Source organism: Platalea leucorodia (genome assembly GCF_965183815.1).
Source record: "Platalea leucorodia genome assembly, chromosome: 4".
In the NCBI taxonomy this organism is placed as follows: domain Eukaryota; kingdom Metazoa; phylum Chordata; class Aves; order Pelecaniformes; family Threskiornithidae; genus Platalea; species Platalea leucorodia.
In genome coordinates, this window is record NC_138826.1 from 70,504,449 (window position 1) to 70,626,806 (window position 122,358).

The 122,358-nt window shown below is 53.5% G+C and overlaps 11 protein-coding genes across 17 annotated transcripts in view; 7 read left to right on the plus strand and 4 right to left on the minus strand.

The window, feature by feature from the left end:
• Positions 1–1,424: 1,424 nt before the first annotated feature.
• Positions 1,425–2,384, plus strand: H1-0 (H1.0 linker histone). The gene has a single exon (XM_082310244.1). It carries the CDS (start codon positions 1,620–1,622, stop codon positions 2,196–2,198), a length of 579 nt encoding a protein of 192 aa, XP_082166370.1. The 5' UTR covers positions 1,425–1,619; the 3' UTR covers positions 2,199–2,384.
• A 1,954-nt stretch (positions 2,385–4,338) lies between these two features.
• GCAT (glycine C-acetyltransferase) lies at positions 4,339–9,701 on the plus strand. The gene is made up of 9 exons (XM_082309708.1): positions 4,339–4,554; positions 4,635–4,765; positions 5,379–5,480; positions 5,998–6,144; positions 6,425–6,579; positions 7,626–7,708; positions 8,092–8,263; positions 8,682–8,803; positions 9,221–9,701. Exons 1-9 carry the CDS (start codon positions 4,350–4,352, stop codon positions 9,370–9,372), a joined length of 1,269 nt encoding a protein of 422 aa, XP_082165834.1. The 5' UTR covers positions 4,339–4,349; the 3' UTR covers positions 9,373–9,701.
• Positions 9,702–12,400: 2,699 nt separating this feature from the next.
• LOC309590261 (noggin-like) lies at positions 12,401–13,789 on the minus strand (the record flags this gene model as incomplete). Its single annotated transcript, XM_082311368.1, has 1 exon — positions 12,401–13,789. Exon 1 carries the CDS (start codon positions 13,166–13,168, stop codon positions 12,401–12,403), a length of 768 nt encoding a protein of 255 aa, XP_082167494.1. The 5' UTR covers positions 13,169–13,789.
• GALR3 (galanin receptor 3) lies at positions 13,781–24,919 on the plus strand. Of its 3 annotated transcripts, XM_082311366.1 has the most exons (4): positions 13,781–14,481; positions 15,786–16,115; positions 16,772–17,689; positions 24,463–24,919. In XM_082311366.1, exons 2-3 carry the CDS (start codon positions 15,808–15,810, stop codon positions 17,658–17,660), a joined length of 1,197 nt encoding a protein of 398 aa, XP_082167492.1. In that variant the 5' UTR covers positions 13,781–14,481; positions 15,786–15,807; the 3' UTR covers positions 17,661–17,689; positions 24,463–24,919. The 3 variants fall into 3 exon arrangements, with proteins under 3 accessions (XP_082167492.1, XP_082167491.1, XP_082167493.1); XM_082311365.1 differs by lacking the exon at positions 24,463–24,919 and having other exon boundaries at positions 16,772–18,087; XM_082311367.1 differs by lacking the exons at positions 13,781–14,481; positions 24,463–24,919 and having other exon boundaries at positions 15,667–16,115; positions 16,772–18,087.
• A 1,131-nt stretch (positions 24,920–26,050) lies between these two features.
• Positions 26,051–33,848, minus strand: ANKRD54 (ankyrin repeat domain 54; the record flags this gene model as incomplete). Its single annotated transcript, XM_082308938.1, has 8 exons — positions 26,051–27,788; positions 28,443–28,550; positions 29,427–29,551; positions 29,676–29,723; positions 30,131–30,202; positions 30,654–30,752; positions 33,190–33,237; positions 33,614–33,848. 8 exons carry the CDS (start codon positions 33,846–33,848, stop codon positions 27,714–27,716), a joined length of 810 nt encoding a protein of 269 aa, XP_082165064.1. The 3' UTR covers positions 26,051–27,713.
• A 363-nt stretch (positions 33,849–34,211) lies between these two features.
• EIF3L (eukaryotic translation initiation factor 3 subunit L) lies at positions 34,212–44,141 on the plus strand. The gene is made up of 13 exons (XM_082309641.1): positions 34,212–34,316; positions 34,408–34,456; positions 34,579–34,789; positions 35,395–35,474; positions 35,759–35,820; positions 37,216–37,285; positions 37,992–38,065; positions 39,033–39,204; positions 39,468–39,622; positions 40,416–40,586; positions 41,615–42,112; positions 43,149–43,229; positions 43,988–44,141. The coding sequence occupies exons 1-13, from the start codon at positions 34,284–34,286 to the stop codon at positions 44,024–44,026; spliced, it is 1,695 nt and encodes a 564-aa protein (XP_082165767.1). The 5' UTR covers positions 34,212–34,283; the 3' UTR covers positions 44,027–44,141.
• On the plus strand, positions 44,033–68,834 carry MICALL1 (MICAL like 1). 4 transcript variants are annotated; one of them, XM_082309639.1, is made up of 19 exons: positions 44,033–44,063; positions 45,873–46,180; positions 46,606–46,786; positions 46,986–47,200; positions 54,033–54,081; positions 55,968–56,109; positions 57,229–57,332; positions 58,063–58,199; positions 60,545–61,125; positions 61,655–61,718; positions 62,830–63,215; positions 63,552–64,030; positions 64,511–64,645; positions 64,974–65,100; positions 65,437–65,527; positions 65,916–65,989; positions 66,347–66,461; positions 66,797–66,843; positions 67,158–68,832. In XM_082309639.1, the coding sequence occupies exons 4-19, from the start codon at positions 47,169–47,171 to the stop codon at positions 67,277–67,279; spliced, it is 2,685 nt and encodes an 894-aa protein (XP_082165765.1). In that variant the 5' UTR covers positions 44,033–44,063; positions 45,873–46,180; positions 46,606–46,786; positions 46,986–47,168; the 3' UTR covers positions 67,280–68,832. The 4 variants fall into 4 exon arrangements, with proteins under 4 accessions (XP_082165765.1, XP_082165764.1, XP_082165763.1 ...); XM_082309638.1 differs by lacking the exon at positions 44,033–44,063 and adding an exon at positions 44,174–44,236; XM_082309637.1 differs by lacking the exons at positions 44,033–44,063; positions 45,873–46,180; positions 46,606–46,786; positions 46,986–47,200 and adding an exon at positions 47,743–47,921 and having other exon boundaries at positions 67,158–68,834.
• Positions 68,835–68,926: 92 nt separating this feature from the next.
• Positions 68,927–73,210, minus strand: LOC309589457 (UPF0193 protein EVG1; the record flags this gene model as incomplete). 2 transcript variants are annotated; one of them, XR_014227937.1, is made up of 7 exons in its annotated part: positions 68,927–69,000; positions 69,301–70,074; positions 70,390–70,490; positions 71,682–71,816; positions 72,295–72,471; positions 72,845–72,907; positions 73,039–73,210. XR_014227937.1 is itself a non-coding variant. In XM_082309642.1 (6 exons), the coding sequence occupies 6 exons, from the start codon at positions 73,208–73,210 to the stop codon at positions 69,970–69,972; spliced, it is 753 nt and encodes a 250-aa protein (XP_082165768.1). In that variant the 3' UTR covers positions 69,117–69,969. The 2 variants fall into 2 exon arrangements, 1 of the variants encoding a protein (XP_082165768.1); XM_082309642.1 differs by lacking the exon at positions 68,927–69,000 and having other exon boundaries at positions 69,117–70,074.
• Positions 73,211–73,297: 87 nt separating this feature from the next.
• On the plus strand, positions 73,298–77,458 carry POLR2F (RNA polymerase II, I and III subunit F). The gene is made up of 5 exons (XM_082308905.1): positions 73,298–73,401; positions 73,554–73,623; positions 73,804–73,934; positions 75,531–75,602; positions 77,284–77,458. Exons 1-5 carry the CDS (start codon positions 73,382–73,384, stop codon positions 77,372–77,374), a joined length of 384 nt encoding a protein of 127 aa, XP_082165031.1. The 5' UTR covers positions 73,298–73,381; the 3' UTR covers positions 77,375–77,458.
• A 4,960-nt stretch (positions 77,459–82,418) lies between these two features.
• Positions 82,419–90,227, minus strand: SOX10 (SRY-box transcription factor 10; the record flags this gene model as incomplete). Its single annotated transcript, XM_082310632.1, has 3 exons — positions 89,803–90,227; positions 83,536–83,801; positions 82,419–83,134 (listed from the first exon to the last, which is right to left on the minus strand). Exons 1-3 carry the CDS (start codon positions 90,210–90,212, stop codon positions 82,419–82,421), a joined length of 1,392 nt encoding a protein of 463 aa, XP_082166758.1. The 5' UTR covers positions 90,213–90,227.
• Positions 90,228–117,891: 27,664 nt separating this feature from the next.
• Positions 117,892–122,358, plus strand: part of PICK1 (protein interacting with PRKCA 1) — an 11,025-nt gene continuing 6,558 nt past the window's right edge. The window contains exons 1-6 of the mRNA XM_082310363.1: positions 117,892–117,958; positions 118,853–118,944; positions 119,716–119,827; positions 120,315–120,443; positions 120,567–120,633; positions 121,955–122,044. Coding sequence (XP_082166489.1) covers positions 118,904–118,944; positions 119,716–119,827; positions 120,315–120,443; positions 120,567–120,633; positions 121,955–122,044 — 439 coding nt within the window. The 5' untranslated portion in view covers positions 117,892–117,958; positions 118,853–118,903. The remainder of the gene's footprint in view (positions 117,959–118,852; positions 118,945–119,715; positions 119,828–120,314; positions 120,444–120,566; positions 120,634–121,954; positions 122,045–122,358) is intronic.

Genomic DNA, 122,358 nt, shown 5'->3' on the forward strand with positions numbered 1-122,358 from the left:
TTAATAAAATCAAGTGATTTGCAGGTGCTGCGAACCTTTCACATCCCCCAAATGAAGTGGGGCACATGAAGGAGCAGCACCAGGGAGGGAGGCACAAGGGGATGCCCCCAGCAGCCCTTCCACCAGTGGGAAAGCACTGGGGGGGCCGAGTGCCTCCTCCTGGGGCAGGGGCATGCCGCACCCTCACGTAGTACGTGTGCATGTCAGGGACGGAGCATCGAATATTTCTAATTCTAATTTCTATTCTTTCTATTTCTACTATTTCTATTTCTATTATTTCTATTTCTGTATTTATTTGTATTTATACATCTATATCTATTCTTATGTATGCTTCTGCGTGTCCCTGGCCGGTGGTTTTCATGCCGCTGGGCATCCAGGGTGCATCGAGGTTACAGACAGGTGCTCGCTGTGTATTTTAACGCCCTGCTGAAGCACTGGGGGGGTTGGAGGTGCCGGGGTTCACCTCTGAGCACCGCACGGTGTGTCGGTGGGCACCAGGTGGCTGTGCCCACATGTTTTTAAGAAATAAGGGGGAAAACATCATCTAAATCCTACGGGCAAGATGATGATAGTGGCTACATTTAATCTCCCAGGAACAGCCGACCAGTCACCCAGCTGGGAAAGGGTGGTTGACTGTCACTGTCATATGTCCCTGCTCTGTCCCTTCACAGAGAGTTGTGTGTGTGTGTCCAAAAAGGGGACAGCCTGCTATTTGTCACCCCCGCCACACACATGCGAGGGCAGAGCTGATGTCCCCAAAGCACCTGGTGGGGAGCAAAGAGGGCAGAGGAGGGGGCAGAGGCATTGGGCCGTGGGGTGTTGCTGCTGAGCCTATTTTGAGCCCGCTGCTTTCTCCTTGGTGTCCCCCCAATGTCTCCGCTAGTGTCCCTCCTTGTCCCCCTAATGTCCTCCCCAGTGTCCCACCTTGTCCCCTGGTGTTTCTCCCTCTGTCACTCCTTGTGTCCCCCCCAAATGTCCCTCCCTGACCCCCAGCGTCCCTCCTAAGCGTCCCTCCACATGTCTTGATGTTGTACCAAGTGTCCCTGCCATGTCCCTCCCTGTCTCCCCAGTGTCCCCAAGCGCTCCCCAGTGTCCCCCCATGTCCCCTCCCAGTGTCCATCCTTGTCCCCACCCAGTGTCCCCCCCAGGTGCCCCTCCTTGTCCCGCTGTTGTCCCCTCCGGTGTCCTTCCCTGACCCTACCCAGCACCCCCCCAACGCTCCTCCTCGTCCCCCGCCGTCCCCACCCAGCGTCCCCTCCAAGGGCTCTTCCTCGTCCCCCCGTGTCCCTCCCCGTCCCAGCCCGGCGGGGTCGGGGCGTGGCGGGGGACACGCGGGGATACCGCCGGCGGGCGGGCGGGTGGCGCGCGCGGGGCAGTCCTCCCCGCGGTCCGCGCCGCGCCTTTAAAAGGGCGCCTGCGGCGGGCGCGGCGGCAGAGGCGGCGGCGGCGGGAACGGCGGCACCGGTACCGGCCCCGGCCCCGGCCCCGGCCCCGCTGCGGTTGTTACCCACCGCTCCTTTCCCAGCCTCTCCCCGCCCAGGGGCGGGGGTCCCGGGCCGGGCGGGCCAGGCTTCCCACCGTGAGGGGATAACGGGGCGTCGCGGGGCGAAGCGCTAACCATGACGGAGACCCCGGTCCCGGCCCCGGCTCCGGCCGCCAAGCCCAAGCGGGTCAGGGCGGCGCGGCGGCCGGCGGCCCACCCCACCTACTCGGACATGATCGCGGCGGCCATCCGGGCCGAGAAGAGCCGCGGCGGCTCCTCCCGCCAGTCCATCCAGAAGTACGTGAAGAGCCACTACAAGGTGGGCCAGCACGCCGACACCCAGATCAAGCTCTCCATTCGGCGCCTGCTCGCCGCCGGCGTCCTCAAGCAGACCAAAGGGGTCGGCGCCTCCGGCTCTTTCCGCCTGGCCAAGGCCGACAAGGCGAAGAAGTCCCTGGCCAGGAAGAGGAAGAAGGTGGCCAGGAAATCCACGTCGCCCCGGAAAGCGGCCAGGCCCAAGAAAGCCAAGTCGCCGGCAAAGAAGCCCAAATCTCCCGCCAGGAAAGCCAGGAAGAAGTCGAAGGCCAGCCCGAAGAAAGCCAAGAAGCCAAAGACTGTTAAGGCCAAGTCGCTGAAGGCGTCCAAGCCCAAGAAGGCAAAGCGGTCGAAACCCAAAGCCAAGTCCAGCGCCCGGAAATCACCCAAGAAGAAGTGAGAAGTCTAGAGGCGTTTCGGTACTCTCCCCATTGGTTTCTGTAAATAGCTTTTGCCTTTATTTTTACCCTTTTCTATTGCGTTTTATAAAGAAATTGATCTATTCCTGTCTGGAAATAGCTAAAACACAGCAGTTATCAAAAGAAAAAAGGAACATCTTTGGTATGGAGAGTTCCAGTTTTTAAGAGTTACTGGTCTGGGTTTTTATTTCAACGTCTCAGAAATTTCTCGCGTGTGTCTGTTGGTTTTTTTTTTAACACTGGGCTGCTTGTTGTGCGTTGGGAGTGATGGTGACTTTGTGTGTCTGTAGAGGCCATACAGGATTTCAATTCCGGATCCTGCCCCGGCTCCCAGGGGGTTGTGTGTTTGCTGGGGCCAGGCAAAGACTCTCCCTGTGTCGGAGGGGAAGCGGGAACACACGGCTGCGAGAGCCACAGCCTTCCCGGGAGGAGGAAAAGGGGCTCCCTGCTCCCTCCTCCACCACCCTGGCTCCCCACCACGGGGCCGAGGCGAGGTGTGCTGGGCTGCCGGGTGTGAGGTCTGGCGGGTGCTGGAGATGATAACCACCCGGCCGGCCGGGCAAGGGGGCTGCCCTGCAGAGCCGCCGCGGTGCAGCTGGGTGGTGGCAGGGACTTTTTGGGGCAGGGACGGGAGAGGATGGAGCTGGAGCGGGGCCAGGGTCTGTCCACATTTGCTTTGAAGGAGTTGGAGGTGTCCAGCAAGCGGGAAAGGGTTGATCCCCAGGGAGAAAGGACAAACACGGCTGTGAGCAGCTTTGCTCCCTGGGGAGGAAGGGGCCCGAGCACGGCAGCAGGCAGCCCTGCAGGCAGGCTGGGGTGGGCAGCCAGGGCAGGGTGAGGCAGGGCTGCTGGGCACAGCCCCGCTATCACCCTGGGGCTCTGGCTTTGTGCCCAGCAGGGGCTGGCATGGCTCCAGGGCCTGCCTGGCCCTGCCTGGCCCCTGCCAGAGCCCTCCCTGGCCAGGGCTGGGCGGTCCTGACGGCCAGGGCTGGCAGCAAGCCTGCGGGCCGGCCCTACTGCTCAGCAGGGTCGGAGCCTCGGGCAGGAGGTGCCTAATCCCCCTTGACTAGAGATGTCTAAACTCCGTGGATGTCGGGATCCCCAACCACCTGGGGCAGGAGCTCTGAAACCCCAGGGGCTGTGGGTGCCCAGTCCCCTTGGGCTTGCTGTGCCTAAATGTCATGGGCCCAGGGTCTTCACCCTCCCTCATCCATCGGCCTGATGATCCTAAATGATCCCGCTTGGGCAGGTGGTGCCTTAGCCTTTTAGCCACGGAGGATCCCAAATTGTGTAGTTCAGGGTACTGAAATCCTTGGCCTGGAGGCACCTAATCCCTTTGGGCTCTTGTTCCTAAGACCCTTGGACCAAAGGCTCCCAGACCACCTAGGCTGAAGACCTTAAAGCCCTTTCAAGAGTCTTGTGCCTAATCCTCCTGGACATGAGGATCTGGCCACTGGATTCCCCAGTCAGCTATAGTGGAGGATGGAGATGCCTGATCCAGCTGGACTCTTTGACTCTTTGTGCCTAAACCCCTTTGGCCAAAAGCACTCAAATTCCTTGGGCTCAGGTACCTAATCTGCTCCAGCTGCTCAGTCCTAAACCTCTCAGACCAAAGGATCCTTGGTCACCTCAGCTGGATGCACCCAAATCCTATAGACCCTTGGTTCATTACCCGCTGTGGTGGGCACCCATAAACCACCTAGGTGCGAGGATCCAAGTCACCTGTGCTGAGGACCCCAAATCCCTTAGGTGGGGGCACCTAATGCTCCTGGGCTTGTCGATCCTCAGGGTCTGTGATGGCTCCGAAACCCCTAGTACATGACCCCCCCTGCAGTTCCTAAATCCCATGGGTGAGGTTCCCCCAAATCCCTCAGACTCCAAGGATCCCAAACCACCTGGTTTTGGGGTGCCTAAACCCCTTAGGACAGAGCTTCCCCCCCCAAAAAAAGGGCGTGAAGACCTCCGAGAGAAGCTGCAGGGGCCCGGCGGGGAGGGGCGGGGGGCGGAGCCACGGCTCCTCCCCTAGCCCCGCCCCCCCCCCGCCGGCGAGGGGGCGGGGCCCCGGCAGCCAATGGCCATTGGCCGCCGGGGCCACGCCCCCTCGCCGGCAGGGGGCGGGGCGGAGCGGCGGGATGTGGCGCGGCGCGGCGGTGCGGGTGTTGCGGGGTTGCGGCGGGGCCGGGAGCCCCCGGGCCGCTTCGGGAACGGCGGCGGCTCAGCTCCGCCGGAGGCTGGAGAGCGAGTTGGAGGACATCCGAGGCGCCGGGACGTGGAAAAACGAGCGAGTCATCGCCTCCCGTCAAGGTCCCCACCTCCGCTTGGCGGGCGGCGGAGCCGGTGCGTACGGGGCGGCGGGGAGGGCTCTCGGCTTCTTTCCCCGGTGCGACGCCCGTGTCTCCCTCTTTCTCTTCCCGCAGGGATCCTCAACTTCTGCGCCAATAACTACCTGGGGCTCTCCAGCCACCCCGAGGTGATCCGTGCTGCCGTGGAGGCCCTGGAGAAGTTTGGCGCTGGGCTCAGCTCCGTTCGCTTCATCTGCGGTACCCAGGTACCGGGCACCGGGGCAGCATCCCCTGCTCCGGGGTAGCCTTTCTCAGGGGCTCTGCTCAGACTCCCGTCCTGGCACTCGCATGCGTGCGCTCTGCTGAGGTACCTGTGGCCAGGTGGAAGAAAAACCTGCTGAGTCCCCGCTAGCCAAAAATCTGGAAAAACACCAACTTAAACCATTACAACCCTTCAGAGAGCAAAGAAATGAAACAGCCCTCTGAATTCAGAAAATGAATCTCTTTTCCCCTCCCTTAAGGGTCAAAATTACAGCGAGCCTGACTTGAAACGGCTCTGTCAAACCCACCCCGGTTTATCCCCGCTGGAGCCCTTTCAGAGCCCTGGCTGGTTAAGTGCAAAGAAAACTCGGAGCTCCTCCCCCGTGGGTGGGGAGCTTGGAGTCTCCCTGCTGCGCTTTTGGTGTCCAAACCCATAACCGCATTTTAGGGCCATGTTTGCAAACGCTTTCTGAACACAACTAACTTCTCCCATGCGCACACACCTTTTCTGGATAAAACCTGGCTGTTCCCTCCCCTTGCAGTCAGTGTCTAACAGCAGCGGGCAAGCGAGAACTTGTGCTGCCCCACTGGTGACGCTCACTCCTCTCTTCTCTTTAGAGCATACACAAGGACCTGGAGGAGAAGATCGCACGTTTCCACCAGCGGGAAGACGCCATTCTCTATGCCAGCTGCTTTGATGCCAACGCTGGTATCTTTGAGGTTCGTAGGGCTTTTCCTTGTGTTGTGCCTGGAGGAGGGAGGTGACGGCAATGTGCCTGCCGTGCCTTCCAGAGGCTCCGATGTGAGCTCTGTGCCTTGATGACTGGTGGTGGAGAACCCTGACTTGATGCCCTTGGACTGGGGGAGCCACGTGGAGCTGTTTAATCAGCCCTCACCTCCCCCTTCCCCAGCTAGCTCCAGGTTTTGGGGAGGGCTTCCATTTCGTGGGAGGTCTGTACTCCCTCTTGAAGCGTAGGCAGGGGGAAGGGGCGATCCCCCAGGCCTGCTAGGGAAGGGGAGGGAGGTTTTGAGCTCAGAAGCCACAGGCAAGAGCCTGGCTGAAGGAAACTGGGGGATAAGGTGGCTGGGAAGGAAAGTGGAAAGTTTAGTGGTGCCAGAAGAGACATGGCAGCTGCAATCAAACACAGCCTTGTCCTCCACACTGAGAGATGCTGGAAGATCTCAGTGAGTTGGCACCCCAGAGCAAAGGATGATCCTTTCTGTTTGGCGCGGCCAGGCCCTGCTGACCCCGGAGGACGCGGTGCTGTCAGATGAGCTGAACCATGCCTCCATCATCGACGGGATCCGCCTGTGCAAGGCTAACAAGTACCGCTACAAGCACATGGACATGCAGGACCTGGAGGCCAAGCTGCAGGATGCACAGGTATGGAGGTCTGCTCCCACCCCAACGCGAGGGTGCTTGCTTAGCTGTGCTACCTGCACAGTAACCAGCCCCGAAGGGTGAGTTCTGCCTTTTCCCGTGCAATAGGTGTCGTTTTTGCCGATAGGCACAGGTAGGCATGGATAGGCAAGGTGGGGAAGCGGCTGGTTGCAATGCAGCCCCCCCATCTCAGTTAGATATATCCACTCCCTACAGGGGCTGGACTATGTCCCGGTCTCCTTTGCCATCTTCACCCCTGGGGATGCTGCTTTCCCTCCCATAGAAACATCGTCTGCGGCTGGTGGCCACCGACGGTGCCTTCTCCATGGATGGTGACATCGCACCCCTGAGGGAGATCTGCCAGCTGGCCCAGAAGTATGATGCCCTGGTCTTCATTGACGAATGCCATGCCACAGGCTTCCTGGGACCCAATGGCCGGTAAGTGGCCATTTCACCCCTGTTTCTCCCTCTCGACCCTAACTACCTCTGAAGCAAGGCCAAAGGTGCTGATGACCAGCAAGTTTTTATGTGGGGACTCCTGGAGCCACCGTTTCTTGAAGGCTTCACACCCCACCTTGGGGGCACCTGAGGGGATTGAAGGGAGGTACTTTAGCAATGACCTATCCCAAGGTGACAGCCGCCTCTGTAGTTCTGTAGTTGTACTGAGCTTTCTCAAATTTAAGTCTTCATAAGGAAGAAGTCATAGGATGGTCTGTTCGTCTTATAATCTTACTTCCTTGGGGCATGGTAGCCATCCTGTGAGTTGAGGCAGACCTTGTCACTCTGTCCCAGTGGGCTCTGTGCTCCCACCAGCTGCAAAAACAACTGTTTGACAGCACTGAGGTGTGTAAGTGCATAACGGCTTGAGGAAGAGGGAACGGTTACCGAGCGCTTCATGAGTTGTGCTAGTTTCAGTGTGAACCTGATGCTGTGGCCTACAACACTGTGTTTTAAGAGAGCCAACAGCTGGGTGGCCATGCCTCATCCTGCCTTTTTGGGCTGGAGGAGGTGAAGCTGCGGAGCACTTTTGCCCTGTCTGGTTGGTTCCACTAGTGTAGACCTTGACACGGGTGCTTTAGGCCTGTGTGCCTTTAGGGCAGGACATTGGTGACGTGCACAGCCCACCTCAGAGGACATCGGCTACTCTAGCCAGGCAACACATTGCGTGTGCAAGACCTACATTGACGGCTTCTGCTCTGTTTGGACTATTAAACTTCTTGCGGGAAGTTTGACCACTCTCCCATCTGTAAGGGATGAAGAACCCATGCTCTTACCTCGGGAGATCCCAGCTTAGCCTTTCTGCAGGAGAAGGGAAGGTCAACGCTTGGGCTGAACTACCACAGGGGGTTGTTCTTCCTTTGCCAGAAGGGGGGACACCAGAGACCTGGCTGGTGGCGCTTTGTTTCCCTTGAGTCATCAGGTGTAGAGCAGCTTCCCTGGTGTGTGCTGGCACAGCTGATAACATGACATTCCTTTTTCTACAGGGGTACCGATGAGCTCCTGGGAGTGATGGACAAAGTCACCATCATCAACTCCACCTTGGGAAAAGCTCTTGGAGGAGCTGCAGGTGAAGGCATTTTCCTGTCCAAGGCCCTCCATGCCCTAAAGAGCTCTACAGCATCGCTTTGATGTTTTCTTCCTCTGCCTAATGATAGAGCAACAAACGCATGTTGTCCTTTTCTACTGGTGGCATGAGGCTCAGTTTGGGACCCTGCTGCAGGGTCAGGGGAGGTCCTGCCATGTGCTTCTCCCACTGTCATCTTCCCTGTGCATTTGCCTTTGGAATCAAGGTGGAAACTCTTGGTAAAAGGCATCAGCTGTGATTTTTTTAGGCCTGGTTTGTAGTGCAATTCCTGCTGTAGGTGACAGGTTGGTTTTACCGAGGGCCCCCCCGCCCCCGAACATGTCACCCTGGGGTGCCTCATCCATTTCTCTTTCCTCCATCTGCAGGTGGGTACACAACTGGCCCCAAACCCCTCATCGATTTGCTCCGCCAGCGTTCCCGCCCGTACCTCTTCTCCAACAGCCTGCCCCCCGCCGTGGTGGGCTGTGCGTCCAAGGCTCTGGACCTGCTCATGGAGAGCAATGCCATTGCACAGTCCATGGCTGCCAAGACCCAACGGTGAGGGGGCCATACTGGGGTGGGAGCAGGGACAGAGGTTCATTAGGAGTAAGTTGTCCATGTGCGTTTATTCACTCCCCAGTGAGAGCCATGAAAGTAGTTTGTAAGTTATGGCCAGGGGGTGATCAGGGGAAACCACAGGATGTGCTGTGTTTATCAGACAGATGTGCAGGCAGATGTGTCACATCTGGATGCGCTGTGTGCTGGGACACACCTGTCCCTCAAGCAGCTGCAGTCCCAGGGAGCTGAGCAGGAAATGGCAGGAGGTCACTCCAAAAAGAGAGATCCCTTCCCTGCACAGGAGATGCACGGTGGAGCAGAACCACGCCCAGCCCTTGGTGGCCAGGGCTCCCAGGGGAAAGCAAGGCAGTGGTCCCCAAGGATGGGGTTTTACTCATCCTCTTGTTCTCTTCACCAGGTTCAGAAGCAAGATGATGGCAGCTGGCTTCACCATCTCGGGAAAAGACCACCCCATCTGTCCTGTCATGCTTGGGGATGCTCGGCTGGCTGCAGTGATGGCTGAGGACATGCTGAACAGAGGTGAACTGGGGAGGAGGGAGCTCTGGATGCAGACACATGCCCTGAGGGAAGGGACAGCTGGTGGTGGTGCCACCACCATCCCTCCTCCAGAGGATGTTCCTGCATGAAATCTGTTATTTCTGTACCCTCCAGCCGCAAATGTCCTCCTGGTCTCCCCCAGACGTTGCTGGCTTCACCTCCTTTCTCTGTTGGGGGGCTTTACATTAGCCCTCTTGTCCTGCCATGCTGGATGCCATCCCCATCACTGGCCCTAACCCTCATTTCCATGCTTGGGAGCAGATGCCACTTGAAAACCCTGAAGCCTGGAAATGGTTATTGAGAGGGGACGGAGGATCCAAAAGCCTTTCTATCACCCAGTATCACCTCAGCCTCCCTCCCTCCCAGCCAGCTCTGACTCTCCCTGCGTTTCCTCCCCAGGCATTTATGTCATTGGCTTCAGCTACCCCGTGGTCCCCAAGGGAAAGGCCCGGATCCGGGTCCAGATCTCAGCTGTGCACAGCGATGAGGACATCGACCGCTGCGTGGAAGCCTTCACCGAGGTGGGACGGAAACACGGAGCGCTGCCTTGAGGGGCCAGCAAACACCTCCTCCGGCACCCTCCCTGCCCACAACCAAGTGCCTGTGCTGGAGCAAAAGGCTTTAGCAGCATGCTGCCGAAAGCAGGACCGGTTCTCAAGGCATCACAGCCTGTGAGAGGCTGTGGCTGTTGCAGCGTGCTGGCAGCGGCACTGGCAACCAGCTCTTGTGTCATTAAAGGTGTCCTGCAGTGCAGCGGATATTTGTCCGGCTCTTGTTTTCTCATCCAGGAGCTGCAGCCCATCCCCATCCTCTCTCGCTGTGACTGGACTCTCTGCTGTGCCTTCCCTGAAGCCTCAGTCTGGGCGCTGAAGCGCTGCAGCTCCTGCTCTCTCCTGTCAATGGAAATGTAGCGTTGCTGGTATGCCCGAGGTTGCCCGCTTCCTCCGCGCTCTCCTGTGGGTCCAGCAGTGTCACCCCGGCAGATCTGCCCGCCGTAATTCCCCACCGAGGCAGGGGGTTTCCCAAGCCCTTGGCAACCTGTGCCACCGGCAGCTGGTTTGGGAAAGAGGACATGGGCCAGCTGAAGCTCCGGTGCTCCTTTCTCCCCTTCTCCCTCTCAGGTGTTGGGTGTGAGGCTTGCTTGGTCCTCAGGGCCAGCTCTAAAGCTTTGCCCATTGCTGCGGCACTCCCAAACCTGCCCTGGGAGCTGCATCTCGCCCCAGAGAGGTTGCCAGGCAGCAGGCAAGCTGAGGTGGCAGAGGCCAGCAGCTTGGCAAGAGGGCCTGTGTCTGCCTGGGGCGGAGGCCGGGGTCAGAGCAGGTGACTGAAACCTGTAATTTTCCTCCATCAGCTGCAATTTTCACACAGCAGAGAACACAGCAGGCTGGGATCTCTGGATTTGTTCTTCCAAGCTGTGCTGGGGTAGCAATTTAGTACTCAAGCAGGAACAAGTGGGTCCTGGGCGTCTCTCAGGATTGCTTTGTTTGCATTGGTTTTGCTCCAGATGAGAAATCACGTGTGTCCTGCTGTCTGCCTGTGTGCTGAACTGAGAAGCTGCCTGCAGCCCAGGGCAGACTCCAGCCAAAATGAGGCTGTGCTGTGCTTGGGTGCCAGAGCACTGGGTCATGTCAGCAAAGACCTGCTCCAAAAATGCTACCTGCCGTTAGGCAGTCAGGGAGCGAGCTATGGGGTGATAATGTGTCTGACCTGAATCAGAGCAAGTGCAGAAGAATACAGAAGTTAATCCAGGGTTGCAGCACTTTATGGGATGCAAAAGGCAGGGGAGAAACACATTTTCTATAGGGCTGCCACCGGACCTTGTTAGAGCACCTGGTAGTGTTTCTGTGTCATGATTTTATTTAATTTTCTGTCTCCGCAGGGCCCTGAGCTCAGCCTGCCGATAAAGTATGATATGGAGTTCCCTCTGTGTGGTGCCAGGCCCCTCTTATCAAAGGGCCATATTTTGGGAATGGAGAATGTAATGGGGAAATGGCAGGGGGTTGCGCTCAGGCCTCTTTTGCAACCTGGAAGAGATGAAGCTTCAGCCAGATGGGCTCGGGTACAGGGTGTTTAAGTCCCAAAACCAAATCACTGCTGTTCTGAGCCCGATGCATGTGCACCCCCTTGCTTCCCCCTACCTGCACACCTCCATTGCACACCTGTACCATGCTCCCCGCCTCCCTCCCTCCTGCTGGTCCCCAGCACAGGCCTCCCCCTCTCCCCTGGGCTTCTGCAGGCAGCCCTGCCGCTGTCTCTGCTCCACTCAGGGCAACCAACCCAAGCAGTTTAACCCTGCTCCAGCTTTCATGTCCTCCCTGAACGGGAGAGCAGTCGTACAGATGTCTTACTGCTCAGCCGCAGGTAAGAGCAGAAGCAGCCTCCCTCCCCTGCGATGCATGCACTTGTTCTTGCTTGCACGCATCTGCTCCCCGCTTCTCCTCCTCCTCCTCTCCTCACCTGATGCCCTGACCTCCCTCTCTCCTCTGTCTTTCCCAGGCCCCTTGGCAGCCAGCCCCCGCACTCCTGCTGCCTCTCTGCCTGCTTCAAGGCCGAGCTCTGCAGCAGACTGCGGTTTGCATGGCGATGCAGGGAGTGCTGGAGCCTGGGGAAGGCAGGAGGGTCAGACGATGGCACGCTGGAAATTAATAATGCAGCGCCCATCGACTGCAGGCACTGTGTTAATATTGCATTCCTAGGCAAAGCCTCCAGCTCTTTATTTCTTCAAGGCCTCCCAACCTAGGTCTGGTCTGCAGCTCTTTGCAGCTTTTAGCCCAGAAAGCAGAGGACTTTTTGCTGGGTGAGATGTAGAGGCAGATGCCACTTTTTGAGGATACAGTTCCCACCCTGGGCTCACCAACTCACCCCAGACCCCATACACTGCTCTACCAGGCTTCCCTTGAGGTCTCAAGCCGTCACCCTCTACACCATGTAGGATAGGTGCGGGATCCCTGTATCTCACCCGTTGTACCTCGAAGGAGGGGGCTGTCCTGTCCCATTTCCATACACACGCACTCCCACAGATGCTTCCAGCCCTGCATCCCTGCCCACCTCCCACTTCTTCCATCCTCGCCAGGCTGCCTCCCTGCAGTCCCAAACCTGCCGCCCTTTCTGCTGACACCCTCCAGCCCCTCTCCACACCGTCGTTTCCACCCTGAGCTGCAACCCACCTCCCTCCACCCCTTCCGCACCGGCATCCCTCTGCCCTTTCTCCCTGCTGCAGTCCTGCCCAGGCAGGCAGGGATGCCTCAGCTTGGACCGAGCCCGTTGGGGCTGATGCAAACAGGGTCTGAACCTGCCGCGGTCGGGTGCCGCGATTTTCCCGTCCTGCGTCCTTCACCAGAGACAAACACCACGCAAGAGCCCCCGCCAGCGCTAATGCCTCCCCACCTGGGGGCTTTGGCGAGAAACAGCAATGCCTGCGGCCGCTCCCGCTTCCTTCTGGTGGTTTATTTCTCCAGTTTGGGGACCCCCCCATCTCCCCAGCCCCGGGGGTGAGTCCAGGCGGCCGCTCGCCTCTTCAGGCTGTTTGGCTGCAGGAACAGGTGCCGGGGGGTCCCTCTGCAGCCCCCCGCAGCCCCCTCAGCGGCAGGAGCACTTGCAGGCGGCCACGACGGGGTAGGGGATCTGCCGCCAGGCGCACTGCGGGGGTCCGGGGCTCTGGGGCGCCCAGCAGTGCCAGGCCAGCAGCTTGATGTGGGTGAGCTGCGCGGGGCGGCAGGTCATGCCGGGGGGCCAGGAGCAGCCGGGGGTGCTGGTATCGCAGGCGGTGTGGCGCACCCAGCGGGGCCAGAAGACGGGTCCCAGATCGACCCAGGTGGAGGTGAGGCGGCAGGCGGCCCGCTCCACCAGCCACTGCCGCAGGCGGCGGGCCAGGGCCTCCGGCAGCTCGGGGGGCAGCCCCGGGCGAGGGGGCAGCAGGGCGGGCAGCTCCAGCCCCTCTGCCTCCCGCCACAGCTTGCGGCGGTAGCGCCCGGCCCCCTCCGCCAGGTCCCGGCTCAGGGACTCCAGGTTCTCCTCGGGGACGCTGCCGTTGCGGCCACGGGGCTCCTCGGCCGCCATCCAGAAGGGGTCAAAGGCTGAGCCCAGCAGCCGGCGCAGCCGCCCGGGCCGCAGGTGCCGGGGCTTGGGAGAGTAGCGGTAGTCCTCGGGGGAGAGCGAGAGGCTGTAGGGCCGCACCGGGGCCGAGGGGCGGCCGCGCAGCAGGTGGGCGGCAGGGTCAGCGGTGCTGGATGGCGGCGGCGGTGGCTCCTGGGGTTCCTCCGGTGGTGGCAGTGGGCCCACGGTGCCCAGTGGCAGCAGCAGGCAGAGGAGGAGCAGGAGGAGGCAGCCACGGCGGGATCCCTCCATGGCAAAGCGGCACTGCAGCGGGCTGTGCCGGGCTGTGGGCTCTCACTCCGCCGCATCCCCCGGGTTATCACCACGTCCCAAGGCACGGCCTTCCCCTTTTCCCTGGTTACAGCAGCTGATAGCGAGCTGGCGGGGACACCTCGCTCCTTCCCGCCAGAGGGGCAGGCAGGGAGGGGAGGATGCACCGTCCCTCCCGCCAGGCCGAGGGGTGCCCCCGACGAGGGGCATCGGGGCTGCCGTGGCGGGGAAGGGGCCAGCGCTGCCTCCTCCTCCTCCTCCACATCCTGCCCCATCATTGGAAGAGGTGTCCAGGACCTTCCCAGCGAAGGGCAGCCGGTGGCCTTTGGGTCTTGCCTGGAAAGGACCACCAAGCTGTACTTGGACTCAGTGCACCTGGAAGTCCACAGGGCACAGGTCCCGTTGCGGGGGTGGCCATGGTGGTGGGGCGGTGGGGCAGGAGGGCTGCTCCTGGACAGCAGTGAAGGAGCTGAACCTCTGGAGATGGCCTCCCTGGATGGTTGTCCTCCCTCCCCACGCTGCAGTGCCCCGGCAGTGCTGGTGGAGGGCAGACATGGGCTGGATGGAAACCAAAAGCTGCTTTCCGCTCCTTCCCTGGGTCAGACATTGTGGGAGAGACTTGATCTGCTCTGTGCTGTGCTACTAACAATTAATTAATAACAGCTAGTAATAGCAATTAATTGCTCATGCTCCAGAGGGTTTAGACCCATATCCCAAGGGTGGGGCAGGGGCCAGGCTCACTGTGGTGGGATATTCATATTCCCTGCAGGTGTTGGGTAACACATCCTGAACACCCAGCGTCGAGGGGTGCCTGCAAGGCCCGCTGGGGTCCATGGGACCCTGCCCCCTCCATCCACCCTCTCCCACCGGAGAGCAGCAGGCTTTTTCTCTGCTGCCCCCTCCTCACTGGTGCGGGGAGCAGCTGAGTCTACAGGAAGGCTGGGCAGAGAGGAGTTAACTCCAAACCCAACCTCAGGGATAGGGGAGAAAAAAAACAAACCAGAGATCAATGGATCAGCAGCAAAAGCAGAGGGAGGGAAAGGGGGAGACAGAGAGAGAGAGAGAGAGCAGAGGAGCTCTAGAAGGAGACAGCCGTGTGTGCAAGCCAGAAGAAGAGAGAGCAGAGGTGGCAGAGGTGGCAGCAGGCAGGGGAGGCAGCGGAGCACCGGGCAGGGGTGACGGCGCTGCCCAGACGAACTCTCTGGTCACCCGCATCCTTCTCGCCACTGCTGCCCGGGCTGGACCAGGGGTCTCCCCCAAGCAAGCGGCGAAGCTGCAGGCCCTTCCTTACAGAGGTGAGTGCCGGCTTCCCAAGCAAAGGGCAGCCTCGGGCTCCCTAAGCAGGGACACGACAGTGCCCAGAAATGTCCCGCTGCCTATGTGTGAGTGTGTGCCCAGAGGGTGACCGGGGTCCAGGGCGACCGGGGTCCACAGGGCCAAGATGGAGGAGCCAGATAGATAGTTACCAGTAGGACAGAGGGGACCACAGAGCCAGAGAAGCACGGGCAACCTTTCGGTGCATTACAGAGAGGCTGATAGGAAGGAGAAGCGGTGTGAGCTGAAGGATGAGGGACCATGGGGCAAAGGAGCTTGCATGACCCAAACAGTTAATTGCATGTCAGCAGTTGCTAGATAACAGTGTCTTTCCCTCTTGGTTGCTGCTCAGTGAAGGACAATTTGTTCTAATGATAGCACAACACAGGGAAAGGTTCGTTAGGAGACAGGCTGTTGTTGCTCCCCCCCTGAGCGCAGGGCTGGAGGAAGTTTTGCAGCAAATCACAATACCTTGAGCTGCAGTAATAATTACACTCCTTCACAATGAGCATCGTGTTGTGCTTCAGGCGGCTCCAAGGTCTCCCCCATCCTCTCGTAGCCACCACCATCCAGCCTTTGACCACCTCTCAGCATCAGGAAGAGCTGCCCCAAGTCACCTCTCCTCTGCAGAGCATAACTGCTGCAAAGGGAGCAAGGGGCAGCCAGCTCCAGGGTGGAGGTGGTCCCAGCTGAAGGAGCTCCCTTGAGGCAGGAGCGTGGCAGGGTGCTGCTGCTGCGGGGTGTCATCCAGGCATTAGGTCCCTGCTGCCAGAGGTGGCACAGCCCCGGGATGAGGGTGCCAGAACCACCCACAGTCCCTATGGCCTCGCGTCCCTCGCTGAGCCCTGTTGAACACCAGCCAGGATTTAGGCTTGCCAAAGCAAGCAATCCCAAGAGGTTTAGCGGCTTTGGGATTGTAGGAGGAATGTAGGGGAGGCCAGGCGGCAGAGCAGGGGGGCCTTCAGGGAGCTGGGAGCACAGGAGCTGCCGTGGTGGGGACGTGAATGCGGGCAGGAGAAAGGGGCTTCAGCTCCACTCAAGCCAGGCAGATGTGGGCTGACTAATCCCAACAGCATTCTTGCCAGTGACATCACGAGGACCTCGATGTCATCATTTAACTAGGTGGTTGGGATTGGCATCTCTGGGAGAAATGTGAGCATCAGACAAAGGCCAGGATCAGGCATCTTAGGGCCAGAGCTCTGGTGGCCACTGTGGTCAACACCAAGCAGCACCCGCTTACCTATGGCCATGCACAGGTGCTGTGTCTCCCTTTCCCCCCTCACAGGTCCCTGCAGTCAGATGGGGAGATGCCGGGAGGCTGGAACACCTCCTCTGACAGCCCGGAGCTGCGAGCCGCAGGGATTATCGTGCCCATCGTCTTCTCCGTCATCTTCCTCCTGGGCACCGTGGGGAATGGGCTGGTGCTGGCCGTGCTGCTGCGGAACAACCAAGTCAAGTACAATACCACCAACCTCTTCATCCTTAACCTGGCCATGGCTGACCTGTGCTTCATCGTCTGCTGCGTCCCCTTCCAGGCCACCATTTACACCCTGGATGGGTGGCTCTTTGGGGCCTTTGCCTGCAAGGCTGTGCATTTCCTGATCTACCTCACCATGTACGCCAGCAGCTTCACCTTGGCTGCCGTCTCTGTTGACAGGCAAGCGTCGTCTCCCCCTTGAGTCCCTCAGCTCAGGGACAACCTGCTTGCCACCCTTGAGCTAAGGGGTGGGAGAAAGGCCAGTCCTTACCCTGTTGAGTGTCCTGTAAGGAGCAGGTAGGGTCTCCCCAGAGGGAAGGCCAGCAGAGCCAGCCTCCCTGTCTCCCCGTGCCCTCTTCCAGCACCAAGCCAAGCTCTTGGCCTGGTTACCCAGCCCTCACTTAGGAAGGAGTAGTGCAGGCACATGCTGAGGTTTGACGTCTGCCACGCAAAACCAAGAACAGCAAAACCCCAGGGCAGCAATGCAGCGGAGGGGAAAGAGAGAGCCCTCTGGGTCCTGCTCCTGTCCTTCTCTTCCCTGGTTCAAGAGGCATGCTGCTTGCCTTTCCTGAGCTAGCACAGCAGAGTGGGCAACGGAGATCCCAGACCAACTGTTGGGATGACCCTGATCTCTATGTGAATTCACCGTAACACTCCCAACCAAGAGGTGGAGAGGGATGGCTGCGTGTGTGTGGGGGGTGCACAGATGGCAGCTCCACGGGGCAGGAGGGCAACAAGGTGTCATCTCACCCATGTTCTGTTTGGTCTCTCCTTCTCCGTCCCCTCCTTGCCAGGTACCTGGCCATTCGCTATCCGCTGAAGTCCCGGGATCTCCGTACCTCCCGAAACGCAGGAGTGGCCATCGTAGCGATCTGGTCGCTGTCGCTGCTCTTCGCAGGGCCTTACCTCAGTTACTACCACATTGTCCATTACCACAGGGTGCCCATCTGCGTCCCCATCTGGGAGGACCAGCGCCGAAAGATTCTGGACATCTTTACATTTGTCTTTGGATACCTCCTGCCTGTGATTGTGGTGAGCCTGGCATACGCCAGGACCATCAAGTTCCTGTGGACCTCCGTAGACCCCATAGAAAGGATCTCAGAGTCCCGGAAGGCCAAGTGTAAAGTCACCAAGATGATTGTGGCTGTGGCCATCCTGTTCTGCCTCTGCTGGCTGCCCCATCACCTGGTCATCCTGTGCTTCTGGTTTGGCCACTTCCCCTTCAACCAAGCCACTTACGCTTGCCGCCTGGCTTCCCACTGCCTTTCATACGCCAACTCCTGCCTCAACCCCATTGTCTATGCCCTCATCTCCAAGCATTTCCGCAAGCGTTTCAAGCAGGTCTTCACTTGCCTCTTCTTCCAAACCAAGACCAGGAAGAAGAAGGAGAGAGTTGGAAAGAAAGTCCACATGGTCAGTGTGGGTAAAGGTTTCGCCAACAGCACCAGAGGTTTCTATGGAGGCAACACTGAGGTGACCCAGGTTCCAGAGGAGAACACCAGGAAGAGGGACCCTGGAGGTGCCAGTCATGATGCCAGAGCACGGACTCACCAGCTACAAGATGCCATGGTCTTTGTGCAGAAGGAGCTGCTGGAGGAGGAAAGGTTGGCAACAGCTGGCCATCCCCTAGCCATGACCCGTCCAAGAGGAACTGAGGAGTTTCTGACTGTTCATTACAGATGAGCAAAGTGAAGAAGCCTGTTTTCCGGCCTGTGAGTAACCACTCCATTCCCAAATGGGCAGAATAACGGGCAGAGGGGAATGGACACAGCAGAGCCACCGAAACCTCCTGTGGCAATGGTTAACCCATTGTCCCCACTCACCTCCACTCACTGGCCCACAGCATTCATATAGGAATGGCACAATCCACCCACACAAATGCAGAGTGGAGGGACATGTTAATGTGATGCCAAGCAACCTGGGTGGCATTCCTTCAACAGGTTTTGAGGCCTCCATTTCCCAGCTTCCTAACTTGCTAATTTTGTGCAGCACCTTGACACTCTAAGAGGGAGACAACCAAAATGAAAAAATCCTGGTAGGAAATCCAAGCTGTTAAAGGCACATCAGAGCATGGGTGGGAAGGGTGGAGAGAGTGCATGGGGACCTGAGTGTCAATAGGGGTCTGGCAGCCTCTCTCCCTGGCAGGGCTGGGGTGCTGTGCCCAGCCCCAAGTGGTAAAACACTGTCCCTTGCCCATATGTCCTTTTCCCATGGTCCAGGGGCAGCCCTAGCCCACCTCCATCCCTTTCCCTAGCCCCTGCATCTGGATCAGAGCACCTTTGCCACACTGTCTCACGTGCAAGGAAGTCAGCTGCCCGTGCCAATAGCTTGATGATGCAAACACTGCCGCAGTCACTAGTCATACTCAAATGATTTATGCCACAGCAGGTGAAGATTAGAAAGGCTTGTGTGCTGACACCTCTGTGTGCCTCCCCCTGCACCTGTGGCTTCTCTGAAGGTCAAGGAGGAAAGGAACATCTGTCCAGTCTCTTCCCTCCACCCTGCCCCACCAGAAGTACTCGCTGGAGGATATTCCCCAGAGCTCTGTCCCACCTGGCTTTAGCTCTTGCAAGCAGATCCTGCAGGACACTGTCCGACTTCCTAATGCTGCTTGCAGTTCAGAAATATTTCCTGATTGCCATCCCCAGTTCTTCCTAAACAAACCTAGTAACTCCTCCTTCCACCACGTTGTTCAGACTGATCCACCCCTTTGCTTACTTTCTGTTTGCCCTTTGCAAATTCCAGATGGATTGCTGCCTCCTCTTCGACCTTTGCTTGCTACTCAGTTTCATCCCTTCATTCTGGGGCTGAAGGACCTGTTGCTCTCTGAGCAGTGACATTATTCATTGATATTAGCCCTGTGTGTGTGGTTTACTGACTTGGCCAGACAGGTTTTTCTGCATGATGGTGGTGATTGATTGTGAGTGAATTGATGGCTGTCACCAAAGCAGAATAAAGTAGCTAAGCTGCAAAATGAGCTGTGGAGCCAGGTGACAGTTGTGGTGAGGCGAAGGAGAAAGAAACAGACCCATGTGCACTTAGTTCAATCCTATATCTCTTCAGTGCCCCTTTCTACCTGATGGAGAGGGTTTCTAAGAGAGCGTGAGGCCAACACTGCACAGTGGGTTGGGACATCTTCCAGAACAGCCACTGCTGTGGGATTGCTGTGGGACCCATGTCTGCCTGGGAGCAGAACTTTCCCCTGCTCTGTCTCCTGCTGCCTCGACCACCTGTGGAGGAACCTTTGGCTCTGGTAGCAGCTCAACGACACCTCGCAGCGGGGCCAAGCATCCCCCCGGCCTGACCAGAGGAAGGATGGGAAGTGCCCTGGGGATGGCATGGTGGGACAAAAATCACGTTCACCAGAAGGTTCTGGAATTTCTCCCCTGCTTGACCTGAATAAACCCTAGTAATTTCCTTCGCCTGCCACATTTGCTGTGTGCTGGATACGATCTCTGCCTGGCGCAGGACTCTGCAGTTTGGGCTGGAGGCGGCGGAGGCTGTACAAGCCATCTGACCACAGTCTGGTGCTCCCGAGTCACTAGCAGGGCATCATTTGTTTTATTTGACTCTGCAGACGACGCAGAAGTGTACAAAAGAAGCAAAGCTGAGGGTTTTAAGATGGATCCAGCACTGCTGGTGTTCAAGAGAAAGTCGTAGGAGAGGGAGAGACAGAAGCAGAGAGAGGGAAAAGGAGGGATGGTGAGAGGACAGATGGGGGGCAATATAAATGATAAATGTGTGGTGGGAGCCATCCACAGGGACAGAAAACAGCAGTGAGAAGGCAGAGCGAAGTGAGGGGCTAGAATCAGAGGGCAGAAGGGAGGAGGAGGGAGCATGAGGGAGGCGGGAAGCAACGTGCTGGCAAAGCACCCACATTTTGGCAGGAGCCTTCTCCCCACCCCAGCAGCGTCATGCTGCTCCTGGTCTCAGGTGAGCATCACTCGGCTGTGTTGTACCCCAGCCCCACTGCAGCTTTCTCCAGCATATTTCTGCATCGTCAGGCTGCTGGAGAAGCCCAGAAAAACACCACCCAAGCAAGGCCTTTGGTCATTCTAGCGCACATAGGTGGGAGCCAGTGGGATTTGCATTGCTGCAATGCCGTGATTTGCCACGGTGCCTGGCAGAGCTAGGCCCAGGCACGTGGCTGACTTCACGCAGCTCTGGTTTTGTCACGTAGTCATGACACGGGTGGAGAGGGGAGAGGAACCGAGCAGGGTACTCGGCTTCCCCGGTGTGCCAAGTCCACATGCCACAGATAATCACAGACACCTGAGGCCATCATCTTCAGGGATGAGACAGCTTCGCCGTGGGAACACAAACTCTGTGATGCCACCTGGCTTGTGAGTGCAAGCGGAACAGATCATGCTTCTTTTGCCAGCACGGGCGTGGCCCCTGAGCATCAGTCCTGTGGCTTGTGAGCTTTTGGTGATGCTGTAGGACAAGCCCAGGAAGAAGCCCTAGGAAGGGGATAAAGACAAGTCACCTGAGAGACTGGGAGGGGGGAAAGGGACTGCTTTTGCTGGCCAGGCAAGCCCTGAGGAAGGGAAAGGGACCAGCCCGTGGAAGGACCTCCATGGTGAGAGGTGAGGGAGAAATCTCCATTAGCATCACACGTCCTGACTGCAGGGGCTTTGCTTTCCTCTGGGAGAGACCAGAATCATCAAGCCCACATCTTATCCCCACTGAGACAGTTTTCTGTTGGCAGCAAAAGAGATGAGGTTGCTCATTCAGATGCATTAAACCGAGCTCAAGCCCCACAGAGCTCCTCAGCAACCTCCTCCGTAATCCTGCAGCCAGGACTGGGATGCCTCAGCTGTAAATCATCAGACCTGCCACTGTCCCCGCTCAACATTTACAGTAAACTTTACATGATTGCAACAGCCCTCCTTTTCCTTAATTACATATGGCATTTAATTAGTGCTGTGTGGCTCCTGAGCGTGTAACTCTTAACATGAAGCAGATCTTCACCCATAATGCCCTAAAAGCAGGTGAAAGAGGGACAGCTTGGCAGAAAGTGTTTAGTGAAAGCAGTGACATTGTGGGACACTCCAGACTTCCATGCTAAAGCTGGGAAACAGTTACAGATCATCATGGCAGCAGTAGGTTTCAGAGTGAACACGTTTGCCCTGAATGAGGCAGATCATTCCCCTTCTGTGGTAGTTCACTTCCGCCAGCCCCACTGCCCACAGCCAGCATGTGCATGGAGATATCCCTCCTGGCAAAGACCTACAGGCTGACTTTCCAGGTGGAGACGCAAGGACTGGGTCTCCGTAGCCTGGAAATCTGCAGGGACCACACTGCTCACTTTCTAGCTAATTAAAACAGCGAGGGAGCTAACGCTGGGGAGCCCCAGCTGGCAGAGAGGAGCCATTTACTGCCAGCCCACCGATTGCCAACGTGAGCCTGCGGTAAATGCGCAGTTGTTGGAGGCTGTGCAGCCCCATCGGTGGTGTCCTGAGCCTTGCACAGGCTGCGGAAGCCACCGGTGTCCCCAGGCATGGTGGGACCTCGGCAAGGCAGCTGGAGGCTGTGTCCAAACAAAGGGTTTTTGGCCCCATCCTTGCCCTTCGACACTCTCAGTGCTGTAGACGTTGTACAGCAGGGATGGAGGACGTCAGGCAGCAAGGGCCTTGCAGAGCTGTGGTGTGTGTGAGCGGAGCCATGAGCCCCCCCCCCCTTATTTCTCTTCTCTTTCTGTCCCCAGCTTCTGCTTGTGTAAATCCTCCCTTACTGCTTTGCCCTGCCTGCTCTTAAAATTCCCAGGCAATGTGGTATTTCTAACCCTCGCTGAAGCTGTTGCACGCCTCGCTAGATCTCAGCTCCAAGGACACCCCTTTCTCTGCGTGGAGGCCAGCTGAAGCGCTGCACTGGGAATTATTTTTCTTTTTCCATTCAAGTGTTTGATGTTGCTCTCTGCACCATGAGCCTCCCTCGTCTGCTATCCCTGTTTCTGATTTCTCTGGCTCCCTTCCTCTGTGGTGGCTGCCACTCCCGTGTAGCCGATGCCTTTTGGCAATATGTCCAGCATGCTTCGCCTACCTTCCCGGGGATGGCTAGTCCTGAAGCTGCCCTTTGCATGCAATGCTGTGGCTGGTGGCTAGCTCGCATGGCTGCAAGCAGCCTCCAGGTAACACAAATATCTGCATCGTTTCTGGGGTGAGGCCCCACTTCACAGCCCAAAGCATCAGAGGGAGAAGGGAATGGCGGTCGGGAGCCGTGATGCAGCACAGCCGGATGCTGCCTCTTCTTGCCCACTTGCAGCCGGGCTGTTGCTTGCCCCTGATCCTGCTCCTCCTGGTCCTGGCTTGCAAAAGGAGTGGATCAGGTCAGGACTGACTGGTGCACGTTGGGGTGAAGCCTACATAAAACAGGACAGAGAAGACATGGAGAAAACCTGGGGGAGAAGGTGCATTTAGCATGGCAAGCATCTGCAAGCCCTGGCTCCCATCCCAAAGCTCTGCCTGGTATTAAGGCCCAGTTTTGGGAAGCACATGAGTGGGCAGGGCAGATGCTGAGCCTGGCTTGGGGAGGCTCTGGAGCCAGGGGGGAATTCCTGTCTGCCCAGTAACAGCGTACACACTCCAACTGGTTTCACAACTCAAAGGTAGAGGTGAAGAAAAGGTGTCATGTCCTTGATGTAGAGCTGGGTTTAATTAAAACTGAAGGAGCTTGATTGCTGCTTTCCACGCAGCCTCCCCTCCAGACTGATTAGCATTCTGCAGTCTCCGCTCCCAGCTTCTCGCCTTAATTAATGACTCCTTTCTTACATTTTCTTTCCTACTTGTCATCACTTGGGCTGACGAGCTTGGCTTTAACCCTGCAGAGGCCGGTTTGCCACACCCACGGAGCGCAGCCACGCCAGGAGCTGGCATGGGGCAGAGGGACCAGGAGAGGCAAGGGCTGGTCAGGGCTTTTCAGCTAGGGGTTGGCACCAGCTCCCCTGCAAGCCAGGCATAGCTACCCGCTGCAGAGCAACTTTTAGTCCTGGCAGTTGTGTGCCAGTTCTGGTGCCCGGGCATCTCCCCAGTGTGCGTGCCATGAGCCTGATGCTGCTGGGAGGTGTCAGACCCAGGTACGAAGAAACTCACGTGCAAATCTGGCAGCCCTGGTGGATGTTTCCCTGTCTGCAGACACATGGGGCTGGGGGAGGCAGGAGGCCAGGGGAAGCTGTTACAAGGACGGCTCCTAATTCCTTGGCAGAGCAACGGGCTCAAGCGCTGCCCTTGGGCTCGAGGGAACTGCACCTTGTACAAACGCTCTGCAAACAGCCAGGACAGCACTGCAAATGCACCTCCCGGCAAGACAGCCTTGCCGGCCAGAGACATAGCGGTGTAATAGGGGTGGCCAGGGCACGTAGCACTATTAACTACAGGGAATTCTGCTTATTTGCTTTTGGGTTTAGCTGCTGGTTCCTAATCCATGGCCAGCCTTAGCAGGTTGCCAGCTGATTATTTTAATTCTTCCAACGACCACGTGCTCTCTTTCCCTCTCAGAGCTTTCAGAAAAGCCCAGAGGAATGCTATTTGCCATATCTCCTTTATCAGCTTCCTAATCAAAACTGCTGGCTCTTCCACCTAGTTGCCCCATGGGCCCTGAGCTGCCCAGGGTTGCTCTCCCACGCTGGCCAGGCACTGTGCACGAAGAAGGCATCATTCTGCAAGTACCTTCCCATGACAGAGGAGATCTGTCTTGCTCACAGAACGATCGGAGGAAGCAGATGAAAGAGTGGGAGGTTTGCCAGAGATGTTTCATGGGGCTTCTTTAGCAGGCTAGATGATAATTACAATGATGGATTTGGAGTCTGCTGGAAAGGCAAAGGTGGAGAAAGTAATGGAGTTCAGATGTTGGCTCGATACCCTGGAGTTTAATTATTTCAGCTGCTGAAGAGTGGAACAGATTCTTGATATTTGCACATACTGCAGTGTGCACTTTGCATTCACTTGCATGGGTGAGTGGCCGCTTCAGAGAAGGCCTCTTGCTTAAAATAACATCCATGCAGCTTTGTTGGGAGGCTTTGTTCAGCACCGTTGCTTCTGCTGTGGGTCCTTGGCGAGACACAAGCAGGTTTTCAGTCTTCACTTGCTTGGATGAGCCAGTTCCTCAACCTGGCTCGTTTTGGATGCATCTGACAGCACAGCAGCAGCTGCAGAGCCGGGGAGGTTGCTGCTGGGTTCGGTGGCTGGGGGTTCAGCACATCACTGCAGAGCCGTGCTCTGACTGAGGAGGGGAAATGGAGGGTATTTGGAGGCCAGGCAGCGGTGAGGGGGAAGCAGGGCCCTGGGTCAAGTCCTGGTTGCCAGAGCGTGCTGGCAGCCTGACACCACGGCCCCAAGGAAGAGGATGCACGACCACTCAGGAAGGGACCCAGAAGGTGTGTTTGATGGTGTAGCACAAGAAAAACGAGGAGATTGGACTGAGTTTCATGGCTAAATAAATAGAAGAGGGAAACCTGTGCTGTTGTTTTCATTCTTTGTTTCTGCAGCGGACATCTCTGGGATATGCAGAAAGCTGGCACCAGCCTCACACCTATGAGCTGTGCAGGGAAATCTGTGGCCCAGGATGCAAGGGCAGGGGGAAAAGCTGCTGGGAGAGACCAAAGACTCTAGGCCAGGAGCAGCAGAAAAAGCAAACAGTGCCAGTGAACAGCTCTTGGCACAGCGTGAAGCCGCACTCTCATCCTCCCCTGGAACCATTTCTTTCCTTCTTTCCCTCCCCAGCACCTAACTGTCTTTTGAGATACAGCTGCTGAGCACAGCAGGGTAGTCAAGGCTTTGGCATGACCAGCTGACACAGAGAAACCTAAAACTTTTTTCAGCCCAGTGCCAAACACATGACACGGCTCTCAGCAGCCCAGTGCTTCAGCGCTGAGGCAGGAAAGCAGAACTGACTGTGGTGATTCCTATACGATGCTTTTTTTCCCCCCTGAAAACCAGATCTCCTGTTCTCCTTCTTATCCGGTGTTATCACTAAAGCAGTGGCAAAACTTCTTAGAAGCCCGCTTATTTTATTTGCCTGAGCTCATTGTACCAGTCTCCAGGGGACTGCCAGCGCTGCCTCACCTTCCATGGAGGGAGCAGTGCTGCGAAAGAGGCAAGACGAACGCTCGGCTGGCTGCAGGACCTGCACCTTTCTTCTCCGAGCATACAGTCAGGAGCAGCTATGAAAAACTCCAGCGCCAGGCAAGAGAAAGGCATGAAGAGCTGTGGACAACAATATCACGTGTGCTCAGGCTAAAAGCTTCGCTCTTGAGTCCCAGCTAGGTGTATTCCTGGTTTTGAGGAAAGCTGCCAAGCTGTGTCTAGTTAGCAGACAACATCAGCAACTAAGGTAACTGCAGCAATAAAGAGCATTTCAGCCGCCTGCTCTTTGGGCACCTTAATGGTCTCCTCAGCAACAAGGCTGTTGAGTGCAGAAGCGTTGACAGCTGGGTGTATGCGGACACCAAGACTAGGCTGTGAAGATGGGAAGAAACAAGGTAAGTAAAGACTGGACAGGGAGGTCACCCACTCCTCACACAGGGACCCCCCTGGAAATTCTCTGCCCAGATGTCCCCCCCAGCCCCTCACCCCCTTGCAGTCTCCTCACAGCACAGCCATTTCATCTGGCGCGGGGCAAAGCCACCTTCTCCCCACCAGCTCCATGCTTACACAGGAGCGCAGGTTGGGCAAGGCTGCTTTTCCTCTTTGCAAAACATCCCATCGTCCAGCTTGAAGCAATCCCGCTGAGATTCTTTTCTCTATTTGTACGGTTTCACAGCAACTAACTAGATTTAAAGTTTGGATTTCTTGGCTCTGGGAGTCAAGGTCAGAAGGTGAGTCAGCAACCGTGTACTTCAATCTGCAAACAGACTGGTGTTTGAGTTCAAACAACTTTGTGTTGTCGGTTCTAATTTCAGTACCGGGTAGGAGAGTAGCAGTTACCAAGTCCAGTGCTTTGCCCGGGGCCTGGAACATACGTAAAGAAAGAGGAATGAGCCACTCTGAAAAAAGAGAGAACTTGGCTGAGGAGTCTGAAAAGGCTGACAGGATTTTATTGAAGTCCAAAATACAAAAAGGTCATATTGTCTCCCACCCTCCCATGATCCTTCCCATCCAGCATATCGCATTGAAGTATCAGTATTCACAGTGACAGCTCCAGCCAAACCACAAGGCCGTTAGTCCTGGCCGCGGCCTCCAGCACCCCACGCACGAACCCATCTAAAAGCCACGTGTATTTCTGGTATCTCAGCTTTGAACATGGGGGTCCACTTAGCCTTTTCCTGGACAAGAGGCCAGATATTCGAGAACACGCTGACCTGAAGGTCTCTGAAGAACGCTCCAAACAGTGGCTGTTGCATGGTTAAGCTGATTCCTAAGAACGGACACTTCCAAACCAGCGATTCCCAAGCTGTGGGATGGGTATCGCTACCGGCACACCGTATCACTTAGGTGTAGCACACAGGTGGGAACTCGGATTGCTGTTGGCCATGCTCTTGTCACCCTGCTGCTATTTGCGCCCTACCGACAAGATTTATGGATCCCTGCTCCAAAACAAAGCTATCTACATCTTCATTACTAACCACAGTGGCGCAGAAGCAAGACATTAGCAAGGGCAATTCCCTGCATCCTTCATAGCTGCATCACTTCAGGCTCCCAGCAGAGGTCATAACTCGTTCCTTATCCTGCGCTTAAGGTCCTGGAGCAGCACCTCTCCGTGACAAGCAAGAAACACAGTATGGGTCAGCTCCGGGTTTGGTGCTGCTGAGGCAGCCGTAAATCCGGCTCCATCCCAGCCCAATAATATGGCTGAACACACACCACCTCCTATTGCAATGGGACCTCTTGCCCGAGACCGCCAGTAACAGGACACACAAAAGTCAGTCATGGTGGGTTTTTCTGCAAGATGTAGATGTCTGCGTAAAACTGCGCTAGGATTAAGTCACCCCCCCAAACTTTCTTCTTGCATCAGGGCAGCTCTGACCTGCTAGCTGTCTACCTGGGTATTTTTTGCAAGTGTTTCACTGTAGTATTTAAGCACTAACTTGCAGCAGTGATTTAAAAACAGGGCCAGTGAAAGCTGTTAGTCTAGTGATTAAAAGCTTTGTATCTCATTTGTAACCAGACAGGTTCCCTGCCCTCTGACCGCAGGCTCTGGGGAAGGTTAGGATGAAGCCTTGGTGTGTGTTTCTGAAGGCAGTATGTTTGCTCAGCTGCTAGCATGCAGAATTAAGTGTGTGTTCTTCTCACAGCACAAAGCCTTCTGTTGTCCAAGGCATCCACTTTCTCCCTCCGCCATGTGATTGAGTACTGCAGAGGTGGCAAAAGGTGCCTGTTCCAAGCATTTCTGTGATGTTGGCCAGCTGCTGCGCGCGCTGGCCAGGGCTGGTGACTGCACAGGGCATCAGCCACCACCTACATCGAGCTGAAGTGCTTAGGAGAAGGCAGAATATCTCTGGAAGGGGTATCCTATTCAGCGCCAGCCCATCTGATAAAAAGAAGAGCAGCTTTTTTTTTTTTCCAAAAGTCTCAGCTGCAGCACTCATCTGTTGTCTCTGATGTCCAAAGCCTGCTGCCTCCCCATGAGGCAGCTGTGGCAGCACCCACAGGGACAGTCTGACCACCGCTGGAGAGTGGATCTGGCAGGAACGGCTGCTGGCAGCAATGTTTATTCAGCGATCTGGGAAGCAAGCTTCAGCTTCCTCTTTTTCTCTCTAAGGCTTCTCCTGCTGCGTCAGGAAGATGATATAGAAGCCCATTACCTCTTCTCCATCTTCTGCATCTGCAGGCTGAGTGACGTGAAGCTGGCCAGGAGGTCTGTAACCTCGTCCACCTGACAGAATACAGTCGTCTGTTAGGCAGAGGAATGCAGTTGTGCAGTTGACCACCAACACAGAAGAAACCCCCATGCAGCAGGGACCACCCTTGCACCAGGAATGCCAGTAATGCCGACGCTAAGCTTATACTAGGACAGGAGCCCTTTGGTCCCACGATCATGTAGGAGGGCTCCTGTCCTCACAATCAAACAAGTCCTAATCTAAGGTAACAGAAGCTATTCCTCAGGAGGTTGATGCTTGACCTCCACCTCCTGCGATTTAGCCAGTCGTTACCCAGAACTCAACAGTGGTAGCAGGGCTGTTTCCTCTAAGCCTGTTTCTAAGGGCCGGTCTTTTGTAGAAAAAAACCAAACAGGCCCTGCAACCCTGTGTGGTTGTGCTGATCCTGGCCTTAAAATGCCTGTGCCCTCGGCCCATCTGATCTTCAGCTTCTCTGCTGAGCTGCCAGGCACAGTGATGCTTTCTGCATTTTGAATTCCAACCCAAAGGAGTACCACAAGTCATCATGTAACTTGCCCACTTTACCCAACGTGAGCAAGAGCACTTCCACAATTGTGTCTTCAACGTCACCTTGCTCATGCAGCTGCATTCTCCTAAACACAACAGTCACAACACAAGTAGGTGAGTCACAGTAGCTCAACGCTGCCTACCTGTTCCTTTGTGCTAGTCATCTGTAACCTGGAGCAGAGGTCATCCAGCTGTTCCTTTTGCTCGTGCCTCCCCAGACGTTCCAGGTATTCCCGCAACATCTGGATAATCTGAAACCAACAGGCATAAGAGGCAAACATCAGACAGCTGCACCAGGCTGGGATGTTTTCACAGGAAAAACTAAATTACAGTTAAATTGCCAAGCACAGCCTTGACGCTGCAGTATGTGGCAGAATACACGACCCACAGAGAAGAACGCATGCAAAGCAACCGGAGAGCACTAATGGCAGCATCAGAGCCCAGTGAGTCACCAGAGGCGTTGATCAGCCACAGACCGACTAGTTGTGATCCCTGTGCCTGCTTTAAGAACAGGGAAGAGAGACAGGCCCAGCTGAAGAAGCACAAAGTCTAGCCCTGAACGCACCAAGCTTTTCTTTATGTCCAGCTAGCTTCCCTCATTGTGAGGAGCGGGGGCTTCCTTCTCCAGCAGGATCTGCTTGTGCACCGAGGATGAAAAGCCTTGTGGCTCCTATATGGCTCCTGAAGCGAGGCCCACACCTGGTGCATTTGTGATGCAGCCCCCCGTGACTGCTTTCCTATCCCATGCCTCCAGGTATCAGAGCAGGGCAGACTGCGCTAGAAATGCAGAGTGCCTGCTGGAATGCGTACGCCATGGCTACAGCCCCATGCCGTGGTCCCTCTCCTGCCACAAGGCATCTGTCTTACACGGTGGTCGAAGAAAAGAGAGTGTCCATACAGCCTGAGAATTAAGACATTCAACGCATCCTTGGCCTACCAGAGCCAAGAGAGGTCCTGCAAAAATTCAGAGTAGTGGCTGGGAAAAAGGAAGGTCTCTGGAAACAGAAGGAAAAAGTCAAACTCTCCCCACAGGAGCTAAGAACCTACCGACAGGTATTTAAATAAAGGGTGCAGGAGACTGCCAGGTGCTGCACCGCCTTACCAGATCATAGGATTGTTTCTTTTACCTGTTTCACTTCAAGGCGTACGGCCTCCAGGCTGTGGGAGAGTCCTTCCTGCAGGATGTTTAGCTTTGATTTAGCGAGGTGCAGTGGGGTTCTGCCAGCTCGATCCAAGGCATCAACTCTGGCCCCTGCAAGACACATGAGCAAGGACAGAAAGTGAGGTCTGTCTTCAAGGATTAGTGTCCCTGGGGAGTATCAACAGGGGCAGGGCAGGAAAGGGGCAGGCTGTAACTGTTATAGAGGAAATGTTACCTCCGCGCAGCAGCGTGGTGATGACAGGAACGTGGTTCGTGCAGGCAGCTGGGGAGGGAAAACACAGGACACACAACTCAGAGGTACTAGCAAACAACAAAGGAGTTTCTGCTCAAGCGTGGAGCTTGCTGCTTCCCAAAGGGCTCTTTGCCACGGGACAGAAGAATAGCCCAACTGTTAAGGGTAACCTCACGTGCAAGCCTGGGTACTCTCTCTGGAACAGATGTCGTGCTCCTTGGGGCTGGCAGAGGGAGGGAAAAGGATTTTCTCTACCTCTTACCCTTAAACCTTCATAAGGAGTTAAGCTAATGAAATGCAAAGAGTCCCTCCTAGGTCCTTAAAGCTGGAGAGGTATACTGTGATGCACAGGAAAGAGGAAGGTGGAGAGGAAAGAAACAGCAAGGCGGTGTTCACCTCACCTCTCTGCATGCAAAGCTCATCTGTGTGGCACTTACCCAAGTGTAAGGGAGTGTTTCCCAGCCCATCTCTCTGGTTCGGGTCAGCCCCATGGTCCAGAAGCAGTTGCACTGGAAATAAGGAAACAGAGCCACGTCAGTCCCTTCCCTTTGCCCCACAGGTCAGGCCCGCATGGGCCGCAGGTCCACGTGGCAGCCATAAGGCTGCCTTAGGGATGCTTCTGTTCAGCTCATCAACTTCCTCCCAAAACAGGGGACGGAGGTTTGTGCAGCAATGCAGAAGGACCCAGCACAGAGCCAGGCAGTGCCACTGCCCCTGGGCTCCCTGAGGGGAAGAACTGGGACTAAGGACACCCTTCCTTCTGCACCAGTACAGCCCTAGAGCTGGGAGCTGCTGCTCCCCCTTCAGCAGGGAGACATGGCAAGCCCTGGAGCCAGAGTTCAGCTGGCAACTTTGCCACAAAATACAGAAAACAGCAATCTCTGTCACGCACCGAACCAAAATAAAGAGCATCCTTCGAAATCTCTGCCACAGAAGACAGAACTCCCCCGCCCCACTCACCGATGTGATCGTTGCCATTGCAGGAGGCAAAGTGCAGGGCTGTCCGGCCTTTGTCGTCCGCGGCACAGGGGTCAGTTCCATCCTCCAAGAGTTGCTGCACTGACAGCGCCAAGGAGGAAAAGAAAGCAGGTAAGCTGAAGGGGCACCTGATCAGAAAGGGGTAATGCTACCTGCTCCTCTGTGGTTAGATACACACTCTGCTAGCTGTCAAGTCAACTGGACTTGAACCAGCTCCAGCCAGCATCCCAGCTCAGCAGAAGCAGCCTAGGCAGTGTACCCTCCACCCTCTGTTACAGCCTTCACCAGCTTCCACGTACTGCCATAAAAAATAAGCCAGCAGCTGTAATGGCCAAGGCTAAGGATCCATCTAGCCAAATACTTAAGCTCCTAGGACAATCAGCAGCAAATGACTACAGAAGAGTATAAAAAGATGGCAAGGATGTGGGGCTAACTCTCACAGCCTTTAGTCAGCTGCATCTCAGGCACTTCCCAAGCCAGAATTAGCATCCTGTGCTTACTAGCCCTCTACAAGCTTTCTCCATGGATTTACACAGTCATTTTCTGCATCTGTGTAAACTTTTCACATCAACATGGATGTGCAGTGAGAAGTTTCAGAGTGTAACTGATGCAGTGAGAAAAAACAACTCTTCGCACCTGTTTTGAATATGCCGCTTCCTAGATTCATCTGAAACTCCTAGGTTTTGCCATACTAATGGTGGCTGCTGATTGGGAAGCAGACAGGTGAGTGCACCAACGTGCCAGCAGCAGTGCAAATATACCCTGCTATAGGTATTGAAGTGAGCTAGTGAACAGCCTGAGTAGCCATACCATCATCTACTCGCACTTGTTCCCCCTGCTTTTCCACTCAGCTACTTCTTCAACGCTACCACTGGCACTTCTTATAGCCTGAACTACCTCCTTTTCTCAGATGAGAGGGAAAAACATGCTCACACAGAAAGACAGAGAAACTAATATGACTCTCCAGTATTGGGTATCAGAAAGGCAAAGAGACCAGTAAAGGCTGAAAAGAATAGGGACATAAAAGTAGCAGCTACAGCAACATGCGTAAGGGCAACTGTAAGGGCTATTACTCCTGTTGTTTTGAGATTATCCTGATATAGTAATCAGTGTGTAAAATAAAGCTCATTCCATAGCTGTCAAAAATACCGACAGATTCTCTGTATTTTCAGAGCTTTGATTGATAGCATATCCTGCAACAGTCAAGACTGACCAGTACTGGAGACAAGAAACTAGATAGCTCAGGTCACTGAAAATCACCATTGGTCTCAGCTTCCAGAGACTGAATTATAGTCACATTCGAATTTCTTCCTGTACACCTACTGCTTTAAGTGTGGTACAGAAGCGAAAGGAACACCTGAAAAGATGGAAGTGGCATTAATGGGGGATGTTTGATATTCCAGAAGAAAGACAGGGAGACTGACAGTGCTACCAGTGAGAACCATTAATGGGGAACACTTTACCTAGTCCTTCCCTGAAGCCAGTAGGAAATGACATAACCTCTCCCACCCAGTGCCACCACAGGAAAAGGCAAAGATTTTTACTTGTTGATGAAGAATAAATTAATCATCAGACACTTCCTCAAGTTGCAAGGTACACAAAAGACAGCAGGATTGTAAACAGGGGAACCTGTGTATCAAATACAGGTATAAAACTCTGAGATGGATTGAAACCAAGACTTTCATAAAGCCTGATTCCTTCATTCTTCCTCTTGACTTGGTGACGGAAGCCAAGCCTTTCTGTACCGACAGAGCTCACAGATGAACTTTATCCATCAGTTCATGAAACAAGGTGTATTGTGGAGGCGAAGGGCAAAGCACACCAGACAAACCCCCATCCTGATATACTGGGAGTTTCTACAAGTCAAACCAGTTTCCAATTCTGTTCACGGAATGGCCCGATGAACAGTTAGGCCAGCACAGTCATTGTCCCCCAGCACAGGGGACAGTATAGTCTAAGGAGGGACAATGATAAGGGGCAGATAATATAGGCCAATATTGCTGCTGGACATTTCATATCAAACCGCACCTAATCTACAGTAGAGAGAAGTAAAGGGAGTCACAGATAGGCCACAAGCCTTCTCTGAAGTGACTGTGAGAGGCAGAGTCCAGCACTGGTCCTGGTTGTGATCTGCTGGGTCACACTGTCTCATCACACAGGGTATGGCTTAGATAATCATAAGTTTTCCACCTTACCAAAACACTACTTTCTTGCTGCTTACAATTGGGCAAAAGTTACATACCAAAGAAGGTGGAATAGTGCAGTGCTGATTTAGCCTGAGGCAGCTGGAAAACTAACACTATGAACCAGATGCAGTGAAAAAGTGAATATTATAACCAGCCTCACTCTGCTGAGAGAACGAAACAAGGCTCCAGAAAAGCAGTTTCTAGTTTTGCAGCATCTAAAGCACCATGTCTGCAAACTACCTGCACCCTCCTCCTCCTCTCCTAAAATAAAGGTCCTCGACAAAACCGCCCTTCCAGGAAGAGGCCCCAAGTAGGACTGGCAGAAGTCTTACCTGTGTCCAAGTCGTTGCTATTGGCAGCTTCACGCAGCCTTTTCAGAGCTATGGAGAAAAGACAGCAATTACTGGAAAGCACAGAGGAAAAAGGAGCATTTCCCTACTGAAACATCCCATCCCGGTGCTCGAGCCCAGGTGCAGGGCCCAAACCACGCTGGTGCTGGCTCAGCCCAGAGAAGGGGAAGCAGGAGACCGCGATGCCAGGTAAGAAGCGCTCTCCTTGCCTCCTCCTGAGGCCGGCCACGGGCTCTCCCACTCCCGACGGGCGCCCTCCCAAGCCGCCCACCGAGCAGATCCGACCTCCTTCCAGAGGCCCCGCACACGGGAAAGCCGAAGCTTTACCGGCTCCCCAAACCGGAGGCTCTCCACCCCGCCGAGGCCCGGGCGGCAGCACGGCCGCTCCCCGCCGTCCCCCGCTCACCGTGGCTCTCCTTGCCCGTAGGCCCCAGCCGGCGGTGGAGGCGGGCGGCCCTGCGCAGGCGGCGGGTCGGGATCTTGCCCGTGGGCTCCTCCCGCTGCCACAGGACGTGCAGGTAGCCGAGGGGGGCGCCTGCCGCCGCCCCCAGCGCCAGCCCGGCCCCCGGCGCCGGCTCCGGCTCCGACTCCGGTCCCGGCCCCGCGTCGGGCGCTGCCGCGGCCCCGCCGCCGCCCTCCATCCCCTCACGGACCGGGCCGGGGTGCGGGGGGAGAGGGGAGGGGCGGGCCGTCGCTATAGCAACGGGGCGGGCCGTGTCCTCTGGACCAATCGGAGGCGCCGCACCCCAGTGCGCGCAGCCAATGGGGAGTTAGAGGGAGTGGGTAGAAGGAAGGCGAAGAGAGAAGCGAGGCGGGAGGCGGAGGCGGTGCCCAGGGAGGGCTGACGGGCAGGCATATTCTCCAATCAGAGTGGGGGGCGGGCCATACAGCGCACCAGTCCCATAGCAGCTTTTCAGGCTGAAGACAGACAGTTGTTTCAACCAGTGGGAGGGCGCAGCCCTGTCCGACCGGCCGGCCCAAGCCCCGCCCCTGGTCCCTCCGCCTCTTCCTGCCCGCTCCGCGCCGGGCCCGCGTTGCCGCCCGGAGCCCTTTCCCTGCCGTGCCGCGCCGCCGCCATGGCCTACCCAGGGGAAGACTACGACAACGAGGTGCGGAGCGGGGGGCCCGGGGCGGCGGGGGGGGCTCCGGGCGTCGTGTGCGGGCTGTTCGTGGTGACTCACTGCCGTCCTCTCTCCACAGGCCGCCTACGACCCCTACGCCTACTCCAACGACTATGATATGCACACGGGTGAGTGCGGGCCTCGGCCGCGCCGCCGCGGTGGCCCCTCGGCTGCGCCGGGCCTGCTGGCTCCTGGCTGGGCCCGGGCCGGGCCGTGCGGCAGCTGCCTCACTGCTCCTCTTTCTCTTCAGGAGACCCGAAGCAAGACCTGGCCTACGAGCGGCAGTACGAGCAGCAGACCTACCAGGTGATCCCCGAAGTGATCAAAAACTTTATTCAGTATTTTCACAAGACGGTGTCAGATCTCATTGACCAGAAGGTGTACGAGCTCCAGGCCAGCCGGGTTTCCAGTGATGTTATTGACCAGAAGGTGTACGAGATCCAGGACATCTATGAAAACAGGTACAAAGCTATCCTTCCTGTAAGGGAAAATCACAACTGTGATGAAAGTGCACCCTGCTCTTCCAAGGAAAGGCTGACTGCTCCATGTGTTGTTCCAAACTTAGGCTTTCTCTAAAATACAGCATGAGGTTTGATTTGATTACTGTGGGAAAAACCCAGCTATTTCCAGACCATTAGGCTAACATAAGTATAGGCGAGTTGTGACCTGTCTGAAGGAAAATACCAGTCCTGTGCTTAACAGGTATGGAGGCAGCAAAAAGTGACCTCAGTAGTGCTAGTTAGGCAGTTTGCAGAAAGCTGTGAGGTGTAATTGTTGTGTCTGTTCCCTACAGATACTCCCGCTCCTGCTTGTAGCTGTGTCACCTTTCCGTAAAGGGAATGTGAAAGTAACACACGCAACTGTGTCATACTTCAGGGATAAATTGAAGACTTTAATTGCTTAGTTTGCAATTCTCATTCTTTGCTTCAACACTGGACTTGCTAAAAGGGGATGGTGGTGGTGTTCTACTTTCATCAAGTCCAAGGCCTCTGTATTGTGATCTGTTAACTTCAGCACTGTCATTCTGAGAATGGTTTCTAATACCACATGTGTGTCTATCTTTCAGCTGGACAAAGCTGACAGAAAGGTTTTTTAAGAATACCCCATGGCCAGAGGCCGAGGCCATTGCCCCTCAGGTTGGAAACGGTAAGTCTTTTACTTTCTTTTTGCTTGTCACAGAGAGAAGGAACTAAATCACTTTTGATACATGAGTGAGCAGGTGCACGGCGTTGCTGCCGCTTGAGTCAGTTGTCTTTGTTCACTCTGGCAATTCCTTCAGTAGATGCCTGGCAAGAAGTCAAACTTCAATGAAGTATCCTTTTGTGCCTCCCTTTATTACTGTGGCAGGAGGAGCACCGCTGGCGTATCCGAGAGATCCGGTTGCCTGGGCCCTGTGGCTTGCTAATGTCCAGTTCTGTCATCTTTTCCAGATGCTGTTTTCCTCATCCTATACAAGGAGCTGTATTATAGGCACATCTACGCCAAAGTCAGCGTGAGTGTTTGTCCTGTGTCTTCCTGTTGGTTGCATGCTGGCTTCTTCGTGCTGTAAAACTTGTCAAATCTTGCTGCCACCACAGTATCAGTGGTTCCATAATTTTTGTAAGACGGGATTGGATAGGTTTATGAGCTGTAAGTCAAGTTGCTTTTAGGGAACCTTAAAATTCTTGCCTTTAGTTTAGTAAGGATTCGCTGATTGCTGAAAAGCAAGAAAGTCTTGACTGTCTTTCTGACACTCGTTAGCTGTTTCCTCAAGCTTGGTTGTAATGAGTGTGCAGGTTTCCCTGGCAGCTTATATGAATCAGAAGACCTGGTCTGAGTTTTCAGGAGACTATTATGTAAAAGTTTGTTACTGACATCAAATGTAGTGGTTAGTGAGGTAGGGAAGAAGGAGGTATTGGGAGGTAATTGAATTTTCTTTTTGATAGAGCTGTAATTGCAAGACCTATAGATCAGTTGCTTTTGCGTATTTCTTGGTGGCTCTTTGTTCTTCAGATTAGCAGGTGGGTGAGAAGGGGTGTCACAAGAGGAAGGTGCGTTATTTATGATTAAAAAAACTCATGGGGTCAGAGTGCCTTGTGGAGAGGGAAATATAGGCACCATAAAGAATACAGGGGAAGGACATGGAAGGAATAATGCTCTGTAAAACAAAACAAACCCCACTTTTTTTTTCTTAAGCTAATTTGAAGGCGGTGAGAAAATCACAGTAGTTCTTGGTTCTTTAAGGAAAGAAGCTGAACAGAGGCATGAGTTATGGGGTAAATAAGTAATAACTGCAGTTTTGGTGTGGACCAGAGGGTGGAGAAATGGGCACTTTAAAAAGGCTGCTGTATTAACCCAACTCAGGCTTTAACAGGAGAGACTGGTTTCTCAAGCTGTGCTGTTAGTGGTTCTCAGACTGCCCTCAAGTGTCTCCAGGTGAAACAAGGAAGATGATTCTAGGAAGAGAGTGATTCCCTACTGTGTTTACTGGTCTTTCACAGCATTTAGAAATACTGTCCAGTAGCAGAATTGTTGATTTATTAAGGCCTTTCGTGGGGGGAGAAGAAAGGAAAGCTGTTGAAGGTGATAGGAAGCTCTTATGTCTGGACAGCAGAGAGGAGGGTAAGGAAGGTTAATGCATCCTATTCACAGAAGGTTTGAATGCTCGATTGTCCTGGGAGATTCTACCTGTACATGAAAAGTCAGCCCTATTCTATGGGACAGTAGTGATACAATTTCAGGTTTTCTGGGAGGTGCTGGTGGGTGTCCTGGTTGAATATTGGCTCTAACATGTCTGAAATAGACCCTCTACTGCGGTGACTATTGACTGTCCTTCATACGCTGTTGCCCATAAACTCACTCCTGCTGCACTTGAAGCTAAGCAGACTGTACTGACTTCTCATTGCAGGGGGGACCCACACTGGAGCAGAGATTTGAATCCTATTACAACTACTGCAATCTCTTCAACTACATCCTCAGTGAGTTGCTGCAATTCATTTCTAGTTTGTGAATTTTGGAGAGGGAGAGTGGATGGAGAGGGCAGAGCTGGAGAAAGGGTCAGAAGAACTGGAACATGTTTGTTCATAGATCATATAGAGAGAAGTAGTCTACAAGCTTTCCATATGTTTGAGTTTGTTGAATGAAGAGTACTTTACATCCATGCATTTAAAACCACAAAAAGTGCAAAGAGTTTCCAGTGCTTCCCACTGTAAAGAAGAAAACTTATTTAGCTTTCTGTCTTGCTGAGAACTGCTTCACCTATCGTTATTAAAAAGAAAAATGAAGCTGTAAGTGAGAGAGAACTTGCAGTGTTTCACAACTGCTTACTGTTGTTGGCTCCCCTTGGAACAAATTTTAGTGTTTGCGAGTCCCTGCCAGACTTCTTGCGGAGGATAGATCGGTTAGGATAAACCCCTACAGTCTGTGTGCAGCTTCCGAGAATCACTGCTGCTGAGCAGTCACACTCTAGAGATTAACCCCATACATGCTCATATTCTTTAAAAGTGAAGGCAGTTGTGGTAGGCGAGGCTACATATCACCTCCCTGCTGGAAGCTTCATTCATCTGCTGCATCTCCCATTTCAGGGAAATTCTTGTGGTCTTCAATTTGTCTATTCCTCCAGTTCTACCACTGTTCTTGCTCAAGGTATTAAGCCTGTCATCTGTTACTTTTGTTCTCTTGCAGATGCTGATGGCCCTGCTCCTCTGGAACTGCCCAACCAGTGGCTCTGGGATATCATTGATGAATTCATATACCAGGTGTGTGACTGTAAGACTGGGCCATTTTGGGGTGGCCAGCGCTATGAATGTTTCATCTCCTCCCTCTCTGTGATTTTCATAGCTAGGATACCATTGCAGGTCAAAAAACTTTGGTGAGCACTGTTATTCTTGGGTCACCACGTAGATGAAGTAGTTGTAAATGTACAGATTTCTCAGTTACAGGGAGCTCTTTGGGGAGTCCTGGACTTCTGTTGGTATTTCTGTTTCAGTTGCTGCTTAAGAGATTTTTTTTTTTTAACTCGCCTTCATTTCTGCCTGATTTGTGCAAAGCAGCCTGACTGAAGTCTGCTATAATCACGAAGACCTTATGAAGATACTTGTTCAAACTGGTTTTATTGTGTTCTATGGTTTTAATTCAGTTTTGCATTTCTTAGTCAGTAGGGCTTTTATGCTTGCACTGAGAGATTGCTGACCTGATTTGAAATAATCTATGGTCTAAAATCTTGACGTTAGGAAATACTTTTCTACTTACTGTTCTGAGTGCAGCAATACAGATCTCAAATGCTATTGTTTTTTCTCTAGGGATTCCTTTCTTTAACTTTTTATTATAGAGCTGCCTGGACTTCCTCGAGTGCAGTCTTGTCAAGCCTGAGGATGAAAAAGGATGTGTGTGTATGCAGACATCTTATGACTTGGTCATTCTCTTTGCTACCTGTTCAGACAGCAGATTTGTATTTAGTTGCCTGTCCTAATTGTCTAAGAGATGCTTCTCTGTTTCGTTCTGTCTTCTGGCCTTTTCCCTCTGCACTGTATCATTTTTTCCCTAGGTGCTTTAAAGGTGGTAATTTGCCATTCTGATTGCCAGGTGATCTCAGATGAAACTTTTTTTTCATGCAACTTGTAGCTTATTGTAATGCATTTGTGTGATCAGCTTGTAAGCTTAATGCACTTCGCTGAACATCTCCAAACTAGCCTCTCATCATCGAACCTCTGCTTTTGCCTGTAGTTCCAGTCTTTCAGCCAGTACCGCTGCAAGACAGCCAAGAAATCTGAAGAGGAAATTGATTTCCTTCGTTCCAACCCCAAGATCTGGAATGTCCACAGTGTCCTTAACGTGCTGCACTCTCTAGTGGACAAATCTAACATCAACCGACAGCTGGAGGTCTATACAAGTGGAGGTGAGCTAGCTGGGTGATGCCAAGCGAGACTGGTGCCTGTGCTGCCTTGCTTGGATTTGACCGAGCTCGGTTAGCTTTGTTTGGGAGCTGGGTCAAACCATTAATCAGTGGATGGATTGACTGGGAACAGGTTCTGTTGGCCTTATGTGAGAAGTGCCGGTGATTACACTTGAGGTCTTGCTCCCTTTGCTTGTGAACATAGAGGTGTTGAAAGGGGAGCTTGCTTACTTGGAGGAAAGTATCACGGTTCCTTTTTTCCATAGGTGACCCTGAAAGCGTGGCTGGTGAATATGGTCGCCACTCCCTTTACAAGATGCTGGGCTATTTCAGCCTGGTTGGGCTGCTGCGTCTGCACTCACTGCTGGGGGATTACTACCAAGCAATCAAGGTTCTGGAGAACATCGAGCTCAACAAGAAGGTAATACAACATATTTTAAACCCTCCGTTGCAGTTTTCTGAAGGCTTCTGTTCAAACGTGCTGGTGAAAGATTGCCATAATGAATCTTCCAGCTGAGGAGCTGTTTGTAGCTGTTGTAGTTGTCAGGAGTTTGTAGTTGAGTGCAGCTGGAGCTTTGGCATTAAATCAAGCCATATGATAATGCCTGATGCTGTGGCAGTACAAATGCCTAGTTTTTTTAGGAGGTTTGTTGTGCAAGGCAGTGTTGTTATAGGGAATATTATTTGAACTGAAAGTGGTAGTACAATGGTAGCTAGCTGAACACATCGTTCCCACCTTCGTCAATGGCTCATTCTTTCATTTTTAATTCTTATTCTCACTGTGCCTACTCCCACCTTGCATGTTTTTGCCCTAGAATTGGGTGCTGCTTGTGGTAACAGTGGCTAACAAAAGTCCAGCTGCAACACGGGCTTGGCCCAAGGCTTGGCACAGATCTGTGTATGTGCTGTCTGGCACAGGACGTGGAGTGAAATAGAGGGAAAGGGAACTGAGCAAAGCAATGTTAGGCAAAGTGCAAGAGCCCTCTGCTTGCAGGAAGCTGAAACTGGAAAACATAGGAAATGGGATGATCTAACAAACAGTGAAGAAGCTGCTGCAGGGATGGGTGGGAGGTGAGGTATCCTGAACTAACCCACTCCTTTCTGTATTTGGGATGGGAGGGAAAGCAGAGGTGGATGGATTCTGGGTAACGAGCTGTTTGGATCAAAGGTGGTTGTCTCCCCTCTAACATAGCCTGTTGATACTTCCTTCTCAGAGCATGTACTCCCGGGTGCCTGAATGCCAGGTGACCACCTATTACTACGTGGGCTTCGCATACCTTATGATGCGGCGTTACCAGGATGCCATCCGTGTCTTTGCCAACATCCTCCTCTACATCCAGAGGACCAAGAGCATGTTTCAGAGGACGACCTACAAGTATGAGATGGTAAGAGACAGAATCGGTCCGTACTTCCCAAAAGAAAAAGCTGCTGTCTTCTTTCCTGCCCCTCCTCTGTCACATGATAACCTACATCTAATAGCCCAGCCTTATTTTCCTGGACCACGCTGGTGGTGGTGGTAACTGGGGATCCTTTGAACTCCTTTGCCATGTGCAGCAATATTTTCTCTTAGCTGTGTTAGTAGTTCCTCTGGTTGTTCACCATACAGTTGCCCCAGCTCCATCTGCACTCTCCCTCTAGGCAGTGTTGTTTAATGAGTATCAGCTGCTAATGATATTCTTGTCGATGCTGTTTCAAACTCAGTCCTGTTCCTAGTCCAATCCTGCATTTCTGGTTACTGCCATTGTCGGATATATTTCCATTATCAGATAATCACTCACAGACTGTTTCAATTCAGCATGGCTGAAACAAAGCTCCTTTCTCTTTCCACCTAAGCTGTCTCTGGTGCCTGTTTTACCCCCTGCTGCTGCTGTCTCCTTTTCATCATTATGATTCATTTCTAACTCTTTATGTAGCCAAATCCTGCCGTTCCTAATTCCATGACACTTCAAAAATTTGGTATGTCTGTTTCAGCCACACAGCTGTCTGTTTCATCCCACACTCAGACAAATCTTCCTTCTCAGTCTTCTCTTCACTGACCTCCCTGATAACTGTCCCTTGCCAGGAGTTAAACCTTGCCAGGTTGTTCAACTATCTGCCTTCCCTTCTCCTCTGCACTTTTTTGCACCAAAGCAGTCAAACCTGCTTCTGGCCATCCAGGTTCTGTATGGCTCTAGATACACTCTGTACTTTCCTCTTGTCCAACCCTCTTTTTCATTGATGAGAGCCTTTATACGGCATTCATCTGTCTGCTTTGCCCAGAGGCACTGCTTCTGTGTGCTGTCCCCCTTGAGCATTAGGACCATCCGTGCTCTGGATAAAGGGTCTGTCTCTGAAAAACGCAGCTCCCAGCTCCCTCTGGCACTATAAAGCCTGAGCACGTTGACGAGCTAACCGGTTCTCCTCTCTGTCTCAGATTAACAAGCAGAACGAGCAGATGCACGCACTCCTGGCCATCGCCCTCACCATGTACCCCATGCGCATAGATGAGAGCATCCACCTGCAGCTGCGCGAGAAATACGGGGATAAGATGCTGCGCATGCAGAAGGGTGACGCACAAGTCTACGAGGAGCTCTTCAGTTACGCTTGCCCTAAGTTCCTCTCCCCCGTGGTGCCCAATTATGACAATGTGCACCCCAACTACCACAAGGAGCCCTTTCTGCAGCAGCTCAAGGTCTTTGCTGATGAGGTTCAGCAGCAGGCCCAGCTCTCCACCATCCGTAGCTTCCTCAAGCTGTACACCACGATGCCTGTGGCAAAGCTGGCTGGCTTCTTAGACCTCACGGAGCAGGAGTTCCGTATCCAGCTGCTCGTCTTCAAGCACAAGATGAAGAACCTGGTATGGACCAGTGGCATATCTGCCCTGGACGGGGAGTTCCAGTCTGCCTCTGAGGTTGACTTCTATATTGACAAGGTTGGTATCTGCCCCTTGCTGGCTAGGAAATTCCTTCACCCAGGAGGTTCTGGAAGTGGCAGCATCTGGTTTTGCTCCAGTCTGTGGGAAACATCCCTTCCTTCTTTGCCACATGAAGTGCTTGGCTGCCCACAGTGAAGCTGCCCACTGCTTAATAGAAGTGGCAGTGGATGAACGGTGATGGGATATCGCAGGCAGCTTTGACAGTCGTCGTACCCAGAAAACAAAGGTCCTAAATGTCTTCCCCAGGACAGAGGGAACTGTTTGTCTGTCAGTGTTCTGGGGAGGTGACAGTTGGGTGACAGATAGGGCTGTCAGTGTGTCAGGTGGGATTGTCAGCTTTGCAGGTCTCCCCCACATCTCTCCTTTGCTTGACAAAGCAGGGATCTTGCCTGGTCATATTACAGGTCCATTTTTCACTGGAGCAGCATTTAGCCCTGTCTGCTCTCAGAAGAATCTGAACATAAGGTATGGTCCTTTCACCATCCTGTCCTTGGAGCTCCAGGCAGTAGGAAGTGCTGGAAAGAGTCTTTTAGGACTTCATTTTTTGAAGAAGATAGTATTTGGTTTCTTGCTAGGAAGGAGACCAGATTGCAACCTTGCTCTTGGTCCTTAGAGCAGATCTCTTCCTGCAGGGTCTCATGCTTTGTCTTCCCTGTTTACCTGAACCAGTGACTTGTGTCTGACTAGGTCTCCTGGCAGATAGCACGACTCTTAGCTGCTGGTAGAGGGAAGCAGAGCATGAATCGGTGTTGGGACTGTCAAACTGCTGCAAAGAGAGACGAAAATAGGCAGAGAGTGCAAGAATGTGGGAAGTGAATACAGTGTGAGTTTGGGACCCATCCCAGGCAAAGGTACAGGGAAGGCAGCCCGCAGAGAACTGAATGGTTGCTGTGGGACTAGCAGAGGTCAGGTATGCGTGATGCTGAACCAGGGCTGGAGTGGAGCCCCTTTGGTTGCTGCTCCCATTTGGCAGTGCTTGCAGTCTCCCCGCTAGCGCAGTCCTTTTCCTGACCTCATGCTGTTCCCTCCCCAGGACATGATCCACATCGCGGACACAAAGGTTGCTCGACGCTATGGGGACTTCTTCATCCGCCAGATCCACAAGTTTGAGGAGGTGAGGCCTGGGCGGGAGAGCTGGGTATCTTTGTAGGAAAAGTGGGGCAAGCATTGGGCTGTGCAGGGCCTGGAGGAGGCATGCTTGGTGAGACAGCTGTACAATGCCTTGCTGGAGCGAGCCCCAGCTCTGCGAGGCAGTGGGCAAAAGCAGGTGGTTTAAGTAGCAGCTGCCAGCCTTTGAGGAATGGTATGTTTTTGTGTGAGAAGTGCACATTCAGTTGAGCCACAGTGGAAAAGGAGGAGGGTTTTACCGTGTAAGGGTGCTGACTCCATTGTCCCTAGACAATTGTGGTGTTCCTGTCAGTAACACAACCAAAATCATATCTCTGCCTTCGTAACTACGGCTCTAGAAAGTGGCCTTAAAGATTTCTGGAGCACAAATGACTTCAGCGTTGTGTTCAGCCAGGAGGTGACATTCTGTCACTGCTCCACTCTCCTGACAGAGGCTGCTGCACACTGGAAACTTGGGCAGCAAAATCCTGAGATGTAACTTGGAGCGATACAGGATTGCAATAGCACGACTAGAAGTTTGCAACCTCTCTTCTCCCCACATCTTCCTCTGCTGTCTTGGAGAGGAGGAGGGATTTTTACTATTTCCCCTTCTACTTCGCACGCTGCCTGCACTTCTGCGAGAGCTCTTTTTGTCAGTGAGTTGGAGAGGAAGGAGTAGAGCCATTGGATAAAGGCTGCTGAGGGGAACAGTAGTGTATGTTAATCACTGTGTATTTTTCTGACCTTTGCTTTCTCTAATTCCAGCTGAATCGAACCCTGAAGAAGATGGGCCAAAGACCCTAAAACTTCTGTGGATGCAGTGATCAGCCTGAGCAGAGAAGTGGGTGGGAGAGATTATTCTCTTCGTGGCGAGGGAGGGGAGCTCAGGGTTCTGGCATTTCTGGAATCTCCTGTGACTCTGAAGGTTTTTTTTGTACTTAAATAAGCAGACTCGTTCGGCTCAAACTATCCTACGAAGGACAAGGCATCTAATAAATTAGTGGAATTTTGCTGGTGAGCATTCAGTATCTGATGTAGTCATTTATTTTTCCTCCATGGAAGAATATAATTGTGTCTGGAGACATGGGCAGCTGCTGTTTGTGCTCTCTTTGGTCCATGCTGTTGCAGGTAACAGAGGGGAGCAGATCTCTTTCCATGCTCTGTAAAGGCACTGTGCACAGCAGACAGGGAAGGCTGTGGAACTGGTTAACAGGGAGAAGATTAGCTGTTCCACAGTGTTTCCACAGGATATGGAAAGAAATGCAAGCTAGTATTATTCCTTTTAGCTCTTGCTCCACACATTGAATAAACCTGAGTTGTAGTTGCTTTCCTAGAAGGTTACGTTTTTGCCTTCCCACCCCTCTTTTTTTTTTTTTTTTCCAGTTGCTATGAAGTACCGATACTCCAAAGTGGATTGACATGTTTTTAAAGGAAGGGGGAAGATTTTTGTAAAGGTTCAACCAATATTAACTCTGGTCATGTGATGAGATGTCCTTGCTGGACATTGTGTTTTATTTCAGCGCAAGTGATGCCCAGGTCCTGGCCCTTAATTTAATGGAGTTCAGTTTCTCCAGAAAACTCCCTGAGGGTGTTTAATTTATTAAAACCCTTTAAATGCTAATTTTCCCAGCTCTCCAGCCACTTTGGATTCTTCAAGGCAAACTTGCAGTGCGTTGAAGGAGAAAAAAAGAGTGGAAAACCGGTCCTGTAAAGGGGAATCAAGGACCTGTAAATATTGGGGAAGAGAATGCAAAGAATGAATTGCATCTCATCTGCCCTCCACGCCCTCTCTCACCTCTCTTTTTGCAGACTGTCTTTAAATAGTTTGGTGTTTGAGTGGTAGAAACAGGTGCAAGAGAAAAACCTGTGTGTGTCATGGGAAAGCTACACAAAGCGTGCTTCATATATACCATCTGCCTCTTTGTACCCCTCTCTCTCATTCCTTTCCACTGAGAGAGGGTCCTGGCAGTCCAGCTTGGCTTCGTATGCGATTCTGTTTAGAAGTCAGGAATAATTAGCCTTTGTTGGATTATATGCTGTGTTTGAATGAGGGTCAAGTTTCTAGTGTCCTAGATACTGCTCAGAAGTAAACTGTGTTTCCTATCCCAAAGTCGTGTAACTCAGGCAGGCAGGGTACAGGCAGCACAGTGATATTAAATCAGCAACTCCTGTTGGCCTTCTAGCTGCTGCCGTTAGTGTTATGCATGCTAAGAACTTACTACCTCCAGTTCTGAAGGGTCTGAGGCAGCTGTATAGTTAAAAAACTAAAGGACTAAGATGCCACTGCGTTGCACAGCCCATGGGAGCTGGGTTCATACCAAGAGAATCTGCACTTTATTTTTAGGGCTGGCACTTTTGCTTGTGTGTATTTACCAACAGCAGCACAGTGAGCATAGCTGTCGACAGCAACTTTCCTACTTTCTTGTTATCCCAAAGCCTAAATCTTTCCCAGAACGTGCTAAAATAGATGTGATATACAACAGGAGAACCTCTGGCAGGGCAGTATCTCTGTGATCAGTTCTAGTTCATAGGATAGCGAAGAAATCCAATGTGTTACTGGTATTTGGTCTGGTTTTAATCTATGATTGGCATGTTGGAATTACAGACTTAATGCATGTATGTATCATCTTAAACCCTCCAACGGTTACAGGCTGTTCTCAGGTATGTGAATATGCTGCTACTTGTGTCTGTCAGAGCGGCTTCCAGAGGATGCACAGAGACCATCTGCCGGTCTGCCTGGCTCCACGCCTTGTCCGAGGGACCGTAGAAGGTTAACTGAGCAGGACTGGCACTTCGTGGAACGAAGCCAGGAAGAGCTTGTAGCTCTCTCACGGGGCGGAAAGATGGGCTCAGCGAGCTGCCGTGCCTGGCACTGCTTGAAGCTGGAGGAATGCAGGGTGTTCAGCAGCATCAACAGAGCCCTGCTGCTGCTGGAAAGGCGCTCTGCAGGGAGGCGGGGTGGGTTTGTTAGAGCTTGAGCCTTGCCTGCTGCAGCAGCGCTTCGTTAGTGGAAGTATTCTCAGGCGTTTCTGGTCAAAGCGGTTTTATCAGAGGGAACCCCACAGCACAGGGTTATCTGCTCTGTGTCTCTGTCTCTGTCCTGCAGTTTTGAAGGGGGTGAGTGAGACTATGGACCCTGGATAAGACACTCAAGAAAACACCCCTGATCCTGCTCTCCCTCAGGATACATCGGGAAGTCGCTGTCGGGCAGGTCTGGGGGATCCTGAGAAGCCAGCTCCGTTGCTACAAAATCGAAACAATGCTTCATTTCCTTTTTCTCTAGCAGTAGCTTTTCTTGTGATTTACACCGCAGCTTGTCTCGGGCACTGAAGGGGGAGGCTGTGCGAGTCATTTGACGAGAATTTATTTTTCACTTGTTACAGCTCTGGGGCCATGGAGCGATAGAATGGAGCAGTGGAAGGAGGGTGCTAAGTGTGAGATCTGGCTGGAGAAAGGAATATAGAGCCCATTAAAAAAAAATAAAAAATGGAGAGACGGGACTCCTGACTTGGGACTGGCAGCAATAAGCTCAACATCTGTGTGATGGATCAGCCTTCCACAGAGGTAGCTATTGCTCCCCTTTGCCTAATTGCAAATGAAGAAAATGTTTAGCAAAATTAAGTAATGTTTAATAGCGTGCCCCCCCCGCCCCGTCACTGTCAGACCATCGCACGGGACGTGCAAGCCAGCTCTCCCGGCGATCCATCTCCTTGGTCTTGTGGGTTCCTGAGATTGTATCGCGCTCTTCCTCCGCGTCTTCCAGGGCTTCCTGTGAGGTACCGCCGGCGACTCCAGGCGCCCTGACCCTCGCAGCCCTGCCTGGCCCCGCGCCCACCCCGGCAGCCACCGGCCTCCCACACGTCCTCCGTCCTCCGCTGGCGTTCCCGCGTCCTCAGCGGCTTATGCCCCTAGGACTGCCGAGAGCCGCCCCTGCCTCGGGCGGCCCATGGCGAAGCCTGAAGGGGATCCAGAAATGAGGTTGCCTGGGGTTTTGTTTTCCCTTTTATCCGAAGTTAAACTTCAGTTCAGTCCCAGCTGTTTTCAGTTCCTGCTTGCAGTTGTCACCTTCCTTCAAGGACTGAGTAGGGGGAAAAAAGGCTGCAGGGCTTTTTTTTTTCTTCTTTGTTTTTGCCCCAGGGCTTTTCTCTGGGAATTCAGCCTCCCCTCAGCCGGGGCGAGCCACGGGCCGGCTGTGCCTCCCCACCCGCTCGCCTGGAAGCAGGAGGCCCCGGGGACTGTCGTTATCGGGTGCTGCTCTCTCCCCTCTTTTCCTGCCCCGCCGGCTGCCCAGGGTCTGTCTCTGCCCCCACCCCGCCGTTTCCCAGCCCTTCCCCGCCTCCTCGCCAGGGGAGCGGGCGGGCGCCCCGCCAGCCCCGGGGAGAGGCCGGGGGCCTGGGCCTGGCCCCGCCGCCGGCCCCGGGACCCCCTGGAGGCCACGCCCCTTGGAAGCCACGCCCCCTGAGCGCCGGCCACGCCCCCCCGGAGGCGCAGCCCCGCCCCTGGGCTCGCGACGGCGGCGGGCGGCGGCGGCGGCGGTGGGAGCGGCCGCCCCGATGTCGGGCCCGCGGGGCGCCCTGCAAGCCTGGTGCCGCCGGCAGTGCGAGGGGTACCCCGGCGTGGAGATCCGCGACCTCAGCGCCTCCTTCCGCGACGGCCTGGCCTTCTGCGCCATCCTCCACCGGCACCGGCCCGACCTCCTGTGAGTGGAGCGGCGCTGGCGGTGCAGGCCTCGCCTCGCCCGTCGCGCCGGACGGGACGACGCGGGGCCCCCGGCCTTGCGGTCGCTGGGGGCGGGAGGATGTGGGGGCCCGGGGGTTTGGGGTGCGCCGGGAGCCCCGTTTGTGGAGGTCCGTGCCCCTCCGCCGCTCTCCCGGGGGCTGGCAGGGCGCTGGGGGAGATGGAGGCGCCGCGGGAAAGGGCTCCGGGCTGGCTAGCAGGGAGGGAGGGAGGGAGAGGTCTCCCTGTGCGGGGACACGGAGGGGCTGGGAGCAGGGAATAGGGCAGTGGCTCTGTCGCCATCTGAAATAACTGGCTGTGGGGATGAAGGATGCTGCGTTTCAGTGCATGACTTTGTGACCCGGGCTTGGAGACCCGTCACGGTCAGGGTTGGCAGGAGTTGTGTGGTTTAAGGCGGAGGAGAGCACGGAGGTGGGCTAGCTCCGGCCTCGAGCTCGCGTGCTGGTACTGCCGTACGCCCAACTGGGAGCGGTGCCTGTCAGGGAAGAGGCATGGCACTGGCAGCTGGGCGTGCGGGTGTTTCGCCTCAGCAAGAGGTGGGCATTCCCAGTTCCCAAGGACCAGAGGCCTGCCTGGCACAGGGACATTCCCAGCTGCCAAAGGCAGCCACTCTGAAACATACAGAGCCCTGGACCAGGTCGCTTCATGCATTTGCTTCCAGCTTGTTTGCTGCAGATGCTGCAGTGAAAGCAGGAGGTACTAAATACCAGGAGGAATATTGAGCCTTGCTAGCCTCCACTGGGAAATGACTTGGAGTTGAGTTTCCTCCATCAGCCTCCCTTTTGCACAGTGACGCTGAGGGGGAACATGAGTTTCAAGAGGCAGCCAGTGAGTTTGGGCTTGCTTGGGGGCACGGTGTCAGGCTGGAGAAACTGGCTGAGCTACTGAAAGGAATCTGCCCTGACCTGCCGCCCGCCATAACCCTGCGTGCCCTGGCGCTGCTGGGAATCCGCCTCCTGTCTGCTCTAATCTTTGGTAGCCCTCGCAATGCAGGTAGGCATTGCCCCACCTTGCCGTGCCTCTGGCATGCACGCGCTCCTTGCCTGTCGGCAAAGCCGGGTGGTGCATCCCCTGTCACGTTCTGCTCCAGGACTGGTGGTTCTTCCTCTGAGGTTCCCTGAAGTGACCAAATTCTCTTTTCTGAGCTGGCCCCGGAACGGCCTTTTGTCACGACAGCAGCCTTTAGCAGGCAGAGGGTTGACAGTGACTCCACTGTGGAGCTGCGATGTCCGTGAAAGGGCAAAACAGGCCTGTGTTCTTATAAGCAGAAGCCAAACAGATAGGCTAGAAAGCGAACTGCTGCATGCTGTGTTTCAGGTGGCTGCCACAAAACCCTCCGCGTGGTGTTCAGGAACCACCAAGAGCCAAGACGTACGGTGCCTTTGCATCACTCTGGGTCTTGAGGGAGCTGTGTGATCTTGTATCCCAGCAGCTCCCGGGTGGTGTAGCTCACTCTGACCATCTAGGATAGAGCCTCTGAAAACACTCCCGGTCGCAAGGCTGCTGGAGGGGAACAGGCAAATTAAGGACAGGAACACTTGCAATTACTGTGTTTCTGAAATTTTTAATTTTTCTTTTTTTTTTTTTTTTTGGTGAGCGGCACAGTAACTGGGAACTGAAAAGCAGAGGTTCAGCAAAAGCTTACCATAAGCACCACTAAAACCACCTGATAGTGTCCTGTTAACCATATTTACCATCCCATTAAGCAGCAGCCGCTGCTCTTAAGTTGTCAGTGGGCTTAAATCTGCTCTTGGCAGATGTCCTGACTAAATGCTTCACAGGTCCTCTGCACGAGCTGTAGTGTAGAGACAAAGCCCAGGGCCTTACAAGGACATGGCATGTTGTAGAAGGATTTTCAGAGGGTGGTCAGGCGAGTAGCATCATTTCATCTGATTCCAGCTTCTTCAGCCTGTCCCAATTTGGAAGTGGGAAGATCAGATCAGAGGCAGTGAATCTCCTGATGGCGGAGGAAAAGTAGTTGCCCTTCTTTTCTTCTAAAGTGCTTTCAGTCAGCCCGGTAACGGGACTCAGCAGAGATCTGCGAGTACGTTCCTGACCTTGCGTGGTCTTCCTTTGTGCGGGGCTCCCCTGGCCTGCGTGCGACGGCCGCGCTGCTCCCCGAAGGCTGAAGTTCCTCTGTACTCAGCTGCTTCCCCGCTTCCTGCTGGCTTCCCCTTGGGCTGCAGGGGGGAGGAACGAGCACATCCATACAAGCGCTGAGCTGGAGCTTTCTTCTCTATCTGTGTGGCACCGCTCCTCTGGCATCCTGATCCTCCAGGCTTTCCTTTGCTGCTGTGGTGGCTGTTGGTCTGTCCCGGTTGGCTGACCCTGCCCGGAGGCCCCCCTGTTGCGCTGCTGTGCTGGTAGGTGACACGCCAGGGAAGAGGCTGTTGTGAAAGGCTGTATGTGTAAGTAAGGCTGAGGACAGTTTTCCGTGTGACACCTGATTTGAAGACAATTGCCTTGGGATAAGGTAGGTGGCATTGGAGGGATGCTCCCCTGGAGAGCTTTGCAGCAGCTCCTGCAGAGCTCTTGGAAACACTGGAGGTTGTTGTTCAGGTTTTTTTGAAAGAAGTAGACTGGAAATGCTCAGTGTCTACTGAATCTGCCTAAAGGTGTCTTGAACCACCAAGGATGAGGTGCATACCTGCGGGACCTGTGTTGAACTATGAAGCTGACTGTCCCTGACTCTAGCTCCACTACTGAACGCACCTCGCGTGGTTTTGCTGCCTCTCCCTCCCAACTGGGGAAGTGGGAAACCTGGATTTAGCCTCTGACTCCGCTGCTGGCTGTGTGATCTCGAGGCGAGACATTTAATCTCTTCTTTTCCCTTGTCAGTTAAGCTGGAAGCATCCAGGCCAACCTGACAGTGGACCGTGGGGATTAATGAGTTTGCACAGTGCTCTAGAAATCTAAAGCACGAAATTAGTGTTTACAAGGCATTTGCTGCAGCTTAGCGAAGCAAAAAGCATCTTTCAGCGTCCCAAGCTGTGCAGCCTCCCTGGAGCTCAGGGGAGGTTCTTGGCATTGGGGAATGAGAAGAAGAAGAGAGTATGGCACATGCCTTTCGAGTGCTGAGAGAAAGGCAGAGGCTTGAGGAAAACAGGAGCTGAGAGCCATGCGCTAGAAATGCTGTTTTGTGTCCCTGGAGCTGCGGGTTCGGTTCCAGGCAGGATCACAAATCTGATTTGTTCCTTCCCATGTACTGCCTGCATTTCCCTGACAAGACCTGGAAAGCCAAAGGGCTTATTATGCGGCACTGCCATTAAAGTGCTCATGATTTATGTTTGAGGAATCCAGGAATTTGCTCTGGTTTTAGCTGTATGGCGCACCCTTCCCCCTTCCCTGGGTCTGCTGTGCTCCCTGGCAGCTGCCCTAAACCCCAGAGTTCTTAGTGGCTCTGTATGTATCTAATTAGGTAAGCGCTTGGGATGTTATTTGCATGGAAATATTACTCCAGGATATGCTACAACGCTGGGGTTTGCTGAGTCGAGACAGTTGTTCAACTGGGATAGCCAGAGTCTCCCCTATTCTTACATCCGATGCCTTGGACTGGTATGTTGTCAGGAGAGGAGCCTGAGCAGGGCTGGTTGAAAGGCTGCTGAGATCAGGGCAAGGAAATAATGTTACATGCAGCCACATGTCACAAAGCTGCGGGATGGCAAGTTCTGGTCTTTCTGCAGAGGAGGCAGTTTATAGAGAGGAAAGGGGTATGTCTGGGGTGACTTTCCCCCATGCCTGAAAGCCCAGGCTCCTTGCACGTTGGTATGGGGAGCGTGCCCAGAGCTGCAGGGATGCCAAGCCACAGAGCGGCATGTGGGAGTGCTCACGTCGGGAGCGATGGGGATCAGCGCAGTCCTGCTTGGCGTGTTCAGAGAGGGAGCTGGAAAATGCAGCGGAGAGGAACTGAATAAACTGTGATCCCTGGGGCCTTGTACTGATGGACTTCAATACCTCAGCTGAGAGTCGACAATCCTACGTTAGTGGAAAAAATCTTCTATTCCCTTGCTGCTTAGTAACCCCCCTGTTACCTCTTGAGCTTCACGTCCTCTCTGCTGGCATCTGTTTTCCCAGGCAGATTTGCCTTGGTTTACTAAAATGGCTTTGGTTCACCGGGGCAGAGTGGAATGGACATGATGTTTTGTCTGTCAAAAAATACTCTCCCAGCTCAGGCCACCAAGGAGTCTTCAAGCTTCCAGCTGCACCACTCCCATATCCTGAATATGAGGGCATTCAAAATGAAGGTCATGAATGTTTAGAGGGCAGTTGATATATCAACTTTGCTGTCATCGCTTCTCCTGTGTTCCCAAGCTGGTATTTTCTTCAAAAGAAAAAAAAAAATACAGCAAGGTTAAAGGAGTTCTCCAGGCCAAAAAAAAAAAAAAAGACTTAGGGAAAAAACATCTCCCAGTGGAAGCTGGTCATAAATACAAAAAAGGCACTAGTTTTCACATCAAAGCGAAGGCTGCACCTGAAGCCTTTTCTCACCAACGTGTAGAGAGGGAAAAGTTGCAGTACTTTGAAGAGGCTGAGTTCTGTGCCTGCGCTTTCCGAAAGGCGCTTAACACAGAGCTGAACATCCAGCCCATCTTCTACGTGTCTGCCGCATTTGCTTCCGCAGCAGTGAGCGGCTGCAGTTTCATTTATCTGGGAGGAAACGGCACCAGCAGCCTTTTGCTTTTGAACAGAGGAAGAGTAATTTTATGGTGGCGCAGGCAGCTGGGAAAATCTTCCTGAGCTCCTCACAGACTTCCTCTGCAGCACTGGGAAAGGCGTGCAAGGGGCTTCGAGAAGGGGCCAGTTGCCCTGTGGTGCGGTGCCGGGGCGGGTTGGATCAGTGTTACAGGAAAAGGCAATAAAATCCAGAGGGGGATGGAGGAAAGGAGACTCCCGCAGCCCCTCTCCGCAGGTGCATGGCTGAGGATTCGCCATCTCGCCTGATTCCTGCACACCACCTTGGGGGTAGGAGGGATGCTCCCCACCTCTAATCTGAATTGTCTTTCTGGGTCGGTCTCCCAAGCTTTGGCACCTCCCTCTGGGCCATTGGGGTGACTTTGCCTGACCCTAAACCTCTCCGGGCTGTGTCTTCCTCTGTGAATTCAGCTCACAGGCACACCAAGATGCTGCATGAGGGTTTTTTGGTAACAAAGCTGAGATCCTTGGCAGGAAATCAGTTTAGCGTAATGCTGTTTTCACACATTATAACCACGCGCACATGCAAAAGGCATAACTAACTCCTTCCTGTATTTCTCCCCCTCTATTGAAAACCCTTTAACTCTCTATCCTCTGCTCCTCTGATGAAGGCAGCTAGTCGATCCCTGTGGCCAGGCTGATTCGATCCCCCAAAGGGAACCAGGGGAACAAGTGAAATGCCACAACGTGCTGGGGTTGGGAACTGCTGGGGTTCCTTTCTGTGCCCTGACCGCCTTGCATTCAGCAAGCTGCCTCTCTGTAAAGGCTGTGGCTGAGGACAGTTTTCTGTGCACAGCGAGTGTTGGTGGGCAAGCGAGGGCAGAAGTGCAGTTTAAGACCTTCTGTGTCACCCCAAATCCTGGGGTGACCTCAAATCCCTTCAGGTGGTGCAGGGAGGTTTGTCTAAGGACCCTCGTAGGAGGGAGAGATCTAGCGCAGGCAGCTCTTTCTCTTGAAGCGGGCGATCTGCTTCCCCATCCTCCTCCTGCTGTTGTGCCGGTGGCCTTGGAGAGGGGCAAGTTCAGGGTGATGTTGTGCACCCTTCAGCGCAGCGGTGTGTGTTGCTAATCGGAACGTGGCCCTGGTATTTCTGCAGCCTTTAATCGCAAGGGCAGAAGAAGTGGGTAACGAGAGACAAGAATGACATTTGAATTTCCTGGTCACCACCCATTTGGGACTAGCTTTCTTTTTTTAATTGCAATTTCCCTTTGGTTTCTTTGTCCCTTTACAACCTGAAATCCGCTTTGCCAAGGTTTTTTTTATCCAGGGTCTTATATGTTGAGTTGTTGTAAGGTTGGCTGCCCTGAGAACCTGCGTGTGGTGGCATAAGGGCACTTTTCCTCTGTACCTCATGTGGCTTTTTTGTGCTTTCTCATTTCAGAGACTTTGATTCTCTCTCCAAGGATGATGTCTATGAGAATAACCGCTTGGTAAGTCCCTGTTATGCAGTGCACAGAAGGAAGAAGGGACATGAGAATGACTTGATGGAGGTCATGTAGTGTAGGAGGACTTCGTGACAGTGGTGAGGGTGTAAGAAGTGTTTGTAAGTAACAGGCAGGAGCTTCTCTGGAAACATAAGGGAATCTGAAACATCAGCTTCCAGCCTGTGCTGAAGAGAAGATGGTTATCCTGATAGTTGCCAAGACAACATCTCAGGTGAAGATTAAAATGGTGCAACATCTTCTTGACCTCAGGTATTCCAGACTTGCAGGCAATGGAAGCAGGAAGCTAGTTTTACTCCAGGCATAAGCAGAGAGGAAGGTCGTGCTGGACCTAGGCTGGTCTGCAATGTTCCCCTCCTGCTTGGGACAGCTGGACCCAAGAGCAGAAGCAGGCAGTGGAGAATGGGGAGATGCCCAAGCCCAGGGGCTAGGGGTAGGACAGAGCAGCAATAGCCTTATGGTTTTTTGCTGAGAGAAAGACCTAATTGCTGCAGGCACCATATGATAGTCTGTGGAGAAACATGGGCCATCACCTTCCTGAGACGAGTTGAGCTAGGTCTTTTGGGTTTTCAGGATTAGGGCTCTCCAGTTGGGTCCTGGCGATGCCCTTTCCTAGACCAATTGGCCCCTTTCAGCCATTAGCAGCTATCTTTTCCCATTCGAGAGCCACGCAACGGGTTTCTTGTCCTATTAGTGACCCCTAAACTGGGGTTTCTCCTTGCTCCCTGCTGCTTGCAGCCTTGTGTTCAGCAAGGCTCAGTCCAGAGAACTGGCTTAAAGCCAGGCTGAGCAGAGCTGGGTGCCCACAGGAGGCATTTTACACCCCCAGTTACTGCAAATATCCATTTTCATTTATGACTCCATTCCTTTTCTTCAGATCCCACAGCCTGCACAGCATCTTGTGCCTGAGACACCAGGCGCCTTCAGTCTTTACCCACACCCTGCACCTGGTACCTCACCATTCAGTGCCCACACCAGTCTCATCCCCTCCTGACTCACTTTCTCTTTGGTCCCTGCCATAGTCTCGCATCCCTCCTCCCTTGGAGATCAGTGTGGGTATGCTGGCCTTGGCACAACAGCGGGATGGCCAGCATATAGCCAGTAATCCACATACGCTGCTAAGTGGGAAGCTCTCGAACAGCTATTTTCCTCCTTCACTCCTTCCTTTCAAGTAGCCATCTATGCAGTTGTAGGAGCTGTGTGCTTCTTATCACAATGTCCTTGTCATTTCTGCTTGCTGAGACACAGATAAGCACTGAAGTGGCTTGTGCATGGCAGGCTGCTGGCTGTGGAGCCAGGATGGCTATGTTAACTGTGGGGGGGGGAAGAGGTGGCACCCCAGACCATGAAAGGATGGGCAGAGTCGGTGTTTCTGTGGGGTGAGCATTTGGGGTGGCTGGGGACGCTGCTCAGTAGAGCTGGTGTTTGGCTGTGTCACTGGAAGTATCTGCCAGTCATAGGCCCTTCATGGTGCCAGCCAGGGCTCTGCCGGGCTCTTGTGTGAGGGCACTGGTGGTGTGCCCGTTTCACGGGTTGAAAAACACTGGGTTTTTTTTCCAATTAAAACTGAGACCTCCTGAGAGTTACCCTCCCTGTCCCAGTGCAGCAGCCAAATGCCAAGACCCCTCATGTGGGAGCTGCAGGGGCACAGTCAGCTACAATGACTTGGAGGAAAGGGCAGCTGCAGCAACTTGTTCCCTTGCTTCTGATGCCACCTTTCCAGTCAAACGGAATGTCTGGGAGCCTCTATTTGTCAGGGATGCCATACCCTTACTACTTCGCCTTCCCCAGGGTCCTTCCAGCTTGATTTCTCTGCTGTTTTTCAGAGAGCATCAGTTTTCTCTCCTTAATGCCTCTCTCTGCTGTTCCTGCAGGCCTTTGAATTGGCAGAGCGGGAGCTGGGCATCCCAGCCCTGCTAGATCCCAATGACATGGTCTCCATGAAAGTCCCTGACTGCCTCAGCATCATGACTTATGTGTCTCAGTATTACAACCATTTCAACAACCCCAACCAAGGTGAGTGTCCTCCCACCCCTCTGGCTTCCAGTTTGCCCCCACTGGAGTACAGGAAACCCAGCGTTACCTTGTGTCTCCTCCTTCCTATGGCAAATGGGAGCCGTGTGTGTTTGTGAGGAGGCGGAGGGGAGCGGGTAGTACCTGCCTCTCCTGGATCTTGCTGGCGCCGGTGAGGAAGGCCTGGAACAGGGAGTGCAGTAGGGCGAGGTTTCACAAGAGGTGGGGAGTGACTTAACAGCTCAGGCTGCAGAAAGAGGAACGCCTTGTTTCTCCTCCCTCCGCGCTGCATTCCTGCCGCTTGGGTTGGGCCACCACCCCTGGTGCTCATCAGACCCCTTTGTGATCTGCTTTAACCCACTAAAATGGGAGAAAGCTAGATAGGCAAGCCGCCTACCGCAGCTAATTTTTATCACATCTGTAAGTGTAAAGCGACTGGAGGACAGAGGGAGGGGAGCCAGGGTGGAGCATGTCAAATCAGCTCATCTGTCCTTGCAACTGCAACCCGAGCTGAGTGCTGCTCTGAGACAGCTCTTCCAGGGCATCCCGCCTGGATGGAGACAGGGCTCCAGGTCCTCTGCTCCACTCTCTAGCCACGATGTCAGATAAATCTCTTCCGCATGCGTATACTTCTCTAGGGATGCTGGCCTCCCAGCCGAGGGCTCCCGCTGGGGACTGGTGTGTGAGTGCCAGCCCTGACAGGCCAGGGATGCTTCGCAGACGTGCTGACAGCCTGGAAGCCCTGGGGCCCAGTGGGTCACAACAGTACATCAGCAGCTACCCAGGGTGCTCTGGGCTTTAAGCATTGCTTAAGGAGTGGATTACAAGGAAGCCAAGCAGCATTTGATGAGTAAATCAAATCACAGCAAGGGGCTAGTGTCCCTGGGCCAGAGAAGGGGATCCACAGCAGGGCCAGGCTCTCTGGTAGCCTCGCAGCCGACCCATTATTAGATTGTGTTTGTCTCTTCCACTTAAAATAGGCACTGAAGTGTTGGGAGTGGCAAGTCCCATGTCACAAGGCTAGATGATCTTTTTTCCCCCCCCCCCCTCCCCTTCCCCCACATGGGTGGTGTGAGTCATTGCTCCTCTCAGTCACTGATCCTCCTTGCCTTCTGCCTCCAGCCAGAGTCCCTCCGCCTATGAAGCGCCCAGCTGCTGCCTCCTCACCTCCTCTGCTGTCCCACAAGAAGCCCGTGGCTGCGGTCGAGAGTCCTGCGGCACCACAGGTACCTAATTTCTTGATTCAAAGCCAGCCTGTGGCAGTGGTGCTCCCTGTGCTGTGGGTGAGGAGACGGGAGAGAGCCCGTCACAGCAAGATGGATCTTTGCATGGGGCTACCTGTGTATTTTGAGGTGGGAGGGGTGTCTGGGATTTTGGTGCCTTGGGGGACCCAGCTGAGAGAGTGATTTCTCTCTAGGAGTCTGTGGACTGAAATTTGTCTGTAGCAGGCAAGAAGTTGGGCGGATTGGTGCCGGATGGTTCCTTGAGCCACCCAGGGCACAGCACCCTCCTTCCTGTGGGAGGATAACCCTGTAGATGAGGAAGGAGCAGGAATGTGGGATTAGAAGAACAGAAAAGATGCCTTTTTCTTTCTTGACCCTTTATTTCAGGTTTTAGCAGATGTCTAGGATGGCACATTTTCCAAAGAGAGGGGGTTCCTCTTGCAGGTCCCTGCTGCCTGAGGTTTAGATTAGTCCCTTCCACAGCCCTTCAGCCCTAAATAGGGGCCAGGCACCTTTTGGAGTGGCCCCTTCTAATTTGGGAAGAGGCAGCCCGCCTGTGCCTGGACGCGGGGGCAGCTGTTCTGTGCGTTGTCAGCCCCTGAGGTCAGCCCCTGAGCTGTGCCACAGGCACTCAGTGATGGGGCTCGCACAGGGAGCAGCTGCTCTGGAGGAGCCGTGGGCTGGGGAGCAGCATGTGGCCCCCATCCTGAGCTCCCTGTGTGTTATGTCTCAGGACGATGCCCCCTCGGACCTGTCGGAGCGGTCCCAGCGCACCACGCTCAGCAGTACCTGCGCGGCCTGCCAGCAGCACGTCCATCTGGTCCAGCGCTACCTGGCCGAGGGCAAGCTCTACCACCGCCAGTGCTTTAGGTATGTTGTGGCCAGGCCTGGTGGGGCGGCTGCTCTCCTCAGCAAACTGGAGGTCTGTGGCCAGCTGCACCCCGTCTTTGTGTGTCCATGTCCTTTGGCAACATAGAGCGTCAATGACGGTGCCCAAAATGATACTGAAGAGGGTCTGTTTGCCTGCCAGCCCCCTGCCCCAGAGGTCTGACTAGCCCCTTGTGTCCAGCCCTGTGCTGCTTGCCTCCCCTACTCACTGCCTCCCCTGCTCTCTTGCACTTTCCCGCTTCACTGGCTTGGGATCCCAGCCCCTTGTGCTTCTCCCACCTCCATAAACCAGGATGCTCTGCCTCTTTACCACCTGCCTACCCAGAACACCCAACACTATCTTCCGATGAGGTCTAAGCCAGGACATCATCCTACAGACCTCCTTCCACCTACACTGCACGTCTCAACTGGATATACAGGCTCCCACGCTGCCTGGGGTGGTGCTGAGCTCTCAAGGGAGCATGTGGAGAGCTGCAGACTGTTACCAAACCAAGGAATGAGGGATTAGACATCAGCAGCTCTGTGGTTACTCCCTGGGTGCAGGTCCTTACCTGCAGCACCTGTGAAGTCATTTCACTTTACTTTCCCTGCTCTGATGATGAAGGGATGAGATCTCTCCTGTGGGCCACAGGACAAGAGCTGGCAAGTGGGCAGCTGGCATCTGAGGACAGAAGTATTGAGCCACTGGGAAGATACGGGAGGCCTCATTCACCTGTATAAACAGCTCCTGCCTAAGCCAGCTGGGGATGTGTCATAGAAATAGCATCACAGGAGGGGAGCTGGGCTGGGACCCATCAAGCTTCCCATCTGCAGCTGGGGCAAAAGCAGGAGCTTTGGGGTGCAGCTGCAGCATTGCTCATGGGCCAGGAATAGGAGAGGTGCTGTGTCTGCCTTGGCACAGCTCATGGCTCTTCGGACTGAGAAGTGAGATCCCTGTAATTTCATCCTAAGTGTTTTGCCTCCTTATGCTTTTCTTGTCTTTTTTATTTTTTTCCCCTGCTGATTCATGGGTGCTGTTTGGTTGGGAATGTCCTGTGGCAGTGTTTTCTGTGGGTTGATGGAGATAAGACCAAAACAAACCACTTTCTCCCCTTGTCCGAACTTGCCACTTCTCCATTTCATCATAGCCCTTCTCTCTAGAGCCCCTGTGTCCTCACACTTCTGCTCTACATTTCGAAGGAAATCCCAGTCAACTGGACAGCCAGAGCAGAATTCCTCACCAAAATCATCTGCTTGCAATGTAGGGCAGCCAGCTGCTGTGAGCACCAGGTATTCAGACAAGAAGGAACAAGCTTGGTTTTCATGGGAGTGCTTGATCGGCCCCTTGCCCTGTGCTCTCTTTCATGTATGCTATCCACCTCCCTTCCCAGGTGGAAAAGGGCTGACTTGGTTGCCAGTGCTGTGTATTACGCTTGCGCCTGGAGGGCTTCATTAGGGAGGATTCAAAGGCTCAGTGGGGAAAGAGTGGATGATCCAAGGAGATGTGGCAGACAGTGAAGGACGGGGAAGCTATTAGCCCAGTTTCAACAGGCAAGGCAGAGTGTAAGAACGGCCCTACTGCGTCATTCCCTCGTCCTTCCAGCCAAATGCCGTGACCATGGTGGGGGCCATGGTCAGCACCAGCGAGGGTGAGACCAGGCTAGGCTTGTGTGCCGCTTCCCCTGACTACTCTTCAAGCCTCCAGCATAGGGATTTCCTGAGTTGGAAGTAGCATCATTTTATTTAATACTTAGAGTTTGGGGGTGGTTCCCCCCCCCCCCCCCCCCCCCCCCCAAATGTGTGTGATGGTTCTTTAACCTGCCTGGACCCTTGGCCCCCACAAGGCAGCCTGTAGCCTCCCTGTGCTGATTCTGAACCAGCTGTTCCCTAATTCCAGTTGATATTCCCTGTTTCATATCTGTGAACGGTTGATCCCTCTCCCCCTCCCAGGGCTACCTGTGATCTTGTAGCTCTCTCTCCTGTCCCCCACCAGCTGTATCTTTTCCAGGAAGACTGTGGGTTTCTACTTTTCCAGGTCTGGAAATCATGCTGTGTCCCAATACCAACTGTTGCCCTTCCGCATCTATTAAATCCTTTCCGAGTTGAAGGAAGAACCCAAATGCGCACAGTATTTGAATTGTGAACTCCCATGGGTTCATACAGTGGCACGGTGACGTTTCTCTGTTCCTCTCCTTTCCCGAATGTCTTCCCCTGAGACCGCGCTAGGATTTAGCAGCAGGGGTGGGAACTAACTCCACAGCCCTGCAAGGATCTCCCGGGTGTGGTGCCTTCCCTGAGGGGCAGGATGGCATCCCCCGTCTCACGGGGCTCTCTCTTCTCGTTGGCAGGTGTAAGGAGTGCTCCAGCACGCTGCTCCCGGGGTCATACAAGCCTGGGTCAGAGGCAGGGACTTTTGTCTGCACGCAGCATCGTGGTAAATTGGCCATGAGTGGGAAGGCAGAGAGGAGGCTCAGCCCAGACCGACGGTCGCCAGAACTAAGAACTGAAACTGGGGCAGGCAGCGTGGGCGATGATGCCCTCCCTGCAGGAGCAGAGGTGGGGAAGGATGACGGCAACTCCCTGGAGAGCATGGCAGAGACCCAGATGCCTGCAGAGGGGCTGGCCGGCCCAGCGGAGAAGGACAGCACACCCAGCAAAGCAGAGACAGCGATGCCCCCTGCTCAAGCAGGCAGCGGGGTGCCCATCTCCCAGACTCCCCCCAGACCTCCCCTTCCCAGCAAGCCTACGGTGCTCACCCAGGACAAAGCCAGCTCGCTGGACGGACGGCTCAGAGACACACGGCCCACCCCTGCCCCAAGGAGGGCCACCGATGCATCAGCCCTCTCCCCTCCGACCTCTCACCCCATCCCCCGGCCCAGGTCCACTCTCCAGGGCGAGGGCAGCGAGTGTGGGCCTGGCATGGTGAACGGTAAGAGAGCACGGTGGCGGCGGGGGTTACCCTCCACCTCCCCAGTGGCCGAGGTGGTCAGCTGCAGGTTGGATGAGTTTCGTTCATTCTCTGCAGCCTGACACCTTTCTGCCTCTGAATAAATCTCAGGCTCAGACGTCGAGCTTTCGATTGCCAGCCACCCCCATAGCGGGGAGAGCAGCGCTAGGTTTCACACCTGCCTGCTCCCTTATATTTCTCCAGAGCTCTCCAGGGGGTGCTGCCAGTGTGGAGGGGAGGTGGCAGTGCTAGAGCAGTTTGCAGGTGTGGGGACAGAGGGGCATGTCAGTTCTCTAGGTGCAGCTCCCAGCATGGGGTGGGGAGAAAAAGGCAAGAGAGATGTTTGGGGTTGACTGACTGCACCGATTGTGGGAGGAACGCTGTGAGGTCTTCAGAGAGTGGGAATAGCCACCCTCCTGTGGGGAGATGTGTAAGAGATGCATCGTGTTGATTTAACCTCTTTCTTCATGTCCTTTTGGTGTTGTGACAGTCTGACCCTGTGTCTTTATAGGTAGGGTACCTGAATCCAGCCCCCCTGTCCCAAAACCCCGAGGGAGACCCTGCTCCTCTGATCGGTATGTCCATCTGTTCGCAGATCACCTGCAAACCGCATAGTGAGGTGGGGCTGTGGGGACGGCTCAACTGTGGTCTTCCTCGCACTTCCATCAGCCCCTGCTCTTCGGAGGATGTAGGCTATGATCAGGTCCCTTCCCTTACCTAACGGGTGCCAGCCCAGTACAGTCAGGCTGAGAGTGTTTGTCCGTACCTCCCAGGGTCTTTGTCTCTTGGGGTTTGTAAAGAGTTTGGGGGCTTCAGAAAGGCATTTTTGTAGCACATGCAGACTGCCAAGTGCCTTCTGAAATGGCCCTGCTTGTGGGTGCTGAGAAGGGGGCACTTGTCTGCCTTGTGGAGGGTTTGTCCTGGGAAAGGTCCAGTGCTGTGACATTGTGAGTGCCTGGCTGCAACCTTTACAGCTCCTCTTACCCAGGAGCCCGCTGGTGTTGGTTCATTCTTGCCTGCTCTTGGGACAGAGGTTGCACAAGTGCCCCGCATTGGGGTGGTGGCCAAGGAGTGGAGTGGATGCATGCGGCAAGTGATGGCCACTTTCCTGATGAGCAGTGATTCACTGAACCATGGTGTGGGCTTGCCGTGGGCTGTGCCCCCGGAGGAGCAGCGGTGCTTCCAGGTGCAGGAGTTAGCAAAGAGGAGTCTGTCCCTGGGATGCTCAGGCGATAAGGTGATGAACAGCCCTCTGAAGTGGAGGAAGGGAGTGTGACCACAGAGGGCCGGTATCTGATCTCGACTCCCCTTCCATCCACAGCCTGGGGAGCACAGCTGGGTGTAGGAACAGTGTCGGGGAGGGGACAACAGCTGTGCCCATAAAGCTCAGCCTTTACCACTGCTTAGCAGATGGAGGCTGTAATATTCGGAAACCAAAACGCTGGGTCCAGCGGGCGAGTCAGGCAGGCTGTGCTTCCCTCAGGCCCGTAGGTTTGCCCGCAGAGAAGGAGACACTTTGTGTCTGGGGAAGACCAAGGCCACCCTTGGATGAGAAAGCTGCTTCTGCATGGGAGACATCCTGATCCATCTGTCCCTTCCCTTAAGGGCGAAGTCCCTCTCCTGTGCCTCGCTGTCCCAGGTTGTCTCTGCTCCCTGCCACCTCAATCTCTGTTTCTCTTCTCCCAGTGCTGGAGCCGCTGTGAGAGCCAAGGACCCGCCGTGGATGGCCTTAGTGCAAGCAGAACCCAAGAAGAAGCTAGCTCCCCCTCCTCCCCCAGGCAGCAGCCATGAGACTCGGAGCAGGACTTCAGAGGAGGAGGATGGGGAGGAGGCGGGGAAGGCCAGGAGTGAGGAGAGCAGGTCTGATGCCACAGAGCCCAAACCGTACAACCCCTTTGAGGAGGAGGGCGAGGAGGAAGAGGAGAGTGCTGCCACCCAAAAGAGCACACCTGAGCAGGAGCAGAGTGAGACTGCTGCCAAGCCTCTCCACCCCTGGTATGGCATCACTCCCACCAGCAGCCCAAAGGCAAAGAAGCGGCCAGCTCCACGAGCCCCCAGTGCTTGCCCGCTAGGTGAGCTTCCCCCCACTCCCTTATCCCGCCTCCGTAACCCCTGTGTGGCCCCTTGGGGGCTTCCCCTTCCCAGGCATCTCTGCATCACCCTGGCAGGCCAGGCCTTTATGCAGCAATGGTTGTGCTGGGACTTGTATTAGCTGAGTCCTCTCTACCCACTGGAGCATAGTATTTGCAGGCAAGACTTCTGTGCTGGAGAGTCCCTTCTGTCTTCCCTGAAGACAGACAGACGCTGGTTCCCTTTGCCCTCGCCCCTGCCTCCAGTATATACCGCTCTCCCCTTCTTTCCTGACTGCCCTGCCCCGTTCCTCCCTGATCTCTCCCTTTGCTTTGCAGCCCACCACCCCATCTCCAGGCTGTCACACTCCGAGCCATCATCCTCCACCCCATCTCCAGCCCTCAGCCTCGAGAGCATCAACTCTGAGAGCTCAGCCAAGGTGCTGGGTGACACCGATGAGGCCTCAGTGCCCAAAAGCTCCTCCGAGCCCACTGTCCACACACCGACAGCCGCCAAAACCTCTAGCACTGACACGCCGCTGGCCAGCGTCTCCTCCAGCGAGAGCCCTGCTGCCCCAGCCAGCCTCTCCACCAACTCCTCCTTCTCCTCCTCCAGCGAGCTGGCCAGCTTCAGCGGGGAGGCACAGCCCAGCACCCCACATGCCAGCAGAAGCATCTCCACTGGCAGCTTGAAGACCAGCCCCAGCCGGCTGCCCCCCAAGCCTCCTGCTGGGGCTAGCCCTACACCCATGCTCTTAGCTTCAGATGGGGGTGCTGGCAGCCCGAAGACGCCCTCCTCGCCCAAGCCACAGCTGAAGGTGAGATTGTGACCTTCCTCCCATCCAAATCAGGGGGCTTTTTTTCCCTGTCCATCACTCGGTCACAGTGGGGATCATGAGTCCAGGCTTGCCCCTTAGGTAGGTTTGGTGTGTGACCCCCTGAAAGCAAGCCTCAGGCCTGTGCTCGTTAAATGGTGGCTCTGCTTATGCTCTGCCTGCCCCACGTGCTAGAGAAGAGGCAGGATGTCGTGTGGTCAGAGCAAGTAGGAAGGGAACCGTGAAGGAATTCAGCGTGCTTGTTAGAGAGAAGCTGGGGAACTGATGCCAAACAGGAGCACAGCTGGTTTTTGCCCCATGGCTAGGCTGCTGGTGGAGATCAATGCTGTTTTTCTCCTCTAGGAGGGTGTGGGGCAGGACAAACCCTAGGGGTGCCCTGTCTGCTCAGTCCCAGCTGTTGGGTTGCTATATCGCTTCCCTTTCCTGGACCCTCACATATCTCCTTTTGTCCCCCGTCTCCAGTCTTCCTGCAAAGAGAACCCCTTCAACAGGAAGCCATCGCCTGCCGCCTCCCCCTCCGCAAAGAAACCTCCCAAGGGCTCCAAGCCAGTGCGTCCTCCTGCACCGGGTCACGGCTTCCCACTGATCAAACGCAAGGTAAAAGGGCCCTCGGGAGAAGGGGGGCAAAAGCCAGCTCTGTATTCTTCCCCAGGGCCATGGCTGTGTACGTGCACCCTGCTGATGCATGTGTGGGTAGGGAGTGCAGCAGGTGGCGGTGGCTGGGGAGGATGGTGTCTAGGCTAGACCTCGTTGATGGCAGCACCATGGTCTCCCTTTGCTCCAGAGCGGGGTGGGGATTTTGGATCCACACTTAGGTGGAGAGATCTGTTGTTCCCCTGTCCCCATTTGTGTTGACCAGCCTTAGGGTTACCCCTGGAAGCTGGAGATTGATGGTAATGGAAATCTCTGCCTTGTGGTTTGGCAGGTGCAGACAGATCAGTACATCCCCGAGGAAGACATCTATGGGGAGATGGATGCCATCGAGCACCAGCTGGACCAGCTGGAGCACCGTGGGGTGGCCTTGGAGGAAAAACTTCGCAGTGCTGAGAATGGTATGTGGGGTGGGCCATCCGTGGGTGTGGGGCAGAACGGACCCTAGGGCTGCCCTGTGTCCAGCCAAGGAGATAGCAGCGGTGACTTCTTCCCTGCTGGGGTTGGAAGAGCACAAGGGGCTGTGCTGGGCTGCAGGAACAGTCACAACCATACCCTGGACATGGAGATGTCCTTAGAATGGAAACTGGTGGGGGAAGAGAGAAGGTCTCTCTGGGGCTCCGGAACAGGCTCCTAGCCCAGTGCCCCTCTCCTGGCTTGGCAGAGCCCATCATGCTGCAGGGTGATGGGATCCTGCAGGGCTGGGGATGGCTCTGAGTTGTCCCTTTGCTTGGCAGACAGCCCTGAGGACAGCCTGCTGGTGGACTGGTTCAAACTCATCCATGAGAAGCACATGCTGGTGCGCCACGAATCAGAGCTCATCTACATGTGAGTGTGTGCAGGCCTGTGGGGAGGCACTGATGCTCTTGCGGGGAGCCCTGTCTCAGCCCTCCTGAAATTGTGCTTCCAGGGGAGAGCCTGACATGGCCTCCTTGGCTGGAGAAGGGAGGGAAAGAGGGCAAGCAGACAAATGTATCCAAACACACTCAGAACTGACCCACTGCAAGTCACCAGAGCCCCTGCAGCATCTCCTCCGGGAAGGCCTTGAGCAGCCAGGGCTGGTCCCTGCTGGCGCTTGGCTCCCTGGCCCTTTGGCTCTACAGAGTAAGATCAGCATCTCGGTGGTTCTTTCCAAGCTCACCCCGTACCTTGGGATGATGTTGTGCCTCTCTGGAGCCTTGCAGTGGTTTCCTGGCAGTGCCCCCTTCCCTTGCAGCTTCAAGCAGCAGAACCTGGAGCAGCGGCAGTCAGATGTGGAGTATGAACTGCGTTGCCTCCTCAACAAGCCAGGTAAAGCATCTTTCTGGGCACAGTTACCTCCCATTTTCCCCTGGGCTTCATTTCCCATCTGCCTAGGTGGGTCTCGGGTGAAGAGAGATGTTTAGGGATGCCAGCGCAGTCATCTGGCTCTGGAGCCGCTGTCCCACCTCGCGGCATGCCCCAGCCTTGTGCAGGGACGTGCTCCTTTTATCCCATGGGATGCCACCTACAGGGCTCTCCCTCCACAGCACTGCTGGCCCAGCTGGCCCTGCGGCATGGCAGGGTAGCAAGGGGATCATGCGAGGGGATCTCTGCCCCACAGCTCTGAATTTCAGAGCTCCTTCAGCCGTTTAATTGCCTGTCCTTTCTTGGGGTTCGCCTGGGTAGAGAAGGACTGGACTGACGAGGACCGAGGGAGGGAGAAGGTGCTGATGCAGGAGCTGGTGACCATCATTGAGCAGAGGAATGCCATTGTGAACTGCCTGGACGAGGATCGGCAGAGGTGAGTGAGGAGTGGTGTGGGCTGGGGGAGAGGGGAAAAGCGTAGCCTGTCTGACTCAGCACCATACGAGCGGCTTGTGGGGGTGTCCCAGGATGTCCCTGTTGCTGATGTCTTTCCCAGGCTTCCCGATTCTTGTTTCTTTGAATGCCGTGTGTGGGAAAGACAGGGCAGTACTTGGCAGCACGTGGGATTTATCCTGCTGGTAGCAAATGATCACAAGACAGTGATGGATCTGCCCCTCCACAGCTTAGAAGTAGGAGGTTCTCTAGCCTTAAACAATACTGCAGCTGTTTTCAGGGCTGAATTGCTGACCTATTTCCCACTCTTTCTTTCAGAGAAGAGGAGGAGGATAAAATGTTGGAAGCCATGATTAAAAGAAAAGGTAAGAAACAACTGGAAGATTTTTGGAGTGATGTTTTCACCGCTGACCCCAGTGAGGGGCAGCATGAGCCATTCATGAAATCGTGTGCCGGAGGAGAGAGTGAATCTATTCTGTGTAGGGTCTGGAGCCTTTCCTGTAGGGCCATTAAAGTCTGGGGCCCAGTTGTGCTGCACACCCCCGTTATCACAGAAAGAAACGTGCATACAGTGGAGGGCTTTGATTCATGGCTCTCACCCTTGCCCCTGTTGTCATGCGTGTGTGCGTGTGTACAACCATCAGCATCCCGCAGTAACAGCCTCCCTTTGCAACCCCAGAATTTCACAAGGAGGCAGAGACGGAGAGCAAGAAGAAAGGCAGATTCAAGCCCATGAAGGTGCTTAAGCTGCTGGGCAACAAGCATGACTCCAAGAGCAAGTCGCCCAAGGAGAAAAGCTAGAGCAGGGGAACACCGGCAGTGGGAGGGATGTGCTGCCCGACCGCCCTGGCCTCTCCGCAGCTGGCTGGGATGCCTGCCAGGAAGGGGGCTCGTCTCCCTCCACCCCCCTCGCCTCTCCCCTCGCTCCCTCCCCAGGCACCAGAGCTGCCGCCCCGGGGAGACGCCGGCCCTCTGCCCGGAGTGGGGGAGTCCAACCAAAGCGCTCCCCTTCCCGAGGCTGTGGAGGAGCCCGATCATCCCCTCCGTGAAGCCTTGCTAATGAGGTGGGGAGAAGATGGATTTGCTTTTTGGATACATTACCCCATTGCGTGTTCTTGTTATTAACTGAGAAGCAAGCCGAGGAGTTTGGCGTTCGTGGGAAAACTTGCACTAACTGCCCCCCGTCCCTTCTCCTGCTCTAACTGTGACAGTTCCACGTGCCTCCGACCTCTGCCAGGAGGGGACTGGGCCTGCCTGTCCCTCCCTGCCCGCCCGCTCGTGTCCCCTTCCTGTCCCGTTTTTAACTTCAGGAGAAAGCTCTGGCATTAGAATCAGGATTCTTTGGGTTTTACTGGCCTAAACTAAAACGTTAAGAAAACACCCCCGCATCACAGGGCTCTAGAGCCATAGCCAAAAAAATAACTGGTGCCCTATTTATTTTGAGCTGTCCCTTCCCTCGGGCACCAGGGCTGGGTGGGCTCCGTTACAGGGCTGAGAGGACCCAAGGGGACGGTGTACAGCTGCTAGGACGTAGCTGACGCGCCCTACTCAGGACATCTTACCCCGCGCTGCTGCTAAACACCGCTGACTCTGCTGCCTTCACGGGGAGGGAGGAACATTCCTTTTCCAGGCAAGGGCAGAAGAGCTCAAGACTGACTCAGTGCCGGCGAGGGGCACTAAGTTTGTGCCCCTGCTCACCAGTGCCACCCTTGAGCGGGTGGGGAGAGAGGCACGGTCACAACTGACCTTTACCCAGCTTCATCTCTGTATACTTTAAAAGTGTGCAGGGTTTGGTGGGTTATTTTTTACACCTACTTTGCTAGATGAATTCAAACCCCTCCTAAAACTTTTTAAAACCCTTATTTTATTTGTCATGTGTGTGCGTGTGTGTACATTGGAGGAGGGAACGGGGGGCAGTGTTCTTCCAACCATCCCTTCTTCCTTCCATTTTTGTTTCCTGCCTTCTCCTCCAAGGGGAGGAGTTATTTATTGAATTGTTGGATCAGTCTGAATTAGAGTGTCATGGGTGTTTGGTTGGTCAGCTGTTTGACATGCCTTCTCATGAGCACATTAGGCAGAACCAGCCCCGAGCGATCTGCTGCAGTCCCTTCTGAAAACCCAACAGGCTTTAGCCAAAATGCTCTCGGAGCCGTGCCTTGCCAGGTGGCTGGCGTAGCATTCTGGAAAGGGATCCTCGTTTCCCAAAACCTGAGGGACCCGAGCCCCTCCTCAGTCCCAGCGTGGCCCCCGTGGCTGGGAGGTGGCAAGCTCAGCCCCGCGCTGGTGACGCCATCTCGCTCTTGCCATACCCAGCAGGCTGATGAGGAGCGGTGGGAGGGGAGGGGAGATCCCAAAGCACAACTCTTCTCCACGGAGAAACAAACCCGCTTTAGAGCCTGCTGTCGCGTCACTGTTGCCAAAGGCCATCGGGATCGCTGCAGCCTGACACCGCTTGGCCCTGCGCCCGGTCAGAACTCTTGATCTGTAAATTACACTGTACTAACTCCGTGACTTCCATTCACCTGAACAGAAATAAAAGAAACATTGGATTTAAAAACCTATCACAGCTTCTGATTCCTTTTTGTATCCACACTGTCCTGGGGACAGAGCATGCTGCCTTGCTTTGGGGAGTGGCTGAGTATTGCGAAGAAGCAGATGATGGGATCTTAAGGAAATTGGGAGGTGGACTTCATGCTGGGCTTTATGCAGGAATAGCAAGGCATCATGCTTCAGCCTGCTGGAGGACAGAGGTGGGAGTATGCACGTGGTGAGCAAGCAGCCATTTCCAGGCCCTGTGGGAGACGGATGGCTGTTCTGCATACCGTGCTTTCAGGAACCAAAAAACCACAGCAAGGCCGCAGCAAAGAGCAGCATGCGCCGGGCTGAAATCCCCTCTCCCTGCCCAGCGCAGCTGTGTGCCCGAGCGCCTGCCCAGGTCAGCTGCCACCGAGAGAAGTTTGCTGATGCACGCAGTCGCGCTGACCTGCGGCAACGCCTGAGGCTCGCGTTTGCGCAAGGTCACGCGGCCGCATCTTCCTCCCCGCTATCTGCCAGCACAGCCGTTCCCAGTCGTGGGGACAGGAGCGGGTCGTCGGTGTGGGTGACAAGGCGTGTTATCATCGTACCGTCATGAGAAGCCTCCGCCTCGGGGGGGATGGAAAGGAGTGACGTTTTTATCGGTCGATTGCTGTACTCTGAGGCATTGCACAGGCAAAAGGAGGCTCTGCTTTGGCATGTTTTGGTAGCCGCTGCCGTGTGTTTTAATTTCTTTAATATCATTGAGCAAGAAGGGATCTGGTGCGTGGGTAGGATTTTACAACAGATTTCTTCTGTTACCAGTCATGTATAAATTGCTCCTGCCTGCTGGCTTTAGGCAACGGGTGGGACTGCCCCCTCTTTGGGCACAGGCCCAGACCAGCCCTTGAGACTCCGATGCCGCGAGTCTGGGAAGAAGAGGTGGGAACAAACTGCGCTTGTGTTTTTCCCTTGGCCTAGTCGTGGGGATTGGATTGGTTCCCACCAGGGATGTCTTTTGCCACGATCTCTCTCATTTCCTCACTTCTCTTCTTGTCAATGATCTCCATCTCACGCATTTTCTGCAAAGTACAAAGGGGAAGGACTGAGCGGGGAGAACGCCATCAGCTTTTTTTTTTTTTCCTTTTTTGCCAGCCCCAAGAACAAAGCTTGTATTTCCCTGATTAAGTTACAGGCAGACATGGAAAAAAAGGCTGAAAACCTCTATCCCCCACTCCCCAAATTCATGTCTGTCCCATGCCATGAAGGGAAACACAGTTCTCTCCCCTTTCTCCTTCCCTGCTCAGGTGGTGGAAGGAGACTCTGCTTTAAGGTCTCTGACACTAGGGATTCCCTCCACACACTGCACGGCCAGCGTCACCAGGGCCCTCACGTACCTGTGAGATTTCAGTGAGGACAATCCTTCGGTACTTCTTGCCCTGTCCTAGAGCTTCCATCTCTGCCAGGAACTCCTTCCTCTCCTGAACTTCATTCACCACTGACAGATAAGAGAAAACACAGTGAAAAGACGATTTAGCCGAAAGGCAAGAAAACACGTTTCTGTCTAGATCTTAACCCCCAATTTCCTAGCTCTGCCTGAACAGCGGTCCCACCAGGGGAAGGGTGATGTCTGCTGTAACGCTCGTCTTGAGGATATCATCAAAATACCTCAGTGGGGCCTTACACAATGGGAAACATCCCCCCCTGCCCATCTTCTTACCGCTCCCCGTCTTGCAGGAACGGTAACTTCCTAGTTTTCTTTGTACAGACAATTCTCTGTTGCTTGTGGGCAATTTAACCGGTCTGTGGATGGAGACAAAACCTCCTTAAAGCCGTTGAGGTTCATTAGTTGAAAGGCAGCACCCAGTGACCACAACCAGCTCTGTTCCCAGGACCAGCACAGGCACAGAACATTAGCTGCCGCTTTGCAGCACAGACCTGCAGCCAGCTGGTCCAAATCTTGCCACTGTACAAAGTACGTGGGCGTTTCAGATGTGTCAAGGACAACCCTCAGCTCGCGACAAGTCTTGATACAAAGCATGCGTGAAGCCAGCCGTGCTGGCTTCCCTGCAGCAGGGACCAAAGCACCCCTTCTGTACACGTTATTCTAGCGTTGTCCATCTTTGTGGTGCCCTGGCTAGCGAAGGGCTGGCTGGGATGTACAGGCACATTGAAGATTCAAGCACAGAGAGGCATTAGGCAGGGTTTTGCCATCCCAGAATACTCTGCAGGCCAAAGTCCATCACTGCTTAAAATTTTGCTTGACATTTAAGCTTTGCTAGTGTAACTGCTCTGATCTTGGAGTGAAAGAAAACAGAACCCAAACCATGGTCAGGCTGGCAAGCATCCTAGTCTATATTGAGTTACGCTGGCTGGAAAAAGGACCGGCGGTACCTGGGCTTCCTGCCCAGGTCAGCCTGCACCTCCCCAGGGTATTCCCCTGCCAGCAGAGTTCATTTTGTGCGGGCAGCCCAGGGAGCTTGAATCTGCCAGCAAACCTCTGCAGTATAAGCTCCGCAAGGACGGCTGGATGACAGCAGCCAGTCCTTTCTCTTGGAAACTGGGCTTTGTGCCTCCTTCCGCAACGGGCTTCAGGTTACCGGCAACACAGCCTGCCACCCCAGCCCTCGGAGGGAGCTGGCTTCCCAGGCTTCCCGCCTGCCTTCCTCCAGGGTATGTAAAGACATACATTCTTCAAACCGGTCCGGCTCAGGTATCTCCTCTTCCTTTGTCTGAACCAGCGTCTGCTTCACCTTGTGCTCCACCACATCCTTCCCTGTCGCTAAGATGTTTTGGAGCCTTTGCTTCTCCTTTTCCAAATCTCCTGTGAATGCCAAGGGGGAAATAAATGATTAGCAGCCTGTCTCCTCAGGGAGGAGCCTGGCCACACTGCTGCTCTGCTAACGATGCCGAGGAAGCTTTACGTTAACCACAGACCATCCCCAGACTGAACTGTGCAAGCACCGGACAGCTGTACCTGTGCTGAAGAGCCAACCAAACTGGCATCAGAGGTTTGATTCATGTTTATGAGCTAGAAAATTTCACAGCACTCCCTTCTTACGCAAGGATTGTGCGAGTCCCTATCACCTGCCACCCCCCTAGCCAGTGGGCAGAAGTCAGCGAGCACTTACAGCAGATGTTCCCTCAGAGATCCATTTTTAAAGCATCTTTGAAGACAGAAAGCGTGAGGATGAATTAAGATACCCCCTGCCGCTGCTGAGATTGCAGGCAGGGGATGGACGTAAGGGGAAGAGAGGGGCCAGGCGGCATCGTTTATGTATTAGCAGTGTTTGCCGACTTACGCCTTGCCCGTGGCTTGAATTTCTCTCGGGCGTAGGCATCTCCTGCCTGGCAGACCTTGGCAGGTCGGAGATGCGGTCTCGCTGAAAGCCTGCTCGGCTGACAAACTGGTGGGGAGAAAGCAGGCGCTGGCTCTTTGCTGGATGCAGGGTGGCACTGGAGGGGCAGGGCATCTCCTCCTGCAGAACAAACCAAACATAAGGGTACGTCAGAGAGAGAGGAGGCTGGACGGATGGCCCCGGGCTGCCACCGGCGGAAGATCTGCCTGCCGATCCACTGTCGCACCACAAGCGAAGACCCCGGGTGCCACAGATGTGGCCGACCCGAGGCAGACCGGGGTTCAAGTCACGCCACTGCGTCCCGTTCCCCGGAGGAGCCCCGGGGCCGCCTCGCCCCGTACGGCCCCGCCTGTCCGCGGCAGCCGCGCCGCTCCGGCAGCGCACTCGCCCGCCCGAGCGGGCTGTGGGCCAGCGCCCCCGCCTCACGGCGAGCAGCGAAGGCCCCTCGCCGCCGCGCAGCGCCGGGCGGGAGAGCCAGAGGGCCGGCACTCACGTTGCACGCAGCCCATCAGGCACCGCCTCTGGAAGCGCGTCAGCTTCGACTCCTCCATCATCGCTGAAAAACATGACGTGCGGGTGAAGGCGGCGGCGGCGGGAACGGCGGCGGGACGCTTCACTTCGGGGCGGGGGCTCCTCCCTGCAGCCGCCGCCCCGGGGGCAGGACGGGCCGCATCCCTCCCCCGTTACCTCGCAGCAGCTCCCGCGTTCCCGGGCTGTACGGGGCCGGCCCGGCACCCCGCCCGCCGCCGCGGCCGCCACCTCCCCCCGCCGCGGCCGAGCTCCCGCCGCGGCCCGCCACCCCGCCGGCCTCGGCCGCCGCCGGCGATGACGTCACGGCGCGGCGCTCCGACGTCTCCATAGCGACGAGCGACGCCCCGGGAGCGAAGGGAGGCGCGGAAGGGCGGGGGCGGGCAGCGCGGCGTCGCGTCGCCACGGCAACGGCGCCGCCGGGGCACTTCCGGCGGCGTCACGGCGGGCACCCGGAAGTGGTTCCTACTTCCGCCGGGCAAGAAGGCGGCGGGGAGGCAACATGTCTGACAACGAGGACAAGTGAGAGCGGGGTCGGCTGGGGGTGGGAAGGGAAGGGAAGGCGGCGCGGCGAATCCCGTCCCGGGGCGTCGGGTCGGGTCGGGTCGGGGGGAGCCCGTGGCGGGGGCGGCTCGGCCCGGCCCGGCCCAGCAACCTGCGTGTCCCTCCCTCAGCTTTGACGGGGACGACTTCGACGATGTGGAGGAGGATGAGGGCCTGGAGGACCTGGAGAACGCGGAGGAGGTGGGTGCCCGGCGAGCCGCCGCTCCAGCCGGCCCGGGCAGGCTCTGCCGGTACCGCAGGCCTGCGTCGTGGCCCGGCTAGGCGGTGGATGGGGCTGGGGAGGCCTCAGGGGCTCTGCCAGCGCCGCGGGGCCTCGCCGGTGGGCGCAGCTGAGCTGCAGCGCTGGTCTGCTTTCCCCAGGAGGGACAGGAGAACGTGGAAATCCTCCCCTCAGGAGAGCGGCAGCAGGCTAACCAGAAGCGGATCACTACCCCCTACATGACCAAATACGAGCGAGCCAGAGTCCTGGGCACTCGTGCCCTCCAGATAGCGTGAGTATCCTGAGCATCGCCACAGCTTCTCCTCCCTTCCCTCTTAAAGCTGCTTTCCTCCTTCCTTAAAAACTCCTGGATCTCATGTAATCCCTTACGCAACTGCTGAGCGTGCGGATCACCATCTTGGTCAACACTGAAGCGCAGGACCGTGGAGCTCTTTCTTAGTTGCACGTGAAGTCTCTGTATCTCTCCCTGGCTGAGACTGTGGTACTTGTGCCTAGGAAGGAGGGACATTCAGCCACTGCAGTGAACCTTCCTAGGTCACAGACAAAATGAGTAGGGGATGTGACAAGCTCGTCCTGGTTTCTGTCTTTCGTAAGGAAGCCAGTGTGGGCTGGAAAGCTCAGAACTGGTTTGCAAAAGCCGACGTTGGAGCAAAGGATGCTCCAGAATGTCTTTAGTTAATACGACAGGGCTGTAGGAATTCGGAATGGAGTAACCAACCTGAAATCTGTTTTAAATGCAGTTGCATTGTGGCAAGCTGTAAGTTTTTTAAAGTACTTGGAATAGTGGGGCCTCATTTATAATGGGAAATAACATTTAAATCCTATTTTAAGTGCTCTTAAGGTTGACTGCTGTCAACTTAATTCATTTACCTGTCTAGACTTGTTTTAATAATACATATCAAAAAGTTTTGCACTCTTTCAAAAACTGCCTTATGAGTGAGATTATTAGGCTGTGGCAAGGTTTGTCTGAAAGCGCATCTCTGAGTTTTGTCTTGGTTATATCTACCCTCGAAATAATGCCTCTCCTCTACATCATTTAGAAGCTCATAGGTGGTGGTTAGATCTTTCCTTAATCATCATTTTGCCAAGCTGCTCTTTGCACAGTCTTCACGCTGTGAAGCTGTTTTGCACACAATCTTTCAACTGGTGGAAGACCGGAAAAATGGGGGAGATGAGACGGCCCTGTGCCAGGCCTTTAATCCAGAACACACTGACGCCCGATTCTGCTTCACCTACATATTCTGCCTTCAGTGCTGAACCTAGGCCAGCAGCAGCCCCCAGTGGCCTTATCCACGCATAACGTGAACTTTCTTTATTGCTGCTGTCTAATGGGCAGATAGCGTCACCCATGTTTGCTCTGCTGTTACAACCCTCTGCAAAAATGCTTAATTTTTTCTTCCTGGAGGTAGAGTGCATCGTAAATCCAGCCCCTTGCTTTCCCCCAAACAAAGCCTGGAAGGTGTGAGCAAATCAGAACGTAAGAGGTGTGCTGGAGTTGTAGGAGGCATAATCATTTTACAGAGTTTCCACCCTCTTTATTGGATTCATTTTAGAACCACTTTTTTTCCTTACATTTAAGTACAGCAGAGGGTGGCTAGGAAGGTGTGGATCTGACCAGCTCTCAAGTGCCAGCTGGTCAGCAGAGGCTGAGGAATGGGGCAAGAAGAACGGTCAAGTAAAAGCTCAGTCCGTAACCATTTGGGGGAATTTTCTTCCCGAAGCGCATGAGAGTAACTCAGACTTGCCAAGGTGGTGTCCCACCCTCCTACTTTACTGGTCGTTGTCCAGATGACGTACGTAGCTGCATCCTTAGCTGTCCCTTTTCCTTCTCTGTACGTTCGCTCAAGCGGTGGTTGTTCTGTCCTAGGATGTGTGCCCCTGTGATGGTGGAGTTGGAAGGAGAGACAGACCCCTTGCTGATTGCCATGAAAGAACTCAAGTAAGTCCCAGACTTTGACGGTGAGCGTATTGATTTCCATAAAGCAAGCAGTCCTCTGCTCGTCCCAGCATTTAGCAGCTTATTCCAAGACAACCTTGCCTTCCCTCAATAACAGTGAGCACTACAGTTGCCTTCCCCTTTTTCACCTTGGGACTTCTCTGCAGCTGCTCTCTCTCATCTTAGTTGCTTGTGCAAAGTACTGATGATGAGGAGTACTCTGACCTCTTTTACTTCAGAGTCCAAGTGTTCTTTATTTCTGTGATGAGAACTCAAGATCCTCATCTTTCTGGAATCGGTTTAATTCCCTGAATAGAATTGATTCAAAGCAGCCATCTGAACAGACCTGTTCAAATGTGTTCAGATGAAGTGCTGGCAAACAATAAAATAAGAGTCAGGCTGGTGGTGTGGAGACCCTGCTAAGAATGTTTTTTTTCCCGCACCCTTCCACCCTTGGCTTATTGTGCTTAGAGAAAGATAAATAAATACTTTCTGACTGTAGCAGAGGCAGCTTCTGGATGATCAGTTGCAGGACTGCCTTTCCACAGCAGAGCTCCCTGCTGGCCCACAGTTTGCCTGTGTGGTCGGTGACCTAGATCACATGCAGGTTTCCTTCAAGCAGAGCAACTGGACTCCATTACCGATTAAGTCCCTGTTCTTGAACTGAATTGTCCCTCTGCTCCCCCAGTTTCTCAGTGCGTTGCAGTTGCTCTTGAAGATTTTGTATCTATTATAGCTCCTGTTATCATTGCCAAAAGCTCCTTAGGTCATGTTCCTGTCAGATCTCCAAGCTCAGTCTGAGTTGCTTCTGGTCACTGTCTGAGCATGAGCTCTAGAAAGTAAGTCAGGGTGTGACAAAGTACAGTGGCATCCTGTTCTGTGCCAAAATTCAGTTGTAATTCTTGGCATGAGGGAGCTGCTTTGCTACTGGAAAAACAATGGCCCTGAATGTGATCATTAAAAAGTTCTATTACTTTTCAAGTCTGATATGGTTGAAACCTGATGCCCTAGTTAGATTCCAGACTGTCTGATTGCATTCCGCTGACTTAAATCTACTTCCATTAAGTTAAATTGTGTTCAGCATTTTCTTGCTTTCTAGTTGGAGCCACTGTTAGCAGATGCTGTGCTCCACCCCAGCTGTACCGGGTTTTGGTCCCTGATTAGTCCCTATTTCATGTAGCCTTCTAGAAATTAACTGATGCTCTCAGGGTGTTAAATACTCTGTAAATATCAGTTTTTCATGAAGGTTCTCAGAATTCTGCCACTTTTGTAGTGTCTTGTGGGGAAAAATCTTCCATCAAACAAAAACCAATTTGTTCTTTGAGTCCCTTGATTTCCCCCCCCACCCCGCCCCGTATCTTAGGTGCTTGGTGTTGTCTCATAGCGGGTTCAGATCACAGGGCTCAGTTCCTGCAGGAGCAACAGAGGGCTGACCTTCTGTAGGTTTTTGGTTGTTTTGAGTCTAAGGGTGCTCAGTGCTTGGCACCCACAAAAGAGAGGAGGTTGTTGGGACTTCCCTCTACTATATAATACCGAATCACTGGTGCTACACAGATCTCTCTGTTAAACCTGATGAGCTTACTGAAGCCCCTAAGGCAGTGAGTGCACCTCAGTTCCCATTGCCTGCTGAAGTGGTATAGTGGACGCTCTGGCGTTTCTGTTCACCTCTCTGTCCTCCCTTCAGAGCACGCAAGATCCCCATCATCATCCGTCGTTACCTACCAGATGGGAGCTATGAAGACTGGGGTGTGGATGAGTTAATTATCACAGACTGATCAGCCTCCAGCCAGTGTTTTGGTTCTTTCCTTCTCCAGAGATGTTTCTATTTTTGTTTATAACTGTGTAAATAAATTATAAACTTCCCCATTTTAAGTTAAATGTGTTTTGATTTATTGGGTTTTTTTTTTTTTCCTCCCATCCCACCTTCTCTTTCATCTCAGTCCTACATGCCCGAGAGAAGACTTTCTTACTTCTCACTACCAGCTTGGTCATTATTCTTTCTGTGTCATGGGCTATATTAATAAGATTAGGGAGCCAAGTGCCATGCTTTTCTTGCAGCTTTTTTCACCTGCAAAGGCCATACCTTTTAGCTAGGCTAAAGACTGCAGTAACTACTTCCTCCTCCTCCTCCAGCACCGCTCCTCCCCGGTTATAGAACTAATAGCCAATTAAACTCCTGCTGTACAAAAATGCTCTTGCAGGTACTTTGGCTTCAGAAAGACTCCAGCCCTCCACCCCTGTCCCTTCTTAGGGAGCGCTGAGACACCTCCATTGCTTCCCCCTAGACAGTTGGGCCTTTGTGCCCTCAGCAGGTTGCTGTGGAAACCCCCAATTTCCTCTCTGGCCGGGGCTGGCTGTGGGGCTTCTCAGGGGTATCGTAGAGCAGCTCTCATCAAATCACCTATTGTTTCCCTGCTCCTGCTGCTTATCAGAGGTGGGGATCCCCTTTCAGTGGCACTGCCCCAGCCGGAAGCGTGGTCGCCGCTCACGGTCCCACCAGCTCAGCAGTCGTAGGTTGTTGCTGCATTTGCTCTTCTTTCAGCTGTTCTCTGACATGCGGTCGGAACCGATGGTCCCGACTGTGTGGGTGCTCTTCAGCCATCTCAGTTGTACGTACTCTGGTGGTTCTTACAGTGGCACAACAGTAGTTAAATGCTAGAGTTCCTTTAATCTGTAGTGTGATGAAAGATCAGCCGTTTGTCCCCTTAAGGCACCTGCACTCTTGCCTCTGATGTGCAGGGAGGTTATGTGCTCAAATCGAGAAGAGTTGAGTGGATGCTTTACAGTCTGCAAGGGCCTCCAGCCAGCCACTACCTGGTTTCCATTTCTTGATCTTCTGTGTACTCCAAGGCTCTTGCTCTGCATGAGGAAGATTGAGCTCCTGGGCAGAAAACATTGAGTCTTTCTCAATTATCTTACTAAAAAGTGCCCATGGAATTTTTGTTTTCTTTAAATAAAGAGAAGAAGAGGGAAGGTGCACCTGTGGTTTCTGCTTTACATTGATTTTTCTCTTTACACTGGTCCAGGAAGAATCTTTCCAACTAGTTGGTGTTAAAGCTTGTGCTTATATATAAAACGTGCCTTCTCTGTGCTGTATGTGTCATCGGTGACTGCTCCCCAAAGGGAGTTTATATCCACCTGCCTGGGAACTCTGCTCGTGTAACTAGCCATGTATGTCATTCTCTTACTGCTCCCTGTAAAAACACCAGTCCATCCGTCCTCTGTTGGTGTGCACAGGAGGAGCTGGTTTTGGAGGTGAGAATGCAAGAGCTGAATGGGTCCCTGGGCAAAATGACAGGTTGAAGGGAATGTGGAGACGCTTGCAGGTGTGGGAAGAGGATTGACTGTGAGGAACGCACCACTTCCTGGTCCAGGCCATCCCTACCAAGAAAAGGTTAATTTGCAGCACTGTGGCCTTCAGCCTTCTCCCCCCACCCTCCATGGAATCCTTTAATCACGTTGGTGCGGTGAAATTTCAGCCCTGAAATGGTGCCTTTGTGCAATCGTTTTGGCGTCTGCCATGGAGCGCGGGGGTCGTTTTCTTGTCCTTTTTTTTTTTTTTTTTAAATGGCTTCTTTGTTCCCTACCCGACTTCCCTCCCCAGCCTTGCATCTGTATCAGATACAATTAAAGGGATAGGGAAGGATGCCCGGCCAGCTCCTGCTAGGCTGCAGAAGGAGTGGTTAACCCCTCTGTTACCAGCGGTATTCTCAGTTCTCTCTTAGTTGTGAGGACCCTCCTAGATGAGAGGAGGCATCCCCTTCCACTAGAGGATGGTTGGGGCAGAGCCCACTTGCTTTCTTAATTTGCTTTTTGAAGAGCTGGAGAAGGTACTTGTGTGTGGTTAAGAACTTTCTTTTCCCACTCTTCTGTTCATCCACACCATGTCCCTTCTCTCTCCCACCCCTGTGATCAGCTCTCCTACCCCTAACTCCACCATTGCTTCCCTGCTTCCTCACGCATGCACCTGACGTGCTCAGCAGCGCAGTAGTTCCATTCTGGACTCTTCCCACGGCCTGTAATTTGGGGTAGAGATTCCTCCTCTCCAATGAATGGCCACAGTCCTATTTTGCATGGAGCTCTTTAGCTGGCATCACCATTGTTAGATCCATTAAGCCATTCTGCTGATGATGCTCTTGGCCCTATACAGGACTTTATCCAAATAGCGCTGTGAGTTTTAAAAAGCTTTGAACGTGTTCCACGGTTCCTAGACGTCCTGCTTAGTCTGCTCACCCACAAAGCATTTAGTGAACACAAACTCACTGGATCGATCGCATGCATCTGCATTGAAACCCTTGGAATCGATTTGTAATTGTTGTGGAGTCTCTGTGTTAACTGGAATCCTACCTTGCTACCATTGGCCTTGAGAGATGTTCTTAAGCAGACTGATATCTGCTGTACATTTTCTTTCCAAACATTTTCAGATAGCCTCCCAGGACCTGACTACACCCAGGATGTCTTCTTCAACAAGTAAGAAGGTGTATGCATCTATTCTTGAATATACTCTGTGTGGTGAGTGCGTGTGTTGCTTGTGGAAGGCAAGAGGCTGGGGGGGGTGAGTTTCTACAGAGAAACTGATGGTTGCTTCCAAAATACGCAGGTTTGTGTATGTGGGGAAGTTTTTTTTTTGAAGGTACGTCATCTGCCACCTGGTAATGAGGAACCAAGACGAGAAACCCCACACTCCTATTCTGGAGAGCATTAACAATCACACTAAGAAATTCTTGGGTGAAGCACATGCAAAACAGCGCTTTTCTTAATTGCACGTGCTGAATCCTAGCTGAAGACCAGAAATCAGTGTTACTACATTTCTCACTGAAGAAATGACCGGAGCTGGGGTGTGAACAGAAGATGAGTCTCATCTCCGTGAAGGAGTCTGATAAGCCAGGCAGAGTTCTGTCTGTGTCCTCTTCATGACAGACAGAGGAAGGCTGTGCACAGGATCCGTGTGGTGGTGGTGGTGTGACTCATCATACCCTTACTGGGGGAAAAACCAGAGACTTTCAGGAAAGAAGTCAAAAAACCAAGACACATGAAAATGAAACGTTTAAGTTTATTATTCCATATGTTTAATGCAGAGTTAATGGTGCTAGGACAGCATAGAGAATGGGGAGAGGGAGGTGGGGGAGGAAGGTGCTACTTGCATAAATAAGAGGGCAGGGCTGGAAGAGGTTACATGTGTACAGGGAGCAAACATTCTACATGATCTTTTCAGACACCACAAGGAGAAGTCATCCATAGCTAAGGGAGGCAGGAAAGGCATCTGACAGTCATATCAGCAGAGGGAAACAGCGGCACCCATCACAGTCCATGTTTGGTCCAAGTATTTTATCTTTCTAGACTGGAATATCCATTGGAAGGTCCCACAACATGTCTCTGCGATCAATTGCCAGGAGTCATCTTTTCCTGCAGCAACTTTCGTGCCAGTTCACTCCCTGGCGTGACAAACCACCCCAGTCCTGGAGGTGACGAAGGAGAAGTAAGCAGACTGTCCTCAGGTGTTGGGCTGAAAAAAGGAAGCTGATCTGACTGCGAGAGCTGGTTGTTTCCAGTTTGAAACCCAAAGGGGAAAACGAATTCTTTTGCACCTAAATAGGCTTATTTTCTTTACACTCATCCAAGATTGGGTGCGTTATCTACCTTGCTTAAAGCCGCAGGAGTATCTTTCCAGCTTCAGTGTAGGTAGGAGGGAGGTGTTGACTGACTGGAAGACATGATGAACAAATGAGTGGGGATGCACACCCCGTCAGCCTGAGTTTGGAGTGGAAATTCAAAGAGGGTATTGGAATCAACTTGGGGTGTTGGCAAGTGCATAGTAGCTTTCTTGGTGCCTCTTCATTTCAGGCAAGCACAGTCAGACATGGAAGAGCAAGGACCAAGTTTGCTCAGAGGTGGTTTGGGATACTGAAGAGATTAGGAAGAACTGAGATGTCAGAAATGCCAGACAAAAATGAACGATACAGAGTAATTGTAAGAAAGGAGGATTCACCCACAGCACTTTAATGATTCACTGGTCCTTCCCCACCTCTCCTACACCTCCATACATGAACACGCGTGCACACACAGGCTATGATATGAGTAACGCTAAGACCAACAATGCGGTTCCTGAGTCCTACACGTTGTTCAGGCAAGCCTTAAAATCTCCATGCAGGAAAGAGTGTGGGATTAAACAGAGACAGGATGGAGAGAAGAAGTGGGGAGAAAAGCTAGGATGCAGCTGTGGAAATCAGCAGGGAAGCAAGCGTAGGTTGGTCTTCCAGTGGGGTTCAAGATTCATGCATGTGTGAATCTTAGGCAGGACTGCTGCACGACGCTGATCGCAAGGAAGCCGGCCGTGCCGTCCTCCCTGCTACTCCTCCCATAACATATTCACCAAGGCTGAGCAGCCACCCTTCACCCGCAGCAGGTGACAAAGTGTTGGCCGTTGTGGCCTGTTGGAAACACTTGCTAACTCCCTGGAGCAGTTTGGGGAGGGGAAGGAAAGGACAGTCTCTCTCATGGTACAGTCCAGGGTGCGCACAACAAAACCCACCACGGACCAGTCACTCCATGTCTAGAATCCTCCTCATCTAGAAGGCCAATAAGGCGTCACAAGCCAGTCGCGTGGCCTGCGTGAAATTGGTAAAGGGCGAAAGGACGAAAAACCTTCCTCTAGGCGGGTGAGCCAGCGATAGCCGGGGTCAAGAAAGGCACTTCTGTATACTCAGTGGGTTCTGGTCGCTGTATGGCACTGAGTGACCTCGGAGTTCGGAGGCTCTTCTGCCTGTGCTGATTCTTTGGAGCCTTTCCGTCGCTGCTTCGGTCACTGTTCCCCATTCCCTACGGCCTGGAGAGAGTCGTATACACAGGCTGTTCCCAATGTGTGGGGCTATGGGACTGTGGCACGGAGGGTGCAGGGTCAGAGATGGCAGTGTAAAGGGGACGTTGGGAAGGTCCCATATAGGAGAAGGCAGAGTAGAGGCCAGAGGCTTGGCTGGAATGGCTGTAATAGGGTCCCGAGGGCTGGTGGTCTGGGTAGTCAAACTGGGGCCTGGAGATGGAGGGGAAGGCCGAACCGTAGTGGGGCAGACTCAGGGATGTGTAAGCTATTTGGGAGGTGGAGGGCTGGTCGGTGTAATGACCTCCAGGGGCAGACCCCTCCGTTTTCACCTGGGCCTTGGAGTCTACGACCGATGAGGTGGCAGTGGACAAGGAGACTCCGTGCTGCTTGGAGATCCAGGCAGAGTGTCCGCTGGCTGCAGCCAGGGCGCTCCCGAGGCCGTAGCCAGCAGCCGCCGCCGCTGCGTAGCCCCCAACATGGCCTGGGTGGCCAGCGTGTCCATTGGGCGGCAGGTATTGGTCGAACTCATTGACATCGAAGGTCTCCATGTTGGACATCACTTCATGGCTGATCTCCCCGATGTCCACATTGCCAAAGTCAATGTGTGGCTTTCCCCCTTCCCCTAGGGAACGCCCTTCTCGTTTGGAGTCGGCTTTGCCTGCCTGCAGCTCGGTCTTAGGGGTGGTAGGAGGTGTGGGGGGCCCGTGGCTCTGACCTACAACGTGAAAAACATTTTGAGGAGGAAAGAGAAGAGGTGAGTTACCGCTTTGTGCCTGGGCTTTATACACACGCCAGCTTCACTCCTCCCAGTTTGCCAGCAACAGTCCAGCTGGAGACTTCAGTGGAGGGAGAGAGAAATAGCCAGCCAAAACCAAGCCTTTTTATATCATCTTGTGGAAAAATAGGGAGGGTGCAACAATACCCTGCCTGACCAGAGGAATGCAAGTGCCTGTGAAACTCGGGCACATCCCTATACCACTGACTCCAGCAGAGTTTGTTGGGTCACGAGCAAGGTGTGAGCCACATCGCTAAGGCTTTCACCACGATGACTTGGGTTTTTTGAGCCTCCAAGTTGGCTGCAACCTATCAGTAGGTTCAGTGAGACCTGGGACTCACCTGAGGAGTGGTCTGGGTGCCCATCGGACATGGGCGACCCTTCGCCGGGGTGCCTGTGATCCAGGTGGGCGTTCTTGTAGTGGGCTTGGATGGCAGCAGCCCCACCAGCCTCACCCTCCACCTGGCCTTCGGCCTCGCCCTGTGTGGCCTTGCCGTTTTTCCGGCGGCGTGGCTGGTACTTGTAATCGGGATGGTCCTTCTTGTGCTGCATCCTCAGCCGCTCTGCCTCTTCGATAAAGGGCCGCTTGTCACTTTCATTCAACAGCCTGCAGAGGCCAAGGCGGTAAAGAAGAGAAGAGGGGAAGGAGAGGGGCAGGTACATCAGAAAAAACCCCACCTATACACAGCATCATGAGACACAGTGTTGTAAATCCAGATATCAGGGTGTTGCCCCATTGAGGGTATTTCCCAGAACAACAAGGGAGAGCTTGGAAGTGTTTCGGTGGAGACAGCAATGTTTTCCTTGTTAATTATCAAGCCCTGACTCTGGTTGCTGTCAGCGTTGGGTCCCCCTTCCCCAGCTCTGTGATGCTTCTCACCTCAGTAAGTTCAACACCCTCTCTTACATTGCCCAAAGGCAAAGCGCAGCCTTTCATAGCCATGTAAAATAAGGCTGGACAAGCTGCTTTCAAAGACTTTGGGCAAATTAAGGGCAGTTGGGATCATCCTTCGGACTAAGGCAGTGCGGCACACCCTTGCTACCTGTAGTGCTGCCTCCCACATGTCTTTTGCTCTTCCCCAGACTGTATTTATTCCAGTTTAACTTCCCACCCTTCCGTAGGCTCTGCTCCAAGTTTGAGGCTCTACTGAGCACAAATGGCAGCAATTGGTGTTGGCTCCGCAGTACCCATGTTGCTGCGTGGAGTTTGCTGGGCCTTTAAGCATCTTGCAATATCCTAGAAGGGAATTAAAGAAAATTTTGAAGGGGGAGAAACAGTGTGTTCTGCTATTCCTGGAGCTCCTGCTCACCTTAGACATTGATAATGCAAAAGGCTGAAGCACAAAGGACCAGCCCTTCTTGAACTTGGGCAAGTAGTTGTAAAAAATTTAGCTGCTACATTGCTAGCCTTGTAGAAGTAGATGCGCTTTGGTCTCTGGAGGAAAGGCACTGCAGAATTGTAAGCTCCTTCTCTGTATTCCTGCCAGATCATGGGCTGCTCTAGTTAATATAGGCTCTCCGAGGAAATGGCGAAATGTGCAGGCAGGATGGCTCAGAGCACTTGGAAGATGAGATCAACCTCATTCATTGCTCAAGCCTTTAGCAGCGTCTCGGCTGGAAGCACTTGGGTTTCATTTTTATGATTTTTCCCCTCAAATATTCTTGTGACTCAAGGTCATCCTGCTTCCAACCAGAAACTAGTGCTCTCGGAAGGGACGTGTCTTCCCGTGACTTGCAACTCCAACAGCCGTTAGAAATGGCAGGGCTTGCAAACGGCAAAAAATATTCCATTTATGAGATGTCCACGCCTGTTTCTCCCCAACAAAAGAACTACCTGGGGATGGGGCTGTGCCATCATCTTGGTACCCCTGAAGCCCTTTAGCTCTAAAATGTGACTGATTCTGTTAAGCTGTAAGCACTGAGGAAGATACAAAGGCCTGAACTGGCCTGAAAAACTGAGGACAAAGAGGAGGCATGGCTCAAGGAGCACACAGATAAATCTGGCAAGGGATCAAAGAGGTCACCAGCAAGTAATGGGTTGGTTCCTAAGCACCCCCTGTGTCCCCTTCCTCCTTGTGCATCCCCTCGGCCGGTAGCCAGAAGGTGTGTGGCACGGGCTGGAGCTCGTTACAGTGCTGGCCTGGGTTCACTCCAGGCAGCCTGAGCAGGTCACGGCTGCACACCACATTCCTCCACTGCCTTAATCCCGGAGATTAAAGCAACTGAGCCACCGTGAATCCAACACCAGCTTTCCTGTCTCCCTCCCGCCACCATATACCACGCTCACGCGTCCTGGAGGGCTCTAATCCCTCAGCCTGCACTGCTCCAGACAGCCCTCCAAGGGGTCCAAAGGGACATCATGGCCAACCCTCGTAGGCATCGTGGACTGGGAGGCGACCTTGCCTTGGCAAAATCTTATCCTTGCAGGACGCCCCATCTCCACGGGAGATGGAGCAGAGAGGCAAAACCTGCAGCCTTGCAACCTGGGACACTTCAATACAAGGCAGCCAGGCTCCGGCGTCCCTGCACTTTCAGCCCAGATGCTGCTAAAGCTAGTAAGATGCTGTGGTTTGGAATGAAAGGCCTCTTTCTATGTGGGCACCTCTCAGAGCGAGAGGGCTGTAGGCTGGACAGGCAGGGCAGACCCCACGGTGAGCTCAGAGCAGAGCCTGCCATGGAGACCAAAGCTCGGCCTCCCAGATCTGTCTCGTGGATGGCGTGAACCAGAGCTGCTTGAGGCTATGGAGGAGTCAGATCCCTGCCCACTGAGCTATGCCCGAGTGCCTCACCTCCCCTCCCTTTGACAGCAGCCCACGGGCAGTGCCACCAGCAGGACAGCGACAAGTCCACTCCCCGTGTCTTTGCCTTCTCCTTTCCAAGGCTGCCTGCTCCCTCCTCCCTCCCACTGGGATCAGAGCTCAAATCGGCTTTAGCAAAGTGAAACTGGTGCGAGCAGGCAAAGGCCAGGAGATTTGGGGGGATTTGGATTTCACTTGCTTCCTGCCCTCCCCCTCCTGCCCCCCACGGTCCCCAGGCAAAGGAATCTCGCACAGGCAGAGAAGTTATGGATCACAGAGCAAAGCCCTTCATGAGGATAACCGAGCCCTCGCCATCCTCCCCGACACCCGAGCCAAGGGGAGAGGGGCAAGCATCCAGCACCCCGCTCCGGGAGGAGAAAGAAGGACTCAAGTCTTTCTGCCCACCTCTTGCAGCCTCCCCTTCTGCCACCTGGCACTGGACTGCGCTGCGTGCCAGGCGGCTGGCTCGGCGGCCAGAGGCCCGACCCTGTGCTGGGGCTCAGCTGCCGATGAATCAGTGTGGTGATGAGGTTGAGCATTGGGGCTGACGCAAGGCAAGGGCTGGCTGGGAGCAGAAAGCAGCCGGCGGGCTCTCCTACACGTCCACGGCCCCGGATTTTGTGGGCATGACCCTATTCCCTGGGTGCTGCCACCCCCATGCAAAGATCCCTCCATCGGGTCCCCTCGCTCCTCCCTACCAAGCCTTCTTTCCCTTCTTCCCGTGCCTCGCTTGTTTTCGGCCCCGGAGGTGGTGCTGGCTGGCATTTTGGCTGGGAGTCATGCCGACATTTTCAGCAGCCAGCCTCCATTTCAGAGCTGCTCCCTGTCCCACCCCGGGGGAAGGAAAGCAGCCAAGGCGAGATTTCATGACTGTCAAGTACAGAAACCTTCCCTTCTTTTTTAGTACATTTTGTTCGTCAACTGCACCCCTCACGCACCCTAAGTGGGTACAGACAGGGAGGTGGATGGGGTCATAAGCTCCCCGGCATCACACTTGGGGCCAGGCAGGTAGCGTGGCCATCGGGCCATGTGCTGCAGCCCTTCCCAACGAGGGCTGGGGCCCGTGGAGGACACAGCGGTGGCACAGAGCTGGAGCAAATGCCGGGCTTAAAAAAAAAAAAAAAGCCCGGGCCATTGCAGCCCGTTTTGCAGAGGAGCACATGGGACGGCACTAGGGTTATAGCTCAATCTGCTAGCTGCCTTTTAAGATTTCCCAGCCTCTGCCGTCCCCACCCAGCGCTGATCTCTGGGGACATGCTTGCCTTAATGGTGGCTTGCAGGCAGTCTCCACACTAACCAGTGCTTATCTCTGCCTAATGTATAGTGTATACATTATATGTATACATTATAATGTATAATGTATATAAACTTTACCTGTATAAGCTCAGAGCAGCCCACATGGAAATGTAAAAGCCACCCACATTTTCTAAAGTGACTAGCAATGATGTTGGCTGTAGGGTTTGGGTGGCCACCTTGTAAGGGTGAGGATACACGAACAGCCAGGGCCCTTTGCAGGGACCCTCGTCACATGTTTCAGACTAAGCCGTCCAGAGCAAAACCCGGCTGCTCGCAGTTGTACCGACACATAGGAGCTATACCTTGGGGACAGCGGAGATGAGGGCAGCGGGAACCTCAGTGGAGGAAGACCCGACCGTACCGTGGCTGGAAGGCAAGGCTTGGCGCTACTCTCCTGGTAATCTTTGGGCCACCTTCCCTGGAGTTTTGTGGGCTGATATTTCCCCCCAGCCTCACAGAAGGACACACGCACGTGGTCCTACCCAGGCCAGACATCGACTGCACTGATAACCCAGTTTACTCTGCTGTATGGTCCCAGTAGGGGCTGACATGGCTCAGAGAGCCACAGCCTGCACTAGGGACGCTCGGAGACATGTTCAAGCAAAGCAGCCAGGTGGCAAATGCAGCAGCATGCAACAATCCCAGGCCCGGTCCCGCAAGCTTTTCTGCCTGCCCCACGCTCCCTGGCCAGACGGTGCCCTAAGAAACATGCAGGCACCTTGGCCGGCAGCAGCATCCCCCTGCTCCGAGTCCCATGCGGCCAGCGGTGGGAGCTGTGCCCTGGGATCAGGGAGGCAGTTGGGTGCATGAACGTGGCCACGGGCTGCGGGCTGTGTCTCCCTGTGCTCTGAATGCGATACCTATGGAGGGTTTCACTGCTTTGCTATATTTTCAAGGGAACTGCAGTGTCCGGAGGGAGGCCACTGCTTTAAAATCTGACAATATTTTGCAATAAAGGAAAGATACCTTGAAATAACACTTTGGGAACAAAATAGGTGGGTTCCCCCTCCACACACACCCCTTCCAGCACAGCTTCACAGTCCAAAGGCTGGCAGCAGAGCCCCAGCTGGGAGCAAGTGCCGTAGAGAAGGGAAGGGAAGTCAGCGGGGAACAAAGCGGGAAAGAGCATCCGCAATCACGCCCTGCCTTCCACTTCCCAAAGAAATCCCTTTGCTGGGGTTACACTAGACACTGACGGGTCGGGGTAAATGGGCTGACATAGCAGAGGGAGAAGCTAATGCCCAAAGGCTCAGTTCCTTGCAAGCAAGGAGGTGTGAAGCAAGGAGACCTGGGCATCAGCTGCTGGATGGGGTGTGTTTTGCTTCTGCTTGGAAAAATGTCTCTTGGCCCACCCAAGGTTGAGGGCTTCCTCCACAAAATGCTGTCCAGGCAGGAGAGAGAATGAGAGGCCCGTTTGCATGAGCCTTGGTTTGCACTGGTTGGTGCAAGGCGGCGGGGGGGACAGTGCTGGGGAGTCGTGGCAAAAAGTGTTTATAGCAAGTTGAGGGGGTTATCGGCAGAGACCATCAGATGGGAAAGAAGTGGCACGGCAAGCCTGACATGCTTGGCTTGGGCACGACGGCTCTCTGCACACCCACAGACCGGCTGCAATCGACTGGGGCAGCCTGTCGGTCTGCCGGAGGAAGGAGGAGAGGGTTGGGGAGGGTACATAAAGGACCCAGGGATCTGCACAAAGCCAAAATGAAAATGGGCGCAACAAACTGGTGGGGCCAGAAGGATGAGCATGTGTGTGCCAGCGAGAAGGGAGGGCATCTCTCTGGGTGCAAAGGGAGATGGGGCTGGTTTGAGCCAGCATGTTGCAAGAGAGCCTGCTAAGGCTGGGCTGTTGCAGGTCTCTTCTTTTCTGCTAAGCCTCAGCCCCCTCTTTCTATCAGGGTCTCTTCTTGTCCATCTCGCTGCACCTGCATGGCCTGCCAAAACTGGGACTGTCCTGGGAAGGATGGGTGCGGGACTCCAAGCACCTGGTGCCCCTCCCTGAGCTCCCTCCTTGGCCGTAACTTGGTTTTCTGCTTGCTCTGCGGCACTGTGCGGAAAATAACCCCTGTTGGCATTGGGACCCAAGTTCAAAAAGGCTTGAGGCAGCCACCAGTGAGTCAAGTTGGATGGGGCTCAGCCCAGTTCCTGCTAGTGCACAACTTGGCCCAACAGAGAGGGTGAGCCAAGAAAACGATCTCCCCTGGCAGTCAGGCAGGAGAGGACCAGGTCGAGATTTTCCTGGTCAGGAACAACAGGGGAAGTTAGTGGGAAACACACGGAAAGGTCTGCTGCCCAGGCTGGAGGTGAGCTCTGCTGAGGAAGCCTTCACTATATCCAACCACCACTCTTGCCCCAGTTGCCGACCGTGCCTCCTGCGAGGGGGCTCCCCGCAGGGAAGGAAGTCCCCTCAAGGGACACCCCTTCCATCCCGCTAAGTCTCCACCTGACCACACAGTCCTCTCCAGGACACCTCCGGACCTCAGCCCTCGCGCTCCCCCTCCGCCCACCTGCTCTTACCTCCAGAGCTTCCCCAAGGTCTTACTGAGCTCGGCATTGTGGAGGTGCGGGTACTGGTCAGCCAATTTCCTCCGGGCAGCCTGTGCCCAGACCATGAAGGCGTTCATGGGCCGCTTGACGTGGGGTTTGCTCTTGTTACTTCCATTGACCCGGACGGGCATGGGTACCAGGGTCCAGTCATAGCCGCTCAGCACCTGGCTGACTGCCTCGCGGATGCACACTGGGAACTTGTCGTCGTCTGCCTCTGAGTCTTGCTGTTCCTTCTTGACCTTCCCCATCTCCCCGTTCCCAGAACCGGCGAGGTGCGGGGAGTTGTCCGACACCATGGAGGGTCCTGGCGAGAGGCAGTGGTGGTCTTCAGAGCCCACTGGGCTCATCTCCACCTCCGAAAGGTCTTGGTCATCAGCCATTGTTGCTCTCAAGCCCTCTCTCTCTTCCTTCTTGGTGTCCTTCTTCTCACTGGGGAGCAGAGGGAGGAACACAAAAACAAAGGAAAGAAAGGAAAGAGGGGGGGTGAAGAGAGAAAAAGAGAAGCAACCACCAAACCTGGAAGGGACTCCAAGGTCTCTGAAGAGCTGACTAGGAGACAGGGGCCGCTCGATAAAAGCGCAAGCAAAGCAATTGCCATGCACACCACAAAACCCGTGATCAATGGGGGTGGGGATGGGTTGGGGCCCCTGATTAATTGCAATACTGCTCCCTATATCTGCAATCGTCTGGAGCTGACATGTGTGGAGTGGCCTGTGGCAAGAGGGATAAGGCAGGTTGGGAACCTGAAAGGAGAGAGACATGGACCGTTCTGCCTGGGCACAGCTGCCCACGGGGAGTGGGATGGGGGGACAGCCACAAAACTTGTGTGGGGAAGTGCCTCTTTCTTCTGAAGACGCGCAGTGAAACCCCAGCACAGTGCCCAGGGGGAGATGTGGGAGGGGGAGCGCCGGCACTGTATCGATAAACCAGAAGGGACTTATAGCCCGGCTACCAGGGAAGCTGAGCGGGCAGCACCACTGGGCAGGGAACCAGCCCGGGCCCCGAATCTGCACCCAGAGACCCTGATCCCAGCTGTGGGAAAGTGCCTCTGCAAGGACACTCCATCCCTCACCGTCCACTCACATCTCATAAACCAAAGACTTAAAATACATTGCATCCCCACACACATGCCTGTCTATGTGTATGTATGCATATACATATTCACATTCATATATATATATACAGATACAAACACAAAACAAGTTTAACTTTGAGACAAGCCAAGGCTTTGGGTTGCCTGCCCCACACACTCCTCTCTCCTTCTGTCTGCATTCACCTCTAAAAGTCGCTGCTGCCATGCAGCAGTTCCCCCCTTGGAGAAAGAAACACTCTAAAAATAAAGGCCTCTCTATCCCCAAATCCAGAAATAAAAAAAAGAATAAAGAAATCAAAAAAGAAAAAAAGAAGTGATAGAAAAGCATGCCTCTGGCTTAGCTGAAAAAGAGCCAACGCAGAGCAAGGGCTGCTATCCCTCCAGTTTCAGAGGGCAACACGGACCCTCACTGGGGAAATCGATAAAAGTAAGAGAAAGTAGGGGGGAAAAAAGCGTGAGCGAACGTGTGCGCGCGTGCGAGTGAGCTCAGGTAGGAAAACTTACGTTGCTGGCCGGTGTGCTGGGCAGCTCCTGCGAGGGCTGTGATTTGTATCCCAATAGCCCCCCTGTTCTCCCTCCCAGCCCCGGCGGCGTCGGGGCGCGCAGCGCGGGGAGGCTCTCAGGCGAGTGCCATTCCTAGAGGGAGGCTTGGTTTTTACTAATACCCCGGCTGGATGTCTCTAGCTGGCTTTGCTGCTTAGCACCGGGGGAGGGAAGGGCGGAAGGTGGAGCCAAGCACTCCTCAGAGCCAGAATACGGTCGGTCGGGGACGGCGGGGAGGGGACGCAGGCAGCCCCCCACCCCACCTCGGCTGCCAGCACGTTCCCCACTTTCCCCCAGTGCTGGCTTCTCACGAGAGCTGCTGGCGCTGGGCTGCTCTCAGCAGCGTGACCACCCCAGAGATGGTGCTGGGGGATTCAGCCCTGGGAGTTTTGGGGTGTTGGGGTGCTGGAAGGGGTGTGGGGTGGTTTGGGGAGATGGGTGTGCACCCCAGGACTGGGATCCCGCTCCTTTCTCCTGCTAGCACGGTTGCTCGTGCGGGATCTGGTGTCCCCTACGTGTCAAATGAGTCCCTGATCCCTGTCCCAGAGTCTCACCGGGACCCTGCTGTGCTGCAACAAGTTGGCCCAGGACCCCGGGGTCAAGATGCTGCCAAAAGGCCATCCTCATTCACACCTGAGTCTGTGGGGTGGGGAAGGAGATGCAGGAGGTCAGGGGTGTCCTGAGGATGGAGGACATCAGGTCCAGGGAAAATACCGTGCTGCTGGACAGTGGATACCAGTTTGAACCTTCTTAGGACTTTTGCACCCTAGGGATGGGCTTGTCACAACATGTGCATCTCTTTGCGGTCTTGCCAAGACAAGCAGGCTCTGCTTCCTCTGGCATGCTGAATTGCTCTTGAAGGCAAATGTGGGTTTTTTCACGAGGAAAGGGAGGTCTCCTGACAGGGACTCTCTCACACTCGCTCACCCTCATTCTTGCTGCTCATGCACTGGGACACATAGAGGATCGCAGCACTCAATGGGTTAGAATCATAGAATCATAGAACCATTAAGGTTGGAAAAGACCCTTAAAATCATGGAATCCAACCGTTAACCTAGCACTGCCAAGTCCACCACTAAACCATGTCCTCAAGCACCACGTCTACCCATCTTTTAAATACCTCCAGGGATGGAGACTCAACCACTTCCCTGGGCAGCCTGTTCCAGTGCCTGACAACACTTTTGGTGAAGTAGTTTTTCCTAATATCCAACCTAAACCTCCCCTGGCACAGCTTGAGGATAGGTTTCCTCTTGTCCTATCGCTTGTTACTAGGGAGAAGAGACCGACCCCCACCTCACCACAACCTCCTTTCAGGTAGTTGTAGAGGGCAATAAGGTCTCCCCTCAGCCTCCTCTTCTCCAAACTAAACAACCCCAGCTCCCTCAGCTGCTCCTCATAAGACTTGTGCTCCAGACCCTTCACCAACTTCGTTGCCCTTCTCTGGACACGCTCCAGCACCTCCGTGTCCTTCTTGTAGTGAGGGGCCCAAAACTGAACACAGCACTCGAGGTGTGGCCTCACCAGTGCCGAGTACAGGGGCACTATCACCTCCCTGGTCCTGCTGGCCACACTATTCCTGATACAAGCCAGGATGCCATTGGCCCTCTTGGCCACCTGAGCACACTGCTGGCTCATGTTCAGGCAGCTGTCAGCCAACACCCCCAGGTCCTTTTCTGCCAGGCAGCTCTCCAGCCTCTCCTCCCCAAGCCTGTAGCGTTGCATGGGGTTGTGACAATATGTGTGCAGACACATAACCAGCGAAAACAAAAACAGGGCAAGGTCGCTTCGTACAAAGTTGTCCGTGGCCCACTGGATACAGAGTCAATGATGCTGCAGAGCTCGTGGCATCTTCCCCCAGCCAGCAAGGGTCATCCTCCATCTGTAGGGACCCTGCATATGAGGTGTGGGAGAACTGGAGGGAGGGGAGGGTTGGTCTTCTGTCCCACAGGGAGATAGCCACTGCCGAGAAACACTGCCCTGCTTGTTCCCCTGGCTGCAACCAACCTCCAACCTGGGGCAGGGAGGAAGAATGTCACAGAAAATGGCCAGACAAGGGTGTTTAATTGCCCTCCCTTCAGGTGGCTGGTTCCTGTGAACCCCATGGGAAAGAGGCGATGGAGCAGGGATTTGTCATTTCCCTCCAGAGTGAGGATACAGGGTGCTGGACACCAAGTGGTAGGGAGCGAGAGGCCGGGGGTCCTCCTGGCGCTTTGATGGAGAAGATCCCCAATCAGGAGACAAAGGACCCCCACAGGGCACTGAGAGGAGCTTCACAGCCTGCTCAGCTCATACCCCAAATGCAGCAGCCTCTTGGCAGGCTCTGTGGGGAGAAGGAGACAGTGTTTGACCCCAGCAAGACAGTGAGTGGCAGGGCTCACATCTTCCTGCATGCCCACAGGGTCTGGGTGGGTGAGCAGAAGAGTGTCTGACCCATCACTCCCAACTGGGGCAAGAAAGGGATCAAACCCAGAAGGGTTTTCAGTAACCCACAGAGCTCTGGACCAGTGTTTGTCCCACTGCTCACCAGCCCTGTCAGGGGCTGCTGCCACCTGCCAGACAGGAGCCAGGTCACGTTCATGCCTTGTTGGAAGAGCTGTGAGTGCCTCAGCTGCAGATAGGGACAGCCTCAAAGAAGCGTGGGACAGCCTCAAAGAAGCGTGTGCCAGCCACACAGTCTCTGCAATCTGCAGTCTCAGTGTCTCCTCACATTTAAATGGCAGGGAAGGTTTTTTTTCCCTTCATTCTGCCTGTTTCCAGTTCTTGCTTTTTGTCTCCTTTTGTCCTGCCTCCTCTTTCTGAACTCTCTTTCCCTGTAGCACCTTTTTCCCTGTTTCCAGCCCCCTCTCACAGCACTGACTGCTGATATATCCTTCTCCAAGTCCCTTCTGTCCATGTGTCACCTCTTTTGTGCTATGAAGAGGTAGATGCAGGAGAGCGAGCTGTAGAATATATACCTCTACTGCAGTAGGAAGAGGTGTGATGTTTTCTCTTCAGCTGAAGTGAGAAGACAGGCAGAGGGGAAGGAGAAGAGACCATCCCTGTTTCAGGAATCACTGGGGTGGCATGTGTCTTCCTCCAGTGTCGCCTGGAGCCCTTTTTGGAGACAAGGACCCTCCAAGAGCTAACGCTGGCCACAGCAGCTAGCATTGCAGAAGCAGTCTTTCTAAATGCAAGTCTTCCTAATAACTGGTCCCTGGGGAAATGCTCTTATAGCAAGTTTCCACCCCTTCTTTTCAGCATATATTTCTACGGATGAGGTGCTCCAGGTCCATAAAAAGGGACAGCCCTTTGTGGATGAAGGATCTACCAGTGAAGGTGGTTCATGAGCTGGAGACCTTGCTAAGTCACAAATTTCCTGTGGCACATTAGTGAAATGCTTTCTTTGGGCCTCAGTCCCCAATATGCAAAGGTGGAAGGATGCCGCTTCTCCATCATAAAGCCATGTCAGGAGGGCAATGGGTAAAAGTGGGTGGGGAGTGGAGATGTCCCACCATGCTAGGTGCCCCTGCATCCGCACCGCTCCCAAGGCTGATGGGAAAAGTGCCCAGCTCCAGGCTGGGTGCTCGGCGAGGAAAGTGCATCGTTGCAGGGGCAGGCAGGGGCACCTGCTCAGTAGGGTTTCAACGAGGGGACCATGTTGGTGGGACACCTCCAACACCAAGGTGGGACCACTGAGGTTGCTGGGGAGGGATTTTGCTAGATGAAACCCATCCCCTGCACCCGTGGCAAGGGAGGAGTAAGAGGGGAGAGCCTATCCACAGCAGAGGAGCAGCAGGATCCCCAGCATGAGAGCCAGGGCCAGCTTTTGTCCCCTGCCCAGCTCGGGGGCACAGCACTGGTATTGTCCCAGGACTGCCTGGGAAAATGGGAGGGGTTCCCCATGAAATCTTCCCATACAGTAAAACAGCGTCAGAGCTGGGGAGCGAGGGGGGGACGACACAGACATTCAAAAAAATACACACACACCCCAGCCAAACAATACCCGCAGTGTGCTGAGGGAAAGGGAGACCCATGAATTGGGAGTTTGATAAGGATTTTCTCCCGCGTGCGCCCGCTCTCTCAACAGCCCCTTCAGTTTTCCCAACAACCCCCCTCCTTCCCTTGCCGGCTTTCTTGTTTGGGCCTTAAACAGTGCGCCGTCTTTGTTCGGGATACAGGTGAACGACAATCATGTGATTAACACACACTCACACACACACGCGCGCGCGCACATAAAAAGCTTTTTAAGAGCGTCCAGCTTGCTCCAGACCCGAAGACGGGAGAGAAGACCCGGTCTAGGAGGAGCTGAGGCGGCAGCGTTGGCTGGGATGGGGACGGCCACTGGGATGGACGAGCGGGCGCCACCGCCTCTCTGCAAAATCCCCTTCCCGTGGAGGTGGGCACGCGAGGCACTGAGGGGCAGGAGGGGCGGCAGGGGGCAAGGTTTGGGATTTGGGGGTGGGAGGGGGTCTTGCCCCTGCTGCCTTCTCGCCCACACCAGGCAGGCTGGCATGGGTTTGCACTGGGTGCGTCCCCCCGTGACGCTGCGGGAAGGACAGGGGGTGACCATCCCAGCATTGTGCTGGGGAGGGGGATGCAGAAGTCTCCCCTTCTCTCCCTGCTGGGGAGGGGAGCTGGGTTTCCCATGCCAAAGCCAAGCCCTCAACCCTCCCCAGCTCCCACATGGGATTTGCATCTTCACCAGCATAAAGCTTGCTGGTCCCACCATGGCTGGAGGGGACAGCTCGGTGAGGAATAGCAGGGGGGCAGTCCTCCTGATGGAAAGGGGCATGTCTCCCTGTCCAAGCTGTGGTGTGGGGAGATCTGAATGGATTTGCTCAGCCCCATGGTGGCCCAGGAGGGAGAAAGAGAAAGGGAGAGGGCCAGGCAACCCAGGCAGTCGTGGGAAGGTTGTGGATGGCAAGGACAGTTGACCCATGCCGGAAGTCCCACTGCCCCAGCCAGAAATAGAATATCCAACATCCTCAGTGAGGACCGCATGTCCCCTTTGGTGTGGAGATGCCACGGGGCCCTTTCCCACCTCATCACCGTGACCATAAAGTAGCTGTGAAGCTGGTTATTCAGTCCGGGGGGGAAGTGGAGGCTAGTGAAGGGATGGCCAGGTGACCGTCTGAACCATCCACAGAGGAAGTCATGAAAGAATTGGAAAAAAATAGCAAGGTTTCAAACAGTTACTCTTTATTTGAAGGTCGCCTGAGTGTGATGCTCCAAGGAAAAGTGGGGAGGAGCAAAGGGAGAGGCCACCATAACGCTTGGAAAATCTATGGGTCTGCAGCTGGTCTCACTCGTGAGACATCATGGGACATGATTGATGGCAGCCTGGGAATGATCAGGACCAGGCCATACCCTTTGCCGGAGCACCCAAGCCCAGCCCCGTCTCCAACACTTCCTCGTGCCCTTCTGTCCAAATTCCTCCCTGATCCGATGTCACGACCGCCCTCCAAGGCTCCCAGCGTGCAGGCTGTTTTAAAGGCCTTTCCATGAACAGGAGAAGCAGAGGGTCCCCAAAGCCCACGTCTGTGTCACCCTCCACGATTCTGTGGCCGCCACGATCTCCAAAGAGCCCTTCAATCTGCTTTGTGCCGTAGGAGTCCTCCCAACAGGGAGCTGGACACAGGAACCACTGCCGGACTCTGGTCTTGACATTTTTGGCTGAAGCTCACAATATTGGTCCTAGACCTTCCCAGATGCCTCTTTGCTTCCAGTCATGGGCATCGGTGAACTGGCTGCCTGCAAGGCAGCCTGAGGAGGAGGAAAGTGGTTTGGGCCCCTCATGAAAATCAAAAAGAGCTGCCTGCGGCCCTGTCTGGGTTTTGGCAGCACCCCACCACATCCGTGTAGTTAGAGGACAGTTAGCTGCAGGGGGTGTGCAGTAATTTTTGTCATGGGGTATCACGGGAAACAAAAGGCACATGACGCCTGGAGTTGTTTGCTGAGTGACCGGGCTGTTTGTCTCTGTCATACCCAGTATCCTGCAAAAGAAACATCGTGGTGGTTGCTCTCCTCCGGGGTTATCATTCCCCATGGGTGACATAGGCTGGGTGATGCCAATCGGCGTGTGGCCCTGTGCTCCCATCACCCCGGGATGGGAGACCTCAGGAAGCTCTTTGGGGCCTGGGGCTGGGGCATGGTTGCAAAGTCCCACCCGGTGCCAGACCAGAAGAAACCCTGTTCCCTCTTGAAGGCGCAGTGAGGGCTGCCACAGGTGTGGGAAACCACGCCACTGCTGCCGCTGGTGTGCTGCCTTGAGGTGGCCGAGCAGGAGACTTTGCTCAGTGGCATTTTTTGCTCTAAAGCGGTGGATTATGGTGCCAGCTGCTTCAGAGAGGAGGTGCAGGGAAAAATCTCACAGAAAGGAGAGGGGAGAATCCCCTCTGAGCATCACAAAGACCCTGGGCATCTCCTGGCCTGTCGTCTTGGCCAGCCCAATGTTTCATGGGCATGGGGAGGACTTGCAATGGCTAAACTGGACAATTTTCCTGCATTACTTGAGTCTGGGAAGATCAAAGAGGAATGGGGCAGGCATGTCTGTCTGCTACCTGCTTTGATGGGTGGCACGGAGCCTCCCTGGCTGTTAACCCCCTCAGCTCCTGCCAGAGAAGCCAGGTGCGCTTCCAAAAAGCAAACTCCAAAAAGCAAGTGCTGAAGAGGTGGGGAGCTGGGGGAAAAGGGGACCCATTTTGCCTTTTCTCGGATGGAGTCTGGCACATCCAGTGAGATGTAATGGAGGGAGCTGAGTGCTCTCGGTCTGCACGACAGAGGAGAGAGCCCCAGAGGGGAAAGGAAGGGAATTGTACAAGGTTGGGCAGAACAACCAGAAAAGGGGGCCCTCCCAATGGAACCTGTGGTTGTAGCAGTGCTGGGTGACCCCGGTGGACTCATTGAGCTGTGGCTGAGGTGGCTCCAGGGTGATCTTCACCTCTGCCAGTCCTCTGGCTGCAGGGAGGCTCCTGGGGAGCCGGGGGAAGGGTTAAGTCGGGAAGGCTTCAGCCTGCTGCCTTGGCCCCTGTAATTCCTCCAGAGAGTAGGACTGGGAGAACAAGGAGCCCTTTCTGTTCGCAGGAATTAATAGCAAAGAGTCATCTGGGGTGTCATTCAAGCCCTGATCAGCTCCCGGAGGAATGCAAGGGAGAGCGAGCGAGGGAGCACGGCCCGAGGCCAAGGCACCAAAGCCAGGGCAGCAGCAGTTCGGCTGGTAACCAGCGATACCGGCCGGCATTTGGGTGGCAGGAGCATCTTCCCCTTCACCCCAACCTCTGCGTCCCCTCTGCCCTGTGCCGGGGCTCGCCCCGACACTCATACTCAAAGGGCTCCCACCAGCTCCTAAGCTTGTCCTTTGTTACCCATCACTTTGTCCCGGGGGGGGAAGATGTCCCAACCTGTCAACACCACAGCCTCCCCTCTGCTGAGCCGGGAGGGATGGGCCAGGCAACCAGGCACCAGGCCAACCCCACTGCCCCCATGGTGGACATGAACTCCAGCAGACACCCCCTCTCCAGGGCTCGCCCATCACCCCCAGTCTGTGATGGCTGTGGGGTTTGTCCTCCCAAGCAAGGTTGTCCATGGAGAGCGTCTCCAGGGAGCCCTCAAGCATGGCCAGGGTCATGGGGCTGTAGCTCAAGGGACCACGAAGTTCAGTGCTGAAGCCTTTGCCGCTGCATCATCTTGCCCAAACTGACTTTGGTGACTGCAATTGCAGGAGTAAAAGATCAGGACAATGAGTTAGTATGACAGCGCTTCAGTGTTGCTCCACGGCTGCACAGGGAGGCTTGAAACTGCTGCATGGTGACACTGCAGCGTTGCCTGTAATGGCAACCAGCTCTGGTGAGACAAGGAGAGATTTTGGCCACATCTCTACCAGCCTGAGAAGGGGACCTTGGAGTGGCCCATCCTGCTCTGTGACCGACCTGCCTCCTTTCTGCCTGGCTGCATTGCTGGTGGCCCGCGTGACTATGCCTGGTGGCACAAGGTGACCCAGTGATGCACCATGGTCAACCCTACCACATGGACTATGGGCTCTTCAGGCCAACCCTTCGGGTCAGCCCTAGGTGTGAGCACGGCTGCAGCACCAACCATGAGCTGAGGTCACCAGCCTGGCAGCAAATGCAGGTCGGGCAAAGGTGACCTGTGTGAAATGTGAACAGAACTGTGCTGGAGCGCAGGAATTGCTTTTGGTGGCCGAAACGCATCTCACCAAAGCTTTCTCTTCTCCCCATACACACCAGGTTGGTGCAAAACCAGGTTTAAGCACTAGCTCTGCATCTCAGCATCCCCCGAGAGACGGAGCCACCAGGACAGACTCCTCCGCCCCCTCCCCGCTCCCTGTACCACTGCCACCACCACCGCCACAATGAGCGCCTCTTGTCACAGAGGGGTTAATAAATGATGCAAGAAAGGAGCCCTTTAATGCACAGTGACCTTTGGCCTTTCATAAATCACAGTGTTGGGCTGCGAGTGCGCGGGGGGCGCAAGGCGGTGGGGGGAGAGGATGGGAGGGGGTCCATGCAGCTGCGCCACGGAGTTGACATTGTTCCCACCATCACTAAAGTGCAACAAATCCCTCTATTGTGTTCCTGGTTTATCTGGTTCCTCTTGTTTATTAGCAGAGGTTGTTTGGCGCTGGCTCCAGCCCTGAGCGGGTGGAAAGAGTGTTGGCACGCACCAGAGGAGGGGAGGGAGGGAGTGGGGGGGACCGGGACGGGAGGACGAGAGCAGTTCATCAATGGCTGTATTGTCCCATCTTTTTTGTTGCTCCTGTAATGATATGTTCGAAAAAAGGGGATTAAATTAAAAAAAAAAAAGAGGCGGGGGGAGACGAGAGAGAGAGAGAAAGACAAACGGCACAGAAGGACTGGGTAAGAATGGCCGGTCTGGGCCCGCAGCGGATGCTGTCGCAGCTGGGGAGGATGGGTCGGGACGGAGCCATGACGGGGCTGCTCTGTGCCTTTATGCTGCTTATTCAGGTCGGGAGCCGTGAGCCCCAGTGGCTTGGGCTGGGCCCACCCGTGCCAACTCTATTCATGGCCAGCGGGGACCACGTGCACACGGCGGAGAGGATGGGGCGGCGGGAGCGAGGGGCTGGGGCCGGCGGGGAAGGGGGAGGAGGGCTATTCTTCATGTCCCTCGAGTCTCAACCTGCCTTTGTACAGAAGAGGCAGTTGGGGAGCACAGCATCTTCTCAAAGCACTGGCAGTGTCCTTCATCCTGCTTGGTCATCATCCCCCAACCTACCTACCCATGATGAGAAGTACCAGCGCCCCTTCCCAAATTAGCAGATTTTCTTGTGCCCAAACCGTGCTTACGCTAGGATTTTCTTCCCCTGGAGCTGCCTATGGACACAGGCCCATAGAGAGCTCCACTGGTTTTCACAGGGATCAGCGGGACAGTGCTGGAAGACGATGGCACTTTGGTCTCCACCTTGCCTAAAGCCAGAAGACAATGGGGATAAAGCCACCAGGGCCACAGGGGCTTTGCTCGTCATTGCTCTGCCTGTTGCTACCCATGGCGCTGAACAGATGCAAGCATGCCTAAGAGGTGCACATCCCACCGCAAGCAGCCTTATTGAGTGAAATTTATTGAGATAAGAGTGAAATTCTGCCTGGGATGCTCAAGGGTATTTTCTAGTTCATCTCAGGCCACTACCTGGCTGGTTTTATCCCAAACACACCAGCTGTTTCCGCTCCAGTGTCTCCATCACCTCAGAGGTGTCGCGTAGAGGTACATTGACCTGGACATGCACAGGAGCTCTCCTGTGATTTTTTTTTTTTTTTTTAAATGGCATAACTCAGAGATGGAAATATTCTGCTGAACTTGAAATAGCAGGTTTTATTTTGTGGTTATTAGGGGCCTGTGTCTGACCTCTCATCTTTCAACCTGGGTCAAATTTTAAATGCAAAATGCTGGTTTGAAAAGAAATGTCAGAAATTCCCTTTGAAAATGTCCATTCACAACATTTTGGCATTTAGAAAACAGAATAATTCAGGAAGATTGTCTTGAAATGAAATGTTTTGATATTTTAAAAATCCCCCACCCACACTCGCTTTCCAGCCAAAAGTGCATGTTGAATTAGGTCTGGATCTGCAACTGGTTTCATTCCCCTGAAGTCCTGTTTCTTGGCAAGTTATTTACCAATAAATGCTTGCCCAGTACCAGTCATTCCCACCCTCAGATGATGCCACATTCTTGCCATCCCTGGGAGGTCTCAAGGTCTCCGCAAAGTGCTGCAGCGTGCCTGGATTCTTGGTTTCCCTGAGTCCCACCTTGCTGCAAGTGACCTCGGGACTCGTGGCAGGCCTGCCATCAATCCGTGCCACCCACTCCCTGAAGGTCAGGCGTGAAGCCCAGCACTGGCACAGCTGTAGCTTTGTGGCCTTAAAAACTAGAGGCTTAAACTCATGTAATGCAGTTGCACATGTTTGCACGGCTGCAGCTTGGGGTGTTTCTACACGGATGTAGGAGGAGCAGGGTGGCAGGGCTGTGAAGGTCTGAAGCTGTAGGAGAAGCGGAGGTGAGGGAGGAGAGGAGGGAATGGGATAGACTCCCCCTTATCACAGGGATGCATGGCAATGCACGCAGAGGGACTCCTTTTCACCTGAGTGGAAAATGAAGTGCGTCAAAGCTGAGAAAAATTGCTGACTCAATTAGAAAGTTAACACTTTTCGTCCCCTCTTCTCCCATGTAAACACAAAATGAGAGAGTGAACCATGCCGGTGACCACATAGAGATGAGCCAGGTAGTGATGACAGGATTATACAGTTGTCAACAGCTTCCCATTTCAAGAGTGGTTCAGCTCCCCACCTCCTCCTCTGCCTGTCACACTCCTTCTCCAACACAAGTCTGATCTGCTTCTCCACTGAAGGAAATTCTCAAACCTAATGCTGGCTTCCCCCAGTCAGATACCGCTCCATATCCAGCAGGTACTTCCATACCCAGTGTCATCCAAAGTATCTTCATCTAACCTCTGGCAAGAAAGAATGAATAATTCCCACCAGCACTTTGTATCACTACTTGTTCAGATAAAACATCCAGGACCACCTGTCCTTCCCTTCCTCCAGTCCAGTGAGAGGGGACTTCATAGGACTTCTGGATTACAAACCCAGAGAGTTATAGGGTTTTGCTTGGAAAAATCTGGTCACACAATGAGTTTAGGAGCAACCTGGAAACAGAGTACAGTTTGCCTGTGCCAGCTTGCACCGGTGGCAACATCAACCCTACACCTGAGCTGGACAGTCACAGGAATGTATCAAAGCCAAATCCCCTTCTGAGACTCATGTCTCTCTTTTTTCTCCTGGGCAGTCTAAGCTTTGCCTAACCTAAGGCTACCTGCCAATCTCATCAGCCCTCACAGCAGGTGGCACTGGTGGCTCTGAAGGAGATGCCCTTGTCTGCCCAGCGTAGGTCATGTCACATCACAGAAAGGACAGAGCACTGGGACCTGGATTTATAGCAAGCAAGCGCACCCCTGAGTGTCCTCAAAGGCAAAGTCTAGCCTGAGCTGCTTCCCCTGAGAGCAGCATCTGGATCACACCACACAGGTCCCCAAGAGCATTCAGTGGGTAGTAATGAGGACCGGTCAGGTTGCCTCAAGGCTGTGCCTGCAAAGCGCTGTAGTTTGCAGCAGGGAGCACCTCTTCTTCCACATCAGCAGATAATGGAAGAGAAAATAAATTCTCATCGTGCACACGAAGAAGATGCCTGATCCCAGACAGCATGGGAGATGCTCCTTGGACACTGAGGTCTCAGCTGTGCTCATGGTGGGCCTGACTCTGCTTTCAGTGGCATCCCTTCGGGCAGGGACAGGACTGTGGCACTCGCCATGAACTTCACAGTCTGAGCAGTTGTTGAGAATCTTACCGTTAGGTTTTGCTTTCTGAACCCCAGGGAAGTTCAAGGAATCACTTCTCTGCCAGCAACAGTCTGGGAGTTTTTAAATGAGTATCAGCATTAGGTTGGAAATTCATAACAAGCTCAGATCAAGTTCCTAATCAAGAGGTACATTTGGGACATTTTAAACCCAAGTGCCACCTCTTGGGAACAGCACAGCCCCTGCACCTCTGCAGAGTCTCACTCTGCACGTTTTGCTCTGAAGCTGGAGAGAAGTCACAGCCCGTCGCCCCCCGGGACGCGTGACATGGTGACTAGAGGAGCATGGCACTGCTCGCTGAGCATCCCGGCCCAGATGGCACAGCTGAACCTGCCGGGCGGCAGGACTCCCCGGCACCGCCGGCTGCACCAGTGCCTGCTCCCGCCCTGTCCAGAGCACAGCTGTCTCGTGTCCCCTCTTCTCCCTACCCCCCAAGAGACCAGACAGCATCCGTGGTGCCCTGGCCACCAACGTGGCCCCTCCATCAGGGGTCCCCTCGCTCACTGGTCAGCTCTGTTTGAATCGAGGGATGAGAATTTCTCCCTCATTCGCACAATCGTCTTGCCTCCCCCCCCAGCCATCAAAATCCTCCTTCCCTGCCTCCCTCCTTCTCCTTCCCGCCGCCTCCCCCTTCTCTCCCTGGAACTTCCCTGCAGCTGCAGAGCTGGCCAGACAATCGGGTGTTTTAGAGAAATACATTTTTGGGCTAATTTGCCATGCATAAGTGTTTCTCTTACCCTTTAAAGGCAGGGAACAAAGAGCACATTCTCCGGGAGCTCTGCCCTGTTGTGAGCAGCCCTGCAGCTGTACAGCGCTGTGCTACCCTCCGCTCTCCTGCTCCACTCTCTGCTAGCTGTGTAAGGAGACGGGGCTCTGCTTCTCCCTGGGATCACACCATCTCCTACCCGTCACTACACATTTCTTCCTGTTTGTCAAAAGCAGAGCCAGAACAAGTGGGGAGGGAAAGGATTTGGCAGCACTGCCACCCCACCTAGCCTGACTTGCCAGATCATCCAGGTACAGTCTTTTATGTTGAGACATCATTTATTTGGAAGCAGTCTGAATTTTCCTTTATTTGGGGGTTAATCCTGTGTCCAAGTTAAATATTTATTTTATCCCCTTGATAAGTAACAGTGTGGCAATGCATTACGTACACCATATTAGACTGCATGAAATTCTGCACCATCAGGGAACGCTGGCCATTAAAAACAAAGTCATATGCTGGGTTTTCAGGTCCTATTTCCTCACTTCAAACACTGGTAGCCATCCCTGGTTGGGGAATTTCTCAAACAGGAGGATTTTCCTTTTTTAAGGCTAGGATGTTGAGTGATGAACAGATTTTACTTGGTGGACCAGATTAGGAAGGAGATGCAGATGTTCTGGCATGAAGCACTCACGAGTGTGCAAGGCTGTGGGAGAAGGAGATGGCCTGGAGCAGCTGGACACTGAGGCACTAAAGCTTTTTGTCAGCTTTTTGGGGATGCCATTTCAGCACTTGAAATCATCTTTTTCCTGTCCATGGAAAGTTGGTCCAGCAAATTACTTCCCAGATGGGGCAACACATTCTGGTATAAGCAAGACAAGGCTTTTAAACCAGCCACAGTGAAGTCACTTGCCCCATTTCAGCAGCACTGCATCCTGGCAAACTCTTCCCATCAGCCCAGTCCCACCATCAGCCCAGTCCCACCCACTGTAAATATTCTTAACTCAGTCCAAACCAGTCCCATTTTCAGCTCCAAATTCACCACAGTCTAACCCAGTCTAAGGAGCTAACCCAGTCTAACCCAGTCTAAGCAGCTAACCCAGTCAAGCCTAGCCTACCCAGAGCATGCCTATCACAAACTGCCACCTCAAACCTGCATTCAGATTGCACTCAGTCCATATAAGTGTAGCTCAGTGGGATCAAAGCCACTGTAACTCAGGCCAAGCCAGCCATACCCAGGCCATTCTGACCAAATTCAAGCCACACTCTATTCAGGGACCCGTATAGTCTAACCTGCCCAGTTGCACTCAAAGTCTAACCCAGTAAGGGTGTGAACCAGGATGTGCCAGCTGCAAGGCAACAGAAGCTCAGCTCTAAGACACTTGAAATGTGTTTTCAGGTAAAAATGTCTGGATCTTACCCAGAGTACAGAGGTCAGCATGGCTTTCAGACCTCCAGCTTGTGGCACTTTCTCTCAAATAAGTTAACAGTATCGGTCCCCCTGAAACGCCCTGCACCTCATATCAGTACAGGCGCACTCGTTCTTCAGTCCTCTCCCACACATTGCACCCTATCATTTTGCCTCCAGCAGATCCTCTTGACTCAAATCCAGACGGATCTCTTGCAAATACACAGAAAGATAGGGACTTTGTTTTAAAATTTTTCCATCTGTTTCAAGAACAGATGGAAAATAGAAAAGGGAAGGGAAGGGAAGGGAAGGGAAGGGAAGGGAAGGGAAGGGAAGGGAAGGGAAGGGAAGGGAAGAGAAGAGAAGAGAAGAGAAGAGAAGAGAAGAGAAGAGAAGAGAAGAGAAGAGAAGAGAAGAGAAGAGAAGAGAAGAGAAGAGAAGAGAAGAGAAGAGAAGAGAAGAGAAGAGAAGAGAGAAGAGAGAAGAGAGAAGAGAAGAGAAGAGAAGAGAAGAGAAGAGAAGAGAAGAGAAGAGAAGAGAAGAGAAGAGAAGAGAAGAGAAGAGAAGAGAAGAGAAGAGAAGAGAAGAGAAGAGAAGAGGATATAAGGTGAGACTGCAGTCAGCAGAAATGCATTCAGGGGAGCATGTAAAGCAGGAAAAGGTAAAGGTCTTATGGACTGGAGACCAAGATCCTGAGCTTCTAAGCTAGGAAAGGCCACGTTGGAGGAAATGTTGGTGGAGGAACGTACAGTAGAAGTAGGTGTAACTGGCAACACCACCCAAGTGCTAGGACTGTGGGACAGGCTGAGCCTCACCTGGCACAGCCCACTAAATCCCTTGGTTCCTTCCCGACTCCTTGAGCTCTTTGCTCTCAGCAAGGTTGGTAGGAACTTAGTTACAATAGGAGGCCATTAGTGGAGCCAAAGCTCAAAGACATGCATTTATTGATAGTGTGGTGGCACTTGTTCTACACAGAACACCACCTGCTCTTAGCTTGGCTGAGGTCTTAATGCTCTCAGACTCCTGCCTTGCTCTGCTACTGTGAATGAGTTGTATGAAGGAGCAGTGGAGAACTTCAGGTTTCTTAGTTTCCAGCCTGCATTTCAAACTCCAGAACTCGCTCTTCTGACTTTCTACGTGACTCCAGTAAGTGCCAGTCAGGTATTAAAACAGTAGTGCCAAGAAAAAGTCAATTTCTGCCCGACTCACAGCTACAATAGTGAAAATCCCATTGAGCAATGGGTTTGATCATATTTAGCATCCTCTCTGGGTAAATGTCCTTCAGTCTTTCTAGGGGACTGACCTTGAAAATTTCCCTGGCCAGGGCTGCAGGGGACATCACACAGCACAGGTGGTCTGAGTGGCACAGGTAGGTTGGACACCAAGACCAAGTGCCAACACAAACATGGATGAGGTCAGCAGGAACAAAATTCAGCTCCAGCCTTTGTGGTTACCATCTCAATAAGACACAGAGAGAGATAGAAAGGAGGCGAAAGGGAGGGAGAAGGTTAGGGAGTGAGGGAGGTGGGGGGAGCGTGCAGACTTCTGTTGCCACATGATTTTCCTGGTTGTTTTCAAAGCGCTGCTCTAACACGCAGGCACAAGTCCCATGTGATCGCTTATTTACGAAAGCACAGTCATAATGTTGTGTGCATCTCACATCCGCTCGGCAGCCCACCTGACTGCGGGCTACATGGGCACCCACGGCACCCTCCCCATCTGCGCCATCGAGCCGAGGGGGATGGGTGACCCATGATGGGTAGACATTGCTCCTGTCCTGGGGAGGCAGGGAAGTGGAGAGGAGGACCATCTCTCCATTTCCAAACTGCTCTTTGCTTCCCTTCTGGCACTATGTGTGGAGGCTCCAGAGGCAGGGTGCTGTCCCTTCTGTACTGTCACGGGGAGAAAAAGCTTTTATTTCAGATCTGGCTGTCTCAGTTCTTTTAATTTGCAGAGCACCCGGAAGAAAGCTCAGATACAAACTGACCTGGCATATGCTGATATCCCATATTTGATCTTCAAATAGGTGCAGATTCTCTTTCCTTGGGTAGAACTTCTTCTCGTGCCATCATCACAGAAGTCCCATTTCACCCAAAGAGCCACTCAATAAAAGAGGAAGCCTCCTTAGAAAGGGCAGGGAGGAGGCTAAGGGAGAATGTTCACAATGAAATAAAGCTGGTTGGTTCTTTGGGGATGGGGGATTTGTATAGAGAACCCCTAACTCCAGTAAAATTGTTCTTAGCCAAAGGCAGGTCTAAGACATGAGCAAGAGAGATGCAATGTGTGAGAATGGAATTTTTGAAGGCCAACAATAGGAACTGAATTCACAGAGGCTGTGATGGGACAAGATTATGCTGCAGTAAAACAGATATTTTAGGGGTGTTTTTTTTCCTTTCCTTTCTGTCTCCACAGTCCCAGGTGCCAGCATCTCTAGAAAAAAATGTCAATGGAAAAGAGTCATCGCCTCATATGCTGCAAAAACCCCTCCACTGATCTTTGCCAAAACCAAAGCTCCTATGAGGAAAGGACATCTGACATTTTAAAACTTTGGTATGGTCAAACCACTCAACGTCATCCCTACCTCCTCTTCCCAGACAACCAATCCTTGCTTTAAATTGCCCAAGAGCCAACGCGGCTACTTCGCCACACAGATCACACCTCCCACGGCCATGCCTCTTTCCTACATGCTCAGTAAGTCGCCTCCATGAAGGGTTAATTCAACCAGGGCCTTTTACTCCAAGTTGTTTTCCAAGTAGCTGAGAGAATAGGTCTCTTGTTACAAACATGGCTTCTGGGCATTTGGTGATGCTTTCCCTTTTCTCTCTTTCTGTGCCACAAAAGAATCTTTTGTTCTTGTCCCTCTGTCTCATTTACTCTCCCCCACCCTGCTCTCGCCTCTTCCCTCCATTGGCTGCCAAGTGACTAAGGAATGGCAAAAACTGACCATAGCGGGTCATGGCAAATATTTCTTCAGCTATTATCTGATAGAGACCTTGAGCATCTATGTGAAGGGCCCTCTGCCTTCCCTCGGGCTTCTCCTAGAGATGGGGAAAAATGAGTCAGACACAACAGGGCAGGATATAAGTTGAATCAGCCCAACATGCTAATGGAAATGTCTTGCGAATGGAGTCATGGTGCCTGTTTCAGGAAAATCAAATGATAGGGACCCAGAACTGGCAGGAGTCCAGTGGCGGCTTCAATGGGTATAGATTTTTCTAGGAACTCCGCATTTATTAAAAAACACATGAGAGGCACAAAAAAGTCGCGTTCTTGCCTCCACATTTACTGATTCAGCTGTTTGTAAGCTGGAGCTGACACTCTTTGTTAGATGGGTTGTAATGTTGTACAGTTGCTCTGCACCATTGCTGTAAATCCTCTTGTGCATGATCTCCTGCTACAGAAAAGCTATGGTAAATCCCCATGGACATCATATCTTCCCACACCCCATTGAAATTATACGTCAGGCATTCCCACAGACATCCTTTTAGCTATAGTCTCCTTACACAAACTGCTTCACTGAGTCATTTTACATGTACATACATAGATATGTAAAAGTTCACATGACGCCAAAGTCACTGCAAGTTCCACAATGACCTTTCTGCAATGGAAACAATTCCCCCGCCAACTTCCCACCTCCCTGCCTTTTAGAGCATTTGGGTATATCCTTCAGTGATACTGCCTCCTGCAAGAAAACCAAATTCTTCAGTCTCACCTGAAGCAAATCTTGCTGTTTCTGCCTTTCTGCTCATCTTCTTCTCTACTGACCCTCTTCACTCCTCTGACCACCCTTTGTCCCGAGTCCAGCTCACTCCGTGTCGTGCTTCAGGTGAACACGGCATATGCTGCCTGGCTCCACCTGCCAAGCTTTCTGCATTCTTCTCCCATTCAGCGTCTTAGCTATTTTGGAAGGCCCTTGAAACAATCATTAAATTTCAGCCTTAGTGACTTCCCGCACACACACATACAAAGCTGTGGATGTAAGGCGTTATCTGGAGAATTTTTATTCCTGTAAAGAAGGGGAATCGACTATACAGATAAAAGGGCCATTATATTCCCACATTAGAAGGACTTCTTGTCTGGTGGATTTTAACCAAGCTGGTTAAAGCATCATGAAAATGGTGCACTGACCAACTCCTTATATTCGTATGACTGTGCCCACAATAAAGATTTGTGCTAAGTCAACCATATCTGTTTCGAAACTGCGTGCAGAGCAGCTTTCATTGTAAAGCATCAAACCCATCTAATATGTAATAATTAACAAATATATAATAATCCTCTTCCTGCCTCCTGGCTTGATAACATCTAAATGAATCCCAACGCAGACACAGAGATCCTTACTGCAATCCCAGCTGTGCCCCACTGCTCCCGCGTTAGCTCTATCGTACAGGGTGATCGCCAGGAGGGTACAGTCAGCCTCAGGAGATAAACACTGATTATCCCCATCACAAAGGACAACCAAAGCACCATGAGATGAAGAATTTTACTCTGGTCAATCCAGAAACTCCTGAATTAAAATGTTGTGCATCTAATGCTACAAACATAAACCTCCCCACCAAGCAGTGCCCCTGATGAAGCAATGCCTTGCTGGATCTTCTTAGAAACCCCCATTTAGCAACAGTGAAACAAGGAAAAGGATTTGCTTCTCCCTGGTTCCAATTCCCCTTCACAGGGTGGGATCCCACAGTCCTGCAGTGGAGACTACTGTAGTCAAAAGCATTACACTGCCTCTTTGCACCCTGTGGAGACCAAGAGGCCAGCTGTTGAAGTCCCTTTGGAAAAAAGAATCTACCACCATCTCTTTCACAGATGAGAAGTCCAAGGATGGATTATGGATTCTTACTTAGATAATTTTGGATAAATCAAGAAAAGAGAGGAGGGATAGCTGGATGGCTAAATAAAGCCAATGAGATCACATGTTCCGCCTTTTTATCTGCTTTTCTCTTTCTGCTTTTGGACAACAAAGCTTTCTTTGATACAGAAGAAGAGGGGGGTAGGGAGGGTGGGGAGAGGGGGTGCCAGAGTCACCCCAGTGGCCCCCGGTCACTTATCCACGCTCCTTAATGTGATGTTCCCACTGACAGAGACAGAAAAAAACCAGTGATCTCATGATTCCAGAGACGATTCATGCAAACAACCCTGGAGATGAGGGGTGAAGGGGACAGGAAAGAGGGGTAAAGGATGAGTAAGGAAAGGCGAGAAAGGGAGAGGAAAGGGCAGGACTGATAGGGAGAGGGGACACGGGAAGCAGGACCTTGGAGGACAACTGTGGATGGAGTTAGAAACTGAAGGTCGGAATCCAAAAGAGGATGTGTAGAGGGACTGTAGGGAAAAGGAGAAGAAAGAGGAGTCTTGAGGCCAAGGGTAACAGGACCGATGGAAGAAGGTTAAGTGTGACATTGTATGGCAGGACTGAGGGCAGGGTCAGGGATAAGAGTGGACTGAGTTCTTGAGTTCTCAGGGATGTAGGAAAGGGAGGCTGGGCTCAGAGACAGTGTGGTGGGACGAGGAACAAGGGCTTGATATGAGTGTGAGAAGGAAAGGAGGGGGAAGTACCTGTGGGGTTGGGAGCAGAAGGGGTAAGACTTGCTGAAACTTGTTACTTCTGCATTCTGCTTACACAAAACCATTTCACCAAATCTGCCAAGAGAATAATCCTGGTTTCTCGCAGCCCCAGAGCCAAGAGATGCCAGGAATGTGACGGGGAGAGAGATTTATTACCTGAAGCATTCAGCCATGTCCAAGGGAGGCAGTGGGGCTGGAGACAGGCAGCCTGTTTTCCACTTTGGTTGGGTTGATCTCTCTGCAAGAGACCTTCACACCTGCACTGAGGAGCATTGTGTGTGTATTACACTTCACCTGCCAGCAGCCACTTCCTTCAGCCTTCTTTCTTTCCTTCCCTCCTGCCTTCTTCCCTCCTTCCCTTCTTCCCTCCCTACATCCTTCCTTGCCGCCTCCCCACAGGGAGACTCAGTGAAATTGGCAGAAGATGTCCCACCTTCTTCTCCATCCCCGCCGGGGGGACCTGCCACCCCAGCAGCCCTTGTCCCTAACTGGTGAAGCAGCCAGGGCTCAGCAGCAAGTTTTTGAGCCCACAGGGCTCCTGATGGAGCTGGGACAAAGAGGGGGACGAAGGACTGGGGAAACAAGGAAAACAAAAAGTGTCTGGCATCATGAGCTGCCATCTCCATGTCTCACGGCTCTCCCCAGCACTGGTCTGTCCCGGGGGCTCATCACGTTTCCCTCCTCCTCTGTCTGCTCCGTGGCAGCTAATCGGTGACCCACTGACAGTCTCTGTCCATCATTCGTCTCTGCACACAATGGGGTAATTAAACCCTGACCCTCCGCTCCTTTTATCCATTTCCTCTGCGCAGTCACTCCCCGAAACGGCAGAGGGGAGGGCCTGCTGTGGAGGCTCCTGCCCCAGCCTCCAGCTGTAATGAAGATGTAAAGCACAGGAAGGACTCGCTGCGAAAAGGAAGATGCTGAGGGAGCAGCCAAAGAGGTATTGAGTGGTACAAGGCTTCCCACATGCTTATGCTGAGCTCTGCTGACCTACCTCTATCATGGACATTTGTAAACCTTCAACTATTTATCATCACACCCACAGGTTGTCCAGCATCATCCCCTGCCCACGCATACCTACAGCAAACCCACTGCTCCTCTTCATGTCCTCAGGGCAGTGCCAGGTGTGGGTGCCCAGCTCTGGTCTAGCAAAGCTTTCCAGGAGCCTCGATACCTCCAGCCCTGGGCTTACTTCCCCACACCACCACCCAGCTTTGTTGATGTGCCCCAACCCGAAGCTTCTGCACTCCCTGGTGCGTACCCATCGCCTCCACTCGGGCTGAGCCCGGTGCCTCAGGCCTGACGCAGCCGACTTCCCCCATTAAACACCTGCGGAAGGGCAGAGGGAGTTCTCGGCGGCAGGGCGCACCCCGTGGAGCGCAGCTGGCCAGGACGAGGTGATGTTACTCTTGCCTGCGTGGCAGGACAAGGGAGGATGCACCCAGTGACAGGCAGGAGTCATGAAATGCCAGGAAGTCTTTTCTTTTTTTTTTTCTTTCTTTCTTTTTTCTGGCTTTCTGGCACTCCACAAAATTTATTACACAGATTGATAAACAGCCAGAAATGATGCCGAGCAACTCAGACTCTGCTTCCTCCTCCCTGCCCCGAGTGGGGAAGCTGCCTCCCTCCCACGCATGAGCAAGAAGGGCTGGAGCCACCCGGGGAAGGGCATGACGGGTAAAGCAGTGCCCCTGAACAATTAAGCACTGTCCCAGGCACTGCGCACCCCTGTCCCGGGAACAAAAGAGTCACACAGAAGAGACCTGACTGTGAAGCCTCCATCCGCTTTCATCACTGACCCCCGGGGCAGTCAGGGCACAAGGTCAGCCCACTTAAACTCCAAACTCAGCCAGAAATAGAGCTGGGAAGTGGGCAAGGGTGGCCAAGTGCAGGGGTCCTCAACCATTTGAGGGGTCCTTTGACTGAGCCATTTCATTTCATCAAAGACACATTTTTTTCTGGAAGGAAAATGGAGAGCAGCGGGTGTGAAGGGAGTAAGGGGGAGGCAGGGTGTTCACCGTGAATTATGACCACTCTCAACAAGAGTCTTTTACATTGCGGAGGTGAGGAGAGGATGGGGTAATTGGGCATGTTAGACCCACGCATAATGAGGGCAAGTCTCTGCCTGTTTCCCACCCTCCACTCTGCCCCTGCTTGGGAGACGTGGTCCCCCATATGCCCCGTCGCTATTCCACTGTGGGGCTGGCTCAACACCCCACGGGCTCAACCCAAGGACCGCAAGCTTTGATAGCACCTCGCCAGACCGGCAGTCCTCCTGGGCTGTGCGATCGCGTGTGGCCATGCCCCTGGCATGGAAAGGCTGAAAGGTGCCTTATAAATTAAAAACGATCAGCCAAGCCAGGGCTCACGCTTTCCACCTGCAGGGTCTCAGAAAACCCATTAGGCTTTAAGTCACTGTTTTTTCAGGTTGTAAATACTGCCTTTGCATATAATGCTTTCATACAGGTAACAGCTGGACCTTCTGGGGGTCAGCACTGAGCAGTATATTAGTGGTAGGTAAGGACAGATGCTCCTGAGACCGATCTCCTTGACTAGGAGGAGAAACCTGTAGGGCCAAAGTCAAGGGGGGGATGAAACGTGTTTGGTGTACGTGCATCATGCATCTACCACAGAGCACTGTCCATTTCACCAGCTTTCTTCCTTCTGGATAAACTTCTGATAATCCTACAAGCAGGAAATTTCAGAGGAAGGACAATTAAAATGCCCAGGAAAAAAAAAAAAAAAAAGGACAAAAGAAAACAATAATCCATAAACAAAAATACTGCTTTCCACTCCAAAAATGTGAAATTTTACCATCCAAAGTCAGTCAGCCTGAACTCCAAAGGACAGCGATACTGTGTTCTGCTGAAACGCTATGGGGCAAGCACTCAGAGCTTGGTGCCCCCATGGGGAAGGATATCTCCAGCTTGTCAGAATGAACCGAAGGTACATCTCATTCTGGGAGGAGTCTGAATACAGCAGCAATAGGATGTACGGGCTGGGAAATAAGCAGTCAGGTCATTTGTAGCCATGTTTTCGATGTTTATCACCCCTTCCTCTCTCAGTTGGTAGCCCCAGGATGCAAGTGCTAACAGCAAACACCCACCCCAGCGTGTGATAAACCACCCCTGCGTATGACTGTCCCCTGTTCCACCTCAATGGGGGGCACTGCCACCTCCGTCTCCCACCTGCACCATGTAGAGACCCCCGCAGGGGTCTGGAGCACCCAGCAGAAGTGGAGCAGGGGCAGGGGCAGGGCAGGCAGGCTGTATGTAGAGTTGTGGGCAGGGAATACAATCCCCGCGCTTACCCACTGGAAGTTCCCCCAAAAAGAGACAACATGGCTCGAGGGACAGCAACCGAGGATGTTAGCTCAGCATCCGTCGTGTTGACACTGACAAAAGCAGCAGCAAAGCAGCCAGACCCAGTACAGAGAAACATCTGAGTGCCAAGAAGCTAACTAGTCATGCAACGTGTGATCTGCTTGCAGGCTCCTTATTACACGTGATGAAAGACAAGCAGAAGGGAGTCTGACTCTCAGAGCCTGGGCTGACTTTTCATGGGTTGTCTACCTGGGGGTGGAAAAACGTCTGTACTGGCAAACTGAGCCCTCTTGATCCAAGCTGTATTGGTAGACTGTAAGCAGTGAGCCCACTTTTCAGGATAAAGCTGCGTTTCAGATTTTTGATACAACAATTAATCAGACCTATTCTTGAAAATGAACAGCTTCCTGGGATTTTTCTACATGTTGGCTAGCCTTTTTTTTTATTTTAACCATTTTAATCAGTAATTCATTACTTTTTCCCTTGGGAGGAGGCGATCGGCTGGATTTCTAATACTGAAACAGACATGGCTTTAGGGCACATGCAGATTCATTCTCCATCTCACGCAGAGAGAATCCAATCAATCTTGGACATGTTGGAGCGACTGTACACAAAATGCAGGGTCAGTCAGCACACGCATACAAAGGCCGACGCTTCAGGGACACACACGAAGGACATGCACAACGCACACACATCACTGGAGCGGCACAAACGCAAGGCACATCAGACCTACAGGTTTTGGCCTTGTCAGTGTCAGCAGGTCTGGTTTTTTACCCCAGGCCAGTTCTGCCTCTTTTCTTTCTTTCTAATGGCAGGAGCTGCCAGGAAAGGAGAAATTCACTGCGCCTTTTTTTCCCTTGCAGCTCTAGCAGCAGAAGCAGACCAAGGAGAAATGAGGTCCTGGTACTTCTTTTAACTGCTCTGTTGCCCAGCCATGCACTGAGCAATGATTTATGTTATGCAGGTGTTCTCCTAGGTGTGGGGGAAACTTTTTTTTCCCCCCTTGCAGTAAAATAGGAGAAATATCCCACCGTGGCAAACCCAGTACGCCTGAACCCAGGCTCCCTTCCTGCAGCAGCAGTTCTCAGTAGCGCCCACACGGTGGAGCTCCCCCCTTAGCAATGACGCCCAGGCGGCAGGCCGGGTGGTCACCTCTTCCCGGGGTGACCCTGCAAAGCCCACGGCCACGAAGCGGGAGACAGCAAAGGGACAGCGTGGGACTCCCAGACCCCTAACCCACTGCACGGAGCAGTCCTGCCGTGGCACGGCACAGCCAGCAGGCCCGACCTCTGCCTCTGCCGACGATCTGCTGCGTGACATTTGCCTCATCGGCTCTTGCCTGTATTAGCTGTCAGCTTTGGGGAGGGTTATGGAGGGTTTCCTCTGTGTTCGGCAGTGCCCAGCTAGCCAGGGGCCGGACTTCAGCAGCAGCGGCAATGCAACTGTACCACAAACATGTTAACCCCCAGCTGTCAAGAGCGAAGTTATATGCTCTGAGGAGGACAGGGGATGGATTTTTAAAAAAAAATGCATTTCAAAGTAAGTATTTAAGAAGAAGAAAGTTATGGACAGTTGTTTTGATGCAAGAATTTGAAAGGGAATTACACAGGAAAACATTTCCAAATGTTGCAGGGTCTCAGGATCACAGCATCGCAGAATCTGTCCAGTTACATTTTCACTTTCTCTAGGGGTGGATATTCCGCCACCTCTCTGGGCTGCTGCAACAGTGCTTACCCACCCTGATAGTAATTTTTTTTTCCTTTTATCTAACTCGAATTTCCATGCTGCAACTTGCGACCCTTGCCTCTTGCCTTTTGCTATGCAAAAGCCTTGGGAAGAGACTGGCTCTGTCTTCTCTGTATCATCCTCAGCCGCAGTCATTGTGCCATTGTACTGCTGAGCCCCAGCCAGCTCCTCACGTGCAGAGATCAGGGCCTGGCTCATCAATTCTAGCGCTTCACTGATGTAAAACTCCTGTCAGCGTCCAGGGTCAGGATGTCAGTCTCTTCTCTTCAGAGAGCTCCTACCTGAAGGACTGCATTTCTCATTCAGCTTCCCTTCATAAATAAATCACCTCTTAGACCCAGGACTTCAAAGTGATTACTAACAACACGCTTTTGCCCTTGTACTCCAACATTGTGGGTGGCTTTAGTTGGTGTTTTGATGTATGCAGTTGAGAGGTTCACGGGGCTGCAGACTGCAAACACTAACCACCCTCTCAGCTGGCAAGAGAGGTCATTGTCATCGGCCAGCCCTTGTTCCTGGTCACGGAGGAGTTTTCAGTTCAAAGAGTGCAATTTTTTTTTTTTTTTTGATCTGCGTCAATAAGTCAGGTTTGGCAGCCTGGTAATTGCTCAGAAGCCAGCAGCAGCTGGAAGAGATGACACACAACACAACAGGCAGCCGCATTCTTCTGGGAAATCAAAGCATTCTCCCAGTGATGGTGCTGTCTTGATGGAGGCAGAAAATTCATTTGAACACCTAACCACTACCCCCCCACACACATCGCAGAGGAGCAGAACGCGCAGAAGCTTGGCAATCCTGCCGTACACATGGCAGCGCACTGGTTTTGCATACAGCTGTGCTGACTGGCTTCCAAATCACTGCTTCCACAGGTCGCCGCTGGCCTGCCAGCAGTAGGGGCAATTGTGCCAACGAGTTTCAAAGCTCTTTGTGTCCCTGCTGTCATCTGAATCATCAGTCTGGGACGTGTTCACATTCACAAATGTCTTTCTGAAATGCTCCCTTCCGTGGGAGGCCAGCGCTGGGTGTATTTGTACAGGGTACATCACCTTCCATAGGTAACAGCTCTGTATTTTATGCAAGTGACAAGTGCAGGAGAGCGTCTTTTCCTTGACGTGGGCGCACTTTGGCCGCCCCTCCTGGTGACTGAACAGCTGATAGCTCACCACGATCCACTAATAACAGCAGTAGGACAAGCCATGGCGCGGCTGTTTCATGCTGGCAGCCGTGAAACCCTCAAATCTGTCCAGCTCAGCAGCTCCCACCCTCTTCCTCGGCTGCTGCCACCACTGCAGCTCCCCCTCTGCGACTTACTGAGCCCAAAGGCTCTGCCTCCGGGCGCCCCGCCGTGACTGGGGCACCTCAGAAACCTTACGCAGAGCTGGACGCAGCCCGAAATGCGGGCTGGAGGCCACAGGCCTCGCTCCACCATACCGCCCAGCCCTCCCTCTCTGCGCGCCGCGGTGGCCGGAGGGGCCCGAAGGCCTCGGGGCGGTGGGGGTACACACACGACACACCCGGAGGACCGTTTCTCCCAAGAGCAGCTCTCCGCCGGCCCAGCTCCCTGAACCGGCCGCATCGGAGGGGGCTGGCAGGGCGGAGGGAGGGCGGCCCCTTCCCCTCCGGCCGAGGCGAGCCCGACCGCGGGGCTGGGGCCGGGCCCACGCCGCCAGCGCCACCGACGCGGCCGCGCCGCTCTCAAGATGGCGGCAGGAGCGAGCTGACCCCGCCCCCGCGGGTCTCCGTCCCCATGGCAACGCGGCGCCAGCGGAGGGGGCGGGGCCCCGCCGGGCTCTCGGCTGCTTCCGGGCTGGTCCCGGCGGTGACGTGTCGGCGGGCTGACGGCGGCGGGTGGCGGCGGGGGCCGCGCGCCAGGCGGCCACTTCCGGTGAGCCACGGGACCCCCCCCCCCCTCCCGGGCCGCCCCCACCGCGGTTGCCCCGGCGACGGTTTCGGTGAGGGAGGGGCTGGGGTCGTGCTCCTCCCCGGGCCCCGTCAGGGCGAACCCCCCCAAAACGGCCGAGGCAGCGCCCGGTGCCCCGCCGCCCCGGGTCTGCGGGGCCGGGGCTGAGGCCTCGGGACGCAGCGGCGTGGCGAGCTGTCGGCGAAGGCCTCGCCCCGCTGGCGGCCGGTGGGGTTGGATGGGGCGGTAACGGCCTCGGGAGGCCGCCGCCGCCACCGCCGCGGCGTGGGGCAGCGACACCGCGGCTTCGGTGCTGCCCAAGGATGAGCGAAACCAAAAGGCGGCTGCTAATTACTGTCCGAAATTAAATCGGAAATGAAACAGGGGGCACTTGCGCCTGGGGGAATAACGCGGCTTTTTGTGAAAACGAGTCGCGAGAAGCTTCGCGGAGCCTCCCGAGATGGGAGATGAACGTCAGAAAGTGACATAACCTGTGACGAAGTCAGGAACAAAATGGAGATGTTTAACAGATGTAGGGGGTAAAACTGTCAATATCTTCAGCAGCCGTGGTGCAGGTAGAGCGTGTGAAGAAGCAGCTTCCAGAAAGGACCACGTCTTGCTCCGTGCTTTGCAAACGCTGCACATGTGTGGGTTTGGAAACATGCAGCATTCAGACTCGAGGACTTTCTCCTGTCTCATTCAGAGCAGGGAATCAGAGATGCTTGACATGTTTTTCATCTTCGATATAAGAACAGAGACCACGATATGACATTCAAAAAAAAAAAAGGAAGGGGATCGACAAGGGTGACAGGTTGATTCTCTGCAGTTTTCTATTGAGATCACTGGTTTATTGGGGTTTATTCTGTTCTTTCCTCCCAGGGAGTTTGGAATAAGCAGTCTCAGACAAACAGGCTCCACTTAACCAAAACAATGTTTGCAGATTTGGACTATGATATTGAGGAGGATAAGCTGTGAGTATTTCACTTGTCTTTTCCTGTTTTTTTTACTAACAATAGAAATAGTCTTTGCAGCCAAGACCTAATGGGAGTGGATAAATTTACCTGCTCCTGACGTTGTGTGCTGAAGGGTCAGGCTTGCTGTTCAGTCCTGATTTCTTGCTCCCTCTGGGCACTGGGGATGAGGCATCGCTGTGCTGGTGAGCAAAGGAGAATGCTTTCAGTTGCCCTGCATTTCTGATTGCAAAGCCATGCTGACAAATCTTCTGTAAATTAGTGACCTTAGCCAGAAGAAAAAAATATTTATAATGGAGGAAAGATAATAAGAGGCAAGAAGAAATGGAGAGAAACTCTGGACTCCTTAGGTCTGTAAGGAGGAGAGGACTGGCATTTCCTGAGCAAGTAAAAGTTTTTATGAGATTAGCAATTACTTTAACATGGAGCACTTGTCTTGCATCTCATTTATGCTGTGCAAGTTTTCCTCTCGCTCCAGCACTGAGAGCAGATGAAACACTCTCCAAAACATGATAGTGTTTCCTCAGTGCCTAGTGGTGGATGAGGGCGTCTCTCGCACCTCTAATCCGTGCATGCAGTCTGAAAAAAGATAGCCGAGAAGGTCTTTCTGCTGGTCTGTGCTGATAGACTCTGTGGTGGAGATAATGTGAATTCAAATGTGCAGTGCCCGTTACGTTTCCAGTTTGTATCGACTCAGATACCAGAGTTGTCTCATACACATGCAGCTCTGCCTACCGTGCTCAGTTCTTCATTGCCACTTTCTCATCCTAGGGGGATCCCCACTGTACCTGGGACAGTGACCCTGAAGAAGGACTCTCAGAACCTGATTGGGATCAGCATTGGGGGAGGAGCACAGTACTGCCCCTGTCTCTACATTGTCCAGGTGGGCACTCGGGGAGGAAGGATAAACAGTCTTTGTAAAACAGTGTTGGCCTGAGAGGTGGAAAGCGTGGAGAGTGCTATGCTATTTGTTTTTCTCAAAGTGGGAGACACCATCTCACTTTCCTGTGAATAAGATTTCCTTACCCTAGTACCTAATAGGTGTGGAAGAATTAAATTAAGACTTCCGAAATTATCCTTCTCCTTGGAGAGCATGTCAGAATTCACAGGGGAATGGCGTGACATTCTCAACATCAAGAAATCCTACGCTTGAGGAGGTACGTCCTGGAGGCAAGAACTTCCTGAGAGAACAAGATGATCAGCCCACCTCTTAGTTAGGAAAGGGGAAAAACTGTGACTTCACCATGAACAAAATACAACTGAGTTAAATAGGAGGAATGTAATTGTCCCTTTTGTGTTCTTCAGCCCTGCGCTCACCTTTCTCTTCCTCTTGGTTCCAGACTACCTGTGCTCTTTCTCCTCTCCGCTAGGTATTTGATAACACTCCAGCAGCCTTAGACGGCACCGTAGCAGCTGGTGATGAAATCACGGGAGTGAATGGGAAGTCTGTCAAAGGGAAGACCAAGGTGGAGGTGGCCAAGATGATACAGATGGTAAAGGTGAGAGGTAGGAGGAGGCCACTGGAGCTTCTGGGTCGTGGTTTACAGTTTATTGTCCATTGGTAAAGGAAGCCACCGCTACTTGCTTCCAGCACAGTAGTTTTGGATTTGCTCTTTCTGCAGGGAGAAGTGACGATTCACTACAACAAGCTGCAGGCCGACCCAAAGCAGGGCAAGTCTTTGGATATTGGTAAGACTGGTTTCTTTCTCCCTAGAGTGTTAAAGTGACACGGAGGGGTGAAAGATTGGTCCCAGCTAAAACCAAAGTTCTGGTTCCATTCTTGCTCTTAACTCAGTCATTTTCAGATGGATACTGTCAAAGAGAATTACAGGTTTAAAAAAACCCTTCCCTGAGTTCTTGAAATAGTCTTAAAGTTAAATTGAGGCTTGACCGTTGTTGTGGGAGGCTTGTTTTTCTGTGCTGTCTTTAGCATGGATGATGAAACTCAACTAGATAATAATTTAATTTATTTATTTTTGATACGTGTAAGTTATGCTGATCTATTGAGAGTTTCAGCTGTACACAGAAATGCATCTATCAAAAAACAGTGGTTGCAGTTTCTCAGCTTGGAGAACAGTGATGAAATACCTATCTACACTGAGTTTTGTACAACCATAAATTTTATAGGAGAGAGGGGAGGCTTTATTTCTAAATCAAAGTGTGTGTTTTGAACTAAGCCTGCACAGCTGTCTCCATTATATGGTCTACCTTTCTCACTTTCCTAAAAAATCTATCTATTCTTTTTGCTTTCATTTCTTTTCATGGTGATTAAGGTGCTAATGAATTGACAGGGGTTCAGGAAAACAGTGAGGACTAAGATGGATTTCTGGGGAAAAAGAACCAGAATGAGTCAGAATGAGCAGTGAGAATATGGTATTTTCCAGATGTGCTGAACACTGTGGCTCCAGCTGAGTTCTTGGGAGCTGCAGGCACTTGGCACCCCTGCAAGTGTGCCTCTAAATAAATGTAGCTGGAGTCATCTGATTCCAAAGAGGCCATAATTGTCTCCAGTAATTTGCAGGGTATGACCACCAAAGACAGAAATTAATTCCATCAAGGGGTGACAAAAGGGTTTAACTAAGATCCAAAAGATAAAAGTAAGCAAAGGGATAACTTTGAGCATTAAATCCTATTTGTCTTGCTTTCAGCCTCATCTCCTGGCTTCAGTTGAAGTAATACAGCAAGTAGCATAAGCAAAGTTTAGTTCCAAATACCGTGACAGGTAGCTATTTTTGGAATAGTCTTCCAAAAGAAGTGCTGGAGCTCTATTGATTGAAGTATATAGGATGTGAGAGCAGAACAGACAGAAGATAGAAGAAGTGCTATGCACAGCTGGACCGAACATCTAGTTTCTGTGGTATTCTTTTTCTGCTCACTACCTCAATAGTGAGTTAAGTTCAGACTGGCCAGTTTATTCAATGCCTGAGAAGGTGGTGAAGCGTGCTAGTGTGCTTTTCATGCCCATAGAAATGACCCTGATCGTGGTTTGCAACTCTCTTTTGGCCTTTAGTATTGAAGAAAGTAAAGCATCGACTGGTAGAGAACATGAGCTCAGGGACAGCGGATGCCCTGGGGTTAAGCCGAGCCATACTTTGCAATGGTAAGTATTGTCCAGGAGGACATTTTCTTAAGGGAACACTTCCCTTTTGTGCTTACCAACTTTTTGTAGTTACTCGCATGTTCCACATTATTCCTTCGTAATTCTTTCCTTCTACTATACCTCACTGTTGTGATCGCCTCTGGCCTTCCTGAGTGATATATCCTGTCACTGGGGCCATTTAAAACGTTAGCTAAGGTCAAATTAATTTAAAGTGGGGATCCACTTAGTGAATGCTGATAGATGATGACGCCACACTGTAAAACTAGTTGGCAGTTATTCTAAAAGCTTCCCGTGTTGGACCAGGGGACAGGCTT

Excerpts from the sequence above, each read along its gene's own strand:
- GALR3 (XM_082311366.1), top strand. The coding sequence starts at position 15,808 with ATGCCGGGAGGCTGGAACACCTCCTCTGACAGCCCGGAGCTGCGAGCC. Across the intron at positions 16,116-16,771 it reads TTCCTGATCTACCTCACCAT|GTACCTGGCCATTCGCTATC; the intron begins GTACGCCAGCAG and ends CCTCCTTGCCAG.
- H1-0 (XM_082310244.1), top strand. The coding sequence starts at position 1,620 with ATGACGGAGACCCCGGTCCCGGCCCCGGCTCCGGCCGCCAAGCCCAAG.
- GCAT (XM_082309708.1), top strand. The coding sequence starts at position 4,350 with ATGTGGCGCGGCGCGGCGGTGCGGGTGTTGCGGGGTTGCGGCGGGGCC. Across the intron at positions 4,766-5,378 it reads GCTTCATCTGCGGTACCCAG|AGCATACACAAGGACCTGGA; the intron begins GTACCGGGCACC and ends TCTTCTCTTTAG. Across the intron at positions 7,709-8,091 it reads AGCTCTTGGAGGAGCTGCAG|GTGGGTACACAACTGGCCCC; the intron begins GTGAAGGCATTT and ends CTCCATCTGCAG.
- MICALL1 (XM_082309637.1), top strand. The coding sequence starts at position 47,776 with ATGTCGGGCCCGCGGGGCGCCCTGCAAGCCTGGTGCCGCCGGCAGTGC. Across the intron at positions 64,031-64,510 it reads CGCCCAAGCCACAGCTGAAG|TCTTCCTGCAAAGAGAACCC; the intron begins GTGAGATTGTGA and ends CCCCGTCTCCAG. Across the intron at positions 66,462-66,796 it reads CTGGACGAGGATCGGCAGAG|AGAAGAGGAGGAGGATAAAA; the intron begins GTGAGTGAGGAG and ends TCTTTCTTTCAG.
- EIF3L (XM_082309641.1), top strand. The coding sequence starts at position 34,284 with ATGGCCTACCCAGGGGAAGACTACGACAACGAG. Across the intron at positions 34,790-35,394 it reads CAGGACATCTATGAAAACAG|CTGGACAAAGCTGACAGAAA; the intron begins GTACAAAGCTAT and ends TCTATCTTTCAG. Across the intron at positions 38,066-39,032 it reads TTGATGAATTCATATACCAG|TTCCAGTCTTTCAGCCAGTA; the intron begins GTGTGTGACTGT and ends TTTTGCCTGTAG.
- POLR2F (XM_082308905.1), top strand. The coding sequence starts at position 73,382 with ATGTCTGACAACGAGGACAA. Across the intron at positions 73,624-73,803 it reads ACCTGGAGAACGCGGAGGAG|GAGGGACAGGAGAACGTGGA; the intron begins GTGGGTGCCCGG and ends TGCTTTCCCCAG. Across the intron at positions 73,935-75,530 it reads ACTCGTGCCCTCCAGATAGC|GATGTGTGCCCCTGTGATGG; the intron begins GTGAGTATCCTG and ends GTTCTGTCCTAG.